This window comes from Idiotropiscis lumnitzeri, chromosome 9, assembly GCF_059441095.1.
Source record: "Idiotropiscis lumnitzeri isolate Australia: NSW breed Sydney's pygmy pipehorse chromosome 9, RoL_Ilum_1.0, whole genome shotgun sequence".
Lineage (NCBI taxonomy): Eukaryota > Metazoa > Chordata > Actinopteri > Syngnathiformes > Syngnathidae > Idiotropiscis > Idiotropiscis lumnitzeri.
The window spans coordinates 18,438,845-18,583,023 of NC_142399.1; the positions used below are offsets into that span (position 1 = coordinate 18,438,845).

Here is a 144,179-nt window from a genome sequence, read left to right on the forward strand (position 1 = left end):
TGAGTGCTTCGTCTCTGCCGTTTTGGTTGAATTTACAGGACTTTCTAAGTGAGCGTGACATCTTGTAACAATGCACCGTCAAGCGCCGTGTACTCATGGTTTGGCACATGTGAATTTGCATATTTCACTGATTTTTAAAAATATAATGGATGGATTTTGTACTATTTGGGGAGAGGAGCTGTTTCAGGGGGGTTTGCCCCCACCCTTTTTTTGTGATAGTCTTGGTGTGGTGTTGCACAACACGGTGCCCTTATATAGTGTATAGTCGTTGAAACAGGCCTTAGTGAAAACTGTCGAATTTAGAATGTTGTCACCGTGGGCCTCCTTTCAAACTAGCTCACCGGTGGTGGGACACTGCGATTTCCTGGGAATTCTATACAAGTGATGATTTAAAAATGTAAACCCTTACAGAGATAGAAATAAAGTGTGCATATCGATATTTGTCTGTTCCCTACCTTGCGGATTGGAGTAATGATCAATATTGACATGTCTCTTTTTTTCATAGTAACCATTAGTTGCAGTAAGAAGAAAACGAATCCGGCAGAAGCTCTTCAAATGCTCTCTTCAACACGCCTCAGCCTGAAAGGCTTGGCCAGCAAGGCGAAGGTACAATCCACTTTCATATAACCATAATTAGCTTACACCTTGAATTCTTTATTATTAATTTGTACATTCCTTAAGGACAATTAAGATGGTAATATTTTCCATTTTGATTACACTTTACAGATTGTGCCAATATCCCTGACATCTTTATAAATGAGAGAGCCGCTTAAATTCAAGTGAATACTGTGGTCTTAAATTGTTGTTGCTGTAAACGTTAAGTGATGCAAATGCAAAACTTGAACTTCACTGTGCCGAAGAAAACAAAATCAAAAACTTGTTTTGGTTTTTAATTTTGTTTTTATTTAAACTTTATCCCAAATGTTTTGCCTTCCTTCACTGGTAAAATTGATCCACACAATCAAAACATGGTGTGCTCCTAAACCAAAAAAATATGTATTCTTCAAGTTTGGGAGGAAGCAATTTTTTTCAACAACATAAATTCGGAGATTGTAATGAACTAGGTTATGTGTTGGCACGAAGGGCTTATGGCAAATATGTCATGTTTTGAGTGCTCTAGTAGACGCTACAATATGTTGGCGTACCAAACAGGACATCGCGATGCATCAAACACACACGGTAATCTGTGTGTGCTAATGTTAGCTTCCAGACACGACTGTTACTATACAGTGGCATCACTTCATCACAAAAAACTTCACGTTGCAATTAGTGTAGGGCTTCCCTGCTGAAGCGGCTGTCTCCGTGACCCGACCCCAGATACAGCATTAGTGTAGTGACGTGACGCTTAATATCACCAAACACAAATCCTGCAAACATTCTGATTACTTATCAGAATTTAACACTGGTAAGACTCGTTCTCTCATCTTACTTTTGGCTTTGTAAAGATGCCGCTTCCACGTAGTTCAGCAATTGGACTCCAGCCATCGCTAGACAATAGTAGATCTCAGGCTGCCTGGCTGCCCAAATATGGATGGAGGGAATTTGTTATATAAATTAACCAAATTGTGACGTCACAGCAAACTTCAGAAGACTTTAACAGTATTTTTCACACGTTCCCTTTAAGGTCAGAAACCACCGTAAAAGCCTGGTTGGTAATAAGCAATACCATTTGAATGTCTACAGTGTTAAGGAATTTGTTCCATGTTGGAGTTGCATACAAATGGAAACAGACGAGGTTTCCTGGCGCAGGAACGGGCCATGCATCGAGCTTCTATGCATGGGTCTGCATGGTTCACTTAGTGCAGTTGTTTACAACGTGTGACATGCGCTCTCCCTGGAGGGCGCCAGAGCACTTCAGGGGAGATGCCGTCTGATAAGTTCAAGTTCATTTGTGAGGGTTGAAATTAAAAAACATTTGTACAATGTTGAGAGGATAATTATGAAAAAGCTCCCTATGCATGGTGCAAAGTTTATTATTGTCGCGTCCCTGCCATGGTGATATGTTCAATGAGTTCCTTACTTGAAATTTCACAGGCCTTGCAATGACTTGAAAATTGAGACAATTCTAGTCGGCTTCAGTAAGTTAAGTTTTCCAAATACAATTCAAATTCTACAATTTGAAGTGTATATGTGGGGAAAATGGAGGGTCACTAGCAGAAAAAATAGATAATTAAGTACTCTATATAGTCATTCGAATTTTAAATCCTGTTTTAAGTCCCTTAGAGTTTAATTGTTTCACTGTAAATGCTCTAAAAGTCTTAATGGTAAACTAATTGTTCAAATGTCGTTTGTCTTCCAGCAAATGCACTCTGACGTGGCTTCAGGTGACATCCGTGCAGAGCTGCGAGATGATGTCGCTCTCCTAGAGCATCTTGTTACGGAGTTGCACGAGCTGTGTGGGGAACTTCGAGGCCAATTAGCGTGAACAGCAATACAAAGGCGTCACAGCCTTTCTTTTTTTTTTTTTAATTGTATTTTCTATTTTTTTTGTACATCTTTTACATTGCTTGCGTCGGGCAAAATCCTCATACCTCCTAAATCATCACTTTTCAGGAGAAAAAAAAATCTGCATGTTTGTTCAATGAAAAACATTGCTTTATCATTACAATGGTCAATATTTTTTTAAATTAACACCCACACATGTTGATAGATTTTTTTAATTTTGTGAAGAAGCATTATATTTACAAAATTCTGGGTTTATTCTTTCTGTGCTTTTGTTTAATTATGCACTTCTGGCCAAGACAAATGCCTTTTAATCAATGTCCTATTTAATGGGAGAATTTATGAGAAGGAATTGATCAGAAATTGTTCAATGAACCAACCTCTTCACACCTTTTGGATTTCACTTGCTGACACTGAGCAAATATGACAACTTTACCCATATAATAGGAAAGATTTTGATTCACAAATGTGCTTGTTGTTGTAAATTGTCCACTTTCAGTGTATCGGGTGATGTATTTGAATGTATACATTTTTTGTGATGACAACATAAATTCTGCCTTTGGCTGGCTGAAACATTCTACTTCCAAAATAGCCACTTTACAGGAGACCCCAAAGCGGCATGTTTGTTCAACCATTAACATTGCATTGCAAGCCATTTTCAACCATTTAGATTGGTCAGTAATTTGTGAAAAGAACACCCACACGTGTGGACTGTTAATGGTATAGATTTTGAAGAAAAAACGTGATATTTACAAAATTGCGACTTAAAGCTTTAAGCCGACGTCAGTGATGACAATACCACAATTTCAAAGTATGCTGCACGTCAAAGCTTTGACCATCAACTGTAGTATTTTGTTTTTGAGATTCTCATGATCTTGTTTGCCGTTTTATCTGTTGTTTTGATTGGAGGGCTGCATGACCAGGAGGTCCTAACCTAGTATGTACATTTGCCTTGTCCTAAGTGACTTTTAATAAAGACATTTTACCATCTACAGATATTGTTGTCATAGTTTTTTTGTTTTTTTTGTATGACAAAATGCATCTGATATATTGTGCGTAACACCCTAAGCAAATGTTGCTTTAATGTTGATATTATGTAGGTTTGATTTACTTACAGCTCTGTCCTCTCCATCAAGTTGGATGGTGGGAATGGTGCCAGTTTTAAAGTTTAATCCACTTTGGTACTGGCCAAAGTTCACCAAGCAGTCCTCTGAGAAATGACTATCGCAGACAAACAGCTGCTGGATGATCTGTTGCCAGGGAGGCCGTCAACTCTGCTGGGAATGCCGCTCAAAGTGCCTCTTTCCTGTCTTACAAACCTGCGTGTTCTTAGTGCCGTCCCTTGTGGATTGAGTTGCGTCAGCACCCTCATTATAACAGCAAGTAATTGATGGTTCTGTTGAAGAATTTGTCACATGGGCTGATAACCAGATAACAGCTGTTTAGTTGTACAGGTCCTATGGCACTTCTCACTTCAGGTAGTAAAGAATAGTTTTGTTTTTATTTTTTTGCAAATGAGATCAGAACTGATTCTATCAATCATGCATGTCATCAAATCTTGGGGGTCTTCATTTTAGTGAGAATAGTGAATTTAGGGTTTGTGCTGTGCACAACAAAGGACAACATTGATGGCAAAGAAAAATGCGATGATAACCATAGAATGAGAAATGGACCTTGTTCCAACTTTGGAAAGTGTCTGCTGAGTACAATATGAGCAATCGAAAAAGGCCTCGCTTTGCAACAGTATTCCATCCGACAATGGCGACATAACTCATTTGTGGTGGTAGTAAGGTCACCATTATAATACAATGTTCATCTGCTATTCATGGGGAATAAAAACCAAGTCCTGAGTAATCAGTCATTGTGTTCCAAAGATGTTTGTAAATGTCTTATTTTGAATAAAAACAAATGAGAATTGACTCCTTCCATAAACCACTACGGAAATCCAAATAATGACTGTTGTGAGGCTGAAATCAGGATTTGGACAATTTTAAATTAACTGCTCTAAAGATGACTCTATTATTAAAATAGTTGGTGATCAATTTGATAATTAGTTGTCAATGAACTGATTAATTATGACGCCTCTACAAATGTTCAAATAACAAACGCTAAGGAATCGTAGCTGAGCATGCTTTCTTATGCTGTGTGGTTCCATATTCCTGTCACTGAGCAAATGAGCTCTAGTTCAATGCGCTGAGTCTGTAACCTCCTGACAATTTTTGTGACCATTGTGAATTGTGACCACCCGATGAAACAAGTGAATCCTTTTTACATGACATAATATGATATACAACAAAAGAATTAAGCATCACAGCAATTTCCCTCTCGAGTAGTGCATGTGATAGAAGAGGTTTTCGACAAGCTGCACAGGGAATTCACTCTCTGAACAGCATTCAGTGACAGAATCGTTCATACACATTCCATTTCATAAGGAAGTAGACATCTTTTTTTTTTCCCAACTCATCTAAGTGGCCGCTGCTATGTGAGCATCAACCATCGCAGTTTCCATTGCAACTACTGCATCACACCAGTTAAATAGTAAGGAGTATTCATAAGTGGTGCGCCGGTGCGCATTAGCACTGGAAATTGAATATGACGCCCCAGATTCAAGTCTATCACCACACTTTTGTTCACTAAGAACAGGTTAAGCCAACCTTGATTTGAAGTTAAGTCGATTAACTTGCTAACGATTGCTTCTGAGGGTCAACTTTAAAATAAAGGCTTGGTAAGAAATTGCTATCCATATACGTGTTACGTGTTTTGCTTTGTTTTTGTTTTGAAGTTGACCCTTGCAGCTGACTTGACTAGGCTGGGTCCTCACTAATGTTACGTTTGCCGTGAGACGGTGGCCGAACATGTGCAAAAGAGCTGCCGGCAAGAAGGTACTCTCAATTTTGCTGTGCAGCAGTTTCAACAGTACGTCAAAATGTTCTTACACAAAAGCGGTGGGTAGTGCAAAAAGAGTGGAAAGCTGACGGCTGCCCTAGAGAGGTGTGCTCAGTAAGCGAACTGATCACAGGGTCCTATGCTCAAATTCAGAGGTGGGCAATTCATTCTTTTTTTAACGGGCCATGCAACTCAATTGTGTTAAACATGAAGTTAATGTCTTTTTATAAAACAGTAAATTGGGTTGTTTTAATAAGACGCCATTGTGTAGGCCTGGTATGAATATGTTGTTGGAATTAGGAAAGGAAAACTGGGCAAAAAAGTAAAACGTTGATTTAGTTATATTAAAATGTTTCTATCTACACATACAGTGTAAAGCTTGCCAGATGTGCAGCGAATTCTTAAGTTAATCCTTGAGGTTGGGAAAAAATGAGCACCACACAACAACCCCTGCTGCTCATTTGAGAATCATGCCAACATTTTTATGTGAACCCCTGTATATAGTGAACTAAAGGGGGATTCATTTCACCTTTTGTGTAACGCAACCTTTCATGTCTGACCTGCAAGGCTCTGTGACTTTGTAGAACTTCCCGGTATTTTGAGTTGAGGTCAGTGTGTCTGCTGGCAACATCTGCGTGTGCCTCTTGGAGCTGGCCAAAATCCTGTCTGCATCCCTCCAGGGAACTTGTCTGCTGCTGCAGCTTCAATTCAGCATCACTGAGCTTTTTGAAGTGAAAAGCAGCTTCCTCCTCTTGTTGTTTCTTCAGCCTTAAATTGGCATCCAAAGCATTCTGTAAAGCCACACTCAGCGTCTGCTTTTCGTCCATTAGTTGGAGCTGTTTGCTCAAAGCATTTTCAAGCTCTCGGCTGTGCTTCTCATAGATGCTCCTCTGCTTGTGAAGGGCGTCGGCAGCCCGGGCAGCTCGCTCCTCTAACTGCGAACATCTTTCTGTCTCCTCTTTGAGAGCCTTTTGGAGTTGAGTCTGACTCCTGCTACATTCCAGCTCACGTTCTCTGAGTTTGTCCACCATGTTTCGGAGCTTCGCAGCGATTGCTTGCTTCTCAAAGACAAGGTCGTCGTTCTTCGATGCAAGTTGTGCACCGTGTTCGGAGATGGAGTGGTACTGGGACCTCAATTTGTCGTATTCCGTCTCCAGAGCCTTGTATTTGGCCGCGGTGCACGCATTTTCCATCTGGAGTGAGTGCATGTGGTTGTGAAGGCCGTCGGAGGCTGCAACGGCTTCTTTCTGTTCATAACTCAGGAGAGTTATTGCCTTGACCTGTGTGTGATGTTGTAAAAGCATCTTCTTAACTTGCTCCTGTTCATTCCTTAGGGAGACTCTCAAACACTTCTCAGCAGCGAGACTCTTATCTAAAGCCAGCGTCTTCTCCGAGAGCTTTTTGCTTTGTGTTTGCAATTTTCTGTACAGTTTTTGCAAACGGGCCTTCTCCTTCTCACCGACACCTCGGTTGGTGCTGCAAGGCTCTTTACTCCCATCGAGTTGCTGAAGAGAAATCTGCCTCTGATTCAGAGCCGTCATGAGATCTCGGCGCAGCTCTTCTCTCTCAGAGGCCAGTTGGCTGACTTTCTCCTGCAGGGTGGAAACAGTCGCCCCCTTAGCCTCAATATCCTGTTGAAGAGTCTGACTCTTCAAGAGCAAGGATGTCATTTCATGGTCTTTTCCCACACGTTCTTCCTGCATCTTGGTGACCTGATCCTTCAGTTTCTGGACCTGATCACATGTTGCTTTCTCCAACTCTGTTATTTCTTTTTTATGTTGATGTAAAGTTGCCTCCAAATCCTTCTTAAGCGTCTCCATTGCCTTCTTGTCTTTTTCTTGTTGAGCTGTCATTTTACGCAGTTTCCTCGTAACTTTTGTGTAGCCACACTCTTGCCTTTGTAGCATCTTACAAAGATTGTCCATGTGTTTGGTCAGGAGTTCCATTTCAACGCGAAGACCATCTTTCTTTGCTTTCTCATCCTTCAGAGTTCTTACAAGAGTAGAATTTGATTTTCGCTCTTTTCTTAAAGCTTTTCTCAGCAGATATTGATTGTTTCGTTCCTTCTCGAGAGCCTCCCGAAAAGCCGATTTTGCTTTCCTCTCTGCCTCAAGTGCGTCCTTGTGCCAAGACTTGTCCGTTTCGTCATGTTTCTTGCTTGTGCAAGTGGGTGAGTGTTTTGAGCGGGAGGAAGCGAATGGCTTTTCAATATTCTCAATCTCCTCTGGGATCTCTTCTTCAAAGGAATCTCCAGCGCTATCTCTTTTTAACAGAGCCCCTTGTGAGGTCTTCTTTCTTGAATCACCTTCATTCATTTTTCTAATCCTCACGTTACCCAGCTATGTACATGTCAGTGTACTTGCGTTTTTATTTTGTAACATCTAATTAAGAGACCATCTCTCCATACTGGTCACCAAACACTGGCCCGCTAAGATCCTTCATGATATTTGATGGTGAGATAAAATGACAATTTCAAGTGACGCTGCAATTCACACTGAAGGATTAAAGACTGATACTATATAATGATGATGTCATATAGAGACTTTGTAACGAGGTATGTTAGGTAAAAGCTAATATGAAAACACATCTTTTGAGTAAGTGCTTCATTGACAAAGCTTTCTTTGTTGTCTGTTGTAAAAATGATCCACAATAAAACTACAGGGGGAAGGTGAAATGGGCGAGGAGCATTTTTTAAAAGCATCTACAAAATTTGCAGCCACCTCAGAGGTGGCATAGCGTTTTATCACAGTTCGCTCAAAGGCCTCTCGCTGGATAAAACCGGTAATATTAAAAAACACATAATGGTGGTCCGAGATGGCCAAGTCAACAACAATGGACACATCCATGGAGAGGCCATGAGCAGTAATTAAAGCGATAACACGTCGCCTGTTGTGAGTTGGCTTGAAGACATGTTGGGTAAAATCAATACTAAAATGTAAAAAGTCCTTAGGGACTGGACGTGAATATTGTCCACATTTAAATTAAAATGATCAGTCAAAATAATCATATCATGCTACAAATGGATAGCTGCTAAAAAGTCAGAAAACTGTAATAAAACTCATGTCCTGTTTAGGTGGTCTATACAGCGTTCTGCATAAAATTGGGGGGCTGTTAAGAACAACGGCATGGTGTTCAAAAGAGGAATAATGGTCAAATAAAATGGATATGTTGGCAAGTAGGTTTACCACGCTGCACAAAAGCATAGACGTTAAAATGAGGGGGAGAGGCGTCAGTGAGAACAGTTGATGCATTTGCACCCAACCGGCTTTCATTAAAAAACAGGCAATGCAGTTTTCGGTCTAAGATGAAGTCATTTACAATAAACCAGTTGTTTAAAAGCGAATGTATGTTTATAATTGCCATATTGAGGGTAGTGGGTCTTTATAAGAGAATTTATGGTGTTGCGTTAGTCAGGAGATTGTGCATGGTATTGTTTGTATATTTTTTGTTATGAAATCTATTTGGAACTCTAAAGGATATACAAGTATAAAGGGGAACGTGAATTTTAGAAATCGCTTGTGTAGCGCCTGTGTGTGACCCGAAAATTAGGTTTTAAATGCTGATTGGCTGTTGCCGAGGGACAGACTGAGCCCACGAGGGTAGCCTCAATTTGTGACAGGACTGCCGATGCTAATGTGAAGTAAGTGGAGGATTTTAATCAAAGACGTATGCGTGACCATAATATTCAGATCAAAATGTTTTATTTTCCGTTAGGCAACAAACATACAAAAACCAGAACAAAGCAAATATAATATCATTTCAAGCTGCAGTTTGAGTTGACAATACTTATGAGGCTCTACCGCATGCATTTAAGTTAGCTATACTCGAGCTTTTGAAGGACAACTCGTTGTGGTTCCAGGGATCCACCACACAAAGTTACACATGATGTGGCGTTCTTCAACTTTGCCTTGCAGAAGTGGTTTCGTGCAAAAGAAATTCACTTGCACTTTGCTGCCTGGTGAGGAGAAGTGGTTCAGATAATGGATGGAAGGATGGATGTGTCACTTTTAGTTCTTTATTCTTTTTAAAGAATCACTCGAGGGATCTGAATACTTGCTAAATATAGTAAAGTTGCTAAGTTAGTGGAACCACTGGACACTTGATATTGCTTTCGGACATTCGTATAGTACTGTATATTGTAACATGTCAACGTTTTCCTAATCGTTGTAAGCAACAGGCAGCAGGATTCTTCCACCATGGCAGAAAAATGAATGGCTACCACCAACCTCAATTGAAACAATGACAAAAAAAAATGTGTTTTGTTTGGGGTTGCACCACCAAGAATACCCAAAAGGTTTGGGTTTTATTTAGAGATTTTCTTCAATAACATGAAGGATGAGTATGTAGCCAGTGGGTTGTCCTGTTCCCTCGTTAACCTTTTTCATGCCGTTTGGTATTGTTCTCGCCAGCATGGTCCCTTGAACTAACCTATCGCCTCCCTGCGACTACTAGTGTCTTGTTCAGGTGTGCCTTGTTGTCTTCAGTTTACTTGTATTTGGTTCCCTGCAAACTTTCTGTCGCCGTTGGATTGTTGCTGTTGTTGGTGTTCCCATCAGTTCCCCTTTGTGAGTCTATTCCTGATCATTTTTAGGCATGGTGAGATGAAGCCCTGTGAAGTATCAATATTTTCAGTCAACTGTCCTGGCACATGTAGTGACACTTCATTAGGATTAATTTGCTCTATGGCTCCATCAAGCAATGAGTAAGTATTGACACCATTAAATAAGAGTGAATGCTGAACAGTGACTGGATGACCATATGTGGCACTATTGCAGTCTTAGCAGTATGCATGTATTGTCGTGCAAACATGGAATATGTAATAAACATAGCCAAACCCTAAAGACATTTTAATTTTAAACTTTCAGATCAAATGAGGATTGTGTTGAAAAGCACTCTCTGAAATATGCTTGGGCATGCAGATAATTGACGTTTTAGTATTTTCCTTTTTTTTTAATCTGGGAAGGTTATTCCACATTTCCCCTGTCCCCTGTAGGGAACATTATGAATGTTTATCAGCGTTCTCAGAAGAATGTTTTGTGTTTGCAATTTTTTTTTTTTGCTTTGCGGACCGCCTAATATCCTTTTTGTGTCTTTTTTTTTTTTTTTGTATAATAAAACGGTGACTCCAAATAGGATACAATTTACTTGGCAAAACAATGATGCATCTGATTGTGATTTATGTACGAAATGCTGTGGACGGAGCCTCATGATTCTAGTCCAAGTAGAAGTCAGACTGAATTGCCACATTCTTCACATGCGAATGTTTGTTGAGCACAAAGGTGTCAGGCTGGGTCAGTCCAGTGTGCAGGTGCGTGGGTGAGCGTATTTCCTAACAGGGGTCCCCCGACGACACTCTTGGGTCCGAGGAACTCCCAGCTCATGTAGTTGCGGTGTGCATGCACAGACTCCCCCTCATGACGTCACTTCTGGAGGCTGGCTGCTGCTGGGCTGGCAGCCTTCTGCTCCATCAAGAAACTTTCCTGGACTTGTGGAGTTTCTTGGACGTAGTGGCTACGACCAGCCGCTGCACAACTCCCTTACGCGGGGAAAAGCGGTCACTTTTACTTGTGCTTTTCGCCGCTAAATTTTTTTTAGTTGAAATTGTCATATTCAAACGAGCTGTAAATATATATTTTCTCTTTGATTTTTTTGAGGACTTTACAATACGGAGTTCGAGAACTGCAAGAATTATATTCAACCTCACTGGCGTATTTTCATAGAAAAGAATTATAGACGGAGCCGAGCCCCCCTTTAAAAACTTTTCAAAACTTTGGATTTATAACGACGCGGACATGGCTTGGAGTAGGGGCCTCTTACTTTCATTTGGTTTCCTTCTCTCACCGTTCTGTTTATCAGCTGGGGCACAGCCGCACAACCAGAGCAGCGTCAGGAAATTGTACGTGCTCCAACCCGGGCCGGGGCCGGGTCCAGGGCCCGGTCCCGGTCCAGGCTCGGCGGCAGCTAACCGAGGGGATGGGATGCGAGTCAGCTCCATTTCAACGCGTCACGGCGCGTCGGGGCTTCCGCACTCTTACGACGTCGAACTCACCGCTAAATTGGGCGGCCAGGTCCGGACCCGCCGGATGGGGAAGCCAACCTCGACAGCCCTGGAGTCCATTGTTCGGCACAGCGGTCCGGAGCAGAACCAGCACAGGCAGCTTCTCAAGCAGTCTGGGTAAGACGGAAAAATTAGGCTACCTTTGTATTCACTCACTTTTGGAAGTCTTTTTTTCTCATTGGTTTTGGTTACTTTAGCGTAAACTGACTCAGTGGTCCATATCGTGCTCTTGCTTCTCAAGATTTCTTAATTATGACAGCTGTTTGACTATCCTCCTTGTGTGTGTGTGTATATATATATATATATATATATATTATATATATATATATATATATATATATATGTATGTGCTGTCGAGTGATATATATTTTTAAACTAATTAATCACAAAACCCTCCATGATTATTGCGATTCATCACATTTTTCAACTACTATTTTTTTGGGACGCTTGTAACAGATATTTACTTGAATAATATTTTGGAATGAATGCAAAATCACCAAATTTGAAGCATATTTAATTCAACGACTGTTCTTTGATCCTTGAATATGATCTAAACTGAGACATCTTTACAGGCATTTTCCTTAGAAACATTTCTCATAACTGCCCACAAGCACCACTCTCCAGCAGTGTTGGTTTGTAATGCACAGTGGTAATTTGAGCAGGGTGTTTTGTTCTGAGATGATGTGCTAAAGATGTTCAGCTAATATGGTTCAATATTTGCAAAGTATGCAAATATTTTTTTAAAATAAATCAAACCAAGTTAACCGAGCTAAAATATTTAACTTAAACACTAAATATTTAATAACTAATTAATTAAATTTTTTAGATTAATCTCTAGAGTTAATGCTTTAATTTTGACAGCACTATATATAAGTATATAGATAGATAGATAGATAGATGGATAGACACACATAAATACAACGCTAAACTAAAAAATATTAAACTAATATAACAATTGGGGGCTTCTCACTTGTGAACGTTTGAGTCCACGATGTGGGTTTACCTCTGTGTTAGGACGTTAGGTTTAAATGCTGATCATATGGATGAAGATGTTGGACAAATTCTAATGCGCTGACTCTGAAACCAATTGGGTACAAAACAATAAATTTGGTTGGATTGCAAAAGAAACCTAAAGTTGGGTCAAACTGACTTCAGTAGTGGTCAGTCCCTTTTTGATCCAGAAATGGGTTATTTCTGATGAACTGTTTTAATGACTTTTGTGTGACACTGTAATAAAAAGAGCAACTCAAAGAAATGTCAAACATGTGATGAAACATATCTCAGAGGTTGTGTTTTGTTTTAATACATTTAAAATGAGCCGGACACATCTGTAGTAACATGTATTCGTTGTGGGATTGGAAGTCAACCAGAAATGGTTTGCATTTTGATATGTTCTGACCTTTGATTTGCCTCACTGTCGTATGTTGTAATAAGAAATGTGTCAGTCAAATTTTCATTCAAGCTCTTCATGATGAATCAAAATCTGCTACTACCACGCATATGCACGCGCCTACACAGAAAGCAGGCCTACAATGTATCATCAACATAATAGAGGGCTTCTCGTTGGGTGAGCTCAGCACCAGAAATTTGCAGTTTGCAATTCATGGAAGTGGTCAAGTCTATGGAGGCACACAACTGCAAAAAAAATGTCACAAGCTTGATAATACACGGAACATGCACAAGAGATGAGGAAAGGCACAGGCCACTTATAAGCAGTGCCATTTATAAGCATTTTCATTCTTTCTTTATCTAGAAAGATCACACAGGAAAAAGCACGGCAAATAAAAAAGAAGAATGTGAAGGAGAGTGTTTCTGAATCCAAGAGGGTTTTTTTGACAGAATTTCTGATATTTGTTTTCTGCGATAAGTTTTGCAGCAAAGTTTTTTTTTTCCGTTTTGATTAAATAAAATGCAATGTTCACTTGGTCATGAAGTGGTCTGATGAAAGCTTGTAGCTACTATTGCCCCGACTCAAACCTGTCAAGCAAGGTGCAGCAACATTTTAAAGTTACATCGTGGCCTCTGCTTGCTTTTGTATTTGTAGAGTGAACATCTGTGGAGGCCAATGCTGTCATGGATGGAGTAAAGCTCAAGGTTCCCAGCGGTGCACACAGCGTAAGTAATTTCAAAATTCCTCGCGCAAACAAGTCTAGATTATGGATGGGCATGGCTTCCAAAAATCTTGTTGCTCATGTAGAATTGGCTCAATCGCCCAAAAATATTTATACAACAAGATTATATTTGGTTGTCGCAACGTCTTCAGCAGTAGAGGCATAAATGGACTTCAGTCCTTGGCAGTAACCAGCAGAAGGCCCTTTTTTTTCTTTGTTTTTAATAAGATGACAGCCCGTAATACAACAGGGTGCTCTCATCATTACATCATCGTACATACAGAATGTTGGGTTGCTCTAAACAGAGTCGAACACAATAAGAAATGCAATAAAATAGACTGTTGCTGACCAAGGGCATGCAATGTTAGTGCAGGCAGTTTTAAGTATGAAATGACTGCATTTTGAGATTAAGTGATTTTGGGAACTCCAATCAGCTCAACACTTAAAGGGTGGAGAGGCTCTCCTTGTTTATAGAGGCGCAGGAAGCGCCTCGCAAACATCTGGACAATGACCAGACAATGTCTTACTGTACCTTAAACCATGGCCACACATTTCTATTGGAGAAACGCTAATGCAGTGAACGAATGTGAGCACACATGTACAGGATTCAGTATGTATGTGTGTCATCTTTGATATAAAATTAATCAGTGAGTGACCTGTCATTCACAATCAAGCTAGAAACATTAGAAAATATTCTGACTGGGCGACCAACGTGGTAAATACCGTGTGCCTTTTTTCCATATCCATAATAAATTTCCGGTAATTTGTATATTGTGTTATTATGTTGAGATGTCTTCATACATTTGATTGTTGTATGTAAGTGATTGATCATTCCGAATTGGCACAATCTTGTCATAACAGAGAGCTTTAAAACTCTGGATAACATGTTCCAAAAAAAGCGAGAGAAACAGTGAGAGGAAACCCAACTGGTATTGGAGCCCAAACTGTGTGAGGAGGCGAGTCTGACTATGTAATGTAGTGCAATGCTCATCCCTTTCTACAGTATTATGGCCTTTGTGGTTGCGGTTAACTTATGAGTCACCACTACAAAATAAGTCAGCTATGGGCAAATGTTCAAGAAACATTTGAATAGGCTCCCTAGTCAGTTAGCGAATGGCAGAGCAGACTAGTTCTTTGTTAAATGTGTTTAAGTGTGCTTGAAAAGCACGGTGTCTGGCCGGTGTAGACAAAACATAATTGTGACTTGGGGGAATTGCTTAGTTCACTATGACAAGGTCAAGTATGCAGGAAAATGGCAATGAATGTCTGCGCCGCTGCCATTTCTGTTTGACAAATCGGCTTTAAACATTTTCTTCACAGCTGTTGGACAACATTGGGAAAAACACACTCAAACAACTTCCCTGTTGTAAAGTTAAACAAATACTAAAGGACAAAGTATTGTAAAATAGTCAAATGTTCTGCCTCTAATTCATATCAGTAAGTGTTAGGAGTTAGGTTTTATATATATATATATATATATATATATATATATATATATATATATATACAATCGGTTATCTGAATTTCATTCTGCCAAATGCCAATGCGTCAAAACATGCATACGCGTTGAGCCCCCAAGACATAAGATTTTCATCAAATGCCAGATTACAACATCTTTTTGATTAAAAAAAACCATATAGAGTTTTGAGCCCCTAACCCAGGGGTAGGGAACTCCGGTTCCTGGAGTGTCATATCATGCCTACTCCAAACACACCTGATTCCAATAATCAGAATTGTTTCAGGCTTCTACAGGGCTTGTTGATTTGCTGATTGTTTCAGGTGTGTTGCGAGTAGGGAGAGATCTAAAACAGGCAGGATATGGCTCTCCAGGAACCGGAGTTCCCTACCCCTGCACTAACCCTCATAACATCATAGCAAAAGATGTGTATACAGAACCTTGAAATTGAACTAAGCAGTTAATGTCAAAGGGCACAAATATGCTTTCAAACTAAGACCATGTCCACAAGTAAATACCTTTGGTAAATCTGAACAGTTATTATTATTTTTTTTTTTGCGTGTTTCTATGTTTTGTCCATGTGCAACAACCTTTTAAGGAGCCTGAATATGATAATTTTTTTCTACTAAAACGTCAAATTGCTGCCCTCAGGTTTCTGTATGCACAGTGCCAGACATACATCAAGGAAATCAAAGACTGCTTTTACGCCTTCAGAATGTTGTGACGGACTGTGTCTGCCTTTTTAAGTCATAATGCCCAGCGGTCGCCATCGACCCGAGTTCAAAATACAACAAGTACAAATTTTACCTCATCATCAGACCGCACACGTCTCCTTCCTTACTTGCTTCGCATTCCCTTGCATTTTTGTGGCAGTGTTTACATGACATTGACATCTCTGTTTTTGTTGACGTCTTCTGGCAGAGTAGCAACCCCACTTGTGTGTGTAGACCTGCACATTTTTTTTAACAATTTCATGTTGACGGGCAACTTTTTAAAATGACAAAGAAAACGATCGTCAATGTTGCATTGTGGATGTGGCCTAAGACCAACATGCAGTGTTACATACCAAGTTCCATTCAAACATTGCTGACCTTTTATAGTGTGTGAATTCAGTCCGATTTTTACTCCCTGAGGGTTGACCATTAAAGCACCTGGCAGAAAGCTTACTGAGATACTTTTTCCACTTTTCCTTGCGGACCAAGCATGTTAGCGCTCATTATAGAATTACATGAGCAGCGTAGACACCGTCGAGCCGTGTGCAAGTATAAAAACAATGTCCTCAGACACCAATCCCTTCGATAGTGCATAACTTTTTCATGAACTATTTTAATACAAGGGGATGATTTATTGCAGAAAAAGGTTTTCATGACAGTTAATTACATTCCACAGTTTTATCCCCTTTTATTCAAGCTTGCATTCATCCAGACTAGGAAATTGAGCCCATGTTAAAAAAAAAATACACATTTGCCGAAATGGTTTCTTGACAGTATATTTTTTTTGTGTGTCTTGACAAAATATGAAAATAGTGTACACTTGATGCAATATTTTTTTAAAAACAAATTTTCCGGGTCTCTCCGCAAAATTGGCTGAGCTAACCTCCATCTTGTCATAAAAAAAGGATAAGCGAAGGAAATGATAATGAATTTCATTTGACACTTTTGACTTTTAGATGATATCTTGTCAAGGTTAGAAGACCTCATGTGTTGCACTTTCTCCCTTAGCTGATACTGTTCGTTGGTAGCATTGCATTAAGTCGGAGCTACACTAAATTCATCTTAAGAATTCATATTTGGCATAATGCCCTCTTTAGCCAATTGCTTGTGCTGTTATACAGTTATACTTTTGCAAAAAATTCTGGTTATATCACTCAGAGACACATTGCCAACTGGCCAGAGGCAGTTAGCACCCAATATTTGACTTGATTGTAGCCAATAATGCACAAAAAGGGCATGCTTCTGTGGAACAGGAATTATACAATGGAAATAAGTGGCCTAATTTTGACCAAAATAAATCTCATTACTAGCAAAAAACCTTCATGATGTCACTCAGAATGTCAGCGAACCTTACAAGAACTGGACAGGGGACAATGAAGATTAATTGTGGGTGGTCTTCTTCATGCTTTTTGATGATTTTTTTTTTTTTTTAATTACATATTACCAAATAAGCCTGAAGCGAATATAAGGATATATGAGATATGTCAAACAAAAGTTCTCACAGTTGATTTATTGTGCTGAATAAATCATAAAATTAATGATAAATAATGTAACAATATCCATCAATCCATTATCTAAGCTTCTGAGTCTCACAAGGGTCGCCTATCCCAGCTGTCTTCCGGCAGTACGCAGCCTTAACTTGGTTGTCAGCAAATCGCAGGACACACAAAGACAAACAAAAATCCACACTCATACCTTGGGTATGATTCAGAGTGTCCAATAAACCGGCCATGCATGTCTTTGAAATGTGGGAAAACCCACATGTGCACGGGCAGAACATGTAACCTCCACACAGGAAGGCCGGAATCCAGAATCAAACCCTGCACCTCGGAATCGCGAGGCCATCGTGCTAACCAGTCACCCACCGTGCAGCAAACGCTAAATAACATAATTTGGGCCTTCAGAAGGCTTCAAACAGGTACGCCTCTCAGCCTAACAGAGGCCAGTTAAGTATATTGTTTATATAGTGGTAATATCCTTCCACCATTACTTGGATTCTGTGAAGGTGTGATATGTCCTAGCCAAGTACAAGGTCAAAACAGGCTGTTGCAGCTGTTCATAATGTCTGGGCATTTTTCTGGCACCTACCGAGACATTTTATAGCATTACAACAAGGTGACACAAAGAAAATCATTATATCCCAATGTTTCTGCTTCTAAATGGGATTGCTTCCACAGAGCACAACCACACACTGAGTCACTCATTCAGACAACCATGTTATTTTTTTTTTCAGTCCCCCTAACAGACCTTAGTGAGGGTGGGTGTGGAGCGCACCATGTCAAACCATGCATAGTTTGATCAAAAGGGTGAGAACATCACCATGACGGATCTTTTTCCGCTTCCTGACTACCAGGGAGATTACAGTGCTTAGTCCATCAACCTGATTGTCACAGAACAAACCTCTTCTGTTGCTTACACCAATCTCACAAAGAGAGTGAAACGATTTGCGCAACACATGGCAGCGTCAGCTCCAGGCAAGAGGTGGGTGAGTGAAATGAAAACTATTTACGCTTGTCTGAAAAGAAAACAAAAAAAGTTACCCTAAGTGGAAAGTTTTCTCCATTTCAAACCTCTAATATAATTCAGCTCCCAGTGGGAAAAGACATTGGTGATGTCATCACTGTGCAGTCACGCTCTTTGAACATAAGTTGTGTGTCTCCACTGACTCAGTCTTTGAGAGGTTTGAATTTCATGAATTTCAAAACCTTACTGAATTCAACATGGTTGTTTGTGCTACCTTTTCTTTTTTAAGAAAAGCAATAGCTTTTAAAACATTCACTATTAATTAGAAATCAGAGGCAACAGACTAAGACATTTTGAGGTAGCTTTAACTAGGTTGAGATTTAGCGTAGGCAGGAGTGTTCTCTAAAAATAAATTTAAAAAAAGGCATACAAGGTCCATGGATAAATTTTAATTCCTAAATTTACATTAGTTCAAAAAAACAAGATTGAAAGTAACAAAAAGACTCAACATGACATGACTTGACTTGGTGACGTGACGACTAACAGCAAACACAAACAGGACAGAAAGAAAACAAGGAAGTAATACAAGCTAACAGAGAAGACAATGAGGAACAGCTGGACAAGACACAAGTGTCAGAGGGAGCTAATTGGAAGACACAAGGGGCCGGGGTGATGAGCGCAGGTGAAATCAATAGACCTAACAAACAGGACAGCACAAGAAAACAAAAACATGACATGAAACCAAACCAAATACAAATGTTGACAAAAATGCAGGTAATGACAGACTCTGTGTACTGTTTTAGAAAATGATACTCAACGTGGTTGGTTGTGAAACAAAAGATGGCATTTTCAGTGCCGCAATATTATACTATCTGTTGGCAAACCTCTGGTCATAATCCATGCCAGACATGAACCATTTTGATTTTGGCTGCATCATAACTGTGTTCTCTGCGACACCTGATAAACTTTTGTCATGACATCACAAAGATGCCCACCAGATATGTTGACTTGCCTTCATGACGACAATGGTTTGTTTTTTGACTTTTGGTCATGTGTCTTCTTCAACACCGCTTATCCTCTACAGCATGGGTGGGCAAATGTTTTGATTGACGGGCCACAATGGGTACTAAAATTTGACAGAGCGGCCGGAGCAGGAGCAGATGGAAGGAGTGTCTTGGTAACCTCACTTCATTGGAGAAAAAAAATACTTTTAATTTTAAATGAAAGTGAACAAAAGCATTCCAACGATATAGCTCTCTTTGAAAAACCATAGCATTTAGAAAATAAAACATTGACAAGGTTTATTCATTTAATTTTTTTCAAGTTTAAAAGGGCCGCATGTGGCCCCCCGGGCCGTAGTTTTCCCACGGCTGCTCTACAGGGTCAAATTGCAAATTGGACAACTTCAAGTGTGTTCCACTCTATGAATCCGTGAAGTTCATGTTGTAAAAGGAATCTATGAGAAGAGAACCATAACACCTTTTGAGTAAATTGGGACGATAGCAGACTTGACAATATAATGTAATGCATCCTCACCAAAATGTGTAGCACAAGGCCACATCCTGCCATTTTGGCTGTTCTAGGCAACATGCCGACTTTTATTTAAACAACACATGTTCTGCGAATGTTGATATTTCAAGTCCACGAGAATGCACGTCCAGACAAGAATCCGCACACAGTCAAAAGCATTTGCTTGCTTGTACAGAAGGAGAGTAGCAGCTCCAGTACAATGTGGCCATGGTACGTCAAAAGTAATATTTATCTGGCACCTTTCTTGCTAATTCCGATGTTATGGTATCCTGCAAGTCTAGTATGGGGATATATTATTTTGATATTGGCGAAACACGAGCTGGTGAAATACTGAAATAATGTTATTAGTAGGATACCCCCTAGAGCATCTAGTTTTCAGTGGGGTGCCAGAGCTGGGCACTCGACCCTTTTATGCCGGTCAGTCCCCCGCTCTCTGGCCGCTTTGTCAGACCCTCCGGCATTATTCCGTTTCGCTTGCCCGTTTAGCGAGTACTAGTTTCGTCACATGCATGAGAGCCGATTTGTGGGCCCGAGTAAAATCCACCTCCGACTTTTGTAAATTGAACCCTTTTTTTACAATTAGTCACCCCCGCCCCCGCCCCAAATATAGGGCTCCGGCCAGGCAGGAGGGTCATTCCGCCTCGGCACGGACTGCCCAGTTCTGCGAAAGATTTTAAGTCAGCACGTCATTTTTCACTCACAACTCAGCACTTAACAATGACACACAGACAGGAAGCTATGCTAAGCTACCAAAGTTAGCTGGAGAGGCTTTAACACGCACCGAGCGGTCATGGCAATTCAGTGGAAGACGCTTAGCCCTTGTAAAGTAGTAATGGGGCGTACTGTGATGACGGTTAATTTTGTTCGGTGTGAATTCACTTAAAAACACAGATGTAAAGCTATGTTGCTGTTGCCTCGGCTGCAACTCTTTTTCAGGAGTCTTACCACTTTCAGACTTGACAAATGACAACATCTCATCACTATCATTAACTTTTTGATTGCCAGTAATTATCTGCAGTGTTTTACCAATTCTTGTCGCCAACTGGCCTTGAAAAACGCCTGCCTAGTTTACAAGACAAAGCCAAAACCCAGATGCTTGCTTACAAGGGAAAATATGTTATTCGTGGCTCATCTCTTTTTCAGCTTTTTGAGACTTCCCACTGTTTATGACCCATGGCTGACATGGCCTAATACCGCAATTACAATTAAAAATGACAGTTGACGTGACGTCAGAACTATTAGAGCTAGGAGGTAGCCTGGAATTAAACAGAGGTGACCGCCTCCTCATTTAATGACAAACTGTAATTCAGTCTGCCTGTCATAAGCAAAACCAACCATGATATAAATGAAACTGTATATTGTAAACTGATGTAAATGATTAATATCCACAAACTTAGTATGTGATTTTGATGAAAAGGTTTTTGCTCCACTGATTATCATATATTTATTTAGCCTTGATTTATGCAGGTCAGGTATTTGACAACCAATTTTCATTTGCAAAGCAGACCTCGCTGCAGATAGCAGTGCTGGATTGCGCTTTCATATTAAAACGCATGAGAAACTTCCGAAGATGTCGTTTGAGAGAAATTGTGTCAATGCTTAATTTTCTAAAAACATTTTCAACCCAATTTTACTGAGACTAATGGTCAAGTCAGATCTGTACTAAAAATGACAAGTCCAAAATACTGAGCAAAGAATCTCTGACCTAAGATTAACTAATGTGATGTAAGTTCTCTCTGGTTTGCAATTTTAGAACATTGCCACCAGTTTTGTGAGTAAGAGTTGTCCAATAAGCAAAATAATGTGCACACGTCTGTGTCCTCTTATCAACATCTGCCTGTCCCTGCTTTTCCCTTCTCATCTGTCTGGATTTTGTATTCCAGCTAACTGCATCCCTCAGTGCCAAAACGGAGGAATGTGCCTCAGGCCTCAGCTCTGTGTCTGCAAGCCTGGCTCAAGCGGCAAGGCATGTGAGCAGAAGACTGTGCCCACACACACCCTTCCAGCACAGCCTGGGAAAGGACCGACCAAGGATCATAGCACCGGTCACATGAATGAACCCAACGCAAGGCCACCACGACCCATACCTCAGAAAGTGCCTCTGAATGCTTACGATCTGCCCCCACCTCAAGCAGACAACATTGCTCAGATGAAACTGACCGTCAAACCTTCCCCACAGCTTGTGAGGCCGCATTACATCCAACAACACATCCAGCAACAGTAAGTACTATTAGTTTATTTATTGAACTTTAATCAATCAATTCTCTGTAAATCACATTTTATCAGGATTGCAGCTGTGTGCCCTGCAATTGGCTGGCAACCAGTTCAGGGTGTCCCCCGCCTACTGCCCAAAGCGAGCTGGGATAGGCTCCAGCACCCCCCGCGACCCTAGTGAGGACAAGCAGTACAGATGATGGATGGATGGATGGATGCAGTGAGCATGAGATTTTAATGTGGGGCAAAAAGGGTGCCTTTCAGTTCCAATATCATTAGGACCTGTTTACTCTTATTTACTGCCATTCATTTGTTTTATTTTAGCATCGTTTGAACGGCAGATGGCAGCATTGTGTATTTCTGGGCGGGGCTTCTATAACACAGCCTGTTCTCTCCCTGCAGCAGTAATGTGTTTATTATTGAGGTTGTAGTTTGCTGTGTCGTCGTGTCACCTGCATCATAACAATGGCAGCAACCAATATTTTCTGAGTGCCAAAAAGATTCGAAACATCTCTGCATCATATGACCCGTTACAGTTCTTTTGCTCCCTTTAACCACCTTGAGAAACACATGATATGATATGATATGGTATAATCATGATATATATACCAAGAGAGATACAACATGGCCAGCTTTCAATAGCGGCCAAAAAGGAGCACCTTGTTTCGACGAATAAGCTACAAGCCATGCTAATTGCTAAGCTTGGGTGATACGAGTCCACTTTTCACAGACATCTGGCTGGAAGCATGTCAAATCGGAGCATGTCCAACTTTGGACAGCAAAATAGCCGGCAAATTAATAAATGGTTGTACTCTGGAGATAAAATTGACTCGATACACTGAACAAGAAACTGGAAAAGAATTACGCAATGCCCTACGTCAGCCAGAAGGTTTTAAGGAGAAAAGTATTGTATACTAATATAAGTAATAATCCATCCATCCATTATCTGTTCCGCTTCTCCTCACTAGGGTCGTGTGGGGTGCTGGAGCCTGTCCCAGCTAACTTCGGGCAGTAGGCGGGGGACACCCTGACCTGGTTGCCAGCCAATGGCAGGGCACACAAAGATGAACAACCATCCGTTCTCACACTCACACCTAGGGACAATTCAGAGCAGAGGTATTCAATTAAAAGTCACAGAGGTCCACCACGAAAATTTCTCCCAATTAAAAGGTCCGAACCAAAGTCCAACTTCCCTTAATGTCTAGCCTATGTTCACATTTTTATATAGTTTCAATATTTAGTCATTTTCAACAGAGCGCACTTATATACTAAATATTTTGCAATGTTCCCATTAAACACCTTTGCCAGTCAAACAAATATAAGGCGTTTATTTCACATTCAAGAAAATGTGGCTCCAGGAATTTAAGGGTGCCACTTCCAGAAAAAAACAGTAAAATATCTCCTGCAGAAATATATCAAGTGCTAAGCATTGAGTGAACATATTTTACCTTTTTTTCTTAAATCAAAGAGTTATCAACCTAATAAAAACGGAAAGCCTAATTATTCAAGCAAAACAGGTCAACATGTTCAGTACACAATCAATAAAAATGGCTGTCCTCATGAAAAACTAATTCAAAATGAGCTTTGACACCACCTTTTCTTTTGAATAGTTTTTAACTTCTCTTAATGAGAAAAATGAGTTTGTGACTGCCCTGCCAGTGACTTAAATCTGGGTTGCAACGGAGTCAGGGCCATTGGGATTTGGTAGATTATTTCACGCATCTGGGATTTGTGTTTTCCTTTAAATAATGTTTGTGCAACCACATTTAAGCACTCCTTCACAACTTCCCCATCACTTGAACGTTTTTTTATGTTTCCCCAAAATCCATGATACTTTTAGTGAACATTCGTTTGCATGCCGTTGGGATGTAAACGAAAATGTAAACATCTCTTATACTGCACTCGAAGTTCGATGTTTTTGCGTGCGCTCACCTCAAACGTCAGCGGATAACTGTGCACAAAAGGGCGGTGCTTTGTTTCGTAGTGGCGCTTCGCAATGTTGCGACGCTTTCGGAGCATATGATGCACACTGGTTTTGAATCGGTTACAGCCAGAACGAAACTAAATTTCTCCGTCCATTCATTTAAAACAACACGCATCGACCTCGCTAACTTTTTAGCAAGGCATACTGTCAGCAGCACTCTCTTCCGGTCTGCTGCGCAATTGGCAGTGGATCGTAAACAAAAGATTTGATTGGCTCAAATCAGTGACGCCTTTTCCGTATTAACTAGAATTGCAGCGCCAACGTTTGCGAATGCGCCCTGAAAAAAAATTCATCATAGATTGGCCATGGGTCCGGTCCGCCATTTGGTGATGCCTGATTTAGAGTGTCCTATCAGCCTGCAACCTGAATCGAACCTCTGCACTGTGAGGCCATCGTGCTAACCAGTCAGACCGCGTGCCGCCATAAGTTATAATATAGTTCCTAATATATTAAAATGAAATTAATATAGTATATGTTCATTTTTTAGTAATGTTATTTCTTCATTTTCACAATAGAGTCTTGAGTTTTAATTTTTACTTTTGAGGTCTGCACAATAAATGTTCTCAAAATGACATTACTCAGTTAACTCATTCACTGCCAGACATTTTCCGAGGAACCACCTCCATCTTGCCTGCCATTTTGAAGGATTTTCACTGGTCTTTCAAGACCCACAGAATATTGTGTTCTACCACAATTTGAACACAGAACCCACCAAAAGAAAAATTAGACTCTCTTCTTTCATGAGGAAAATAAGTTGTTTTTCTATCTTACTCTGTTCTTCAGTAATCGGCAGTCGAACATAGCCAAGTTTCACTTTTTTTTCCTTTTCTGACTAGAAAACAGAAAATTAGCTTTTTGTGTAAAGATTATTTTCAAGCTGAACTTTGACTTTGATGCGAATATTTTTGACTTTATGACATCTTAAACATCTAACATCGTTTTCCTTTTACAACATAACCAAAACTGACAGTGGTTTGGATAGCGAAAAACAATTTATTATGTATTAACAGTTTTCAAATTTGACGAAACTATGAACTTATGTCCAAGCGTGTCTGCGTGCATGTCCGTGTGTGTGGTCAGGCACATGTGTGTGAGTGGTGCGGGGCTGTGTGTATTAAGATAAAAAGATAACGGTAATTCATTTCAGTTTCCTGATCAAAAAACATACAAACTGAGCTTGTTAGTGAAAAATGGCCCATCTTGGCTGGCTAGTTCCTTGAAGTGAATTAGATTATATAACTCACTAAGAGTATGGTCATTTTTTTGGTGATTTTTCTGGCTAGTGGGTTTTAATCTTAGTGTAACATGACCGAGACAAATAGCATCTTGACATCATAGACGGATTTAACTGAGAGAATCCTTTCACTTTAATAAATAAAACATTTTTCAGCCTAAATAGCTAAACCGACACTACTGGAAATTTTTTCTTTTTCACCTGTGTGCCACGCCACAGCCTTGACCACTGAATTACACAACCAAATCAATGAAAATGGTTGTAACCTTCGGCTCAATGCAATATTTACATATCAGTAGTCACTTCACCTAAATGACTAATGAGAATGAGAAGAGTATTAAATGACTCACTCACTTACATCGACTCACTGATTTTTTTTTATTATTTAACATTAACTTCATAATATATCAAAATGAAATCACCTATGCATGTTAATTGTGTTTTGACACACAAATGATTAGCACATGACAGCTATCATGTACGAGGCTAGCTAGTGGCTTGTGAAAGAAGCCATTTTCACTCTCTGCCCTCCTTGCAGTCAAATGTCCCAAACGGATGGACTTAAATGCCAAACCACTGATAATACTACTCCAGCAAACAAATGTTTCTCCCTCTTTAGCCGTCGTCATGCACTCTTGTTGTGATACTCTTATCAGCTTGGGACTAAAACAAGGGGGAGGGTCGGTGCTTCGGAAGTTCATTGGGTCAAATGCGCACCGCAAAAAAGAAACAATAAAATAAGCCGGGTGGGGGAATCTTTTTTTAAGTTGTTCGCAACAAAAAAAAAGAATAAAAAATAATCATTATCATTTGTTTAAGGTCCAACTGTTTAGCAATATCCATCCATTATCTGTTCCGCTTCTCACGAGGGTAGCAGAGGTGCTGGAGCCTATCCCAGGTGCCAGCCAATCGCAGGGCACACATAGACGAGCAACCATCCGCACTCACACTCACCTAGGGACAATTTAGAGTGTTCAATCAAGCTACCATACACGTTTTTGGAATGTGGCCAGGAAACCGGAGTACCCCGGGGGAAACCCACGCAGGCACGGGGAGAACATATGCAATGTCTATCCATTCTTTTGCATTTTTTTTTCTGCTTTAAACCAAAGCATTTTTTTCTGTCTGTTTTTGTAGGCAGCACTCAAGATCTGAAATAAATATTTGTCGTTAGCTACACAATACTAAGGATGCATTTTCTGATTTAAATGCAATGAAAATAAATGCAGCCATTTATTTTTTTTATGCAAATTAACACAAATTTCCATAAAAATTTGCTCACTTACATGTGTCCCCAAGCAGCACATCCCAAGTTTGTCTCCCTTTGCTGCTTACTTGAGTGTGTCTGTGGGAATATCTGTCCATTCATCCAGAAGAACATTTGTGAGGTCATACGTAATTTATCCTGGACATGAGGCTCTGGCTCACAATCTCTGTTCTGTTTCATTCCAAAGTTGTTTGATGGGGTTGAGGTCAGGGCTCTCAAGTCTTTCAGTATATCAAACTAATCTCAACATGCCTTCTTGTGCCTTGCGTTGTGTACTAGTCACAATAGAAAACATAACTGACTCTGTTTTTGAGAAACTGCTCTGTACAATGATTTGTTTCCCCCTTTGGGAAATACCATAGGAATGGCACTCATTCTGCTGGGAGCCACATTTAATGATTTAATGCTGATATACTTCAGCTGCAGCATTTGACCCTTTCGGCAGCAGCATTTGACACTTTCCGTTGTCAGCCATTACAATAGAATTAACCTGTCGTCTGTGATTTATAGGGTGGACTGCACTGATGGTGAAGAACACCTTGTCACATTCCAGCCAGACTCACACACATATGTAGCCAAAGGGACTGCACTACAGTGCAATTTCTCTGTCAGCGCATGGCTCATCCTTTTGCTCTCACAAGAGCAGCACTTATGGAGAACATTTGTACTGACTTTATTTTCCTAATAATATTGGCGATCTTCTTTGACTCACAACATGAGAATGACTTCACCTTATTGATCTGAATTCAAAATTGTATATTTTTCCATTTATATGCAAAATAACCACAGCATGCCAGTCTATCCATTTTACACAAAGAAATGTTAAATCAAAAATATATGAGAGTAATTTATTATTCTAAAAATGGGACATAATGCTGTCAGCATAAATTACTTAATTAAAATGGCATCTTTTTTGTTGCAAATTTTAAAATTGCAACTAAAAATTCCATTGCCTAATTTGGGAAAAGACTGAAATCATTGAGAAAGTTGAGAATGATTAGGGGGAGCCAAATATGCACCAGCTCAATAAAATGCTGGTTAATAAAATGTGTCTTTGCCATTGTCTGTGTTTTTTCATCCCCCCCCCCCCCAAAAAAAAACCCAACAAGACAAAACAAAAACAAAATTCCAATTCCCATCTCTTGGATTGTCTCTGACAATTTTATGTTTAGAGTGTGATATAATTCCACAATCATTGCGATGTTCAGAGAAATGAAAGCTATCTCTATTAAAGGTGCAACAATACACAAATCACATACGTTCAAATCCAAATACAAAAAGACATTTCAAAACAGGCTTTTCCCAATTACTGACCGTGATTTACTCTTGAAACTATTATTGTCCTCCCTGGACGGAGTGTCATGTTCTTTGTTTTTCACTTTACTGGAAGTGAAAATAGGCACATTTGGAATAAATGAATACGAATAAATACCGTAAGTGTCATCCAGTGCTGTGCAGGGACCGTTTAGCACGTCTGCCTCACATTTCAGAAGTGCAGAGTTTGATTCCGGGCTCCACCCTTCCTGTCTGGAGTTTGACTGTTCTTCCTGAGTCTGCGTGGGTTTCCTCCGGGTCCTCCGATTTCCTTCCACAGGCCAAAACCTACATGGTAGGTTAAAATGGACATTATTAATTGAACATTCTAAATTGTCCCGTGGTGTGAGTGTGAGCACGGATGCCTGTTTGTCTTTGTGTCTCCTGCCATTGGCTGGCACCCACTTTAAGGTGTACCCCACCGACTGCCCTTTGAAAGCTTGTATAGGCTCCGCCATCCACATTCATGTGGAGACATATGTTTGTGGCCACATCATATCCTGAAAATATTAGCTTGAAAGTTATAATATTTTTTATTATTATAGCTGGGTGCCAGCTCCCAACATTACGTTCCTCACAGACAGTGGCTTACGATGTGACTAAAATAAAAAATATGATGACTTTCGTTCCAATTTTGTCAGGATATGATTTGGCCATGAAACATGGTTTCCATTGAAGCTGCATTGAAGGCTCATAGAGTGGCTGCATTGCCAGCCTTTGCCACTATAAAAAATATTTTTTCTCTGGATGGAAGAACATGAAACGGTTATATGTGCTATCTAATTTATGTGAATCCTTGCCGATGCCACAGGGCATTTTTATAGCACAATAAATCAGGAAAGTCCAAAATGAACACTCTCGTGTATGGCATTTAACTCGTCACAGGGATTATGTCAACTGTGAAAAATGTGGAATATGGCGACGTGCAGGTTATGTCATTATTTTGATGCTTAAGTGGCTTAAATTCTTTTTCAGGGAATCAGATACCATTGATATTTGTACTTTGTTTTATACACGCTGCCTGATAGAATGAAGGAAAATTTATTTTAAATCGTGTGTTCCGTTAAACAACCTTATCTTAATGGAGTTTATTGTGATTTTGCTCAAGGATTCCAATTTGTTTTTGTGATGAATAGATGTTCTGTCCATCAGTCCGATAATCTTCTTTATGGCCTACTGCTGCAGAGCTAAATCTTGGTCAGTCTTTTTGCTGATCCAGTTATTGCTCACCACCAATTTATTTGAAAACATTCCTGATGCATCGCAAGACGGGTATGAATGGCAGGCTTTTACAAAATGCTCCATTTTTAAACAATGAAAACAGCACAGAAGAAGCATCAAATTTGTGTCAGTATAACCCAGGTGTGACCCAACCTTTTAAATAAAAAGGCATTCAGATTTTGGTCTTCTGATTCCAAACAGACAGTAGCTAGAGTGGGTTTTACTACTCCAGCTTCCTCTCACACGCCAATAAATGTTGTGAATAGTTGTTTGTCTATACAGTATGGTGGCTGTGACTGATTGGTGACTGGTCGATGGTGAATTTGAACAACAAACGATGCTAATAGAGTCATGATAGACCGATTATCGGCCGGGCCGATTATCTGGGCTGATATTTGTCATTTTGCCGACTGTGGGCATCAACCTTTTTTTTAACTTTCAAGGCCGATAAATTAAAAGTCGGTTTATTTTGGTTCACTGCAGCACACTTCTCTCTCTCTCTCTGCTGTGCTAGTGACCCTGCCTGCTGAAGCAGATTGGCCTGCCCACAGCACCATCTGATTAGTTTCTTGTGCAGTGGGTAGCAGCCAATCAGCAATAAGCTGCCTGTTTGCTTTTTCACCTTGAATAACACGCACTACGGGAGAGGTCCCGCAAGCACAGGAATGTAAGGCAACAGACTTTGAGAAATTTTAATAAATGTCGCTCTTCTACAACTCACAACTAAAAGAAATATATTTTCCGTAGTAAACTTGAAAGAGATGTATGTGTTATGATTTCAATGAAGCAATTATTGTCTGTATTACAACACTCGTTATTCCATGGTGTGTGTGTTAATTGATATTACACCATATGGAAAGCGCTTTGTTACAGCTCCAGCGGTTGTGAAATGTGCTATGTAAATGAAGTTGGATTGTACAGTAACCCCTCGTTTATCGCGGGAGATACGTTCCAAAAATAACCCGCTATAGGTGAAATCCGCGAAGTAGTCAGCTTTATTTTTTTATTGTTATTTTACAATGCAATACTGTACTGCAGAATGAAACAAAAATTAGAACCTCTTTTCAGGCCCAAAATGTGTTTAAGAAATAGAAATATTCACATCAAATAACTAACTTTTTTCACTTCTAGACAACAGTAACAACGCCCTTGAGCCAATCAGGATTTACACAAAAAAAAAAACACTGAAAAAAATCCGTGAAGCAGCGAAGCTGATAGGTGAAGCGCGATTACTGCATTGTATTTTCACCGAAATATTCGTCATGCGGGCGGCACGGTGGCCGACTGGTTAAGCACGATGGCCTCACAGTGAGAGACAGCAGCGGGCGGGGGTTCAATCCCGGCTCCGGCCTTCCTGTGTGTAGTTTGCATGTTCTCCCAGGTACCTGCGTGGGTTTTCTCCGGGTACTCCGGTTTCCTCCCACATTCCAAAAACATGCATGGCAGGTTGATTGGACACTCTAGATTGCCCCTAGGTATGAGTGTGAGCGCGGATGGTTGTTCATGGATGTGTGCCCTGCGATTGGCTGGCAACCGGTTCAGGGTGTACCCCGCCTACTGCCCGAAGAAAGCTGGGATAGGCACCCCCCGCGACCCTATTGGGGAGAAGCGGTACAGATAATGAATGGATGGATATAAGACATGCAGCTGCGCCTGGGTTCTCTATGCACTTTTTGTTAGACTTTTAAAACTAGTTATAAAAAAGCTTTAACATGTTGTAAACCACTAAAGTTGAAGGCATTTAAACTAAGTCAAGTTTCGGAGTTTTTATTTTTAAAAGATTTGACACCATTTTACCCCCTTTTTAAACAAATATCGGCTTCTATAATTGCTAATCGGCCTCCATGACTACTAATAAATGGTATCGGCCCTGAAAAAAAGATATCGGTCTATCACTATAGTTAGTAATACTGTTTTGCTGTGTGCACAAAGGCAAAGTACTTTCAAGTAGGGCTGAATGGTTTTCAAAAATAATCAAATTGTGATTGTGATTTTTTTTCGCCGTCAATATTGCAATTGTGATTTAATATATTTTTTTAAAGGTTTTTTTCCCTTGTATTTTTTTAAACAAACACAAGCATTAATCTGTGTGTGCGTGTATGTATGTGTGTGTGGGAGAGGGGGGGTTCCGTGCGTTTGTGTGTGTGTGTATATATATATATATATATATATATATATATATATATATAAATTAATAAATTTTTGAAAATAATTATAATTTTAAATAATTTGAACAGCACAACCTTTTCAAATTTAGTCACGTAGATTAAAACTTCCACAAAACAGAGAAAGCTTTTTTTAAGGTTATTTGTCATGCATTGATGATTGGTGGGTAGAAAGGAGTGTTTTATTTTGAAGAGCTGAGCTGGAAGGCTTTCTGCTCCATGACAAAGCTCCGTTCCGAATTTCTTCTTCCTTGTTGCATGGTAGCTTTGAACAATAACAAGTACTGTCAGGTTACGTGATTCATTTTTATTTGAGTAAAACAGGCAAAAAACTCTGGTGGCCACCTATCCTTGAAAATGAAAGTAATCTCTAATGTACCATAAAATGTCCTAATTCTGCTGGTGACCCACTATAGCATTTGTTTTATAGCAAGTGGACACAATCGCAATGAAATCCAATGGATCTGAAACTAATTAATCAATGAGCAAAATAGAGACATAAATAGTTTCATGATAAGTTCATAAACTAAATTGTAACATTAACAAACAAAAGTAAAATACCTGCACAGATGGAAATTCAGCAACCATTCCATACTTTCTCTGTTCCTGTCAACAGAAATCAAACATTCAAGGCCAAGAATTGTGTTGTTTTTCTCTAGAATTTAGTGTCTACATTGTGAAATTGTTTGTGTCCATGCTAATGCAAAATAAAATTAGCATTCGTAATATAGAAGCAAGCATTAAACTATTTGCTTAATAACAACAACAATAATAAACATGTATTGATACTGATAAAAATGACTAACCATTCTACAATGTAGAAGAAACAGATGTAATCGTTTTTCAGTAAAGTCTGTCATTTATTATAGTCCCCATAAAGCAGCTGAACATTTTAGGACTTTGGCAGATTTTTGTTGTCAACACCAAGTGCTGCAAGTCTTGGTGAGCATACTCAGCACTAAAATTGACCACATTTATTGGCACTCATGTAATGACGTGATTCAAATAACGTGAAACTTTTCACTGAGATTTCGCTGCAAAACAGATTGATGGTGGGTGGGTGGTCCCACCTCTGTTGAGGCTTTGTCCATCATTTTTTTCAAAGTTTGTCGTCATTTGGCAGAAAAACGAGCTACCTTTAGTCAATACTGACGGAACGTCCACCTCTGTTATTCCCTTACCCTACAATTGAGTCGTGATGAAAGGGAATGATCACAACTGTACCATCACATGCAGGTTTTTACAATGTCTAAGCTACACCAAAAGAGTCAAATTAGTAAAAAGCCATGCCCAAGCCATATTACCATGTTCTAGACCCATCCATCCATCCATTTTCTAAGCTGCTTCTCCTCACAAGGGTCACGGGGATCCTAGCTATCCTAGCTATCTTCGGGCAGTAGGCGGGGTACAACCTGAACTGGTTGCCAGCCAATCGCAGGGCACACATAAACAAACAACCATCCGCGCTCACAATCATACCAATTTAGAATGTTCCATTATCCTACCAGGCATGTCTTCAGAACGTGGAAGAAAACCGGAGTACCTGGGGAAAACCCACGCAGGCACGGGGAGAACATGCAAACTCCACACAGGAAGGCCGTAGCCGGAATCGATCCAACAACCTCTGCACCGTGATGCCATTGTGCTAATCAGTCGACCACTGTGTCTCCCGTACTATATCCTGACCACTAATTTTATCTTTCCATATATTTGAAGGCAGTTATTGTCTTATCAATGTTTATCTCCTAATATATGAAATGGTGGGATATGTTGACAAAAAAGTCTCCTTTAAGGCTTCCCCTTAGCAGAATGGGGGGGCTTTGTTTAAAAACTTGGTAAGCTTAGAATAGCACAAACAAAATACACAATGAATGACAAATTAACCACATGCATGGAGATGAAAGAGAAATTCCTTTGTTCAACTTGAAGTTTACTTTAGACAGTTAGGATGAGTTGATAAAGGCTTCAACAGTTGCACTTGGGAAATAATAGATAAATTGAAATACAAAAATGCATGGTTTTCAAATAACGTGTAGATCAATTATTGGGACAAAACAGATGTTTGTATCCAGGATAAAGATACACTATTACTTAAGAATGTGATTAGCACATCATACCACATCACAGTGCCAATGTTGAGCCCAGTCAAGTGTCCCTTTAACCAACCGAAGGACAGAGAACTGCTGATGTCCCTGTAAGCCATCTTGCGGGCCTTGTTTGTCATGTCATTATCCACACCGCTTACCCTGTACAGTGTACAGGGTCGCGGGAGGGTGCCGGAGCCTATCTCACCTGACTACGGGCCAAAGAAGCACTACACCAACTGGTCGCCAGCCAGTCACAGGGCAAACATAGACACTGAATGGGAATCGAACCCACGCTGCCCGCACACACATCCGGCGAATGTACCACTACACCATCAGTGACTAGGGCTTGTTTGGTGAAACTGAAATTTGATTGGTTAACAAAAAAACAAAACCGTGCTAAAATGATTCTCGATAAAACTAAAATGCATACATACTCCTGGAGGCTGGGCAGCTAAAAGAATGGCAACAAAATGAGGATAATGTGGAAAATAAATTCATACAATTTGATTTAAGTAAATATACAATATTGGATGGCACGCTGGCCGATTGGTTAGCACGCTCGCCTAACTGTTCAGAGGTGCAGGGTGCCTCTCCCCGTGCCTGTGTGGGTTTTTTCCAGGTGGTCCGGTTTCCTCCCAAATTTCATAGACATGCGTGGTTGGTAAATGGGACACTTTAAATTGGCCCACGGTGTGATTGTGAGCATGAGTGTTTGTTCGCCTTTGTGTGCTCTGCGTGTGGCTGGCAACCAAATCAGGGTGTATCCTGCCTATTGCCTGAAGACATCTGGAATACGCTCCAGCATGCCTGTGACTCTTGTGCGGAACAGTGGCTTAGATAATGGATGGATGTAGGTCATTAGTGCTTCTGATAGTGTTTAGGGCTGCAACGAAGACCTGACAAGCGCTGACTGCACACCATTGTTACACATTACATTTTATTGTATTGACTTGATACACTTTTAAAATTAAGAAATTTCCTTTGTCCGTTGATATAAAATTCATTCCCATAGCTCTGACTTGTGACACACAGAAGCACTCAGTTCCTTTTTATTTTAACATGTGGTCAAAATACAAATGGTCCATTCGACATGTTTACTGTTGGAGGTATCTTATGTTGTATTTTCTTCTCTCTTTCCCTCCAGAATCCGGTCTATGCCCATGCACGCTGGCCAGCAATATGTCATAAAGCCAAAATATTACCATACACACACCACCCACACACAAGCGCACATCAAACCTCAACATGAACGGCCCATCCCACTATCAGTGGCACACAATCCTTTGCACGGTGAGTTCTTCTTCTGAATAGCTTTCTTTTTCCCAGTTGAATATGTACTCCTTTTTGTTTGTAAGACTCCGTCGATAACTACTGTACTTATACTGGGAATGGGAGATATTTTACCAGGGCTGGGGGGTGTTTACGGCAGGGTCAAAGACTTTTCATTCAGGGAACTTACAATGTGACAGTCATGATGAATGCATTATATTAGGCGAAGGCCATGCTGCAGTTGAGCAGCTCTGCCATGGGCGGTTGAATTCCAATAAATCTAGCTATGGTGATGCTCTACCTGACAAGTTCTAGACAGAGAACCCACAAAGACACTGGGACAAACTGCAAGCTCTCAATGTAGCCCGCAGTGTTATTTCTATATTTGCACTGCATGGTTCAACCGACAATTCCATTTTTTTTTGCCCTGGAATAATTTGGATATGCTTAATTGCAGCCTGAAGTACAAAAAAAAAACATGTGGAATTGGAACTATTCAGATTAGAAACAGGCCTAACCTGAACCCTAATCACGTGGATACGAATTTGACACATATCGTATTTTATCGTACAATTATGTGGTAATGTGATTGCAAAGAATATACTGTATGCAAACCTGCGTCTGCCCAAATAACACAAACAACCACACATTAAAAACCTGTAAATCTAAACTATAGAAAACATAGACCATTAAATATCAATCAATACTTTTTAACCAAATAGCACCACGAGTGCTTTACAGAAAGCGCATCGTTGAATAAAAAAAACAAATCCTTCCAACAAGTCTCTTATTCCCGCCCACCATTTCCTGCACCTTCTGTATGCCATCATCACATGAGCAAAACCAAAACTAAACTAAAGATTGAAAGACAACACATATCTGATGCGATATGGCACAAAACAGAGAAGTTTAGTGAGCAGGCACCATCATAGAGGGGCATCAGCACTTGGAGCTGCTGCAGCTCACAGCCGCAGAAACAGATCAAGGAGACTGGTCGACAGGCAAAAGGCTTCTCTTGCCCCACACAGACAGGTCCACACCCACAGCAATGTACTCCTCAGCCGCAGCCAATCACAACTCCCGGTGCTGAAAATCCCCCTCGTGAAGAAACTGTGTTTTAGAGTGCCAACAAATGAATGAATACATCCACATACAGGATATAAATATTAAAAATATCAATCAATAGATTAAGATCATACTGCTATAAGACCATTAATAGCAAAAATGACTAGATCAAATCAAACTACAATAGCCTAGCAAACTTAAATGCCAAACAAGTTAAACTAAAATAAATATTGGGCAGAAAACAAGCTAGTCAGAATTAAATAAGTGCTGAGGTTAAAAAAATAAATAAAGAAATAAAAAAAGGCACTTTCAGCAGTCCATGATTACCACCAGTAGACATTGCCTCGTTGTGGGTCCTTGTTCTGTTTCTGTGCATTGCTTTAAAGACTGTACCAGAGAACCCGAAGGTCCACGAGCTGGAAGATCATCTAAATAAAAGCTAATAGACAATCGCTTACAGGTTTCGATGACCTCCCTCAGGTCACAGGAGCGTAGCATGGACCCAGCGCAAGGATGGCGTACAATTTTGTGACGTGAATTCAAAGAGAACACTGCTTGGCATCAGATGGAGGACCTCAAAACTTGTGGTTACTTCAATTGGTCGTATGTGAAAAATTTCATGAGTGAGGTCTTGTGTTGGTGCGCTTATCGCTTTACGAAAAAAAAAAATGTGACCAAAACAGCCACTGTATTACTCATCACTACCCATCTCTGAGGCGCTGAGGAAGCACATCTGTCAACCAGCTGGGTCTTTGCCAAAAGTATCACACATCTTTTCAAGCGCAATTCTTCCCCTCAATCACCTGCGATAGGGAGCCCGAAAGAAGAAAGGATTCCACCTATGTGGGACTATTTATCAAATAAAAATCCATTTTAAAGTCGAAGTTTAAATTAGGGTTGAATGAGTTTAGGAAAAAATTGCATTGTGATTTTTCTGGCAGATTCTATTTGATTTGCGATTTTCTTCGCGATGTACAGTAACATTTACAAACAGGACGAAAACGCCATCATGCCATTAAAAACAATAAATGGTATTACTCGAATAATGCCAGGACGCTAAAGCGTTTTTGTGAGTGAGACAGTCCTTTTTCATATTTTCATAAATGGTTCAAGATAGGCCTGCACAATATGCCGTTTGAACATCGCGATTGCGATGTACGCATGTGCAATAGTCACATCGTCGGACGGGCGATGTTTCTTTTTTTAATTTTAGAACAAGGAAACGTTTGGCTTTTTGGAGACACGGTGGATGACTGGTTAGCACGATGGCCTCACAGTGAGAGACAGCATCGGGCGTGGGTTTGATCCCGGCTCTGGCCATCCTGTGTGGAGTTTGCATGTTCTCCCCATGCCTTCGTGGGTTTCCTCCCACATTCCAAAAACATGCATGGCAGGTTGATTGGACACTCTAAATTGGCCCTAGGTATGAGTGTGAGCGCTGATGGTTGTTCGTGTCCACGTAACATTTCATTTTTTTTTAATAATTTATTTTTTTAAACACAATTTGCTCTTCTTTAAAACTGCAAAATTAGCAAGTGTTTTATCTATGAATAGACATTTTCAAGTTTAATTAGAACAAACAGTCCTCTTCATCGTTCCATTTACATTTTGACATGTTTAAACCAAGACTTCAAATAATTGATAAAAACATCCTATTCAAAGGGAGGCTTTAAAGAGTATGTCGTTGTCGGAGGCAAGTGACCACTAAGCTTTTATTGTCACAGTTTCATCAGCAGCTTGCAACAGGGCCTCATAGAAGTAGTCTTTCTTTGAAATGCATTTGTTGACTCATGGATCAAAAACCTGATTTGAATTTGGAAGCTCAGCTCCTTGTTAGATTGTGCAATTTGTACAAATTGTGCAAGAAGTACTATTAGACTACTATTAAACATGTGCATTCAAAATACCAGAGAAAGTCACACAAAGTCCCCATACAAAGGTTACAGAGCTTTTTAGAGTCATCCTTGAACTTGAACTCGAATATCTTGAACCTTGTGAAAGAAGTGTTTCTTATCTTTTCTGCTATGAAGCACATCAATAGTACCGGTGAGCATCCATATGGGACAAGTCAATAGCAATAAATTCAATAAAAATGAACATTCCCAAAGGAATGAGCTTCCATTTGATCTTAGGCAAGCGTTTGTAGACACATTTTTATTATTTCGCTTGCGACTCAAAACATGAGACTGTCATTGTTCGGCTGTTCTTCTGGTATCTATTGTAAATCTCTTTATGTTTTAATTTGTGTTCTTATTACCTGCTAATTTATATTACACCATATGGAAAGCGCTTTGTTACAGCTCCAGCTGTTGTGAAATGCGCCATAAAAATGGTATTTTATTGTATTGTATTTAATACAATGGTGAATAACGCAGCTTGTATATGTCCGGCATCATCACTGAGCCATACCAAGACTGCTGCGCATCCTACTCGTGATGTTCTTTCAGACTGGAGGCCAGAGACTAGAAACAATTAGGCTCTGTCAATGTTGACAGGTGATGACTCAGCACAGATGACGTTGGCCTGAAGTAAGCTTGCTAAGTGGCTGAACTGGAAGTAGTCTTGTGCCTTTGCCCATCGGTTTGGACATCATTATCATTTGAACCATGCAGTGTGTGTGAATGTGTCAAGGAGTTATTCCAAGACTAATCGAGTCCAGAAAAGCAGCGGGAATAGTAAAAGCATAGAGCAGTTCAATCAAGTTCACCCAAGAATTGTTTTATTTTTCTGTTACAGCATCTGTTAATTATTCTTGTTAGATTTTTAATGGAGGCATTTTGAATATTCCATTCCTACGGCACATGCAAATGACACAAAATCAGTTTAACCTTAATGCTTGTATTTAAAGAGGTTTGTATTTCTGTGGATCAAGTAATAACAATTGCTGTTCCTCTTTTTGGTTTGCACTTTGACAGTGGGCAACCACACTGGGAGGATCAAGGTGGTTTTCACTCCTACTATCTGCAAATTTACCTGTGTGGGAGGTAGATGTCACAACAACTGCCAGCAGGGAAATACGACAACCATCATCAGTGAAAATGGCCGTGCCACTGATACTCTGACAGCACCCAACTTCAGGATAGGTACGTAATTGTAATTTTTGTTTGCTAATTCGTTGTCTTGGATGAAATGGACAGAAAATTGAATTACCCACCCCATCGCAAAACATGAACAAATTGCTGCTTGGGAACTCAAATGAGTTGACATTTTTTTTTTATTTACTGTAAAGTTACCATTATGAGGATTCCGCCCGACAGCGACAATATGTGCCTTGTCTTTGTAATTAACCAGCATGTATATATTTGCAGAGCTGGGCATTGCCAGTTTGTTACTAAGTTTGCGTCAGTATTTCAGGCCAGGTCCAGTTCGTCCCTCGTCCGCGACAGCAGATCAGTGTTGAGAACATAATTTCAACATCACACACAGGCGCTGCACACGCAGACTCGCAACCAAATGAGAATTTCAATAAAAAAACAATAACAGACACACAGGCGTACATTGCAGTGATCGGCGAAGTAAAAAGAATATGGGACTCGTCCTTGAGGTCTGTTCGACACGTGTTCATTGGATTTAGGTTAAGGCTCATAGAAGGCCACTTCAGAATATTACATACTCTTTACCTTGATTGTTTTAAGATTTCATTGTACTCTGCCTGTATTCAAGGCAACTTGTGCTATATGTAGTAAAGGAGTTCCAGAAAAAAACAGAACCTCATCCAGGTTCTTCCAAAACAGGGAACTAAATACAAACAGTTAATGAGACAATAAGGAACACCTGGACAAAACACAAAGGCTTGGAGGGAGATGATTGTTTAACACTGGGGCAACAATAAGCATGATGAGACACAAGACACAGGAACACAAGGCAAAACATGAAACTAACGTCAAAAACCTAAATCAACAATACGGATCATGACACACACCTTAGTTAGAATATATAGTATATATCTATATATAAGCCATGATCCCCCTGGCTCTGTAGCTCTACTACTGGAACACACACACACACACACACACACCAAAGCTCAGTGTCTCTGACTTCGGAAATGACAGTAAACACGCAATAGTGCAAAACTGCTTATTTGGCTTTGTAATCGAGTGTGTGACGTTTGTGTTACTTGTAACATAGGCTCATAAAACTCTGAAAACTGTCTGAGACCATACAAAGAGCATGTTGTGTCTTTGGCTGACAGATGGAGAAATATGAGAGAGGGGAACAGAATGAAATCCTGTCTGACTTAGCGGAACAAATTTGTTTCCCCAGCTCAAAGACAAGAAAAAACTCTGTGTTTCCTTATGTTCACCCATTTGTGTCTTAAAACTACTACCTTTTTTTTTGTCATTCACGACGGTTGCTCTGTCAGATTACCAGATAAATTCATTCTGTGTCTTGAGCCGGGCGAGTGGCCACATTACAAGTTTGACACGGACCTCTCGAACATTGCGTGCTGTTGCCTAGAGCAGTGGTTCTCAACCTTTTTTCAGTGATGCACCCCCTGTGAAATATTTTTTCAGCCAAGTACCTCTGAACCAGCGCAAAACACTTTTGGGTTAAAAAAAAAAGCAAACAAAAAAAGGACTTTCAACATGCCATGAGAGTCTGACTTATTAAACTGTAAACCTTTCAAACTTAATTTATTGGTACAGAAAAAAAAAATCAACAAAGTGTCCTCTTTTGGATCATAGATCTGTTATCAGGTGTTCAGCGATAGTGAATGGCTTTTTGGCTTTAGCTACCAGCAAAGACACCACATAAGAGGCTTCCGTATCTTATCTTGAGATGATCTGAATTTAGAGTTTCCTCTTGTTTCCAACGTGACATCCATGTTTCGTCTTAAAATGGCGCTGCAGATGTGCTGGCTTCATGCAACTGTTAGCAACTTTCTCCCCGCAGAAAAAAAACAACAGTGCGTCGGGTTTGTTGCCACTTTTGGGTGTAAATCCAAATAAAATACAATCTTCAACATACAAGCGTAATTTTGCTGACTCTGGTTTGGCCTCCTTTTACCCTTGTGCCTCCGTTTTCTTCTGAAAACTTATGCTTCAACCACGACTCCATTGTTTGCGCCTTCAAGTGATTAGTAACGAGAGGTGGCACGTGACAAGTTTGGTCGAACCATTCTCGTTTGGGGAAGAATATTGGTTTTTAAAATAATGTAATTGAATAACCTACTGAAAATAAAATTTCTTTTATGACCTTATATTTTCCTGAAACATTTAATTAATTCAATAAATGTTTTGAAAATATTTTTGCATGTTTGTTTCTTTACAAAACTATGTATTTAAATGAAAAAAAAGCTTCGTAATTTTCAGGGGTATTTTTTTCAGGGGTAACTCCATTCGCACAGCACCTGGATGGACGCATACTTGTGGCCCGCGAGATATCTTGGCAAGAAAAGTTAGCTAGAGTGCACTGGTCGGGGTGTTAGGGGCGCTTCGCTTCATCGCATTATTGGTCACTACCATGGAAGTAATCAAAGGACGACGTAGGAAATGTCACACTATGCAGCAAGACGAATGAAAATCCTGAAGTGCCAGAGTTTTGTTGTTGTAGTTGTGAAGCCACGAGCTGAGCCAGGATTTTTTCCTCGGGGAGGATATCTTAGGCGCTTACAAACCCCTCAAAATGTTCTGAAAACGTTGATAAACGGAATGGGAGAATTGTGGAAAAAGTTAAAAAAAAAAAATAAAATGAAAATACCCATTCAATTGTCTGGCCTGGAACTTCTCTGTTCACTGTCTGTAAGCGACCATTCTAATTTTTTTGTAACGCTACTTCAACAATGCCAGAATACACATTTCTGACAAGCTAAAAATTCAACCAGTTCAAAGTGAGGCAGCAGACTTTATCATGCAAATTGAGTTGCTCTCGAGCAGCAAACCAGTAGCCTCATCGTGATCGAAATCTTGTGTTCACTATAGCTACACGAACAAAATGAATACTTTGTATCCAGATATCTACAATATAGTCCTCACTCTCATATTTCAACCCCAAGTTGGCAGTGAAATGCAGTGAGATCATTGACAAAGTCCATTGTTGGTATGCTCCTCATAAACTTTTGCAAATGTTTTGTTTTGCATATTTGGCCGCCTGAAGGAACAGCGTAGACTCTACGCCGTAGAGTGAGAAGGCTTTGTGTCTCATGCACTTGTCCAGGCTTGCTTAATTCCTTCTGCCTTGTTCTCTTGCTTTCCTTTCTTCCATGTGTGTGTAAAAGTGTGCACATCTGAGCCACGGGTCTGGGAAGATGAAAGCTTATTTGGTCAAGGCGTATTACAAAGAGTCAAGAGACAATAAATAACTCCTTTCTTGTTTTTCCTACTTATATGGTGGGAGAGGTCAAAAGGGAAGCGTGATGATTTATGATACAATGGGATCCCTTTAGGCAATTAACATACTGTACATACCAATAAGATAACGTTGGTGATCGATGTTTCAGAAAAAAAAATTGGAAGCCAAAAAATAAGTTCAATTGTAAAGTATGAATATATTTAACTGATTGTCCTTTAATGTTTATGTCAGATTTTACTGGGGAAAATAAATAACTGGGGAGACTGAAACCACTTTACAAATCAAAATTTGGCGACAGCAGAAAATGATCCACTACTTGATGAACAATTTGTGAGTGTAATTTCCATTGATTATGATTCAGCCGATTGGTATGCGTATCCCATTTGGCCTGCTGTAGACCCTGGGAAACTGATTTAAGCACTGTTTTTCCAGTTTCTCTGGCATTTTCTTTCTCCTAGGTGTGTGTATCTGCTCACCAAACTGAAAGCAAAAAAGCCTGAATACGCTTACATTCCTTATTAAACACGTATGTTGCTGCCAATGCAGCCACGCAGTGGATGAGAGGGTACGACTTCTTCCTCATGGCTTGAATAGGTTTCACTTTTTTTGCTTTTCTGGAGTTTGCAGTTGTCCATGTGCTTGTGTGCGTCGTCCTACAATATGCACAGTTTTCTAAATTAGAGGCTAACCATGCTTGCTTCTAGTGGTTTATTTGACACTCTCGTCTTCAAATTTCTCTTTCACAGACTGCTTTACCACTCTCTGTTACTTTTGTCCTCAAAGTCATACCAACAGGCATTGTAAAACAGGGTACTTCTCTATTATACTGGAGAATGGGTGCTGATATCTTGACAGGCGAATGCTATTCACAAACGTGTCAACGCATATTGGAAATATGGTCTTGTGGTTTGCAGCATTGGCAGAAAAGATGACTGTGTACAAATGCTTACAACAGCTTTGCAAACACTGCCACTGTTGCACAGTAAATTTCATTGAGTACATTTTACTCGAAAAAGACCGAGAGTTTTACCAAAACTATGGTAAATATTTTTGGGAATGTTTGTAATCTTTTATGAATCCTGACAAAAACCAAAATTTCCACAACTAAAAACACATCTTTGGGGTTAAGTATAGAACATCCGATAAAACCATGCGCCACTACTATGAAACACAAATATATTACCATATATTCACGGCCAAAAGACGCTTTGTATTTAAGGGCCCAGCATCAGTTGAGGGTGCTATTTCTGTATTTCATTCTTACACTGGGCACACCGCACTATGCGGCGCATGCTAGCTCGCGCATGCTAGCTCTCATGTGTAGCAATACATCTTTGCCATATTTAACAACTCAGTCACGATGAAAGTTATTATGGCAAAATTGCTAGTGTGCAAGGTCAGGGGAGGGATGTCACTGGTCACCACACTCCTTAGAGTCACGGTTTCAAATCAAAACCCAAACTATCTCTGAACAGCATACAAGTAGACAATGAGACAAAGATATAAAATTAACACATGACATGCATCTCTACTGCCACTCATATCCCAAAAAGAAATAAAAATAACACAAAAAGATTATAACAATGGAGTCTGGGAGCCAATCAGAGATGTGAGTGGTGTGCTTTGGGCAGTGTGTTTTTTGTTATTTATTTATTTATTTTTTTGCAATCTGTCGTCTAAACCTGTGATGTTTCTTGCTTGCAATAACATGAATGATAGGACTGACTACGACATCGTGGACAGCTGCCCTTTTGTCCAGCTTTCTCCTGCACCCTCACCAATAAACGTATTCACATAATGGGTTGTCACAGTCAATTCCAAACATAATAACCTTGGCCTTTGACCAGTAGGTTGTGTAAACATGCATATTGAAATGTCCGAAGGCGAACTGGCCCGTTTGTTGAGAGTATTACTCGAGTAAAGATTGATGGGTCACAGTTTATTCACACGTTGCTTCATTTGCGTGGGGGGAAAGTTTGGTCTTCAAAGTGCGCCTTATGATTGTGTAAATATGTATGATTTATGTGTTTCCCGCTTCTTCTCATTCGTTGAAGTCGTCTCTGCAGTTGTTGTATTTGTTGTTTGTGACCGTACCCTTAAAGTTCACGTAAAGTTTTACGGAAATTTGGGACACATCTTGTTTGTTGTGTACTCGCATTTGAAGGGGCATGAGACAAGACAAGATTTAAGGAGCGCTATTGGGATTAAGCCTTTTAACACGCTGTTTTTTTATCTGAGAAGAGGAGAAACAAAGATTTCCAACCTCAATTTACGTGCAATAGACTTTACAGCTGCCGAAAAACATCTGTCTTTGCTATGACAAGAGGAGTGAATGTAACAAGACTTTGATGAAGCCATACAAAAGCCAAACACGTTTATGGCTGTGCTTATAACACTTGTTTCTCTCCGCAGTGGTGTGTCATCTGCCTTGTATTAATGGAGGCAAGTGCAGTGCCAGGGACAAATGTCAATGCCCACCAAACTTCACTGGAAAGTTCTGCCAGATTCCAGTTCAAAACGGATACCATCAGCCCCAGCAGACATCGAGCAGCTACAGTCAAACTCAGGTCCATTCCACACATACATTGCCTCTGACCTACACCAATGGGAAAAATACCGGTAAGTGCTGTTTTGTTGATGGTGAACCTTGCTTGTCTGCATTTTTATGTGATCAAGCAAATCCTACCTGTGTCATCAGCCCATCAGTAGCATCAAGCCATATACATACAATTGTATCGTATTAATTGTGCTCTGTCATTTTCTATGACCAGTATTCAGTCCCAACATTGTAAACATCCACATCAAACATCCTCCCGAGGCATCTGTTGAGGTCCATCAGGTATCTCAGCTAGACGACCAACACAGTAATGGACAAAGTCCAAGAGGTCCCCAGTCAGGATCCTCTTCATCCTCCAGCTACAGTTTTCATCACACTGAAAGCCGTCAGAAGGTCCAGCACCATGGCTACAATATTGTCTATCCGGCCCAGCATGGGGACCAAATGACTCAGTACCAACCTGTGTCCTCGAAGAACACCTTAGGCCGCTGCTTCCAAGAAACTGTTGGTAGTCAGGTAAGCTCTCATTAAATTAAATGTGCAATATATTCATATGAGACAATTTAGATTTTGTCCTAATCACCTAAAAGGCATTTGCACACACCTTATTTATGTATTTTTGTATTATGTGTATTTATTTCATGGTATGAACTGTCTACTTCGCATGTTTCAGTGTGGGAAAGCTCTCCCAGGTCTCACTAAACAAGAGCAGTGCTGCGGGACCATTGGGACGTCATGGGGTTTCCACAAATGCCAGAAATGTCCGAAGAAGCCATGTAAGTGCCGATATTAAAAAAATATATATATTTGGCATATCACCGAGTATACAATCATGATAGGATGAAATGTTATCTGTACAGATGAGTATATGCTGTATGTTATCTTAGCATAGAGTCTTGGAAAATTGTCAATAACAAGACATTAAAATAAAAAAATAATCCATCCACAGTCTATAATGTATTACATTTCCCAATCAGGTCCTTTAATCAAACCACTATGACCTCTAGATCTTTTTTTAAAAGCACAACTTTAATCACTGATCCATTTAGAAAATGAATAACCATTCATGATGTTCATAACTCCCAGGATAGTTATATTAGTTCCTAGTTAAATATTATCATATCATTCATAAAGATATATTATATTATTATTGTTGTATTAGTTAGATATTATTAATACTGTTAATAGGCCAGCCCACAGATACTTTAAGGGCTTACCAGTACATATCTAATATCTAAACTCAGTTGCTTAATAGTTATTGGAAATGATGCTCTGTAATGCACTTTATACATCGTATGTGTATTAATTTGAAAAAGAGAGCTTTTCAAGCAGAACTGTTGTGAAAAATGCTTTGACTCTTGTACAAACTGAATTGAAAATAATAACCCATGGGAGTGTGTGGTTTCCAGGGTGACCCTGATCGAAGAGATTCTCTGTTATTCTACAATCCAAAATCTCAAAACCATACTTCAATTAATTCATGTTGTTGTTCAAATATTTCAATATTTTAATTTTTTATGGGTTCCTTTGATGTGTGTTGTGTAATAGATTACTCTCAGAAATGGCAATTTCTCCAGGGAATGCATTATATGTGCGTGTGCGTGTGCGCGTGCACGCGCGCGCGCGCGTGTGTGTGTGTGTGTTGTTTAGCCATATGATAAATTTACCCTACAATGGTGAACGGAGCTGATGTATATATTTTTATCAAATTTACGAATAAAATGACTTTTCCTCTTTTTTTTATTCTTTACATTCACTCACCAGCTACTCCTCTGATAGACTGCCCTCAGGGATACAGGAAAATCAACAGCACTCATTGCCAAGGTAAGGGCTTCAAACATTGTTTATGAATTTATTAATTTACATGATATATTGATTGTCCTCTCTTAGTTATAATCAATCAATTATTTATATAAGTGATTCACTTGATTAAAACCAAATGGATTAAGTGTAAACAAAACAAAACAAAAAAGTATTTTTAACCAAACTCATGTCAGAGAAACCCAACAGAGGGCGCTACTAACTCATTTGGCTCATTGCCATTTTATCCATGGGTTCTGACAGTTAGATTATGCGGTTTAGGCTCGATCCATGCTCTGTTAGCCTTAGAACTTTGCATATATTTGAATGCTATCAAAGTACATTTAGAGCTGTAATCTATGAATGAATGTTAGTATAGGTTAAGTATGAATGTTATAAAATAAGGCAAAAACAAATACTAAATTAAATTAATTTTACGAGAAATATTGTCAAAATGTTAGTAGCATGACATATACAATACAACTTAATTCATATAGCGCATTCCACAAAGCTCTTTCCATATGGTGTAACAGAAATTAGCGGGAAATTAGAACACAAATCAAAACATATAAACACATATGGAATAGGTACCAGAAGAACTGCAGAACAGTGACAGTCTCATGTTGAGTTGAAAACTAAGAAAAAAAAACAAACAAGCATGTATGGACTGTGGGAAATATTTTCAAGAGTCACTTTAGTATAGGTTTTATAATCGGTTTAATATGTTGCACACATTTTGTGTCTGTTACTGAGAGAGAATTACAATTACTATAGACTTTGAAATTGAGTAATTTAGAATTTTTTTTCACAAAATATTTCAGGATACAAGCTCTGTCAGAAAAGGCCCAGGACTTGTGTGACAGTTTTGCAAAGTGCTGTGAAGTGATTAATTTTTTTAACTAATTCATCACAAAAAATGTCCATGGTTAATTGCGAATAATTGCATATTTGGACTACTATTTTTTGTGAAGCACATAACAGATATTTAATGGAATAATATTTTGGAATTAATGCAAAATTAATATGAATTATATTTAATTCAAAGACTGTTCTAATAGCTTTCTTTGATTCTTGAATATATATATATATATATATATATATATATATGTATATATATGTATATATGTATATATATGTATATACATATATGTACATTGGTGTGGAAGTTGGTGAGGGAGAGCGGTGCAGTCATAGCGAAAATGCTTTGGAAAAAATAATAATTTAAGCCTTCCAAATTATTTTTTAAAAAAAAGCACTGACAAACATTAAATGCATCTCCTTCTCAGACATTAATGTAATGAAAATGAAAAATGCATGGACATCGCCAGTCTTTCATGTGGCGAGGGTTTTGCTAAAACTATTGCTATCTTAGTTCAACAGCAAGCATAGACTTACTCCGCAGCTACACCAAGTCGCCTACACCTCCTCCTATTTGGCTCATATTGGAAGCTGATTGTGTTTTGCAAGTGCCACAGACAATGATGATTATTTTGTCCTTCATTGTTGGTCCACTTTTTACCTGCCGTGTACGTGATTTTGGAAGCACCTTCTCAAAGTCGTTAATCTCTGGTATCGCTGTACAGTTTCGGAAAATGTATTGACTTTTTCTGTTCATCGTGTTAATTGAGAAAAGCTCAACTCACGTATGACCGCAGTATATCTTGTGTCCTCGTTAAGCAAACATTTTGTGTGTCTGTCAACAACGTAACTATCTGTACAGTATCTGTGATTGGCTGAATGTGCGTGGTCGGAAGGTCATGTAAATTATGCTGAGTGACTAAGGCTATATAAATAAATAAATAAATAACACACATAGTGTAGCTAGTTCTTTTTTGACGTACAAAACACTATTTCGGACCATGGAGCAGTCAAAAAGAAAAGCAACACGAACGCTCTTACTTTGTGTTTGGATGGTCGAGGGCACGGAGCGCAAACTTCCACCTCCCAGCCCAAAGATTTTCCGCTCCACTACACGAGACAATATGAAAAATAAAAGGGCTCACATATACATTATGGCAGCAGAGAACAATGCGAACAAGGTTGTGTTCGCTGTATTGTCTTATTCCGTGCATTAGATCAATGACATCATTCCGACAGCCGATCACTGATTTTGCATAAAATGCAAAATTTCCATGGATTTCGATACACTCAAGCAGGTTGCTGTAAAGTGTAATTATAAGTTAGATACCGGTCTCACATATTGGGATCTAAATTGCTCTTCTTTAGTGGGGGCCTCATCATAATTAGCCCAAAATGTCTACCGGACCATTTATGAGCACACAAAAATAAATACTACTTGCATAAATGATTGCATGTGTTCTAGGATAGTCCAAATCTGCCCAAGCGGATCTGAAATTGAGACTGATCACGTGATTTTCATCTGATCAGCTCAAAAAGAATTTTTTTTTTAATTTTCTTCATTTCTTAAATCAAGAATAACATATTTGAGTTCTTTACTTGAGTTGAACCACTACTGATTCAAAGCCATATAAAAATGTATCATCTTGGGAAAACTTTATTCAAATAATAATAATGTAAAAAAACAAAGATAATTCTGACAATTTGGATGTGGTCTTCTTCAATGCATTGCAGAAGTATTGGATCGTGACTCTGTTTCGTCAGATACTCAAAACCAGTTGACTTGGACTCAGATTCGGGTGCAATAAAATGTGATCAGGACATTTCTAATTTATACTCACCTATGATTTCAATTGTAAAATGTTTCTATTTTTTTGGGCTCTATTGTCTCATTTATTCACAGATTTTGATGAGTGCCAGCTACAGGGAGTGTGTCCTAATGGGAATTGTTTGAACACTGTGGGCAGCTATAGATGCACGTGTAAACCTGGCTACATCCCTGACCCCATGTTCACCACATGCATATGTAAGTGTCTCAGCGCTCGCAATACAAACTACAGGTAGATGATATTATCATCAAAAAAACAAGAACAAAAAACAATATTATTTTATGAATGATCTTTATTATCAGTAACGGTACTCTTACATCAGCTCAATCCAGGATCCTATCAATAATATGGTGGTCTTAATAGACACTGTAATAACTAATGTAGTATATATTATTTTAATTAATTATATACAATAATATATATGTACCTTGTGTTACTTGCATGGTCCATTTGGGATATATTTAGTTTTAATATAAAAATAAATCTGCCTAACTGCGCCAGCTTTACGGTGCATTATTTAGAATTTAATTTTTTAGATGAATGACAGAGGGACATTATAGGCCAGATGTTCATGCCCAACGCAAAATAAGCGCAAAGCGCAGTCGAACTGTGTACATGGGTGCAGCTTTCTTTCTTTTTGTATTGTGGTTGATGAGCGCAAGTGAAAAGGGGCGTTTGCACCATTGTGGGAGTGAACCAACTTGTTTCCTGGCCAATATAGGGCCCAATCTGTTTGATGTAAGGTTATAACAGCAATGTCAGATTTGAAAAGAAAATGTGTTATTATTTATTTACAATAAACACACAGCTGCTGTGTGGTTGGAACTGATCCAAAAAACTAAACGTAAGACACTATCAGCACACAAACTTCACTTAAGCCTTATTACATTCCCATTGGTTTCTCTCTCTCTCTCTCTCTTTCTCTCTCTCTCTCTCTCTGTCTCTCTCTCTCTCTCTCTCTCTCTCTCTGTGTGTGTCTCTCTCTATCTCTGCGTTCAAGAACTCAGCAATAAACACATTTTAAAAAACACGAATGAAAACTAGCTGAATTAAAAAAAAACACATCAAAACTAATAAAATTTTAAGAAATCATAAATATTATAACACTGATTCATAGTGTATAATTTGTGGTTCCATTTTAAAATGCACTTAACAGTTACAGCTCAAAATGTTCGGGACAGATTGTCGCCTTAAATTTAATTTGCACCATCATTGATAAACATGTCAGGAATGGTAGTACCAGCTGTAAAGCTTAAAGTTGAATGTACTATTATCCAAAATGTCTTTATTTGGTGTTTGAATACCTTTAACACTTAAAAGCTGGAAACGAAGGATGGTGATTTTAAGAGCTATTGATTGCTGTTGCACTATGCTGTGATTTACAATACAATATAATACAACTTTATATATATAGTGCATTTCACAACAGCTGGAGCTGTAACAAAGCGCTCGCCATATGATGTAATATAAATTAGATGTGATCAGATCCGTTGATTAATCGCAAAAATAACCAGTGATTCGTCCGTCAAAACAATCTTTTGTGGCAAGATTAAACTCCAGCTGTAACAAAGTGCTGCACATAAAACACAGTACAATAATACGATAATAAAATAATTAACTAAATAAAATATTCTTTCCTAATTAAAGTGATATGAAATATGATATGAGAGACATTGACGTTGAGCATAGAGGAGCCATCTTGTTGCACAGTCTACATGTTGTGTGAAGTTGAGAGAGAGAGGAGCAATGACCAGTACGAGGGCACGTGGATCATGGCCGGGAGACTGAAATTGTAATCTTGTGATCACAATGTGCATGACACCACTCACATTTGTTTGCAAGCTGAATTTGAATGTGAACAAACATCTGCAATGTTCTAATCAATCAATACAGTAAAAACTCAAACTTTATTTTTAGAGCGCTTTTCACACATCACCATGCAACTTGAAGTGCTTCATATTGTAAAAAATGATACCAACCACACCCTGCGCTGACTTTAAGGGGAATGAAGGGCGCTTCCTCAATTGTCCGACAATCAAGTTGGCTGTGTTCATCCCCACAACGGCGCCATTTCTAACTGCGCCCGTTTATAAAATACCAGAAGAAAGAAAACTCCAGCCATGCGCACAGTCAGGCTGCCATTTGCGCTAGACTTCTGCTGGCTACTAAAATAGGCCTGTTGAGTTGTCATCTGATTTCCTGGCGGAATGACGGGAGAATACGGCAAACATTTCCACATGCTCTTAGCATGCTTGACCAAATGCATCTGAATCTAGTGCATGGATAATGGCATGGTAGAGACTGTATAATCTCATTCCCCGTCAAGCATGCACTGCAAGGTAGGTCCATGCCTTGGTGCAAGGTACATACATGCCTTAACCTTTTCCTTCGTGGCTCTTATGGAACGCCGGAGCAGTTTTCAGTGGTTTGTTGTACACAGTTGATAAATTTGGATTGCCAGTACATCTGCATTAATCATGGCCTATTGGTTTTGTTCTGCATGTTTCTTACATTTTGGAACCTTTGGGCAAGAAACATGCTCATCAAGACTTGACAAGTGAAGCCACACACAAATCAAAATTGTTGTTGACTGAAATATCATCGTAGCGCAATGTTTTGGAACAGACTTGCATCTGTTGCAAAAGCTCTTTCTGTTATTGAAACATCATTTGTTGTCTGGGTCTCTCAGTGACAACAATGTATTTGTTCAAAAGAGGAGCTGTTTGGTTTACGAAACATTGAAACACATTGTTGAGAGAAGAAATGGACTGAAGGCTCTAGATTAATAGTCTTCATGAATTGTTTGACTAGGGCTGTTTCGGGTGCAATACTCGACATCCATTTGCCTTTAGTCACGTTTTATATAATATACGATAACATCGGGACAATAATGATTAACATTTGTTAAATATAGCAAATGGTTGGGCAACACCAACAGTCAACTTGGCAAGAGAACTCTTAGTCATTTTTTTAATGATGCTATTGTAAGATAAGTATTCTCCCTACGTTACAAAAGAATTTGTAGTTTGACACGTTTGAAGTGGTCAATCAAATGTCCTTGATTGGGATCCCACTGTTTATTCTTGCCGCTATTTCAACCAAAAGGCACTGAAAATGGTTTATTATTTCCTGTGCTCAGCTCTTTTGCCATTTGCTATAGCTTTAAGTCGATCCCATTCACATTACTCTCATCATTATGGTTATATAAGGTTAAAAAATACATTTTGCTCTTTGCATTCTTTCTCATTTATCACCTTGCTCATTTTTCACTTTTTTTTATCAAATCTCAATTACTTGCTTTTGTGTTTAACCAGCCCAATTAAAAAAACAATCTTCCACTCTTTAGACCAGCGGTGGGCAAACTTTTTGATTGGTGGGCCTCAATGGGTTCTAAAATTTGACACAGGGGCTGTACCAGGATCAGATGGATGGAGTGTTTTGGTAACCTCACCTCATCGGAGAAAAAAAATACATTTAATTTTAAATGAAAATGAACAAAAGCATTACAACAATATAGCTGTCTTTGACACACCAGAGTATTAAAAAAATAAAACATTAATAAGATTTATTCATTTAATTTTTTTCAAGTTCGGCGGGCCGGATTAAAACGTTTAACAGGCCGCATGTGGCCCCCGGGCCATAGTTTGCCCACAACTGCTTTAGACTGTTGTTCAACAAGTAAAACTGATTGTCAGCTACAATGATGTGATTAGAAAATAACGGAAAGGAGAACAGTCGAAAGTGTAATAACATACATTGTATTTGTACAATACTGTGCGCAAGACCTTTTTTACAACAATCATTCTGTTTTGGCAAAATCATCAAACATACACGAAGGTCCTAGGAACAGCTCATTTTGCTGAGTACCTGGATAAAGATGAAATTCATTGATTTGTATTGTTAACAGTTCAGACTTGGCTTCTTACGCAAGTGTATACTTAATCGTGAGTGATTTTCCCAAGTGGATGAACAAAGCATCTATTTATCCATCATGTAACCATCTAATACTGGGCCTTAAAAGTCATTTTCTGTTCCCCTTTGAGAAAAATATTGTCTCTGTTCCCATTTGAACAATTCCAGCTGTCATTGGTATGTGTTTAATTGCACCGTTTGACTTGGAAAGCACAAACTAAACCCCTCTGCATGGCTTCATCTCAAGAAGTGCTTGGCTGTAACGCATGTTCATGTTTATTCATGTCTTTTCCTACCATGTTCAATCTGTGCTCTGTTGGGTTTGAATGTGTTTCGCTCTCAGTGTTGTCACCAGATGTCGGGGAATGACGAATTGCCACAAAATAATTGCTCCTCTTGGTGTTTTACGACAATGTTCATACCGTGTTTGTTACATGTATTGGTGTCATTTGAGGCGAGTGTGCTTCGGTGAAGGGGACTTCTTCATTTCTTCACTTTGTCCTTTCTTCCCCCTTGTGTGTCTCCCCCACTCTGGCGCACAACTACCATCGCATCTGCTCTGCTCCTCTTTGTCCTCGTCCTGCACACCTCCTCAGCCAACATGCCTGCCATCCAAGAGGAGAAGGGAGCTTGCTTCCGTTTGGTGAGCTCAGGGAGGCAGTGTTTGCACCCAGTGTCCGCTCAGCTCAGCAGACAGCTCTGCTGCTGCAGTGTGGGCAAAGCCTGGGGACCACATTGTGACAAATGTCCCCCTCCAGGAACAGGTAAGGTCTCCAGCTGGGTTGGAACTTTGTTAGGATTTGAAAGCTTCTTTTCTTACTTGTCAGAAAGTCATTCAGACCACCACCCAATATAAGGTGTATGCCAAAGCTGCACTAAATTAAAGGGACATTATATGGAGATTGTTTTTTTTTCTTCCCAATTTCTAGTATCCAAATTCTCTAGTTTGGTCTGCATACATAGGAAGTATAAAATGACGCAACAAGTGAATCTTTTGGGAGTTACAAAATGCGTTTGTAAGATGACACAGATCGTGATGTGAGCAGTCTTATCGCCACCCAATCGCTGTGCTTTTAATCATCAAAAATCTGTGCGTGGCATTGGCCCCACAGTAGAGGAAGTGGGGCGAACGATGTGTGAGATTGAACTTGCACCTCAAGATGGGCAAATCTCACTGTGCAGAAGGTGTAAAGTGAACCGTAATTCTTGATACTTAGGGTATTTTTAAAAAGTATCGGATGGTTATGTTTTTAAGAGTCCTTTAAATGGTAGTAAACTGTTTAAAATTGGCATCAATGTAAAAATAAACCCTGGGTTGATATAACATAAATGCAGATGTTCAAAGTAAAATTTTATCACAAAAAGCATTTGTAATGATAGCAGTCAAATCTATTGATAATGTATTTTAGTTCTGGTGCTTACGAAACACTGATAAGACAAAAATGTAGTTAAACAGTCCAAATCATTAGTTCAAAGTCACTTTTTGTAAAGTTATAAAAAGTTACTGTTTGAATCAAAGACAATGCAGATGTTAAAATAAAAACATATTTTGGTAATATAATGAATCACTCATTTTGTTAAATTGATTTATCAATTTTTTTATTAATTAACTTTCAAAAATCAAACTGCATTCGGCAACTGAAAATCTAACTGAATCGGAGCTTGAATGAATCAACACATCGCTAGTGAAAAGATGTTTATACATGTTCAAAAGTATATACAAGCTCTTATTATTATTATAATCGTATTCATAGTTTTTCAAATGGACTGTCTCATTATTGTTTTTGTTTTTATTTATTTTTTTTATTTTACTTATTGACTTTTTCTAACAGGGAAATTAATTTTAGTTGTTGACTGTTACGGAAATTTGCGAATAAAAATGTGAAGTTCCACACTTTTTACGATCAGAAAAAAATGTGAGTTGACTGAAACTGAAGTCTATATTAATGATGGACTAAATTTTAATCCTCCATACAAGGCTGAATTAACTGACTTTACGGGAGCCTTTGCTCTCTTTGGGGTTCATTATTTGCTATTACCGGACTTGAAACCTGAAACCGTGAGCTAAGTAATCATTTTACAACAAATAATTGTCCCAAACATCCCCCACACCATCTCCACATGTAAAGTTGAAACACTTGTTGGGAAGCTGCATGCTTTTTTTTCCCCGTTTCACAGCTTGGCTAAGTAGCTGCTTTTTTTTTTTGTGTGTGTAGCAAACACTTTCGCTGTACAGTAGTTGTATACTTTTTCCACTGACCCTTTTCTCATTTACCTCGCCACCCCACTCCCACCCCTGTTTTTTGACAAGTAACAGTCCGATCCAAACATATTGGATTTTATGTAATGAGTCAACTAAAGTGGTTTCTGCGTTGTTGTTGTTGTTGTTTTTTTTTGTACTGTGTTATTTTGTTAACATAGCAGATTTGATCCATTTTATATACATTTGGAGAAGTGTGCATAGATTATAATTTAATGGGGAAACACAGTGAGATGTTCAATTTGAATCTTTGTGTAAAAACGATGAGCAGCATCTAGCTGCTAAACGTTTGTGTTGTTCTTTTCCTGTATAGCGATGTTCAAAGAAATTTGCCCTGGTGGGATGGGCTACACTGTTCTCCCAAATCCACCCGTCAATAAGCCAGTTACAGTCCACCAGACACCTGTTGATGCACTTACACGCCACCCCTTGCCAACACCAGAAAAACCAGTGGAGGCTTTTGGGAAACCAGAAGAGATTATACCAGGTGAGTATGTGATTTGGTTATTTGGTTTATTTGCATATGCAAAGAAAATGGAGACATACTGAGTCATAATCATACTTAAATACTTTCCAATTTATATTGAAAAAAAATAAATACTCAATGCATTTGGAGTCTCGGGATGCCTTTAGTCTTGTGTTGGGTACGGTATGAACACAATTCATGAGAAAAGATTTTAAAAAAATTATCAGCAAAAGGTGATGCAGTATTACTTTTGCTGATTGCATTTCGGTGAAACATATTTGCTGCCAGCGACTGCTAACACATGGATAACAGTTACTGCTGTTTCCTCTCATAAGCCCCTTTGTCAGGCCTGCTAAAATTGCTGCTTGTTTATGGAATTTTCTGCCTTTTAATATGTTTTAAATGAATGAAAACTATGCACATTTGGATAACTGAATTGGTTTTGAACAGAATTTGAGATATATCTATGATTGATCTGTTTTTATGTGACCCAAAATATTGCGTTTAACAAGTTCAGAACACAATGGTACCGAAATGACAACATTGGCTAACACCGAATCACCAACGTTTTTCAATACTCCATCTTGGATTTTAAGGAACATATTAGACACATGAAAGGAACCCACCAAATTTACCCCAGATTGCTCAAATATGTCTTCTTTCAATTGTAACATTATAATATTTTAGGACAATAAAAAGATAATCTGGTCCTGACCAGTTCCCAAAATTTGATATATAACCTCAGATGAACAATGAGGCATGACATATTACACGGAATAATTTTGGCCGACTCACAACTCCTGAGTCCACATCATTTTAGGCTCCATTCACTCCGCATGCTGTGATGCCTGTGATGTGACACGCAGTCGAGTAAAGCACGACGTTGAGTGACGTGCACCCCAAAAAACGTCACGTGGCACAGTAAATTATGTCATACGTGTATGGGCTCATTTTGTCATCTCATATTGCCAGAGTAGCAATGCAGGAGCAGCTATATATATTTTTGGGATATGAGGCCACACTGCTCGATCTCATTATTTCATGAAGACAGTTACTAAAGAAGACGTCACGTTATAATAGATAAAAAGTAACAAAAGAACTATGTGCATGGATGAACTATTAGCATCATCACAAATGTCTGCTGTATGCTTCATGTTCAAGTGTTACTCGAACAACTTGGCGGATTCATGGACGATGTCAGCCGTCTCGCGATCACTTGCTCCCACCTGTGGGGAGAGCATATTGGGCTTTTGTTGATGTCTAAGTCGGATATGTGTACGGATGAACGCTCACACTGCAGATGCTTCTCATACGTATCAGATTTATATCCTCATATGAAAGAGGCACGGGTCGGATTTGAACAAATCAGATAGTCGCTGCATGAAAAAAAATATGAATCTGAATTGAGCTGTCAGTTTGTGCTCTGCACTTTAATGCAGAAACATATAAATTATTTTCCTTTTCATAAATTTTGGTTTCATCTTTTAGTTGTTGGAAAGATGGGTTAATTAGTGACAAGATTCCCAGGTCCTTTGACTGCAAAACAGGTCGAAATCATTCACAATCCTCGGTGCATGACAGTTGGTCAAGTCAAAAGTCAAGTCAAATTTGTTTATATAGCCCTTAATCACAAGAAAGTCTCAAAGGGCTTTACATGCCCGCAGTGGACATTCCGTGATCTTAACCCCCACGAGGGCAAGGAAAAACTCAAAAAAGCCCATCTGGGGAAGAGTGAGAAACCTTGAGAAGGGACCACGGATGGGGGCATCCCCTTCCATGACAATCAGGCTGCAATAGCTGTTGAGTAAGCAACATTCGACACATAATTATGATGCTGTACAATGTTAATTGACATAATGTGAATGTCAATCAAAGGAAGACGACTTTAGTGAAGCGGGTCCTCACCCAGTTGGTCAATGCCGTAATCTCCATAGCAGCGTCTCCGACGACGGGGTCACCATCACCTAATTCCCAAGCCAGGGAACTGGGGGCAGAAAAGTGAGCAGAAGTAGTAAACAGGCCAACAAATAATTCAACTAAATACTATAAAAGTATAGAAATGAGTCTTTAGTCGTATTTTAAACATCTCTACTGCGGTGGCGTCTCTAATATCCGCGGGTAGGTCATTCCAAAGCACTGGTGCAAAAATAGAAAATGCTCTAGAACCTACGAGATGCATGTGGAGGTGTATGTCTGTGTATGCCTCTGTGATATTTGACATTTCATGCCGGTACTCAATGTTTGCATTACTATACTGTATGATTAGTATATGAGCTTCTAATTTTATAATCAATCGACTCTCAAAGGCTGTGTTGTGTTTGTCTTCTGGTTGTCAGTCATTGTGTTAAATAATGATATTTAATTAGTTTTCTTTTTTTTTTTTTTTTTTTTGTATTTTGCGGTTGTTAGCAACCCCTGCTCCAGATCAGGTAGGTTGCGTTGAGCCATCTGGCATGCGAAAAAGTACCATCAGCTGCTGCATTGTTGCCAAATTACATTTGCATGAAGTCGGACACTGCGTTGCATAACTTGACGTATTGAATCGAGCTTTTTTATGTGGAGCACCATATGTAATAGTATACAATAAATAAAGTATTGGAACGCTTGTCTTTTTTCTGAGCAATCCATTGTGCAAGTAGAAGACACTTTGCCTTCTGGCTTCCCTGCTGAGCTGCTCATTCTTGCTCTATAACCGAGTAGCAGTCAGTTACCATACAAGCTGAGTGCTAATAATCTTATGAGCATGCATCTTGCATGGCAAAAGCTGGATGTGCCTCACGTGCAAACTGAAATGCTAATATTATGGTTAAAAAATCTGCCGACCTTATTTTTCTGTTATTGTTCTCTGTTTTTTGTCATTGAAGGAGCTGGTAGGACCTGTGGTTAGTAATAGGCCAGTCATTGATTCCATACTGCCCCAACTATCTCCAGGTGTATCCACTGTCAAGATGAATGCAGCTTACCCAGGTGTTTGTCTACCCTTTACATGTTGGGCAAGTGCACAATAAAAAGAAAATTAAAAAAAAACTAGAGGAATGTAAATCTATATGGAAACATCTGTGAGTTACTATTGAGCCGTTACTTAAAGTGTTTAGTGCTCAATACTTAACACGTAAATCACAGATCTCGTGCAATAAGAGTTTCCAACTTGATTACGTAGTATTTTTTTGTTGAGAAAGCAATAATGAAATGATCAATTATTGTCCCATTGAGGATTGATTACAAAACCATACTTGTAATTAAAGTAAAGAATGAGACGACAGGCTGCTCCAGCTTCTCAGAAAATCAACCAAATTGGAACCACAATCTCACGATTCAACCAGCTGTGGACAAAATGAAATGGCAACTTTAATGGCTTGCGAACATATTTGGCCCCAGTCTACTTTTGACCCTTTGGGACAGTTCAGGCTTTCAACCTAAAAACATAAAATTGGAATTTTCTTCAACATTGGGACACAATCTTGAAGTGGAACAATCTTCATATGATCTAAAAAAATCAAATAAAGAAAATCTGAAAAGTGGGACTCGTGCTTTCACCCCCTTTACCGTCGGTGCAGCCAACTTTCTCCAGAAGCTCCCTGGTGATTTTGGAATGATCTAAAGTTGACACAAATTACTCATGATGATAAGTCCAAATGTGTGTAATCTAGTCTCTGTGATGGTCTCAAAGGTCTGTTAAAAGAATATGCGGGAGCAGACTGCATCATGAAGGTGCAGGAACACACCAGCCAGGTCCGAAATAAAGTTTAAAGCAGAATTTGGATATGAAAAGATTTCACAGGCTTTAAAAATCTTGCTGAGATTATAGCATTCATATTGAAATGGAAAGAGCATGAGACCACTGCAAACTTACCAAGACCCTCCAAAGTTTCAAACAAAGTGATGCGGCCAAGATGCCCAAGATCATTCTGAATGAACTTTAAGAGACGGTTTGGGAAGCCTGTCCATAGGTCAAATATTAGTCGCACACTGCACAAATCTGGCCTTTATGTAGAGTGGCAAGAAGGAAGCCATTTCTCAAAAACAACCATAAAAAGTCTAGTTTGAAATTTACCGAGCCACCTGAGAGACACCACAAACAGAGAATTTAGGCACAAAAAGGTGGTCTGGTCAGATGAGACCAAAATTGAACTTTTTGGGCTAAAAGCATATGTGTGGCATAAAATTAATACGGTACATCACTCTGAAAACAACATCTCCACTGTCAAACATGGTGGTGGCAGCATCATGGGGCTGCTTTTCTTCAGCAGAGACAGAGAGGATAGATTTGATGGGACAAGGTAAAAAGGAGCAAATCATTTTGCACGCCCCACTTTTCAGTTTTTTTTTATTTCTAAATGATAAATAAATAAATAATTTAAATTTCATATGAATTGTGTTGCCCCTTCACACACAAATGATATCTTTATGTTTGAAGCCTCAATTGTGGCAGAAAGTCAAAACGCTCAGGGGGCCGAATACTTTGGCAAGCCACGGTAGAAAATAATAATGACATAGCACCGCGTCGGCCCACCAGGCATCTGCCCTGTAAGGCAGATGGCCAGTCCAGCCCTGCTGGAACTGAACTGCACTCTGGTTGTCACATGCTGCCTTTCGGCATGATCCTCACTGACAAGCAAACCAGTCATGCGAGAGGATGTTGCAGCATAAAGTTTTATGGAGCATATCCAGACACTCTCACATCTGTCAAAAGCTCTTAGTTAAAACCTGCTCTCATGGAGTATTCTCTATGAAGTGAATAGGTTGACAATGGCACATCTGCCCATTCCGGTTTTCTCTCGCAAATGCCAATCAAGCTGCTCTAAACTGTGAGAATATACCCGACTCGTCACACTCACGGGGCCCGTCTCAAACAGCTGAGGTTGAAACATGTCCACAGTACATGTAGCCTGCTAGAGGTCAGTTTACAAGGCAAAAGCTCCTCCAGTTCCTCCGTGTGCAAAGAAGCAGACAGGGGTCTTGTAGCGTTGTTATTCTCCGAAAGACTCACCTCTTCTGTTATACCAGTCTGTTTTCGGGTATCGCCTCCACACCATGACACTGCACTAGGAGCTACAACATTGTGGCCATGGCACATCTGGATGTGACTGCAATACACGAGAAAATGATTTGAATTGCATATACCACCTTCCTACCAGTGGTAAAGGCACTGCACAAATGCCTGCTACTAAGCCCCAAAGTATAATTGCTTCCACACCAGAGCAGTGCTGGAAATGTGACTTGGTGTTACACTATGATGAGTATACAATATGTTTTTTTAGCATTTGCATACTCTACCTGTTGAATATACTTTCCATTATATATCACAGGCGTCTGACTGAATCTTCTATGTGAAAATCTCATCAACTTCATATGGCAAATCAATTGGTCACTTCCCACCTGTATCTGTCACTTTAAGAAATTGTTGACCAATCTAAAGTGTGTTGATGGATTTCATTTAGATAATTTACATAAAAACAGGTAGACCGATATTTTTGCTGTGAAGTGTTTCTTTATAATGCCGTTTTCTTTGTAAAAAGGTGAATGCATGCTTGTAACATACATCAATGGATAAGTACCAAAAAAAGGTCATTCCCTTAAAGTGTACCATTGTATTGTGGTGTTGAAGTGCTGCCACAAAGTAATAGTTTTAATAATAACAATCATTTGTTCCAATTTCTTAAATCGACTCGCAGAAAGTCAGCTAAATCTGCCATCTGTCGTTTGCTTCAAAACTTTGAGACACCCAAATATTGCCAATAGAAAAGAATGTGGAATAAAAAAAGCTTATAACGTCTTTGTAACGTATATCTGTTTGATCTTGGCTCAAAAGGTTGTTTTATAGTATCCTGAAAATAATGAGATCGATAGGTAGGTAGATAGATAGGTAGATAGATAGATAACAGGAATAATCGTTGAGGGAACCCACGCCATGGCCATTCGATCAGATTCGAAACTTCCGGTAGCTACTCTACTTAGAAGTGGCCATCCTGTAAGGATAACCACAAGACCAAAGCACAGAATGTTATTGATGTGAAGAAAAATCCTTGTGAGACTTACAGAAATCTTTGAAACAACTTTGTTGAGAAAACCATGATATGTAAAATATTACTTAACTAAGAATGAATGTCCTTTATGGACACCACAGAAGAAGTCACTGGTGTCCAAAAAACATTGGTAGATCTGAAGTTTCCTGGATGTTTTACAGCGCTACTGGCAAGCTGTTGTGCTGACAGATGAAACCAGAGATGAATTGTTTGGAAGAAATATGCAACGATATGTGTGGAGAAAATAAGGCACGCCACACCACCATCAAAACCACATCCCAACTCTGAAGCATTTTCGATTAGTCATCATTGTCCAGGAATGATCTCCTACTTCTGGGCCTGGACACATTGTTGTCATCGAAGAAAATATGAATTACGGAGTTTATAGATTTTTACAGTCAGATTTAGATGTTGTGGCATGATCAGAATCAGAAATCTGAAATCAGAAAGCCCTTTATTGTCATTGTACTCAGTGGGCAACGAGATTAGAGAGCTCCCATTTCCAGTGCAATACAACAATAATTAAATTAAATATATAAATTAGATAAATACGAAATTGGATAAATAAAAACATGTTGTTGTTCAACAAGGTAAGGGTAGTTGCGTGTGAGAGTTCAGCATGGAGATAGCTCTCAGGAAGAAACTGTTTTTCAGTCTATTTGTCTTTGTTTTGATGCACCTGTAGCGCCTGCCTGAGGGCAACAGGTCGGACAGGTATGAGCTCGGGTGAGTATTGTCTGTAATGATATTGAGAGCTCTGCTGAGATGTCTGACAGTGAGGGGAGATGGCAGCCAATAATGTTGCTGTTTTGACTGTCCTCTGGAGCCTCACTCTGTCTGCGTCAGTGCAGCCGCCGTACCAGTACGTCAGTAGGCTCTCGATGGACGAGTGGTAGAAGGCTAGCAGCAGCTTCTTGTCCAGGTTGAATTGCCTGAGGACCCTCAGGAAGGGCAGGTGCTGGTGGACCTTCTTTATCACTGCTGTGGTGTTGTGTGTCCAAGAGAGGTCATCGCAGATCTGTACTCCCAGGAACTTGAATGTGTGGACCCTCTCCACACACACGCCTTTGATGTAGAGGCGTGGGTGGAACAGTCTTGTTCCTCCTGAAGTCGATGACGATCTCCTTCGTTTTTGCAGTGTTGAGCCGTAGTTTATTGTCCTCACACCAAGCCGTTAGTTTCTCGATCTCCTCCCTGTAAGGTGTCTCGTCACCTTTTGAGATCAGACCGACCACTGTCGTATCGTCAGCAAATTTGACGATGGTGTTGTTTCAGTGGGCCAGGCTGCAGTCATAGGTGTCGAGAGCGTACAGGAGAGGGCTCAGCACGCATCCTTGAGGGGAACCGGTGCTCAGCGTGCGGGTGGAGGATGTGTAGGGGCCGCGCATTACAGTCTGAGGTCTGTTGGTCAGAAAGTCTTTAATCCAGGTGCGTGTGAGGGCAGGGAGGCCAAGAATGTCCAGTTTGGTGATGAGGATGTCTGGGATGATTGTGTTGAATGCCGAGCTGTAGTCCACAAAGAGCATCCTGGCATAGCTGTGCTGTTGTTCCAGGTGGCCCTGCACAACAGAGCAGTGTCGATGGCGTCCTCAGTGGCTCTGTTAGCTCCGTATGCAAACTGGTAGGGGTCCAGTGTGGGAGGAAGGCAGTCTCTGATGTGCTGGAGAACCAGTCTCTCAAAGCACTTCATGATGACTGGTGTGAGAGCAACAGAACGGTAGTCATTCAGGTGGGTTGTGGGCGAATTTTTGGGGACGGGAATAATGATGGGAGTTTTCAAGCAGGAAGGGATGACTGCTTGAGCCAGGGTGTGGTTGAAGATCCTGCAAAAAACATGTGATAGCTGGTGGGCACATGCTCTGAGGACTTTGCCTGGTATTCCGTCGGGGCCAGTAGCTTTCCTGGGCTTAACTGCCAGGAGCACACCGCCAGAGAGGGCTTCACACCAATTGTCGCTAGAATATTGGCAAACTGAAAGAGTTTTTTGTAATGAAGAATAGTCCCAAATTGTTCTCGACCAGTGGTCAGATTTGATTTGCAACTACAGGGAATGCCTGGTTGAGTTTGTTGCCTAAGGTACATCAGTTATTTTTCACACATCTTTTTTTTGTTCTGCCAAAACTTGGAAAGAATTTTTTTTGTCGGGTATTAATATACGGAAAGTGATTAGTAGATTAGCTAACAGATTTCTTCACAACCCGAATGCGCCGCATGCACATAAAAGCACAATTCCTTACAAAACGCCTGGCAAATATTATGGAATCACCATTCTCAGAGGATGTTCATTCTCTTGTTTAAATTTGTAGGGGAATAAAAACAGATTAAAGACATGAAACAAAAGTAATTTAAAATGGCGACTTTCTGGGTTTCAAAATCACCCCAAAAAATTAAAGGAAAGCAAACGTGGCAGTCAGTAACAGTTCCATTTTTGGAGGAAAAATTCTCGTAAAAGCCTGCTAGTAAATTTACATTCCCAAAACTAACACCTCCATCAGATTAGATCTGTAAGTACGCCGTAAAACAGGAGTGATCGTACTTTGGGGAGCTGTTGCACCAAGTGGACTGACATGAATCATGGCTTCAACACCAAAGATGTCACTTGAAACAAAGGGGAGGATTATCAAACTTCTTAATCAAGGTAAATCATCACTTCATGTTGCAAAAGATGTCAGCTGTGTCTAAAGATTGGACGAACAGATAATATGGGGAGATTGTTCAAAGGCCAAAGCACCTGGACTGAAAACTTAAAGCAAGATGTGTTGAAGACAGAAAATGCCCAGCACTAAATGAGAGGTGAATGGGAGCTAACGTGAATCGCCAACTAAGAAAATGCCGAAAGGAAGTAGGATTCACACACAGATAAAGCTACGTAAATGGAAGTCATTATTTATGCCTAACAGAAAAAAAAGCAAAGTTTCAATGGGCTGGGCTAAGGCAAAGCACTTGTAGACTGTGGATGGCTGAATGAAAGTTGGGCGTCATGGATCAGTGATAGAGAGGTCATCTCATAGCCCAGAGATTGGGGTTTTGATGGTCCTTGTGACCATGCGGAAGTGTCCGTGAGCAAGATACCAAACCCCTAGTTGCTCTTGATACTGCGTCATCAGTAAGTGAATGAGGAGAAAGTCTTAAAGCACTTTGGATATATAAAGTAGAAAAGCACTATACAAGTGAAAGGCCATTTACCAAAATCATATTCAGTGATTAATCACAAATCTGCAATGGGCAAGAATCTTTGGTAGAAGTTGAAGAAAATAGTCGATGAAAAGACTCCATCCTGCATAGCTAATGTGGAAAAAGCAATCGCTGAAAGTTGGAAGCAGATTGATCACTCATTAAGTTCATGCCTCTGAGTCTGACAGCTGTTATAAATGGCACAGGTAGTGCAACAAAGTACGTTTAGGTATGTTGAAGTGTTTTGTGTTTTTCAATTCCATATTTTCCCTCAGAATTGAGTGCTTCCATATTTTCCTCACTGCTTGGTCTTAGCGTGTAACTGTTACTGACTACCACATTTTTTTCCTTGATTTCTTTTAGTGTTTCTTAAAGCCTGAAAGTTGCAATTTGAAGTGACTTTAGTTTTGTGTCTCCTTTTTTCCAACAAAATTAAACAACGAAATGAACATCCCCCGAGTCAGGTCATTCACATTTTTTTGCAAGGCGTTGTATTAATTACTAGTGTAATGCTTGGTGATGAGGGGGCCACCTCCAAGAGTGAAATTTTAATGAATGATTTTACTCTCTTTATGTGGGCTCCAGTGGCCTTTGCATTGCTTCTTCTTTTGGACTCAAGGCTACAAAAGCCATTAAGCAGTGTCTACCTCTGTCACTGATGAGCATGGGAATGCAACACCATATTCATGTTGGCCTTGTGGGGAGGCGGGGGTGGGTTTGCGTGGGGTCGGGGGAAGGTTTGAGCAGTGGCTGACTTGTACAGAACAAAATAGACTCAAAACTTGATTGCGTTCTACGGTTCGTTAAAAAGAGGGTGAAAAGTGTACTCAAACTTTTAACCAAACAAAATCACAAGCATGTTTTCAATAAATGTAACTATTCATTTATGTCTTCTAAATTTGATAGAAGTTGTTGAGCAGAATTCCCCACCTGTTCCAGTGGAGGTTTTCCCTTCGAATGCAGGCCAAGACATTGCACAAACTCAATCTGCAGGTATGATGCACTCATTTACTCCTTGGGCTCTACATGTCTAGACAGCACATGCACTGTATGTAAAAACAAGCGTACGTGAGCGATCTGGTTTGAAGGCGGTCTCCAGGTGCCCACTTCACAGCGGTGATCTGTGAAGGCTAAATTTCCATTATTTGCCCGTGGTGTTATGCTTTCAATTCCTTCTGTGAGTCAGTTTTCACATCCACCTTGTCGACTTTGTGCCTCTTGCGTAGTGTACCAGGTTGTTACCATTGTTTAATCTTCTAAATCTTCATTCTAGCGTATACGATACATGCCCGCAGTTGACGACTCTGTTAACAGCCATGATTTTGAGGCACACAGCAGTCGTAAAAAGTCTACATAAGAGTTACTTATAGCAAAAATTCAATGGAACTTTTGCATAATAAATCAGCAATCTGCACCTGCAAGCTGCTTTTCCAAACACCTATATGCCATTGACTCCGTGGCACATTTTAGTTTGGGAAAATATACTGTTCTACAATGCAATATAGCTGAAATAAATGTTACTTTTCTCTTAACTGTAGATACGGTGACGTATGATTATCACTAAGCTTATGACATGATGCATTGCTTGGCTGTAATCATTTTCCTTTTCTTCTGAAACAGAGGTGGATGAGTGCCAGATCAACCCTTATATTTGTGGTCAGGGGCTTTGTTACAACACAGCTGAAGGCTACACCTGCCATTGTGATGAGGGATACCGCTTGAATGATGCACTGACCTCCTGTGTAGGTGAGTGTAAAATGCTAAGGTCAAGAAGTTTAAAGTTCATTTTATATAATACCCTTTTATAAGGGCAGAATTATATTTCCCATCATTTTTTTGCTTCATTCTTTATAAATTGTATACATTACATTGATCTAATTCTAATTACCAAAGTGTATACATTTTATGCTACCAAAAAACACATTACCTTTTGATTTTTTTTAACTCCAAAGTAGGATTGAATGTTTACTAATGTATTCAGATGACATGACTAATTCAAACTTATATTAGTGAGACATTACTGATGTGATGAGCACGTCTGCCTCACAGTCAGGAGGTCTGGGTTAAGATCTCTGTGTGGAATTTGCATATTTCCATGTGTTTGCTCAGTATATTTTGGGTAAACGGGGTCATCTCGTTGGTGTGGATGTTAGCTTGTCTATTTGTGCCATGCAATTGCCTGGCGACTAATCCAGGGTGTGTCACTGCTCTCAACCAAAGTCAGCGAGGATAGATTGCGGTTACCCATGACACCTGTAGCGCCTGCCAGAGGCTGTCATGTCACACCAAAAATACAGCATCTTTATACAGTATGAAGTTGCTTTGAAGAACTTGATTATTAGGGCCTATTTTTGTGTGTGATTTGTTAACAAATGGGCAGAGGGAAAAATGTCTAGTTATCATTGCCTTCAGCCCTGGAGTAGTAGACAGAACTCGCATCCACTCCTGACAGCCTTGAGCTGAAACGTTTATCACACATATGGCACGCTAGAGTCTACAATCTGGACCATAGGAGGTATTTGAATGAATCAAAAGACAAATTAGACATTGTAGTGGCATGGGTGTTTTTGCCAGGTGGGTGAAATTACAGACATTTCATGATAACTAATCAAGAGACATTGAGAGACACAGTGAATGCGATTGCTGAGCTGAATCCAGCAACAACACAGGGGTTGTCGCGTCCTGTGCCTAATATTTAGCTCAGCAATAACACCTGAAGAAGTTTTAACAGCATTTTTTTTCCCGTGCAGTTTCAAGCAGCCTAAATATACAAAATTCAGCTTTTCAGATCTTTCTGTCAGGTTACCATACATTGTTTTGTTGCACTTTCTCACACTCCAGTCAATCTCCCCTGAGCAGCCGGGTACATCTGAACTAAATAGAACCTTGATTATTAATTATGACCATGTGTAATTTAACTTGCCTGGCACTCAGCTCCAAAGCCACTACCTTTGACCTTCTGTTACAGCGGCTGATAAAACCACTACGTCACCACAGTCATCACATGTATTCAACTTACTTCATTGCTTGCCCTTATTCGCCAATTGTTCATACAATGTCAAAAAATGGAACACTTGGATGTATTTTTATGTATGTTAAATACATAAAGTTTGTACAATTGGGGACAAGTTATCATTATCCTTGTTATGTTGCATTTTTTAATATTTTACATTTACATTCGTTCCCAGCGCCAGTCTGACACACAGCCTAGCATGAAAATGTTCGTTTTCTTACTTTTGTTGATGAGCGTGCAGTTCAAAACGGGCGTTTTGTGGTGTTAAGGGTGTAAAGACAGTCAATTTGCTCCACAGAAGCGGCTCCTCTCATGCCGAACCCTAACCCTAAATTTTGCTCATAGGTATATCACAAACCATATGTCACCCATGTGTGATGTGGTATAGAAGACTAGGACCCACTCGGTGGGCCAAAAATACTAACGAGAACTCACAAAAGGACAAAAACACTCACGAATGCCATTGCCCACCTCGGGGAAATACTGTGCTATACTCCCAGCCAGTCGCCTCAGCCCCCACCACCACACCCAACTGGCAGCCATGACACACGACATTTGAGGGCCCCCCCAGCCTTGCGCCGGTGTTCTGTGGGTCATTCTCCAGCGCTGGGGACCCCCTAGGCCACCCCGCCATGGAGCCCAGTGCAAAAAAAAAAAAGGGCTGGCAGTGATTGAGTTAATGCCATACGATCGACCGACAATTTAACTTGTAAAACATTTCTTTTTCTCCATTCTGTCTATTGAGTTAAAATGTAATTCATTGCAATTAATGAACTCACAGTAATGACTTTTTTTGTCTTTTTAGAATCAACACTCTTTTTTGGCTTATTTTTTCACATGATCCCATTGTATTTCTAAACAGATTCTGTGCTCTTTTGTTTGTTCAGATTTAGATGAATGTTTGGAGACTCCAACTTTGTGCTCTGGTGGTCAGTGCCAAAACACCGAGGGTAGTTTCCTGTGTGTGTGTCCGCAAGGATTTCTTGTTGATGAAGAGGGAACCTCCTGTGTGGGTTAGTATGCGCCGTACGAGACGTACGTCTGGCCATCAACGTGACCATTTCAATTTTAAGGGAAGGGGTGTTTTCCCAGAATGAATTCACCAAAGTTGTGCGGCTAGTGCAAACTCTTTCATTTTGCCAAAATCTGTGTTTGAGTATTCAGGCATTTGGAAAGGCTAAAAATTTCAAATAAGCCAAAATTAGGAAGGCCTCCTTGTCTGAAAGACGGTACACGCAGCCAGTTGATAAGTAAAAAAAAATAAAATAAAATAAGTGTTGTGTGACTCAGTAAAGCCTTCCATCCGATTAAGCACTGGGTCGCACAGAAGTTTCACAGACTCTCAAGTAAATATCAAGAGTAGTTAAAAGTAGTTGGAAATTTGGATGGACCCACGTTGACCACACTGTTACTAAAATCTGCACCTCCCTGCTGCCTGCTTCCTTGCTCTTCCTCTGATATAAATATGAGGTAGTCAGTTATTATGTGGTTTCTTGCCAATTCAACACAGAATTTCCCAACCACAAAGAGGAAACTGAATTAGAGCTGTAAGAGCAAACTAGCTGATGGTCATCACCCCAAAACTCAACAAAACCTCACCTCTTCCGTAGTGGTGAGAAAAAGGATACTATTATAACTCTTTGAGAGTATGTTTTAGTTGATACAGTTGATGGTCTAAACAGATGCAAGCCATCCATTGATTTATAAGACACTAAAACACTTGGGGGGTTGGGCGGGATCTGGGGAGAATAACGGATTTTTTTCATGCAGTTTAATATGAGCTTTGCTTTATTGGTTGTCAAGATGGTGCTTTACTCTTTTGGTTTTCTTTGACATGCCAGTCAGTCTACCACATTGTCTGTTATTTCCACCCAAATAATGAAAGCCTAACATTTTGGAAGTGTTGTTTTGTTTTTTGTTGTTTTTTCGCAAGAAGTTGTTGGTATTACACGTGGCACTAAACCGGTTGTTAAGAAAAGAGAGTTCAGGTTGATTTATGCTTGTTCCATATGCAAGGCGCTATGTGGGGACATTACGTAATTTCATCAACCATGCCCGTCCGCGCGGCATCCACATTGTAGAAATTTTCCGTACTGCGCACCTACGAAAAGCTAAGAAAAACTTAACGGTTGGACAAAAGCTGTTGTAAACAAGTGTTTGATTCTTATTTTTATTTATTTTGTTGAATATATGGACTATAGATTGGTTAACCCAAAGCTGTTGTCCATAAATTTTATTGCATTAAAAGTTCAAATAAAAACATTTCGAATCTATTGTGGTGAAGTGTTTGATCATGCCACGCATAGTAGAAATGCTGCAAAAATTGTTTCCCTGATTCCGCACGTCTCACAGACGGTCAAGCATAAACCAAGTTTTAATATTAGCTCCATAACCTCAAGGTAATCCTGTACATGATGTATAGCCGTCGTTCTCGTCGTTATATATTGCATTTGCTTTTTACAGATATCAATGAATGTGCAAACAGGACAGTGTGTCCATCTGGCATTTGCATTAACATTCCTGGGGGATACGACTGCGGCTCTTGCCCTCCTGGCTTCTTGGCACAGGGAGGTCAATGTGTAGGTAGGTCCAATACTGCTCTAATATTTGTGAGAGAGTGAGTGACTGCATGCATTTGTCTACTAGTTACAGTTCTCCTAAATTTGCTTACCCTAAGGGTATGTAAACGTACGAGTACAACTGTATGTTCAGTGCTTCATATGTATCTTCTTCCAAACACCTGAAAGACAATCCCATTCATTTTGAGTTTTTTCTTTTGTCGCCACTTGAGCTTCCGTGACAAAGAGTCTGATGTGAGGTTGTGGCTTCTCTATAGTGCAAGGAAAGCCAAACCACTGTGAGGAGGTGGTGACAGGGAAGAAATATACCATGCTACAGTGTCATTTATAGAACCGAACGATGCAGCTCACAGATGTTTGCATGTCCCTGCCAAATGAACGTAATTGTGTGTGCAGGAGTCATGCTAAAAGTAACAACACCAGTAAGGGTGATGATAACATTTTTAATTGCATTCCTGCGGAGCCTATTTGTCCTCACCAAAGATGAATCTATTTAATTATGTAGTTGATGCTGGCATGGCTGCTAACCTGAGATGAAACTTGTAATTTCTCAACAGCAAAAAAAAAAAATTCATCTGCAGCGTTTACAGTTATTCATTTCATTCATTGACTGCTCTTGGCCAATCGGCAGCACGGTGTGCTAGTGGTATGTATAGCTGAAGACAGCATCGGTTCGAATCTCGCGTGGGTTTTTTCCAACTTCCTCCCACATTTCAAAAACATGAACAAGTTTTAGAAGACTCCCACTTTTCACACATGGGTGTGAGTCTGACTCACAATGGTGTTTGTCCCTTCAACTGACTGGCAAACAGTCCAGGGTCTACCCCAACTTCCCCCTCCTGCTCGTGTGAGGGCAAGCGCTACAAGAAATAGATAGATGGGTGATGTTACTTTTCACAATGAGTTATTTCATGGCTATGTTATGGGAAATAAACCTGAAAAACTAAAATGTACGTGTTCTATATGAATGATTGATTTTCATCCTTTTGATATATCTGTGTCATTTTCAGATGTGGATGAGTGCCAGGATCAACGTGTCTGTACCAGAGGCCATTGCATGAACACTGACGGTTCCTTTATCTGTCAGTGTGGGCCTGGCTTCAGCGTGTCTCTCTCTGGCGACCAGTGTGATGGTACAGTACATATGTAGTACATTATATAGTCCAGCTCATGCAAATAATATCAAGATCAAAATATTGTTTGAAGAGGATCCTCAGTTTACTACGGAAACTTGTTTCAATTGTGCTTTCCAAGTAGCAACACTCTGTAATCTGTGACTAACCCACGCTAACAATACAGAGAGGTAAAGTCATAATTTCAGTCATTCTAAAATAATCTAACGAAAAACAGCATGTACTGGTAACGGTAACTGAGTACCACATATTTTTATGCCACTGGGTGAACAAGCTCATTTGCATGCCATTTGCAACCTTAAAACATCACAAACTGAAAATGGAGGTCTGCTTGTACCACCTGAATCTGCCCAATTTGTTTATAGTCTGCAAACTCAAAACGCTCATATGACAAATAATCTTTCCAAATTCCCGTTATCCGCTTTGTTTTATGTTAAGTTTGGCCATTAACTTTAATGGGGTATTGCCTCAAGCGTCATTTTTTGATGAATTGTTTCGTGCTGCTTGTTGTGAAATTAGAAGCGTTAAAGTCACTCCCACTATCAAGCGTATGCCTCTCTAATTTTGGCTCACAAGTCAAAGAATATAAAATACAATAAGTTTTTCATTTGTATATGATAGCCGATCTGTATATTCAATCAGGTTATTTGCATTTTCAGTGTGAAGATGAGTATGTATCACAGAAATATATTTTTAAACTGCTCAAAAAGTGAAACGCTGATTTGTGCTTGTTGCAGATGTGGATGAGTGTTTAGAAGAAGACGATCCTTGCAAGTCCATCGGGGAATGTGTTAACAACATGGGCTCCTACACATGTACCTGTCCCCGAGGGTACCGACAGATCGACGGCACCAGCTGCAGAGGTTAGCAATGTGAAGGAATCTCTCACTGTGTCTTTAGTCAAGGGTCACTGAAGCATGCCAGTGTGCTGTTAGCAGGTGTGGACACTTTGTGACGTCTATGAAGCACTAACACATGTACACACACACACCCTCTCAATAGGAGTCCTGTTTCTTTGCTTGCAGATGTTGATGAGTGTGTCGATGAACCAGAACTCTGCTCGCCCCATGGTGAATGTCTCAACACAGAGGGATCCTATCTGTGTGTGTGTGGGAGTGGATTCACTGCTAGTCTTGATACACCCTCCTGTGATGGTAAGATGTAAAAACACAGACAGAGTACAGATGGAACAACGGTTTCACCAAGCAGTAAAGCTGTTTATCACACTTATCAATTGGCTGATTATAATTGATGTTACTTTGGGACATTCCAGGATGGCCGAGTGGTCTAAGGCGCCGCGTTCAGGACCCAGTCTCCCCAGGAGGCCTGGGTTCGAATCTCGAATTTCCCCATTGTGGGACTAATAAAGGGAATGTTATTATTTTGCTCTTTCACATGAAGAAAATGTCTAACTTTTCTCGAGTCAGCATTTCAACAAGGCGCACTGAAATAATTCCACATCTTTTAAAGATTAGGAGATTTATTTAATTGAACTGTTCATTCCTATTCATAGTTGTTAAAAAGCCAGTCAAAACCACAGCATGGAAGCCAGAGTCTGTGCTCATCCGTTGCGCTTATTAATTTGCTTTCAGTTTGCTTAAAGAAATAGTGTGAGGTAAGTTCAGAAAATCACAAATCAAATCTTCTTGTGTGACAAGTAAAGTAATTATGCACAATAAAAAGAATAAAGCATGAAAAAAATGGATTTGGTATATTTCACAAAATAACAATTTTTCCGAAGTTAGATTCTGCCAAGCGACAAACACGGAAATGTAACGTCATCCGAAGGGATTTATGGCAGAGCTCACATACAAAGTGTATTAGGCCAGTCAGAAATTGACTCGGAAGGCGAAATATTAATTGTATCTGAGGGGATCCAGGTATTTGAAAAGTTGGAGGAAGAGGAGCTTGTTGGAATTATGTTCGTTGGACCATACATGTATGAGCAAGATGCTCAGGAGAACAAAATTATTGTGCCTGAACGACCGGACATGAAATGGAGATTAGACTGATCGAGAAAAATAGTATGCTACACAGCATTATTGCGTTCATCTTGTCTTCTTTTTCAATAGGTTTCAAGTTTTCTGTTTTTCAGTCAAAAAAACATTTTTCTGGTGGCGAGCAAAAAACTCTTACCTCGCTGGCAGTTCTGCTCTCGACCAGAAGTGTTTGTGGCAAAGAACACTCGTCGACACAGGCTTGAAATTCCCTCTATTTGCCAGAATGAAATTGATCCATTTACGAGCCCTATTTTTTGGCTTCGGCCACTCCAAAAGATGCTTCCCAGAATGCGAACAATCCATCCCCACACAGCGCCGATGCATTTTGCTGAAAAACACAATGTCAATTGAGCAGCTCTTCAGGCGATAAACAATGTATTCCAATGGCGACTGGCAGCTCGTGGTTCTGTGTCTTACGTAACTCTCGAAGAATACCAGCGATTGCCGAACAAAAGCATTTTCGTTGTTAGGGCGTTGCTATGGGTCTAACTATGATGTTTGCGTTAAAAAACCCCAAAAACTAACGTGAATATTTTGAAAATAGATTTATTACTCAAACTTGCACTTTAATGCCTGCAATGTCTCCTTTTATACTTTGAAGCCAAGGAAATCAATCACAAACTTTACTTTACTTGAGCCTCATGGCACTCCCGACAGTCTCTCTCTCTCTTCTCTCTCTCTCTCTTTTCTGTCTTTCTCGCGTTTTGTATATATATATATATATATATATATATATATATATATATGTATGTATGTGGATGTTTTTTTTGTTATTGCTGACCATGTATGTCGGGGGCCTCAATCGTGTTCCTCGATGACCGGTGTCCTGCCTGTTTTCCATCTCACCCTGCTGCAACAGGTGTGCTCAAATGATCAATTAATCAGTAAGGTCTGCAGAAGCTAGGTAACGATCCTGATCATTTGAATCAGGTGTGTTGCTGCAGGGTGAGATGGAAAACAGGCAGGACACCGGCCCTCGAGGAACACATTTGAAGACCCGTGATGTATGTGTTGGCAGTTTGTACAATGTAGTATTTCTACTAAAATGCAAAAATAAGTCAGTGTAGTAAGATAAGTTGTCTTTTGCTCAACAGATATTGATGAATGTGGACTCAATGAGACTTTGTGTAGTCCTCATGGTTTCTGTGAGAATAGATTGGGTTCATTCAGATGCCTCTGCGACCAAGGCTACCAGGAAAGTCAGGATGGCCAAAGCTGTACAGGTAAGTGTCCCATCTTTGATGATATGTAGAAAGTAGCCTACTTCAATTGTATCTTACATCATAACAAAATCTTTGAATGCCCCAAAGGTTGACCTTTCTAAATTATGCACACAAACATGATTAGTACGGTAATTTTGGTCTCACCATACAATACAATTCGACTCATAAGAAATCACAAAAATAGAGCTATGATGATTTTTCTTCTCGTTTGAAGTCCACAAGTAGCCAAAATCAGACGTGCGATAAAGCAGGGAATGATTTCATTCTTTTAGAAAATCTCCAGGTCACTGAGCCTGATTATCTGGTGAACATAAGTTTCTTCCGCTTACTGAAGCATCATTTGTGTTCAAATGGGTGCTGTGTCAGGCTTCCACATCAGTGCATTAGTAATGTCAAAGAGTAAGCCGATTGCGACGACAGACTTATTGCACCAAGCACACACAACACAATGTGTTGCTTCAAGCGACTCTTGCCTCCTCCTCAAGCCGAAAACATTTGATTGGTGACTACTCGATCAGTTAAAAAAAACAAATAAAAACCCTACCTGTAATAGAACTAAAAAAAAAAAGCCTACCTGTCGTAGAACTTAGTTGGATGTGGGTTGAGGTCACCATTCCTGAGACATCCGGAAACGTTTGTCTGTGAGTCCTTCTATTGATTTAGAGCACAGAACATCCAGTGCTTCTTATTCAGACTGCTTACAAATTGTACATTTGACTACGAGGTTATGGATGCTGCAGCTTTCCTCAAGCTAATTGGAAACATGCTGCTCTGATTTACTCCTCGGCACGACAAACCTTCCCGCTTACTGCTATCCCAGTGGCAATTTACTTCACCGTAATCACCACAATGCTCTACTTCCATGCAGTGTGTCTTTTAAACACACAAACTTCCCATCTGTCATCTGGCAGTCCGGCGAGGTTGCGCCTAAATTCGGTCCAGCCAGCTGCCTTATTCCCTGCCAAGCCTTCACTGCACTGCGGCTAGAACAGATGGACTCACTTACGAACAAGCACACAATCGTGCAGTGGTGGTGTACCGCTAACCATTTAGAATGCTTCTCGTCTCGCTGCCTTCCTTCCTTTCTGTCTATCTCTGTTGCCCTTGACACTTCTGGTTTTTATTATTCCCCCCCCCCAACCGTTGTCCACTGAATCTTACTTCAGGCTCTCATGGTCGTCTTGTGGTTTACTCCTTTGCGCCCTGTAAAATCTCCATCAAGATTTTCTTCTCAAATATCCTACATTCAATTTAAACATGCAATTTAATTAGAGGTCCCATGCTCTGCTCTGTCATGAGGATGAATCTGTCAAGGAAACATAGGGAGATTAACTGTGGCGCTCTAAATCACGGTCGGCTACCTTAGTGACACGCTCTGCATTTAAAGGTTTATTTACTGGAAAAGATGACAGGCCGCACACAGATGTCCATTTGTTATGTACACAGAAAACCAGAGATAACAAAAATAGTAAGCAGACTCAAAAGTGTTTTAAAGGGACAAAAGATGAATATCTCGTGGTCACGCCATGGCTATTGCATAGCAACCTAGATGTTGATGATGATTAATTACATGCTAATTGTCACCGGTTTCTTTTTACACACTGCCACTGTGGGATTAATCCAAATTCTTGAGGTGTTTGCATATGCATTAAAAATAGCCCAAATAACATGAGTGCATCCTGTTTCCACTTATCAACCTGGACATGTTTATACAACTGGATTGGAATGCGCCAGCTAAATTCATCGGATTGGACACAGTTTGTAAGGTGGCTTTAACGTACAAGTGTTGATTAAAGGGTGCAAATATTTATGGGCATAAAATATTTATGTCTAACAAACAGTTTTTCACTTTTTCATTGTGGGGTGTTGTGTAAATCATTTTGAGGGTGGAACTCTGAATCCAATTTGGATTTAAGTGAAAGTAAAGAAAATTTATGCAAGGCAGTGTATCTTATATACTAATATGGGAGGCTTGATTTATCAACTGTGTACTCATCAACACTATGCCAGTTTGGTCAGGCTATTTATCGCCAAGGTTATGTTTTGATGAACGTGTGACAACTTTGCTCTCTTATATCTCCCCTTGCGTGTACGTCTCCTTGTGGTTCTTTATGTGGTGTCATGCATGGAGTCCAAAATGGTAAAAAAAAGTCATTTGCCCTTGAAGATGAACAAATGTATTTGCTAATAGGTCGCATCTGTGTAACCCATCCACCTGTTGTAGTTTTCTTGAAGTCCACCCACTTTTGGAAAATTCTCTAAATCCCAAAACCAAAATATAATCTTCATTATTACTCTTGCGTGTTGCACACAGTACCCTACATTTATTTCTAGTTGCAGTTGAGTTCCAAAGATGAAGACAACAGACTATTTATTCACATTTTATTTATTTATTTATTTTACTTCTTCCCCCTCTGCAGATGTTAATGAGTGTGAGCTGCTGAATAGTGTCTGCGGAGAAGCTCAATGTGTGAACATTGATGGTTCCTTCCTCTGCATGTGTCCCAGTGACCAAGAATATAATGTCATGGTCGCCAGATGTGAGCCCGTTCCCACAGGTGACTGATTTTGTTCTTGTCAATAATGTACGTCCACAAGTACTGGACAGTTTGGAAATGTTTTCGTCCAATTGAACTTGGAACATGAAGGAGCATCTTTTCTAATCAAAGGCGACATCAGGTGGATGACTTAGGCAGGAGTCCGAGAAACACAACCATTTACATTCACACCTGCCGTATGAGCAATTTGAATTATTCAAGTATAAAGACACTGACTTTGCGGTACAAATCTACTCTTCTGCCATGTCTGTACCTTTCAGTGTCATCAATAGAGGGTAAAGAGTGTTACTTCAGTCTGAACGATGAGAACTTGTGTGAGAGTGTGCTTACCAGCCACGTCACCCTGCAAGAGTGCTGCTGCACGCTTGGAGCCGGCTGGGGTGACAACTGTGAGGTTTATCCCTGTCCTGTCAATGGCACAGGTGAGTATTCGGGATTGGAAATGATAATATATAATATACCAGGTGCGTAATAGCATGAAAATTATATGATAAACTAAATGAAATTTGTCAAATCTGCAAGGATTGTATCAGATGCACATTGAAGCATTATTATTAAGTTGTCTCATCATTATCAGTTTTAAAGGGCCCCTTGTTCGACTTTAGGATGATAGATGAACGTGACGATCTCTTAAATGATTAAATTATGTTGATTGTGTGGAATTGATTGTTGCTGAATTACATCTTGAAGCAGCTGACGTAAATTGGCACTACTTGGTGGTTGATTCTGACTCAACAAATTTGGGGCCTGGAGAAAAAAACATGAAGCCAACGATGGGCTACACCCACAAAGACTGCTATGTTGTTATAGCATTATTCTGCTCGATAGGACAGTGTTATGGAAATAAGAAATATATATATATATATTGGAGGTTACAAAATAATTCCTTCAATCAAAGTTAATTTGTCTTATTGTTGTTGATATTATTATACTAACCTTCTATCCCATTTTTGACAGCGGTTGCCTTCCATGATATGGGCGACATGGATGCTTGATAAGTTGATAAGTAGCAAGAGAATGCAGGATTGCTCAATTGCATTTTATTGTATCATATGCTGGTGCAAGAAGTCCATTCAAAGAGCAACAAGCTAGTGGTCAGCACTTGGGTTACAGTGGAAAAACAGTTGGTTTGCTGGTGTTTTGCGTACATTAGCATTAATATCGAGTGATGTTTTGAAAGCACACTTTAATATTCAGTTGTGTTTGTCTCTCTGTTATGATTTAAAAAAATGCCACAAATCATTCCAATTATTTATATATTATATTTAGCACCGGATTTTTATGAGTTGATCACGTTTTTTGCTACATTAATATCCAAATCTCTGCCTCATTTCAGACCAGTTCAACCAGATGTGCCCATCAGGAAAAGGATTTATACCAAGTGGTGATTTGCTTTTTGAAGTCCCGACAGCTGAGAGCTACAAAAGTAAGTTAAGAAAACAAATTTTGACGATGACATTTTATCAAAACACCACATGAAAAATGAATTTCAGTGTTATCGTGACAATTGTTTGACCTTGTACGGTGTACGTAGCTCTGTGCTGAATATTTTTCCAAACGCATATTGTCATAATGGACTTTCTTTTTCCAGATGCAGATGAGTGCACACTGTTTGGCCAGGAGGTATGTAAAGGAGGCTTCTGTCAGGACACTGTGGGCAGCTATGAGTGTTACTGCAAGACAGGGCAGGACTACGACGCTGCTAAACTGGAGTGTATAGGTGTGTGCGTGCGTGTGTGCGCCACTGTTTTGATACAATACACTGTATTTTCAGCAAAATAATTTAATATCTGTGTTGAAGTTCTGAGTTCAAATATCGGCTCTGACCTTTCTGTCTTAACTTTGTTCTCATATTTGCGTGGGCTTTTCCTCACGTTTCAAAAATAAGCACGTTTGGTTAACTGAAGAATCGAAAATGCCTGTGTGAGTGTCAATAATCTTTTGCCTCACCTCTCACTCAAAATCAGCTGAATGAACTTGAGCTCAATGGATAAGCCGTAGAAAACGGATGGATAGATTATTAACAGCAGAAATAAAACTGTGTTTCACACTTCATTCCGTTGTAGATATGTGCATCACAAAATAATCCATGTTTTGTTTTGTCTCTGATTCTTTTCTGGTAGACATAAATGAGTGCCTTGATGAGACGGTGTGTGTTGGAGCACAGTGTTTGAACACCGAAGGCTCATACATTTGTTTCTGTAATCATCCTATGGTGTTGGATCCCAACAGTAACAGCTGCATCTTTGTTCCTGACGTGGCTGGTAAGACATTTCTTTTTTCTAATAATCAATTATGAGTATGTGTGTTTGTGTAAAACGTGTTCCGGGGTGTGCGTGTGTGTGTGTGTGTGTCTGCCCCCAGACCAACATGAGGTGGGGCAGATCGACTTCCAGGGTATCTGCTGGCAGAAGGTGACGGAATCCATGACATGTACTCTACCGCTGGGTCACGACAGGAAGACAACATTCACAGAGTGCTGCTGTCTCTTTGGAGAGGCATGGGGAATGGACTGTGCCTTATGCCCACCCAAAAATACAGGTACAGTATAATAAACAAAGAAGAGCACTTTATCCTATTTTGCCAGTCCGTCCTCCGTCCGCGACCTGGGCACCCTTCTGTCATCGTCTCTCCATCCGTATTCATAAAAATAATCATCCTCCGTCCCCGTCTGTCCTCATTCTTTTACAGCGCTTCTGTCCTTGCATTTCTGAGTACAAAGAAAATAAAGCGCATTCTGATTCTGTGCCAATTGATCACTCTGATTGGCTATTAGCTAGCAAATCAATACAAGAGATTGAAGCAGACAAAAGCAAAGCCTGTGCAAATAAAGTTAAATGTTGCTTTTTACTTAGTTGCTCCTGCTTGATTGTGATCTGCATTTGTGTCAATTTTATTTCATGAAATCCCGACAATGGATGGCGTGATAAAGAATGACGGCTGCACGCATGGCCACTTCTCATTCACTTTCTGGCTGTGCCCCTGAAACATTATCCAACACTTTGACTGGTACATGCAACTTGATTGTTTATCAAGCTGGAACTTCAAAATTCCCTTGGTTATTTTGAGTTTTCACTGCTTTCCAATTCACCAAGTGGCCCTCTTATCCGTCATCACAGACAGAAAGGAAAGTAGTTGTTTAAATGTCGGGGCAGAGTTTTCACTTGAAATAAACTTGTGGCTTCTTTACTGTGGCATTGTCTGGCCTGACCCGCTATCACATTTTTTTTAGTAACACATACAGAGCAAAATAGTTTTATTTTGTTTATTTATTTTTTTCCCTAATTTTGATTGCCAACCACGGTCTGTCTCATACTTACCCATGAATGAGAGTAGCTGTCCAACAGGCCAGCTGTGTTTTTTCTTTTCCAGACTTAGCATGGAGAGAAGGGGTCAGCTGCAAGTTTTAATAACTTGGCTCTGGATGTTGCTCTGTTTTCAACTCATTTCACCTTGTTTTTATCTAGGTGTTTTTAAGTCCTCTGCTCAGTTTGGATGGCACCGGTGATAGTTAACACTCCGTATTGGTTGTCTTGGTAACAACTTTTCTTTTTCGGCTTTCTGTTTGCTGTCTTAGGTGAATATGCCTCCATGTGTAACCTTGCCGGGCGGCATCCTTATGGCCGCGATGCCCTTGTTGCCGGCCCAGTCCACGAATATGAAGTGAGCCCAGACTATTCACCATCACCTGAGGAGCATCCTGTCTTGCCATTTTATGACAGTGAGGAATGTAAGTACCAGCATTTTCATTTTGACTTGTACAAGAAGAGACACCCACTCAGCGTGGTGATTGGTGAAATAAAAACAATATGGGACAATGTCATTGCGGTCTGTTGGAAACATGTATTCAGGTGCAGTGATAAGAAATGTTGTTCGCAATGTAATACAAATACCATAAAAAGGTAACTTGATTGGTTTGATTTACTTTTAGATTACTCCAATCCAAGATAGGAAAAAAGGACAAAATTATTTGAATATCAATCTTGAGGCTGGTCTTTTCTGTGTTATGGGTTTAATATACATACTTTTGAAATACAAGAAGAAGCCGGAGCATCCGAAACCAAATCCAAAGCATACAGAATTGTGAGCCAGACGTGTTAACTACTTTTCTAGTTTCATAACAATATTTTTTCAAACCTTTCCACGGGACCAATTTGTTATAATGGGTGAAATGGTAGTAAAAGAGGACAGTTATGAAAACAACCTTTGCAGTTTCTTTGAATCCTCCAACCCCAGCTCACACACGCACGCACACGCCTACACAAATAATTACACACTTAAATACATGTACAATACCTCTACATTTGATTTTTTTTTCTGCAACTGTACTGGATTACAGTTACTTTTTTGTATCCTGATTTACGTAACTTCAGTTCTTGTATTCTGTTACTCCCCTATCCTGAATGAACCTTCCATTTGTGCTACAGAAGAGGGAGTAAGGCCTCCACCTTGTTGTTGAAAATACAATACAATACAACTTCATTCATATAGCGCATGACTAACGTGATAACACAAAGCATGACTTGTGTATCTCTTCTTCTTACACACAACGTGTGCCTGTATTATAAAGTAGTTTCATCTGAGTCTTTCCATTAAACAGTTGATGAATGTGTAAAAGGCACACACTGACCAGGCAGCTTTGCAACGGGCCACACACTGTCACCAAAAGTTGCTATTCAGCTCTTTGCTGCCATCTTGTGTGTGAGTAAAGTTTCAGTTCGCTGTTCCAAAAGGATCCTGACCTTTGTTAATGTTAGTTTCATATATGCTGGATTAGGTTTAATGAACACTCCGAATAGTTCATTGGTGTGAATTAATGTAGGAAGGGATAATTAATGAAATTCAAATCGTCATTGCAATGTAGCGAATGCAGTTTTAAATCATTTTACATGATCATTCAGCCCTGATGCAAATGGCTGTTTATTAGGGGTACAAGGCCTAATAATTCAACAGAGATCTTTTTTTTTTTTTGTTAACAAAACAAATTAGATGCAACAAAGTTAGTTTTGATTTAATATTTTTATGCAGTAACAATGGGTTTTCTGTATATAGACCTACGGTAATTAAAGGTCACTCCGTACAGAATATCTTTATTGCCCCTTCAAAATGAACAGCTGGGCACGTTCTCCATTACACACAGCGATTTCCTCTCATCAATATCAGACAGCATGGCCCTGCAGATATGCTGCCATCTACTGTGGAGATGGGAACAGCAGTGCAAGCAATCACGGAAATCTTCTAAATGCCGATGTAGGCCTTTCATTAGTCATGAAACTTTGTACGGTCATGGTTGGCAATGCATTCTGGGAGCGTGTCAGCCTCAGCCAATCAGATGGCTGCTTAGAGAGATGTGCTCTGCCTTGGGCAGCCTATATTGTTTTTTACATGACGGCATATGGAAAGCGCTTTGTTACAGTTTCAGCAGTTATGAAATGCGCTATATAAATACAGTTGTATTGTATTGTATTTTCTTTTCTCAGTTTTTTTTTGTGGGGGAGGGGTAGGCTCTGTTTTTTTAAAGTTTAATCTGACCTGTGATTTGTCCTGCTTGCAATAACATCAATGATAAACAGACTACTACATCATGGACAGCAGCCCTTTTAGCCATCTTCTCTTGCACCCCCATTCTGGTCTGTTGTGAACTGCCTGAAGTCTCAAACCATCACCAACAGTGGGTGCTCACACACTGTGTAATGCGCCCAGTCAAGTCAGTGGAGCGCTCATGAAAGTCACACAACATGTACAGATTTTTGGAACTTGATTGACAAATCAGGCCCCTCTCCATTTGGGAGAAAATTTGGGATTTTTAGGTGTGCCCTATGGTCGTGAAAATACGGGATTAGTGTTAGGTGGGCTTTGCTAGTGGTGATGCAAGAAGGTCGCTGATGGCTTCACTTGTCGCGACGGCGAGTCAGTGGCATGAGCATTATTAGAATTAGAATTAGAAATCCCTTTATTGTCATTGTACTCAAGAGTGAAATGAGATTAGAGGGCTCCCCTCTCCAGTGCAATACAACAATAATACAGACAAATATATAAATTAGATAAATAAATAAGAGAGTGCAATGGAATTTAGTACTGAAGGGTATATAAAAACACATCACGATGCTGTTCTGCAAGGTAAGGGTGGTCTCGTGTGTGTGAGAGTTCAGAATAGAGATGGCTCTCGGAAGAAACTGTTTCTCAGTCTATTTGTCCTCGATTTGATGCATCTGTAGCGCCTGCCAGAGGGCATCAGGTCGAACAGGTGTGAGTTTGGGTGGGTATTGTCTTTGACGATGTTGAGAGCCCTGCTGAGGCACCGGGCGGTGTAGATGTCCGACAGTGAGGGGAGAGGGCAGCCAATAATCCTTTGCGCTGTTTTGACTGTTCTCTGGAGCCTCACTCTGTCCGCCTCAGTGCAGCCGCTGTATCAGGTGGAGACACAGTACGTCAACAGGCTCTCGATGGACGAGTGGTAGAAGGCCAGCAGCAGCTTCCTGCCCAGGTTGAATTTCCTGAAGACTCTCAGGAAGTGCAGACGCTGGTGGACCTTCTTTACCACTGCTGTGGTGTTGTGTGTCCAAGAAAGGTCATCAGAGATCTGTACTCCCAGGAACTTGAACGTGTGGACCCTCTCCACACGCACGCCTTCGATGCAGAGGGGGGACGGTACCGTCTTGTTCCTCCTGAAGTCGACGACGATCTCCTTTGTTTTTGCAGTGTTGAGTTGCAGTCTGTTGTCCTCGCACCAAGCCGTCAGCCTCTTTACCTCCTCTCTGTAGGCTGTCTCGTCACCTTCCGAGATCAGACCGACCACTGTCGTGTCGTCGGCAAACTTGACGATGGTGTTGTTGCCGTGGGCTGGGCTGCAGTCGTAGGTGTAGAGGGCGTATAGGAGAGGGCTCAGCACGCATCCTTGAGGGGACCCGGTGCTCAGCGTGCGGGTGGAGGACGTGTAGGGGCCGAGCAACACAGTCTGGGGTCTGTTGGTCAGAAAGTCCTTAATCCAGATGCGTGTGAGGGCAGGGAGGCCGAGAATGTCCAGTTTGGCGACGAGGATGTCTGGGATGATCGTCTTGAATGCCGAGCTGTAGTCTACAAGAGCATCCTTGCATAGCTCTGCTGTTGTTCCAGGTGGCCCAGCGCAACATGCAGAGCAGTGTCGATGGCGTCCTCAGTGGATCTGTTAGTCCGGTATGCAAACTGGTAGGGGTCCAGAGTGGGAGGAAGGCAGTCCCTGATGTGCTGGAGAACCAGCCTCTCGAAGCACTTCATGATGACTGGCGTGAGAGCAACAGGACGGTAGTCATTCAGGTGGACGGCGGGTGACTTTTTGGGGACAGGAATAATGGTGGAAGTTTTCAAGCAGGAGGGGATGACTGCTTGAGCCAGGGAGCGGTTGAAGATCCTGCAGAAAACATGTGACAGTTGGTGGGCACATGCTCTGAGGACCTTGCCCGGTATTCCGTCGGGTCCAGTAGCTTTCCTGGGGTTAACAGCCAGGAGCGCGCGCCTCACATCGTGTTCCTCTATGGTGAGTGGGGGGGAGTTGGAGCATGAGGTGCAGGGGTGTGACGGTTGGGGCGAGTCAAAGCGAGCGAAGAAGCAGTTAAGCTCCTCTGCCAGCGATGCACTCGGGTCTACAGAGGTCGTGCTGCCACGGAAGTTGGTGATGCTCCGTAGACACTGCCACACCTCCCGTGGTCTGTTACTGGCAAGGTGGGCCTCCAGCCTCCCCTTGTAGATTGCCTTGGCTAGCTTGATGCCTTTGCTCAGGTCAGCACGAGCCACCCTGTACTGGGCTTTGTCGCCTGACCTGAAGGCAGCGTCACGGGCCTTGAGGAGAGAGCGGACCCTGCTGGACATCCAGGGCTTCGCATTTGGGAAGGTCCGTATAGTCTTATGTTGGGACACAGTTTCCATGCAGAACTTGATGTAGTCCAGTACACAGTGCGTGTAGACATCAAGGTCCTGATGATAAAAGAGGTCCCAGTTGGTGTCTTGAAAGCAGTCCTGTAATTCATTCATGGCGTCATCACGCCAGGTTTTCACAGTCTTTGTGGTGGGCCTGAATCTGCGCCTGAGAGGGGTGTACGCAGGTGCGAGCTGCAAGGACAGGTGGTCTGACTGGCCGAGGGGGGTGAGTGGGAGGGCCCTGTATGCGTGCTTGATGTTCGAGTACACATGGTCGAGAGTGTTGTCTCCCCTCGTTGGGCACTTGACATGCTGGTGAAACTCTGGGAGTACAGTCTTTAAATTGGCCTTATTAAACCCTGGTCGGCATGAGTGGACAAATTGTCGTGTTTCTGTTATAGTTCACTGAGCATTTACAAAGGCTCTCCCAAATGTCTTGTCAAAAGACCACCTTTCTTGCAAAGTCCAAAGTGTTGCCACACAAACAACTTCCTTGTTTCATTTTAAAAATCTCCTCTTTCTTGCCACCATGTTGCGAGCTCGACATAAACAGTGTAAATCCCCGCCACCGGCTGTGAATGACATGCACGAGCATAAAATTCTGACTTTATTAATATTATTCAAACTTGAATAAAAAAATAAAAGGATATTAGGTATTTTTTTTTAAATTTTGTATACAGAAAAAATCGGCCTCTCTCCATCTCATCCGTAACCCATATGAGGACAAGCGGCACGAATAATGAATCTATGGTTGGCCATTGTACTCTAGGTGGTAAATACACTGTAAAACCATATGAACACAAATATGGATTTGTTAGACATGCATGAGTTTTCAAATCTGAGTTATTTCAGACAGGAATATTTTCTGCTTTGGTCCAGACCAAGGACCAAATTAAAGGCCTTAATGTTGTTCGTTTGAAATAAGATGCAAACCTTGTTGTCGCTCCAGCTGTTGTGAAATGCGCTACATCAATAAAAATTGTATTGTATTAATGTGACAGATCCATTCAAGGCATTTGAGGGCCTGCGTGCAGAGGAGTGTGGCATATTGAGTGGCTGTGAAAACGGTCGATGTGTTCGAGTCCAAGAAGGTTACACCTGTGAATGCTTTGATGGTTACACGCTGGACCCGCCTCGCATGGCCTGCATTGGTAAGACAGAGGTCTATACGCAACACAGGAACAGTGAGCAATGCCATTCCGGTGAAGAGACTTCATATATGTTATTACTGATGTGCCTCTCTTTGTTCTTCCCCAGATGTAAATGAATGTTCGGAACTCAACAATCGCATGTCGCTGTGTAAAAATGCAAGATGCATAAACACAGTGGGCTCCTATCAGTGTGTATGCCTTCCAGGCTTCGCTCCCTCTGAAAAACCGAACTATTGTGTGGAGACAGTGGCACGCCAAACATCAGCACACAAGCAGTGAATGTGGATTGACTGGACTGGGCCACAAGAGACTCTGAAACACAAACACACAAACATTCTGAAAGAACATTTTTTTTGTGAACAGCAGCTAAGAAAAATGCAATTCTGCAATTCGATCAACAACATTAGTGAAATCTTCCTGGTTTGGTTTATAGCAAATTGCAAAACACTTGAAATGTATCTGAACGTTGCACACTTATGAGTGTCATTCTCTTTCAACATTCCCCGTCTGTTCAATGTGAGTGTTATGACTGACTTCTTCTATTTAATTGATTTGAAATATATATATATGACTTTTTTTAATACTAAATGTGGGTATTTTTAAATAAACTAAAATGTGTTATCTTATAGATGCGATATTATTATGACTATAAATATCCCAATGCCATTGCCTTGTTTGTGTAAAGAAAGTTTCTTGAAATTCCATGACAGAGTGTTACCTCTAAAAGATTAAGCCTACATTTTTTTAATGGTCACACTGCCACCATTATTAAAGTTCCGTTAACCATACAATGCACACCTGTGGACAATTTAGGCATGTTCTTTGAAATGTGGGAGGGAACTGGAGCATCCAGTGAAAAAACACAAGCGAAGAGAGAACATGCAAACTCAGCAAAGGAGTGGCCATGCAGGGCCAAGAATCGTAGAAACTTCAACCATGGCTTGATGAGGCAGACGGGTTCAATTTGTCAACCGCTCGTCAACCATACATATGGTAACATCAACTGATAGTTTTGACTAGCGTTTGACTTTCCAAACTTCAACAGCAAGCATTATCAATGGTTGGAAGGTTTTCCATTTTGAACGAAAAAGCCCTGAATCCAAATATTTATTTGACCCAAAAATATCAATTTAGCAATTTATGCTAATAAAAGTTTGAATGTTTGCCACAATGAGAATGGGACATGGGACTGTTTTCTCTCATAACAAAAAGTGGTAGTAGATAAGTGCCTACATGTTCAACATATGTTTTAATATTGTACATGCTATGAACTAAATGTATATTGGTACATTTCTTTTTAATCTTGTGTTTAAGGGGTTGTTTGACTGCAACTCTTATTTTTCAGTCTTGCACTTACACGTCAAGTCATCATTTGGCTTCAATTAAATGACCAATTTTGACATGGCTTTGCAGACGTATATTTATTTTGTCATTAATATGATGCAGTGGTAACTCTAAAATAGCTTTTTTTTTTTCCCAACTTGAGTGCTTAGCCTGTTTCTTATGTTCCTATGTTGTTGACGCCCTCAGAATGCCGTAAGTTTTGCTTTCATGTCAGAGAGGACATTGGACAAATACACATTCATGTACAGCCTTAGCCCATATATTCTGCTTTGTAGAAAACTCCCAAGATGAAAAAGCAAATTACTTGACATATACTGACGATATGGAGAATATTAACACGATTGTATAAAATGTTTGTCATTTAGTAAGGTCGAACTAAAATGACGTACGTGTGTGAGTGTGTGCGTTCAAAGGCCATATTCACCTTTGACAACCTGGGAAAATCTGCTTAGAAGAAATTTCTGCTTGCCTTCTTAATTAAAACTAGTCTCTTCACAACACCACCCGTGAGCAAAGCAGGCTGGTCTTTTTGGACAAACATCTCAATAGAAAGCCTGTGTATTTGGGTGGCTGAAATGGAAAACACTTGTGGGACTGACCTGAGATTTTTTTTTTCATCAAATAAGCAAATCAGCAATCTTGTAGTATGAACTTGTGGAGCGGCGATTAGCTAAGGGTGTGGACTGGTGGGCAGATGGGCTCAGTTACAAGTGTGAGTGCCATGGAAAACAATCTGCTACTGAAATGAGATGGCGTGAAGCAACAGTTGAAAAAGCAAGCGATAACGACATCCCGTTCACGTGTCTTCGCTTCAGCCAATTGCAGGGCACACATAGACGAACTACCATCCGCGCTCATGTTTTTGGAACGTGGGAGGAAACCGGAGTACGTGGAGGAAACTCATGCAGGCACGTGTAGAACAGGTGTTGATTCAAGATCCCCCCCCCCCCCCAAAAAAAAAGCTTACAAGGAAAGAGTTAATGTATCAAGTTGACTGAGTTCCTTAATTGTTAGAACCAGGAACACATGATGGAGAAGAAAACAATTTTGAGGAAGAAAAGTAAAGACTGAAGTGATTTCTTTTCTTTGTTAAATTAATATTATTGTCTAGTTTTATTATTTCATTGAAAAATATATTTTGTTTTTGTTATTTTGTAAGAATATATTTCTTAAAGCTGGATTTTCTACCCACGAGTTATTATTTAGAACATTGTCGTATTTAAGAAAGACTTCTCAAGAGAGCCACTATTATGTTTTAATTTTGTTTGTTTGTTTTTTCTGCCCATATAGAGGCGGCATCATTTAATTTAGGACCGCACAGTATAATAAATATATATCTAATTATAATAATGGCACATGTAGTGCAGAATGCAAAAGACGTGCAATAAATTTAACTGGATTTGTATGCTTTAATCAAACTTTGACCAAGATGCAACCTTAAATGCGCAAAACCATTCAATAGCAGAACAGTATATTGGGGCATTACGAGCACCAAACAACTTAATTAAATATACATTCAATATTTTACAGCAGAAAAAATGTCTTGTTTTCATTAGATGAAGATGCTATTTCTGTAGGTACATGTTAAATATCACAATAATATTGCTATTGCAACCCTTATGATATATTTTCCAATAACGTGCAGTCCTAGTTGAAAATTCTTTGACCTATAATGAATGGCATCTAACTGTCTTATTTTCGGAATTCCAGAAATTGACACACTCCCTTAATCATAGGTAAGGGAAACATGGCTAAAGTTTTTAAAATCCATTTAAAAGCAGTTCATCTTTATTTGTATGCTTTGAATCTTTATTCATTCATATTGTTCTCTTTGAAAATAAAGGAAGTAAATTGGGAGACCATATGATATACAAGCACAGATAAAATCAGCTTTTTACGGGTAATTAAGGTGACAAAAAAGCCCAAATTTTGAGGAATGCTCCTCAAACACCTGTTTGGAACATCCTACAAGTGAACAGGCTCACTGGGAGCTCGTAGGTACCATGGTCAAAAAAGGAGATTCCCTGAATTGCTCAGTCATCGTAAGCAAAGATGGAGCGAGGGACACCTCTTTGTGAACAATTGCTGAAGAAAATAGTTGAACAGTTTAAGAACAATGTTCTTCAACTTTGCTAGGAATTTACTTCATCTACAGTCCATAATGAAAGATTCAGAGAATCTGGAGAACTCACTACATGTAAGGAGCAAGATCGAAAACCAACACTGAATGCCTGTGACCTTTGATCCATCAGCCGGCTCTGTATGAAAAAGCAACATGACTATGTGAAGGATATCACCACGTGGTCTCAGGAACGCTTCAGAAAACTGATGTCAGCAATGTTGCACTTGACTGACCATTTGAACATGCAACCTAGATGAGAGCAACAACAAATATAGCTTACCTGACTGACTGTGGTCCACCTCGGGTGGTCAAGTTAAAATGCATTGGACTTTTCCTTATTGGAGTAGTAGTCGTTATTAAGTTGATACCGAATTTATTGATTTGCATATTGCACAAACTGCAACAGGAAGAAAACTGGAATTAAATGATCAGTTTTAATACATTGCTATTGATCAGTAGCATCATTTTCAAACGATGGGTGAAGCGCTAACATATCCAAGCTTCAAAGTAAACAGAGCTGCATCGATATCACAAATTAGCATTATGTAACAGCGTTATCAGTGAAAGCGTCTGATACTTTATCAGGCACATACTAAAATGTTTGCAAAGGTTTACAACGTTTGAGTATTTGGCATTGTGTCCAGTTTGTTTGCCGTTGTTTGAGAACAAGTAGGACACGTTCTAGCTGAGCCCCTGGTCGCCATGGTAACTGATGCCATATTTGGCATTGTACAAATAGTTGGGGTAAGCAATGGCTCATTTATATGAGACAGAACCAACATCCCCCTTCCCCTGAAAAACAAGAATTTCAACCAAATTATTCAAAGTGGATATTTGTGTTTGCGTGTCATTTTTCATCCTCAATGTTACCTTTAAATTTGTACTTCATTCTGATAAGATTTGAAAGGACATGAAAAATGTTCCCATTGTATCTGTGTATCAGCATGTGTCTCCGATCAAAAATAAAATGGCTCTCCATTCTGTTGTATTTTACTTTCTCTCTGTGGTTGTTAAATTTCACATAAGCTTTTAATAGTTAATGTCTAATATTTTCGATATTTCTGTGTGATAAAAACCATAATTAGTAATGAGGCACCACTGTGGGTTGTACCCATTCTCTGAGTCGCTAGCCTGCACAGCAGATTTGTCCAGCACCTAACCTTTGTTTCCAGTAAATGGACAATCTATTAATAGATGCAAAGTGTGACAGACCGCGAGAGAGTGCGCAAGGAACTTACTGGATGGAGTTCATCTCTTCATGTAATACTACTCTTTATTATTATTTTTTTTTACTCTTTGAGAACAGACAACAGGATTATAGCAGTTTGTGTGACTCTGTGAAACGTAAGTATAGATTCTGCATGCCAATCACAATAATGCTGTAGCTGTTTTAAATAAAAATCCTGCGAGGTCCGAGTCATGCTCAGTTGACTGCTCTCATCCTGTGGTCAGATTAGAAGCATCATACCCATGATAGAAATGATATGTGACCATTTGGAACATTGATTTTTCATTGTAAAAATCAAATGAAATGACTTTGGCCATTATTTTAGAACTGTGATGTATTGTAACTACACTGCTATGCTATTAATCGAAATTCAATTATGATTATGATTAGTACACTTAACGGTCACAAAATTGGTATAATCATAAGAAAAATGAAAATGATATATAGTATATATAAAAACATTGTTAAAATGTTGCTAATTTTACAATGCCCAGTACAGAGTGGGTATACTTGAGTACAAAATGTGTGCATGATATTGAAATTGTTTATTTTGATGTTAGTAGTTCTATGGCAATTTTATTTTTGTATTGCAAGTCAACTCCATGGAAGGCATACTCAAATTTATTTTTTAAATTATTATTTGAAGATAAAATTCATTTTATTTGTCTTAATATTGTTTCCAATTATGAATGTTTTTGTTTTGGGAAAAAAAAATGTTTGAATAGTAGTGATTTCAATTATCACTCCAATTATAGTGAGTCATATTTATTTAATAATTGAGCAACCCTTCCTCTACGGGCAACTCTTTTTAGTCAGTCAAATAGACTTTGGTGTGAAAACCGCAGGCAAGTGAATGGAGCAAATGTGGTCAAAAAGTGAAGGTTGTAAAAAAATTTATAAATAATTGGTTGCACTTTTAATAGTTTAAAAAGTGCTCCACATTTTATTCATGTATTAACTTTGTTCTTGTCCATTGCAGAGAATAGATTGTTTCAAGGAATTGTGCAGAGGTTTCGCCCACGGTATTTCTGAACGTCTACAATATTTGCACTATTCAAGCCATTCTTGATGCCGCTTGACCTCAGTTGGGTCTCGGTTGAGCTGGAGCCTATCGCAGCTACCTTTGGTTGAGAGGTGGGGTACACCCTGAGCTGGTCGCCAGCCAGTTGCAGGGCTCATATTGACAAATGAGCATTCACGATCGCTTGGAAAATTCAAAGTCCCTTATTAACCTTAAATGCCATTTTTGGAATCAAGAAGAAACTTACATCCAGCAGGCCCTGAGATGAGATTCAACAGAGTGAACTCGACAGAAGCTCACCAGAACAGCCGCCAGCCGGGATTGGGAGCAATTAACAAAATTTCACTCCATTTAACCAGTAATTGGTATCAATAGAATGCCTGTATTTACTCACAGACGCACCCTGAACGATAATCACCCTGAACCGCTTTGAAACAGTGAGACAATAAAAGTAGGGCTCGTTTTCTTTTTGTCCAGCCAGGCAGCAGGATGTGGTCAATGTTTTTGTTTAGGCAGGCATTTTTAGAAGCCCATAGAGACAAAACAATGCAAACAACGTCATTAGAGAGGAATATGGGATGGGCTGACCCTCTCACACAAATCCAGAACAATGGAGACACACGCACGCATGCACAAACGCATTCAATGACCACTCGGTTTGGGAAGTGAGCAGAATAACAAACTGATAGGAGAGTGAGTCACTCACTCATTTGGAATTATGTGTGGCTTGTTAAATTAACCGGACTTTTGCAACAGAGGACAACATGGCACAACACACTTGCATACTTTGATTCAAGTTTGTACGTTTCCTGCTTTGCTTTTCCACTCCACCTTGTGTTGTGCCTATATTTAGCCCGTGCGGGCAAGCCAACTCACAGGCAGGACAACTAAGTTGGGCAAACAATTGAAGGAAGTCTAATGGCCAGTTAGACAAACAAGTGACCAACAGGGATCAGTGTGCATTGAATGTGGAGAAGCGGTGTGGGGCTGACGTGACATCGATTCATAGACGAAGAATAATAGACTGAATTCAAAATCGGGGAATATTCCCATTCAGGGCTCATGACTGGAGGGCTCTGTCGGCTTTATTTCAAACTTTGTGGTGGATATGGTTTAAACGTTTCATCATCACAGATTCATAGACGAGGTACGTACGGTAAAATGTCACCTTTGTGTTTATTTGACCTCAGATTATCTCTTCACTGGATTTTAAAGGCTGTAGTCATTAGGAAAAGATAAGAATTTGTAGTAGCAGTTAGACTACAATAATAATACATTTGTTTGTTCACAATGGCTTCAATTTATTCTTTACCACCCTCCCACATAGAGGATGTTGTTAGGAGCTCCTTGTGGTTGTATGCATACACGAGTTAACAAATTGCGTATTATACGCGTAATATTTTTTTTTGCAACGGTCGTTATGTGTTAGGGATCAAGGTTTGTTTGTCAGGAGTAAGTCGGGACGAAGCCTGCACCGTTTCCATGTAGACATGGTAGGAGAACTCAAACAAACTAAATGCAATCAAACCGATGAGACATCGTAGAACACCTGGACACTGGACAAGACACGAGTGGGAGCTGATTGAAAAACACGAGGGTTGTCAAGCTTAAGCGGGAGAAAAAAAAAATGAGCAAGACTGGACATAGACCACAAGAAAAGAAGACATAAAACAAAACAAAATGTATCCAAAATAATACAAAAGTCTTAATACAGATCATGACAGCATTAAGCCTAATATTATGGAGAACCAAAACTGCCAAAATAAAAAAAAATAAAAGTAAAAACAATTATGAATATATATATATATAAAACTGAAAACATACATTAAAATATAAATAAATATTTACTTTTATTCATATTAATGTGTTTATTTTTATATTTGTTTCCACATTTATTTTGCTATTTATTTTTAATTTTAAAACATATTTTTTATTTCTTTTTCATTTGATATTGTATTATATATTTACATATATCATGTGTCATTATCCACACCGCTTATCCTGTCCAGAGTCACGGGAGGGTGCTGGAGCCTATCCCAGCTGGTTACAGGAGAAAGGCGCACTACACCCTGAACTGGTCGCCAGCCAGTCACAGGTCAGACTTAGACACCATCACTGAGTGGGAACTGAACCCACGCTGCCCGCACACAACTCGGGCGAGTGTACCACTACACCATCAGTGACTATTATATATTTTTGTTGTTATTTCCAATTTTTTTCACTTATAATTTTTTAAATTGCTTTTTATTTTCCCTTTTATTTAATAATTAATTTAGATTTTCACAGTTTTGGTGCAGAATGCAGAAGGAAATGTTTTTCAAATGAGGGAGCAGTGCGATGCATGTCTTGGGTTGAACTATTCGCATTTTGCTTGATCAATAGCAAATCAAATCAAATTTTATTTATACAGCACCTTTCATACAGAAAATGCAAGTCAAAGTGCTGTGCAATTAAAAAATACAACATAAATGAAAAGACCCACCTTCCCTCCTAACATAAGTAACAACATATTCCTACAAGCATGCATGCACACCCCCCCCCACACACACACACACACACGCACGTGTACGCAAAACCTGATAACTGTGTTAAAGAAGACATGGCAAGGCACAGACAACCCGTAAGTGGAATGGGTACCCAAGGGGATCTCATCAAAACCATCACAGGCCAATAGTTTAACCCAGGGTGAACTTAGGACGTCCCCTTGAATAACAATTCCTTCTGCATTGTAGGTTAAAAGTTGTCAAAATCCCAAATAAACAAAAAAGGGGGAAAATAACAATGAATATAAAAAATATAATTGATAAAAATGTAAATAAGAAGAGCAAAATAATGCAAAATAAATATAACTGTTTAAAAAACATTTAAAAAGTTAAAAATAGAGCAAAATAAAATAAATACATATATAAATACAATTAAATATCAATGTATCCATCCATCTATCCTTACCTTAGCCGCTTATCCTCGCAGGCGTGCTGGAGCCCCAGCTGTCTTCGGACAGTAGGCGATTTTGGCAGTTTTGGTGATCCATATAAAATAAGGTGAAAAGAAAAATGATGTTAAAACAAAATAAAACACTCTTTCCAAACTTGACCTCCCAAATTTCCAAAACATGTACACTAGGTTGATGAAAGCCTAAACTGTCACACACGTGTTAACATGTGTGCGCATGGTTGTTTGATTCTATGTGTTCTATTCTATCTCCTGCCGAATGTCAGCTGGGATGAATGCAGATAGTGAGAACCGGAATCAAAACAGCAAAATTAGTACTTAAGTTAGCTTACTGATATTTACCACCAAAGACTTTGAATATTAATATCTAGCATCATCTAATCGAAATAGTGTTTGCAAAAATTCTCAGATTTACTGGATGATGCAAAGTCCTTAAAATCCTTTTGCGGAACATGATTGAGGACCCCTACCCTAAACACTCACAAGGTTACTATTGTTATTGTTAATTATGTCACACGTCACTTCACATATTTTGTATTATAAAAGAGCAAACATTGAAGCCATAATTTGTCAGTAATTATGATTATTCTAGAATTGGCTTTCATTATTTCTGGACGATTCGAGTCAATTTGGGCAGATTTACAACATAAAACGTGTCATAAAATCGTTAATACTTAACCAATGTTTACTAACTTTGGCTCATTTTATCAATGTTGCAAACCTCTATTCAATCATTTCCACTAGAATGACATACATGAATTTTTTGGAAACAAACCTATACGGGGTAACTTCTGATCTCAGGTTTTATACAGTCTGATGTTGGTCACTGTGGTCTAAGGAAGGCTCAGGGACTTTTTGAATGAGCGCAATGAATGAGGGAACAAAGCGTTAATATAATTCCTTGAATAAAATCAACAGCAGCTGCAAGAACATGCTGTACTTTTGACCATCTTCAGTCTAATGAATTGCAGTGAGTAAATAAATCTGCTCTAAAGGAGATATAGGCCTCGTCATGAGAGAATTGTTTTGTTGTGCAACAGGAGACTTTGATATGCACTCTGTTTTGTTCTTTTAATTTTGGTGGACATTTAGTGGAAATGCAATCGAACAGAACGGAGAGAAATGAGAGAGCAGAACAAAAACAACAGATAACTACAACAGCATCACACTATATGACAACAATAACATTGCGTAAAGTGTTGGATTTTATCTTAGTGTGGACTGGGAGCCCAGTGCTACACTCTGACACAGCTAGTTACAAAAAGAACAGAACAGGACAGTACAGGACAGTGGTAGTGAGCCAGGCATGTGAGAGTGGCTTTGTCATTTCCAAATGCCTTTAAAACATTTAAAAACAGTCCCAGAATTTTCCATAATCAAAAGAGGTGAGAGCTGTCCCACACCGAGCAAATAAATCAGGTTAGCATCATATGGAATACTCTTCATTTTCAAAGATAAAATTATATTTTTGTTTTCATATTATTTTTATTGCACTGTATGTTATGCAGTGTATCCAAATAAGTATCTGAAGGTAAAGACGTCATTGCCGTCAGCATTTTAGCTACAAACAAAAGCACTCGCTGAACAGGCCTCAATTATGTTACGATACGTTACTGTCGCGTGTGTTTGAGGTCTGTTCAAGTTACCGTCTGTTTGAAAAGAGGAGTCATGGGGTAAGAAATTCCCCAATTGGAACAATACGACCTAAGTTCATGTGGATCCATGTTCTTTGAGAGCAATGTCTTTTTGTAAATTCACTCCAAGAAAAGAAGAGGGCATTGAGTAATTGTAGGATATTATATAAAGTGGATTTAGAAACAGCCTTTTCTTTTTCGCTTTTGATGCTGTGAGTTGTGAAGCGTAAATTACCTTGTCAGATGTGGTTAATTATGAATTGGCTACTGTCAACTTGAGAGTAAATTGACTGCATTTGGAGAAACAAACATTCTTATTGTGACAACATGACAACATGAAATAGTTGATTTATTTTAAGCTTCAAAAGCCCTGCACCCATGACTGCTTGAGAAAAAAAAATGACTGGTCAAATCAGCTGCAATGTCTATACAAATTTATGTTTAATTTAAGTTTTTTTTTTTTAGTCCCGGCATTAAAAAAAAAAAAAAAAAAAATTCATTCATTCATTAACTGGCGGGAATGGGCTTCCATACAAAAGAAAAAAGTTTTTACCTATTCCTATTCTTGTTTCTTTGGTTCATATTTGGATTTCCATAGTTGCCCAGGTCACATGTGAATATCTTCCGAAAACAAGAACAAACACAAAAAGTCAAGTTACCTCAATTCAACCTTTGCAGATTCCCGTCACGCGGATGACTTAAAGCCTACACAGACATAAAGAAAAAACACAATCTTTGTCAAGCACATTGCTATTTTTAATTGAGATTGTAATATGAAAACTATCTTTTTAATCCATTTTTACTCACGCCAGGTTTAGAACACACCACACACCACAGGATAATCAGTCCGTATACTCTCGATAATCGGGCCTTTCCAGACTTTGTGTCACCTGCGTGCGTGTTCGGAAGCTCAACTTGCCACAACCATAGCTTGACATCATGTTGCCGTTTCTGCAGGATAGATGAACAAGTGAATCTATTTGTGCCGCTTGGTGACAGCACTCAAGCACCAAAGGTGATGATTGAATTGCTTGAAGTATTCGAAGATTTAATGAACCACATCAACAAGGCGAACGCAAATGATTCAATTCCTGTGTACTGATTTTTTAATAACAACAATTCATTCGAAGCTGAAACTGATTTACCAGGCTGCTGAGGGGATATTTATTTTAGTTTCTCTTCTATTTTGCCAGCTGTGCGAACCCAAGGTCGATGGAATATCTGCCTGCAGCCGTAGACGCAACATGAATCTCATGCTTGACCTATTATGTCCCCAGCAAACCTCGCTACTGTTTTACAGTGGTCTGTTGAAAAAATACTTTCAAATCTCATTTGCTGACTTCTATAGCCGCTTTGAGGCCAACATTATTTGCCTTTTGTTTTTTAATTTTTGGGGGGGCACATCAATTGTTTTACGTTTTATTTGCATGAAAGGTTTGAAAATTGCAAATTTACACGTGTGGATTTGGGGGGGGGGGCAACCTAACATTCGTTATTTGTTGTGAAACAAAATTACAAATCTCAGTTTCGCTGTTTTCGTGCTAGGACCAACGTGTTTGCCGCCGTCTTGTAGCTTCTCTGTGTTTAATATTGATTTCTAACTTTGATAACTTCTGACAGTTGGTAAGGTTGATGTCGTATATCAAAACCTGAGGTGAGCTTTCCGCCTCACATTACTCGCTGGAGTTTGCAGACCAGAGAACGGGAGAGGCTTTGCTTGGCAGACAACTACCACATTTCAGCGCGTCGAGAAATAAAAGCACCACGGTGAATTCTCTCCTGGGATTGCGACAGCAACCGTGCCAGTTTTTTTTATTCTTTGAGCTACGAGTCCCTCAAGCCCCTCCACTTTTTGTGAAGAGAAAATAAAACTCATCTTGCGTTTGGTCGGAATGTAGCATTACAGCTTTGAATTTGAGTCCACTTAGTTCACATAACTTCAAATTTATATTACCCTGCTCTTCGTCTTCTGTTGTTTGTAGGTCGGGCCTTCTTTTGCAATACAGAGTGTTGTGGATGTCTGAAAACTAGAGTACATACTGTACAAGGGTTTGAGGTTAGGAGCAAAAAAAATACTTCATGTGACACTAGAAAGCATGGTCAATTGCCACTAACTGTTTGTCATTTGATCGTTTTAAATTAGTGGCCTAGAAGTGTTTTTCATGCAAATATTTACTGGAATTATGACTTGACTACTGCAATGGCACAGATTATGTATTTATGTAGTAATTTGTAAACTAATGTCTGTGAGTAGGTGCCAGAAAACACAAATGGAAATGGGACTCACATTACTAAGCTAGTATTAGCAGTGTACTCAAGTCAACGTTAGCCATGGCTGCTACACATTGTTAGCGTGACTATCGTGAAAGTTATAGCATGAGATGTTATTGGTACAAAGTTTTATTTTTCGGAACATACAATCAATTAAATCTCAATAAGAGGTGATAAAGCTACCTGTTGAGCAGCATGTTGCTAATTCTGCGTTGTTCTTGAATCCTCTCAGCTGCCTGAAGTTTCGTCTTCTTCAATTTGCTGGTCACATACTGAGTTGTCGGCAAAGGTGGATATTCCGTTATAGTTTTTGCAAAGCTCCTGAAGCTCAAAGTAACAGGCCAGCACGTGATGTGCGATGACTACAGTTCTTGCTTTGAGTGTTCCAGTGAGTTCACCGCAAATGATTGACATCAGTCACACCTTCTATCTCGGATTAGTTGTTTTACCTAGAGCAAATTGTGGTTTCTTGAAAATCAAATAATAGACACAAGATCAGGCCACTCTTAAACTACTGTCAGATCGTGCAGACAATTTGAACAAATATGACAAAAAGCGTTGTTTTTAGGGGGGGATTGAAACTCCCCCTTTACAATTGCAGTACTGTCTATGTGTGTTTGTGTGTGCGCGCGTGCGTGTGCGTGTGCGCGCGTGTGTATAGTCACATGGCCGACGTCCTCCTGCTCTAGGTTGGCTGTGTTTACTAACAAGAGGAGGGGGAAGAGAAGGCGGAGAAGGTCATATCGTAGTGTGCTCTTCTCTAATCAACTCTCTGCGCTAGCTTGTGGTATCTAACATCAGTTCTCTCTGTGGTCCGGATGGTTTTCTCGCACTCTGCTTTTCAGTGGGTAAGACCCATTATATACTGTAATTTGTTAGTAAAGGTTGTAGTTTGTGTCACACTTGTGAAAGTGCTACTTGTTTACGATACTCATTGAAGATCAAGTCAGTGTTGAAGATGTCACGTGAAAGTTAAACTTCTAGAGAGTTAAAATGGGCAATCCAGAGTTGCCATGGCAATGACTAAGCCACTCTTCTCATTTTCATTGCAAATCATTTGGATGATGTTTAAATTACTATTTGAAGTTGAAATGACTAAATATTGTTGCAAAATGGATCTCTATTTGTGTCAAGGCTCAGACTGCTGGGGGCCAAGTGTGAACTAAACTTGACCAATCGTATCTGAAAAAAATTAAAACTTGAAAAAGAAGACAAAATGAATCCAGTCTCGAGTAGTCTAGTCTACACTCCATGCCCAGTCGTTTAGGCACAATATTTTTGTTCTCCTGAGCATCTGGCTCATACATGTGTGGTCCAACGAACATAATTCCCCGCTTCCTCCAACTTTTCAAAAACGTGGATCCCCTCACATACGTTTGATATTCGGGTTTGTGAGTCAATTTCCTACTGGCCTAATAAGCTTTCTATGTGAGCTCTGCCATAAATCTTTTAGTTTGACGTCACACTTCCTGGTTGGTCGCTTGGCAGAATCTAATTTTGAAAAAACTATTATTTTGTCGAGCATACCAAATAAATAAGATCATGCTTCATTATTTGTTTTATGTGTAATTATTTTACTTTTGACACAAATAGATTTGCCATTTTCTGAACTTACTTCACACAAGGTCTTTAAGTGCAGTCAAAAGTGCCTGAATGTGCATCTTACAGTACTTCCATGCTAAGCAACGCATAAGCACACACAATGACGCATCTGCTAACCAGAGGCGGGGATACAGCGACCCATTGTAAATCAGCAAATAACAAGTCATGCTAAAGGGCACAGCTGACTGTAACGTGCACGGTCAAGCCATAAAAGCAGAAAAACCAGCAAGAATGATCATCTCAAGTTTAACAAAAAATGTTTTGCAAGGAAACTTCAATGTGGCCTTTTGATGTCAGCGTTCATTCATCTGAATTCATTCACTTTTAAACAGTCTAATGACATTTTTGTTATCAGTCCTTCCACTAAATTATGTTGACGGGATACATGTTATTTTTCCCCCCTGACTTGTGGACGCACAGACAAACACAAGGACTATTAAGTGGACTGGAGCAACTTGTCTACTTGCAATAAAAAGAACTTTGTTAAAGCAAAGCTAGCGCAACTGATACTTTTTTTTTTTTTTTCACTTTTTTTACTTGTTTAATGCTGCTTCTGCCAGACAAAAATCCTTTTCCATTCATCGATTATGAGCACCACTTATCCTCACTTGAGTCGCAGGTGAACTGGAGCATATTCCATGTACTGGTCACTAGCTAATCGCTGGGCACACACAGACAAATATTCTCTTACATTCTCAGTATGCACAATTCAGAGTCATGATTGTTGCCACTTTCAATGCAAGTATCTGTAACATTTACCATCATTTTCTTCACTGACAGAGATGCCATGTGGAAATGATACATGCTTCTCATTCACTTGCAGCGTTTTCAAATCAACACAACACTATATAAATGACGTTATAAAATCTTTCTGACTATGAGCACAAATACTGGTCACAAATCAAATTCTAAGATGACAATGTTTTTTCTTATGAGAGATGCATGCATTCTGTTTTGATAACCTCATGTTTCTCAACTGCTCTCAGGATACTTTGATTGTTGCAAAAGAGTGACCAATTCTCATCAACATGGGGTCATCAACACTTGGAAAGGCAGCTCCTCTTGAAGCTCTCTTAAACGAATGCGTACACGCATTTGGTGAGTGATGTTTTGTGATGTAATTATAATCAAAGCTGAAATAGCTTCAAAGACACATTTAAACTCTGGTTTAGGATCGGAATCAGAATCAGGACCAACAGATAAAAAAACAATATTCAGTCTATTGCTATTCATGTTTGTTTGATATTTTTTTGTATTTCAACGAGTGTCTATATTGGAATCTCATTTATTACTGTACATTATAAAACAAGTCAGCAAAAATAAATTTGGAGGAATAAATTCATTCATTCATCTTCAGTACCGCTTGTCCTCACTAGGATCGCGGGGGGTGCTGGAGCCTATCCCAGCTATCTTCGTGCAGTAGGCGGGAGACACCCTTGAACTGGTTGCCAGCCAATTGCAGGACACACGGATACGAACAACCATCCGCTCACGCTCATACCTAGGGACAATTTCGAATTTTCAATCGGCCTGCCATGCATGTTTTTGGAATGTGGGAGAAAACCGGAGTACCCGGAGGAATCCCACGCAGGCACGGGGAGAACATGCAAACTCCACACAGGATGGCCGGTGCCGGGATCGAACCCACGACCGATGCTGTCTCTCACTGTGAGGCCATCGTGCTAACCAGTCAGGGCCACCGTGCCGCCCACATGAATAAATTCAACACATAAAATAAAATGTAAAAAAAACACATTATTACATAATATAGTTGGCTCCACAGTGGCTGACTGATTAGAACATCCAACATCATCAACATTCAGAGGTTGTGGGTTCAATGCCCAACTTTGGCTTTCCTGCATGTTTGCATGTTCTCCCCGTGTCTGTGTGTGTTTTCAAAGTACTCCAGTTTCCGCTGCATTCAAAAAACACACTTGTAAGGTTGATTTAAGACATATTGTCCTTAGGTATGAATATGATTATTCAACTGGCCAGCCATAAACTTTGTCAACGGAACAGTCAATATGGGAGTAAGCATTCTTTTTAGCAAACAGAGGAAGAAAAACAACCACTTGCCCAATATCATATTAAGGCTAATGTTGAAATAGCACCGGTTAGACAAGCTAAAGTTTCAACTGTGAAGAGAAAACGTTGAGATATTCATGTCTCCTCATTGTGGTTGAAATATTAAAAGGCTTAGATACAAATAACACTTTAAATCATCTCTTCACTCATCATTTCTGTTTGTTACTTGTGTGAACAGATGACAACGGAGGGCTGCAGGGCAATCTACCTCGCATGCTTCTGCTGATGCACCGCTGGTATGTTTCATCTTCGGAACTGGCTGGAAAACTGCTGCTGATATATCCATAATATATGTCAAATGTAGAAACAGTGGTATCTTATACTTGCCGATGGAGCAAAATACTAGAAACATTCTGCAGTAATATGCAGAGATATTTTTGCATTAATGTCTGTACTCAGTTTTATTTATTAATTATCCATCTGTTGTATTGGGACGTCATTGGATTATACAAATGATGACAATGTTAGTGAACACACAGACAACATTTTTGATACAAAAGTAATAATAACTTTTGTGGCTGTGTGTTGTGGATCATGAGCCTGTTCGAGGACCCACATTTACTGACTGTGGGAAGTTCTTATAGTTCAGGTTGTTTTGTGCCGGATGTAGCAAAGCAGCCCCAGTACATTACAGACATAGAGGACTCCTATGATTTGCCAAAGAGTTCCAGTTTTGTCCCATCTGTCCCATAAGCTATGTGGTCCTGTTTCAAAATATATTTTGGATATTAGATGCCCACGTCATGTATTGGTCTGAATGAGAGTAACAGAAAAGAGCGTACTTCACAGTGTGTCATCATCAAACCGCTTGTCCCTGCACAGGGTCACGATGTTGGACAGAAAAGAGATCAATTCCTGAAATTGTGTTGTTCATCTTACTGTTGTCTAGATCAGATGACAAAAATATTGAATTTATTTATAAAAATGTTGACATTACAGTACCTGTTTGGTACTGTTTCTTGATTTATCAATCAAAATTGGTCCTTGACTCAATTCTACGTACCGTGACTGCAACAATGATGACTGCCAGAAAACAAGACTGAAGATTTGTTACTTAATGAGGTAAGGCCGTTACTTCCATGCGTTACACTTTGCTTCACATTTTCTCCTCAAACTGCCATCCAGTTCATTTCTGGTCCAACATTTCTTCATTCCTTTACTTTTCATGAATCATCACAGTTCACAGACGTGCAGAGCTATCATAAATCAAAAGTGGCCTGCATCTGGGCAAATGTAAGTGCTTCATTTTGTGTTCAGGTACTGGATAGGGACATTCCCTGCAGAGTTCAACCTGGACTTGGGTCTGATTCGGATAACAGAGGAGTTCAGAGAAGTTGCTGAAAGGCTCAGCTGCGAGGAGCATTTCAAACTTATTGATATCTCCACCATGTAAGGAAGAATGTCTTTTTTCAGTTGGCTTTGTTTTCCTGTAAAATTCCCTATTGACTGTTTTCCTTGGATTGAAGATGATCAAATGAACAAAGTCAATCAATCAATCAGTTCTTTTGGCGAATGACCATCCTTTCATGTGATGCTCAGCTTCTCACTGCTTGTTTGCGGGTCTTGCTGCCACCACCTCAGTCTTCACTAACTGAAAAACATGCTCTATTGTTTCAAGATCAGGTTTGGCTATTGAAGAATAATCTGTTGGTCTTCAATTATTCTTGAATTACTTTGGCAGTTATTTGCAGTAAGAACTGAACTGGCTGGCCACAGATCCTGTTTTATGGCGATGGAGAAACTATGTTCTCACTTGGTTTGTCTAACTAACTGAATGTGCTCGCTACTGTATGATGGTGTGGCTACGGACCGAAGTACTTCACAGTGCTGATGATTCTGACATACTGCCAAAGCAACGATGCTTTTTGAAGACAAATAACGCATAGCATAATAGTCAGTGGGCTGACACCAATGCCATAAATAATAATAATAATAGTGAAAGACATGCTCTTTCACTAACTGAGGACACAAGTTAATTCAGTAAAACAAACACAATCATAAAAACACAACAACAACAACAGAATAATCCATATTTAATTGCTGATGAATTCAATATCTTAACTGTATAATTATTAAATAAAAAAAGAAATATTCCACAAAGGTAATATTAATCAGAATGCCGTATTTTGACTAGTGAAGGCGCCTAGGACATTTTATTGCAAAGAATTTTGGGGGGTTGACGTCAATTGTGGTTGTTTTTTATGGTGTACTATACCAACAATAAGCAGCATGTTTGACATTAGAATTTTTGAGTTCTTGTTTACAATTGTCTCACACACGCACACACACACCACCTGTTTCTAAGATTGTGTTGTAAATGGTTCTTGCAGTCCTTCATATGACTGGATGCGTAAATTGACGCAACGTAAAAAGCAGGTGAAGAAAGGCAAAGCTTCGCTGTTGTTTGACCACCTTGAACCCATGGAGCTGGCGGAACATCTGACTTTTTTGGAATTTAAATCCATCAGGAGGATATCGGTATGGGCAATTTATTTTTCTCACGTTTGCTCTTCTTTTTCTCTCAATCGGTTTTATATTGTCATGAAAAGGAACAAAATTACTGTCGTTGATGGTCGACTTCAGCCTCAGAAACCTTATTTTGGCATGTTGCTACACTCAGCCACGATGCATCTGATAGTCATATTTGCCTAAAGATTTCTTTGGAGATGACAGGACACGGACATAGCAAGTCAAGAAACAATTTTTGAGTGTTGCAAAATGTGCTGAAAGCCATCAGAAAAAAAATATAAATAAATGCACTTCTGAAGTTTTCGAGGCTGGGTTGAGGTGGTGAGGGAGCGATTTTAATGCTGACATAATTTTTACTTACAGACCGAAGTGCCAATGGTCAGTCCAGTCAATAACGGTGGAGGAAAAAAAAAAAAAACAAGGCAATACAAGCTTGTGCGATTAACCGTTTTAAATAGATGCTTAATCAACCAAAGTGCCACAAGGTCTGCTGAAGTCCCGTATGACATCACGCAAGATGGTTGGTTGCAGTTTGATGTGACTATAAATTGTATGACTTTAGGGGCTTTTGATTTTGGAGGTTCCATTGCAACTTCCTTAAAAAAAAAGAACAAAAATACAAAGTACTACTATTCCTCTTTGAAAGGGAAACAATGTAAGAGAACTGTGATTTATTTTTATTGACCATTACTAATTACCTTTCATTAATTGTGAGGATAATCCCGTCCCTGTACTTCTGTCTCCAGTTCCCTGATTACAAGAGCTATGTGATCCATGGTTGCTTGGCGGATAATCCAACACTGGAACGCTCCATTGCTCTGTTTAATGGCATTTCACAGTGGGTCCAACTCATGGTGTTAAGCAAGCTGACACCTCCTACCAGAGCAAAGGTTATCACCAAATACATCCATGTGGCTCAGGTAAGCTACCACAACAAATGTTGCTTTTCTATTGGCCTCCACAGAATGGTGGCAGTCATTTACCAGTTTGACTTCAACCACATAACACACAAGTTGACACCATAGGTTGCTTATGAAGATATTTCTCCCGTTTTTGCCTCACTGAATCAGTGACATGAAGGGGCTCTACTTTGGTAGGCAGGTACCCGTGGGAAAATGCGGCGCAACTTCATTTTGAACCCGGGGCAAGCCTAGTGTTTACCGTGCTTAGGGTCATATTGTGCCTCTCTGGGCGTACCAGTGCACGGATATGTGTGCACCTTATAATTTTGTCACAGAAAATAGACTGTTATGGCCCTTTGGTGTTATTGCAGCAGAGAAAGGGTCCTTTGCATGTGAATATTTTTTTTAATCTCATAAGGATTTGTTCTAAACAGCCACAAATAGGAACAGAGGCAAAGCACAATGCATGACTCTACAGCAGGTGTGGGAAAACTACGGCCCGGGGGCCACTTGCGGCCCGTTAAATGTTTTAATCTGGCCCGCAGAACTTGAAAAATATGAAATGAATAAACCTTGTTAATGTTTTATTTTCTAAATACTCTGGTGTGTCAATGACATATATATTGTTGTAATGCTTTCGTTCACTTTTATTTCAAATTTTAGAACATTTTCTCCGATGAGGTGAGGTTACCAAAACACTCCATCTATCTGCTCATGGTCCAGCCCCTCTGTCAAATTTTAGAACCCATTGTGGCCCGCCAATCAAAAAGTTTGCCCACCCCTGCTCTACAGTATACCTTAGAATACAGTAAACACTCCTGAATCCCGACTGCCTGCTCATGCTACACACAAATGAGTTGATTAGACAAATGGCTGCCAGGATGGCCGAGTGGTCTAAGGCGCCGCGTTCAGGACCCAGTCTCCCCAGGAGGCCTGGGTTCGAATCTCGAATTACCCCATTGTGGGACTAATAAAGGAATATTATTATTATTATTATTATTATGAATTGAAGATAGCTATCAAACGCACACATGAACGCCAACACGATGCCATGCATATTTTTTGTATTTTTTTTTTTTAAATGTATACAGGGACTGTGCATATTAATTTAACAGTTTCCCTGTAAATATGACAGATTATAGCAAATGGCTATATGAAAGACAGCTGTACAAAAGGTATAGTGACCCACTACAGTGATGGGTCAAAATGTTCAGAGGCTTCAAAGCGTGAGTCAAGGATTCCAGGATGGAATTCATGAAGCTCCTATTGAAGCATGATTCATAATAGGGACATTTTGTCATTGATGACATTGTATGAACCCCTGCTTACATCTTGAAGAGTCGGTGTGATTAATTAAGAAGCTTCATCTGCCCATTACTACTTCTAAAGGCAACATAATCCCATTTAAACTGTGGGAGTAATCAATGCAGCTGGTGGCACATGGGAAATCTTTCCCTCGCACGCATTGGTCTAGGACGAGAGCCGTTGAAGAATGTCAGAACACTAGCAGCGCGCGCACACATATTAACACCCACAACACAAAACCACACAGGATGACAGCCATGAATTATAAAAACTTGTGCACAGTAATTTTCAATCCACAGTCAACTCTAGTTACGTATTTGTGAATTCGGTATACTGTAGGCGTTCCCTATTACACACACCCCCGGCGCATTTGAAAATTTGGTTACAAAAAGTAGACTAGATTTTAGACTCTATGATAACCTATCCAACTTGTGAAGCAGGTGGCGCAACACAATTTTTTGGTGTATTTGATCGAGGCACATGAAGACAGATCCGGGCTCTGTGGACATTTGTGGTGGATGTCATATATCATTAATAAATATGAGAGTGTGGGACAATTCCACCGAGTCATTGTAGAAATCAATTTCTTGAATGAATTACAAAAGATATTTTAATACTGTGCTTTGTGTTAGACTGGCACTGAGCAGGAACATAAGGCCAAGGATGTTTAAAATTCAAAATTATGCAAAGGATAGAAACTTTGGAGGATATTTGTGTTGGGTAATGCATGAATGACGATCCCGGAAATGCAGACCCACATAGGTGAAACACTGATTTACGTGCATGAAAAAGATTAACAAAAAGAGCTTGCTAAAAATGCAAGGAATAAAGTGACAAACAAAAAAACACGTTCAACACACAAGGAATGAACAAGACTGAAGCTAATTTAGAAAATTATAGAAATCTTAAAAAAAATATACGCAACACGGACAGGGAAACAAAAAGTACTACTCCTGATGGCATGGCAGACACAGTCAAGCAATAGGGGTGAACAAGTGAATCAAGGAGCAGCTCCAGCTGCTTATGAAGACAGTTTGACAATGGACAGCAGGTGTGCCGAATGAGGACCTGTCCACTAGCAATGACACTGGCACTGGGAAAAAACAAAAAAAACAAACCTGAGAGCAGAGACATGACAGAACCTCCTTCCCCTCACTAGTGATGAGTCCTCTGAAACAGAAGCTCCAGCGCATGTTTCCGACGCTCCTTTCAGTCTGGAGAAAAACACGTGACCTGTGACGTCCGAAGCAATAACTGTTTCATTCTCGAAATGAACTCTAGTAAACCCTAAAAAGAAACAGTCTAAATCTAAAGACTGTGGAAAAAAATAATGTAATGACATTCACAACATTTCTTCGACATTAAGCAAGGTATGAGCCATTTGCTTGTTTTTTTTTTTTTATTTACTCAAAAACTGCAACAAGACACAAAAACTTCTTTTTTAGTATAAAGAACTAGATATCCAATCATTGTTTCAGTGTGTTTTACTAATATTTTGCTGTCTAAAAGCCTGTATAGTATTTGACTGCAGTTCTAGTTTTTTTGCCAGCAGATGTCATTATCACTGAAGCTTTGAAGCTTCAAACTGTCAGGTTTGCTCGCCGGTGGGCGAGGAGGAGGTGGACCCAGAGGTGCGAGGAAGCAGGGAAAAGGGTAAACTAAAGGGAATTTATTAAATTAATCAATGAGGACAAATAACATGGCGTGGACAAACAAACGTGGCAGGGTGCAAAATGACTATGACGAACTAAACTTGACTAAACAGAACAAAAACCGAGGAACGAAGACAGTGACAAAAACTAGGGACAAGAGCGGGAGCAAGAGCGGGAGCGAAGCGAGAACATGAGCGTGAACGAGATCAGGGAGCGGTCGTGACAGTCCAAATGAAGCAGCAGGAGTAATTGCATAGGGCAGGCGTAGCAGGGGCAATGTTCCGACGATGAGTTGTTGGGATGAGGTGTTTATATAGTCCAGTCATTAGGAGTGCGGATGGGCATCAGGTGTGTGAGCTGACAGGGAACAGGTGCGTGGCTGGTGAGGGCGAGGTGCTGAGGGGAAACGCCCCTACTCAGCAGATCAAAACAATAACAAGTGCACATGGCCGGGAGGTGAAGAAAACAATAACAAAACCGCATGAACATGAAAACAATAACAAAACCCCGGTCATGTCCGACGCGGATCATGACAGTACCCCCCCCTCAAGGGACGGATTCCAGACGTCCCAAAAAAAACAAACACGGAGAAAAAAAAACACAAAATTGTCCAAGAACGAGGGTGGGCGGAAGGGGTCGGGAGGTGGGACCAAGGTCCGCGAACGAGACCGGTCTGGCGGATGTCCAGGGGGCCAGACCAGCGAGTCCCGACGGGGCCATTCGGGTGGACGTCCGGGCGCACTCGAGACAGGAACGTGGAGCGGCGGCTGGTCGTCGAGCCCCGCCGAGACAGGAACGTGGAGCGGCGGCGGGTCGTCGAATCCCGCCGAGGCAGGAACGTGGAGCGGCGGCTGGTCCTCGAGCCCCGCCGAGGCAGGAACGTGGAGCGGCGGCTGGTCCTCGAGCCCCGCCGAGACAGGAACGTGGAGCGGCGGCTGGTCCTCGAGCCCCGCCGAGACAGGAACGTGGAGCGGCGGCTGGTCCTCGAGCCCCGCCGAGACAGGAACGTGGAGCGGCGGCTGGTCCTCGAGCCCCGCCGAGACAGGAACGTGGAGCGGCGGTGGACCGTCGGACGCCGCCGAGGCCGTGACGAGAAGCGGCGGCGCATCGTCGAAGGCCGCCGAGGCAGAGTCGAGAGGCGGCGGCGTGTCGTCGTCCACCACCGAGGCAGGAGCCAGGAGCGACCGTGGGTCGTCGAGCGCTGCCGGGGTAGGCCCTTGCAACGGGCGCAGGACAGGCGCCGTCGGATCCTTGACCGGAAGCGGACGCGGTACAGGCTCCGCCGGAACGTGAGCTTGGGACGGACGCACAATGTGCTCCGCCGGAACGTGAGCTTGGGACGGACGCACAATGTGCTCCGCCGGAACGTGAGCTTGGGACGGACGCACAATGTGCTCCGCCGGAACGTGAGCTTGGGACGGACGCACAATGTGCTCCGCCGGAACGTGAGCTTGGGACGGACGCACAATGTGCTCCGCCTGAACGTGAACCTGAGACGGACGCACAATGTGCTCCGCCTGAACGTGAACCTGGGACGGACGCACAACGTTCTCCGCCTGAACGTGAACCTGGGACGGACGCACAACGTTCTCCGCCTGAACGTGAACCTGGGACGGACGCACAACGTGCTCCGCCTGAACGTGAACCTGGGACGGACGCACAACGTGCTCCGCCTGAACGTGAACCTGGGACGGACGCACAACGTGCTCCGCCTGAACGTGAACCTGGGACGGACGCACAACGTGCTCCGCCGGGACATGGACTGGGGACGGACGCACAACGTGCTCCGCCGGGACATGAGCTGGAGGCGGCCGCAGGCCGTGCTCCGCCGGGACGTGAACTTGGGACGGACGCAGGGAGTGCTCCGCCTGAACGTGGACTTGAGGCGGGCGCAGGGAGTGCTCCGCCGGGACATGAGCTGGAGGCGGCCGCAGGCCGTGCTCCGCCGGGACGTGAACTTGGGACGGACGCAGGGAGTGCTCCGCCTGAACGTGGACTTGAGGCGGGCGCAGGGAGTGCTCCGCCGGGACATAGACTTGTGGCGGACGCAGGTCGTGCACCGTCGGGACCTGGACTTGGGGCGAACGCACGACGGGCTCCGCTGAATCGTGAGCTTGGGACGGACGCACGACGTGCTCCGCCTGAACGTGGACTTGAGGCGGGCGCAGGGAGTGCTCCGCCGGGACATAGACTTGTGGCGGACGCAGGTCGTGCACCGTCGGGACCTGGACTTGGGGCGAACGCACGACGGGCTCCGCTGAATCGTGAGCTTGGGACGGACGCACGACGTGCTCCGCCTGAACGAGGACTTGGGGCGGACGCAGGGTCTGCTCCGCCTGAATGTGGACTTGGGGCGGACGCGGGACATGCGCCGCCGGAACAGGGACTTGAAGCACCGGAACGGGGCTCAGCAGCTGGCGAGGAGCCGGAACGGGGCTCAGCAGCTGGCGGGGAGCCGGGACGGGGCTCAGCAGCTGGCGGGGAGCCGGGACGGGGCTCAGCAGCTGGCGGGGAGCCGGGACGGGGCTCAGCAGCTGGCGGGGAGCCGGGACGGGGCTCAGCAGCTGGCGGGGAGCCGGGACGGGGCTCAGCAGCTGGCGGGGAGCCGGCGCGGGTTGCTGCAGCTGACGTGGAGGCGGCGTGGGTTGCTGCAGCTGACGTGGAGGCGGCGTGGGTTGCTGCAGCTGACGTGGAGGCGGCGTGGGTTGCGCAGCTGACGTGGAGGCTGCAGCGGGCCGGGCGCAGCAGCCGGGCCGGGCGCAGCCGAAACGGGGGAACTGATCCCTATTAGCCTGCCGCCATAGGGAGTCAGGGGAACGGAAAACATGAGGGACCGTGACTACTGGTGCTGGTGAACGTGAGCTATGAAACGCGAGGGGAACGTGACTAGGAGCGGAAACAGACTGTGGACGTGGTGAACGACGTGGCCGTGATCTACGTGATTTGGGACGAGGTGAACGACGCAAGGTAACGTGGGAGGTGGTCTCAAAACGGTCAAAAGAAAAAGGTGACGGAAATTGTTCGGGGGGAGGAAAGTGACGGATCCTAACGGAATCTGTGTCATGCTGGGCATACAACTGGTCATAAATGTATTCAAAGTCATCCTCGTGATCTGAGTCTACTATAATGTGAGGTGGTGTAATGGCATTGCGCTCAAAATCTTCTTGGTAATCTGAATCTATAATAAAATGGGGAGGTATGACAGGTGGGTAATCCTTAACATTATCATGAAACGCAGGGGAGAAAAGCGGTGGGGAACGAAAAATAGAACCTACGTGAAGGACGCGGGATTGGTCGGCAGGCTGAGGGGGGTAGTCCGAGCACCGACGACGGCGACGTCGCCGAGAGCTTCCCGCTGGGTCCGTGGTTGGTCGGAACATTATGTCAGGTTTGCTCGCCGGTGGGCGAGGAGGAGGTGGACCCAGAGGTGCGAGGAAGCAGGGAAAAGGGTAAACTAAAGGGAATTTATTAAATTAATCAATGAGGACAAATAACATGGCGTGGACAAACAAACGTGGCAGGGTGCAAAATGACTATGACGAACTAAACTTGACTAAACAGAACAAAAACCGAGGAACGAAGACAGTGACAAAAACTAGGGACAAGAGCGGGAGCAAGAGCGGGAGCAAGAGCGGGAGCGGGAGCGAAGCGAGAACATGAGCGTGAACGAGATCAGGGAGCGGTCGTGACAGTCCAAATGAAGCAGCAGGAGTAATTGCATAGTGCAGGCGTAGCAGGGGCAATGTTCCGACGATGAGTTGTTGGGATGAGGTGTTTATATAGTCCAGTCATTAGGAGTGCGGATGGGCATCAGGTGTGTGAGCTGACAGGGAACAGGTGCGTGGCTGGTGAGGGCGAGGTGCTGAGGGGAAACGCCCCTACTCAGCAGATCAAAACAATAACAAGTGCACATGGCCGGGAGGTGAAGAAAACAATAACAAAACCGCATGAACATGAAAACAATAACAAAACCCCGGTCATGTCCGACGCGGATCATGACACAAACTATTTTGAACCGATTGCTTCAAATGGTTCAGTGGTTCATAAAAGCGCATAAAAGCAAATATGCCCATCACTACCCCTCAACGGACACCCCCAGGCAGCCCACCTGGCTTCATCAGGTGGTGCCCGTTCAGTTCTTCCAATTCTAAGGTGTTGTCCCAAACAGCTTATAAAGACAGCTAATTGATAATGGACGGCAAAACTCATTTTTTGGACGGTTCCTCACAATAAGAAGTTGTAGTGAGCTAAAAGCAATGTGTAACTGCCGCTCACAAGACTTCCCATTCCTGTGGGTGTAACAAACCGACTATGACCAATTAATTACAACCCATGCTCAACAAGCAATGACAACATGCGCAAAATCAATATTTGCAACCACTTCATGTGGTGAAATGTTATCGAGCTGCGAGATACTATATGCGAGCTGTCAGCTTCAATTGGTACAAACTGACATGACTATAATTAATTTTATTATCTTTATTGTAGAAGTTGTGTCAAGTTGTGTTTGGAAGCTGTTTTCACCATCTTAGATTATGTGCAATGTCAATTGGATGAGCCATGCTCTTATCTGAATAGAGAGAAGACTGTTAGTGAAGTTGGGTTGTGGTTCTAAATTGATGCCTGAAAAAATAATGTGATTGGCTGGCAATCAGTACTCTACCTCGCAGCAGGATTAAGCGTCAGATCACCTTCAAGCCATTTAAGGACAACCGGCCAACAAAATGGATGGTTCGATAAAAAAAAAAAAGCAAAAACAATTTTCCTAATGTCATGGTCTATGTTGCTCGTGCAAAGCTTTGATAAAAAAAAAAAAAAAAATAGATAAAAAGTGTGGCATTCTGGCTTTCATATTTGCCAACCTCCAACTGGTTAATTCATGACAATCCACCGATATGGTAAATATTTAATTCCTAAGCATTGTGTGTTTGCAGCGTGGTAAATATTTTGAGGTATATCTTCACATCATTCACATCACACCATTTTTGTACCATCTTCTTGGTACCATCTTCAGTCATATTTAGAAAAACAAGAAAAAAGTTTGAAACTATAAACTATGTCCTTGCTATTAAGTGAGGCCAACACTTTTTGCACAGTTCATGTCGGTCTTTTTAAGGACAGTATGAGTATTGTTCCCAAGATGTCCTCAGTGACATGTCTGAAGGACATGACGTGCTTTGAGAAGTTGATCAGAGCACAGATCAAAAACTCCAACAATGGCACTGTGGACTCTTGCCAGTACGCCTAAGGAAGAACCACTCCACTGATAATGCCATCTCACCAGTAATCCACGCAGCCCTCCCTTACATGAAAAGCAGCTACTCTTACATCCGCCTGCTCATCCAAAATTTCTCCACCGCCTTCAACACCATGATCCCACAGAATCTGATGCAAAAGCAGAAAATTCTTGGGGTGAGACCATCACTGGGAAACTGGGTCCTGGGCTTCCTTAAGGTGGTGTCAAAGGTGGTGTCAAAGCTCATTTTGAATTAGTTTTTCATGAGGACAGACATTTTTATTGATTGTGTACTGAACATGTTGACCTGGTTTACTTGGATAATTAGGCTTTCCGTTTTTTTTAGGCTGAGAACCCTTTGATTTAAAAAAAAAAAAAAAAGTAAAAGATGTTAACTCGATGCTTAGCACTTGATATATTTCTGCAAGAGATATTTTACTGTTTTCTTCTGGAAGTGGCACCCTTAAGTTCCTGGAGCCACATTTTCTTGAATGTGAAATAAACGCCTTATATTTGTTTGACTGGCAAAGGTGTTTAATGGGAACATTGCTAAATATTTCGTATATAAGTGCGCTCTGTTGAAAATGACTAAATATTGAAACTATATAAAAATGTGAACATAGGCTAGACATTAAGAGAAGTTGGACTTTGGTTCGGACCTTTTAATTGGAAAAAAATTTAGTCGGGGACCTCTGTGACTTTTAATTGAATACCTCTGGTCTATATGTGTGCCCTGCGATTGGCTGACAACCAGTTCAGGGTGTACCCCGCCTACTGCCCATAAATAGCTGGGATAGGCCCCAGCACCCCCCGAGACCCTGGTGAGGAGAAGTAATACGGATAATGGATGGGTGGATAATGGAAGCAGTAAAGAGCACAGTAAGTCTCATACTGAGTTAAAAGCCAAAGAATAAAAATACGTTTAAAGATGAGTTTAAAGATGGGAAGCGAGGGGGCTTGCCTAACCTTCAGTGGGAGGCCATTCCAAAGAGAGGGACTGTCAACGGTGGAGCTGGCATAAGAGTGGAGGAGCTCAGAGAGGTAACGTGAGGCGACACCATTTAAAGATTTGAAAACAAACAATAGGATCTTAAAAAAACTCTAAAATGTAGAAGTAGCCAGTGAAGGGACGCCAGAGTCAGAGTTGTGGGCTTCCTCTTACGTGTACCAGTCAGGAGGCGAGCAGCAGCGTTTTGGACCAACTGGAGATGCTTGATGGAGGATTGGCTGACTCAAAAAAAAAGTCCATTACAGTAATACTGTTTCCAAGTGCTATTGAGAAAGGAGATACTTTACCTTAGCCAGCTAGCTAAGATGTAAAAAGCTGGATTTAACAACAACACCAATTTACCGGTGCAATTTAAAATCACTGTCCAGTTCAAGACCCAAGGTTGAGACTGTTTCCTTTTGATAAGTAGCCAGGGTTCCCAGGTCAGCAGGATGAGATGTACAAGGGCACTCGGACCAAATATCATAAGTTCAGTTTTCTTTTCATAGAAATTTAAAAAGAAATCAGCACCATCCATGTTTTGATTTCCTTCAGACAAGACAAAGAGTGACTTCAATGAGAAAGTGTCTTTTTTGCTTAGCGGGACAATGCTCTGACAGTCAGACGCATAGCAGTGAAAGGGGAAAAAAAATGAACGTTTCAATTCCCGTTGTAGCTTTATTAGCTAACCGCTGCTTTTGCCGCTGCGACGCGGAAGCGATCAGCCGGTATGTCTGGCAGACACGGAGGCAACGTCTTCTCACCACCATGCTCAAACAAACCAAAACTTCCAACATATTGTTGAACATCCAATAAAGACTGACAATCGTAAATCAGCAAAGACTCAGAAAGAACAGCACCAAGCATTGTGAATAGAAAATACAGCCGAAGTAGCAGGAGTATCGGCAAACACACTGGCGCACCGTCCACCATTTCAAAGCTTGAAAAAAGCTGACCAACAGACCACAGAGTGTCTCCTCCTCCATCACCCTCAACAGTGACTCCCTCCAAGGCTGTGTTGAGGCTGTTCACACGGCTGACCTATGAAAGATATATGAAATTCCAGAGCTGTTATATTGTGAAGTTTGCAAATGACACAGCAGTAGTGGAGCATATGACTAACAATGATGAATCCGTGTACAGAGACAAAGTTGGACATCAGGTAGACCGGTGCATCAGTGTGAAGAAGACCAAGAAGATGATGATAGAAAATGAGGAACAACTGACGCCCCCTGGCCCTCTGGTCATTGTAGTAGGAGCTGTGAAAGTGGTCTCCGGCTACCTTGGGGTCCACCTCTCCATGGATCCCACTTAGATTGAAACACTGCCTGTCTTCTGAAGAAGGTTCACCGACATCTCTACTTTCTCCAAAAGCAGTCACATGCCGGACTGGAGGGGCTGTCTCTTGAGAAGCTTCTACAGTTGTGTGGTGGAAAAGGAGACTGGAGCATCCAGAGCAGTACCACCAGGCAGAGGAAAAGCTTCTTTATGCAAGCTGTTAGACTGCTAAACTCAAATAGTGATCTGTGATCCACCGACATCAGCCCCCACTATGACTACGCTTTCCTGCACATTGAACTCTGTCTTCTTGTACACCATATTCTTTTTCGTCAAGTACAAAATGACTTTGTAAATCTTGCATTTTCATACTGCAGCATCCAGGCTTTTGCTGCATTGCACGTTTGCACACGTTCAAATCGTGAACAAACATCTCCGTTTGGGGACTTACTGGGTAACCTAGGACCTTGTGTATCATATCAGGTGGAAATGTGGGTTGGTATGCCAACAAAATTCCTTCAATTATTGGATTGTCAATGGCATATGCTCAATAAACTCTTGGTTTTAAGAGTGGAGATCCACATGCTAATTCAGACAAACCACTGTGTTCCTTCAGAAACTTCTCCAGCTGCAGAACTTCAACACTTTAATGGCAGTGGTGGGAGGGCTGAGCCACAGCTCCATTTCTCGTCTGAAGGAGACACACTCTTTTCTATCTGCGGAGGTAGTTAAGGTAAGTCAATACAAACCTGACAGTGGGTATTATATTCTTCTATTTTTTGTGGAAGTCACCTGGAAAATGGAAAAAATGTCTCTCTCTCAAAATTGTGATAGGATGTAACATGTTCTTTCTGCATACTGCCTTAACACAAACACAGATGTGGCGTGAGATGACCGAACTGGTCTCTTCCAGCAATAACTACTCGAACTACCGCAAGGCCTTCAGCGACTGCCAAGGCTTTAAAATCCCCATCCTGGGTGTGCATCTGAAGGACCTCATAGCCGTGCATGTGGTCTTTCCTGACTGGGTGGAAGACAGCAATAAGATGAACCTAGTGAAGATACAGCAGCTCTACGTGACTTTCAACGAGCTGGTGTCATTGCAGAGTGCGGTGGCCCAAGTTGAGCCCAACATGGACCTGATCTATTTGCTAACGGTGAGGCAATAACACTTGAAACACAACCTTATGAAGAAAAATCTACGATGGTGTTGGGTTATAACAAATGCTCATCAGACAAAACCTTTTCCAGCTTTCTTTAGATCTCTACTATACTGAGGATGAGATTTATGAATTGTCATTGCTACGGGAACCACGTAATCCTAAATCACTGGTAAGTTTCCTTCTGCTGAAGCATCATACGTCTAAAGCAGTCCTTCTTAAACAGGGGGGCAGGCCCCTCTGAGGGTAGCAAAAAATAATTGAGAAGCATGGGTCTAAAAGCTTCAGGGAGAGTACCTATTCAGCCAAGATGGCCCATTTTTCACCAACAAGCTCAGTTTATATATTTTTGGACCAGGAAACTGAAATGAGTCATCATTTTCTTTTGTATCCATTTATTTGGGAGAAATTAGGAAATAAGTGACGACTTCAAAAACTCATACTTTTAATGAGGAAAATGGCCACGCCCCCCTTCGCTCTTTCTTATGTTTTATTAAAGGGACAGATTACAAACTCGGCATTGTAAATCATTGTACTGTCATTGCTTACAACATCCTGAACGGTGATTAATTGGCCCTAAAATTCATGTGGTTATCCCTACCTATGACCACTTCCACATATTAAAAGTCAGCCGTGTCTGCCTCGTGAGACTTGATACAATTTAAGCGTAGCTAAATGTCCGAATTATAACCAGTCGGGGTTCGTGTATGCTTTCTTGCGCTTTTCCACTTCAGCCTGCGTAAATGGAGAATCAACCGGCACTGTATTTTTGATTGTGTGGAGGTGATCACATGAGCTTACGTTTGATGTCAATAAATCCAAACTATTGAGCAGAACGCTTTTATACTTTCACACGTTGAAGAGAACAAGAGAAGTAATGTGCATTTGTATTTTGATGGTGATCAGTCGCCATTTTAGACAACAGAACTGACAAAGCAAGTAATATTATATATATATCCATCCATCATCTGTACCGCTTCTCCTCACTAGGGTCGCGGGGGGTGCTGGAGCCTATCCCAGCTATCTTCAGGCAGTAGGCGGGGGACACCCTGAACTGGTTGCCAGCCAATTGCAGGGCACACAGAGACGAACAACTATCCGCACTTACACTCATACCTAGGGGCAATTTACAGTGTTCACTCGGCCTGCCATGCATGTTTTTGGAATGTGGGAGGAAACCGGAGTACCCGGAGGAAACCCACGCAAGCACGGGGAGAACATGCAAACTCCACACAGGATGACCGGAGCCGGGATCGAACCCACGCCCGATGCTGTCTCTCACTGTGAGGCCATCGTGCTAACCAGTCGGCCACCGTGCCGCCTATTATTTATATATTATTTATATATCTATATATATATATATATATATATATCTATATATATATATATATATATATATATATATATATATATATATATATATATATATATATTATATATATATATATATATATATATATATATATATATATATGTATATATATATATATATATATATATATATATATATATATATATATATATATATTATATATTATATATATATCGCTTACCTCCCTGCTGTGACATAGACGCTAAAACCGTAAAAAAAAAAAAAAAAAGAGCCAAGCTCCTAAAGAGGGCATGTCAATTTGTCGTAAATAATTTTAGTACTGATGTCATTTTTACAGACAAATCTATTATATAAGTGCCAATGTAATAGTCAATCAAGCGTCCCTTTAACTCTAGAAATCTCCATTCCCAATTTCTTTTTTTTTTTTTTTTTACCTGAGCAACTTCTTCAACCTCCTCAGCAACGTTTTGCGAAGGTCATGGATGTTGATTCGTCGTCAGGCTTCGTTCAGTGTCGTAAATGGTCACAAAAATGTTCGTGAGCATGTTCAAAATTTCCTTCCGACAAGAAAAACTGCTTGGGACCATTAAAACATTCGCTACCTTCGCAAACCTTCGTCACTCAGTGGGATACAGACTTAAATTGTTACACTTATTCTAATAATAGCCAAATATCCTTTGAATCAATTTTGTTGGTGTCATCTTGTAGCCTACCTCTCCTACGACTCCCAACAAGCCGCTCGTACCACTGGACTGGGCCTCAGGTGTCACGACCAAGCCAGACCCCAGTCTGGTCAATAAACACATCAGGAAAGTAGTAGATGTGAGTACACAATATCCTTATTCTTATTTTCACAAATGAAGGGAAGACCTTGTGGCCTTACTTTCTTTCTGCTTTGGCTTCCAACAGTCTGTTTTCAGAAACTATGACCCCGACCATGATGGTTATATTTCTCAAGAAGACTTTGAAAATATTGCTGCTAACTTTCCCTTCCTGGACTCCTTCTGCGTTTTGGACAAAGATCAGTGAGTGTGATACTAAAAGTGATCACTAAAAAGAATCAGTTTTGGGAGGGAATCTGCAAGTCCTTCCTAATTTCTCAATTTAATATTCAAATTCTTTAGTTTTTGAATTTTGGGAAAACCATTTCACAAAATAAAATCATGGACTATTTCACTCTATAAAATGTATTTTTAAATTCAAATTAACTTAAATAAATTAAGTTTACTGTACCTAATAGAATGGCCCAGTGAGTGTACTTTAAAATGTGAGTTGAATAAGATGTGCACGGAAAGCTGACGTCTATAAATGACCCTCTCCATTGCTCAGCTTTCTTTTTTTTTTCTTGTTGTCCTTTCCGCCCTGTCACAGAGATGGCCTGATCAGTAAAGACGAGATGATAGCATATTTCCTTCGAGCAAACCCGCTGCTCCAGTGTAAAATGGGTCCGGGATTCCTGCATAACTTCCAGGAAATGACGTATCTGAAGCCGACCTTCTGTGAACATTGCGCTGGATTTGTATGTATATCGAAAGAGTCATATCTGCAGTCTGCATGCATCTCCTCAATGTTATTGGTTGAGATTCTGTGGCTGAAAGCAGAATTATGAAGAACAAATTGTTGTTTTGAGCTTTTGTGTGTGTGTGTGTGTGTGTGTGTACACTGATTCGTCATGGCGTTACAAGGCTATTATTTTCCTCATGTTCTTCTTGCAGCTCTGGGGAATCATCAAACAGGGCTACAAGTGTAAAGGTACGGTTTTATTGTATAACCTTTGTGTTGTTCAGGTTCACAGTTAAGTTAGAGCCTATCCCAGCGGACTTTGACGGGAAGTTGGGATACACCTTGAACTGGTCGCCAACAAAAATAATCCTTGTCAAAAGAAAAGGTAGCTGCCACGCCATGGGTGGAAAAACTATGTGGAGCGGTACAACATCTGACATTACATGTTTGGCTTTCTTAAGACACCATTTCTGATACAGGCAGCTCACAACAAATTAAAATTTTACTTGATTGAGTAATTTAACAATGGATTGGTGAGCAGGTGTCTCCATTAAAGCAGTTTAAAGTAAAAACACTGTCAAAGTTCAAATACGTTTGTCAGGGTTTGTTCTCGTGATCAATTCAGTGGGTTCAGCAAAGTTAGTGATTCAATTTTGATAAGTTTCTACTAGTTTTATTTTCTTCGCATTTCCATTGGTTGGCGAGCCAGTATTGACTAACATTTAGTCAGTAAAGGACTTTAATGTATACGTGTTCATCTGTTTGACAAGACGGAACACTGAAGTTTCTTACAGTGGTATATGTGATTTTATTTTTAACATATTACATTAGTGGTTGACTTCACTCTGCACTTTGTTAACATTAATGAAAAGAAATAACGTGTGACGGAACAATGATTGTAATTTTACCAAACCCTAAAAAATTCTTGGTTGTCAATTCCATAAAAAGGACAACCCTTTTTCACGACACCTGATGACCTCTGATATCTGGTATTGTAATTGCATAACCTTGGTTTCTTAGACCTGTTGCATTATTTGCGAACAAATTTATTATTGATAATATAACATTATGTAGCCCTCCTTCAGAGTACAGGCTTCACAGCCCATAAGGCACTACTGCATCCCATTCTGCAGGTGTGCCATAAAAGACAAATTGAGGGAAGCCAAAGAAGGCATTGATAGATGGAGATGTGTGATCATCCCACTACGGCAGGTGTGGGCAAACTACGGCCCGGGGGCCACATGCGGCCCATTAAACGTTTAAATCCGACCCACCGAACTTGAAAAAAAATTAAATGAATAAACCTTGTTAATGTTTTATTTTCTAAATACTTTGGTGTGTCAAAAACTGACATTTTGTTGTTATGCTTCTGTTCACTTTCATTTAAAATTAAATGTTTTTTTTTTCTCCAATGAGGTGAGGTTACCAAAACACTCCATCCATCCCATCCTGGTCTGGCCCCTCTGTCAAATTTTAGATCCCATTGTGGCCCACCAATCAAAAAGTTTGCTCACACTTGTACTAAGGAGAATATTGTGATGAATGAAAGTTATAAAATGTTCCTGTCTTCATTGTGATCTATTAAATGATGAATCTGTATGTTTTCAACTACCTTTAACAAAGACCCACTTTTGAATCCCTCCTGTAACACATGGACTTCCATCAATGGGAATTTCAATTTTGACTTCACAGACTGCGGCGTCAACTGCCATAAACAATGTCGGGAGCTTTTGGTTTTAGCTTGCAGAAAGCTCCTGCGCTCCGGTTCCCTTGGGTGTGTGACCCCTGACAGACTGACGCACAGGTCGTTGCCCAGCAGCCCTGCACTCAACACCTGTACTGGTCAGTTATATTTTCTGTGTTGAGCCCAATGAAAAACCACATGTTAAATTTAATCCATCTATTATCCAAGCCGCTTATCCTCACGAGGGTGCGCGCACATGCTGGAGTTTATCACAAAATACAATTTCTTTCATTTCTTTTCCTTTCAGACAGGGATGAGGTGTTTGAGTTCCCCACTGTGACATCACCAAGTCCTATTCGGGACACAAAAAGCATCACACTGATGACTGGCTCAGCCCAGAGGATCTCTGTTCGCCTGCAAAGGGCCACCATGAGTCAGGCCACTCAGACTGAACCTCAGTGGTCAGAACATAGCTGGGGATTCACAGACAGCAGATCCCACACCTTCCCCAAAACCAAATGCCGCACTCAAAGAGAGACCTGTAAAAAGAAAGCTTTTGCCTCATGGGAAAACCAGGAGAACAGGCCACGGCAGACGGGTTTGGTACAGTGCAGCGGTCCCACTCTGGAGAAGGCGCGTGTCCTTGGAGAACTCGTGCAGATCACAGATCGCAAGATCGCACGCAGAGGGAAGGTAAGACAAAGGGTGGATGAAGCATTTTAGCTAACAGGAGTATCATTTAGGAACAATATAGCGCTACTATCGAAATGATATCAAAGTGAAGTTGAAAGATCGTCTCGTGCTTATCAACAAATACATATCCATCCATTATCTGTACCGCTTCTCCTCTCTAGGGTCGCGGGGGTGCTGGAGCCTATCCCAGCTATCTTTGGGCAGTAGGCGGGGGACACCCTGAACTGGTTGCCAGCCAATCGCAGGGCACACAGAGACGAACAACCATCCGCGCTCACACTCGTACTTAGGGGCAATTTAGAGTGTCCAATCGACCTGCCATGCATGTTTTTGGGATGTGGGAGGAAACCGAAGTACCCAGAGGAAACCCACGCAGGCACGGGGAGAACATGCAAACTCTACACAGGAAGGCCGGAGCCGGAATCGAACCCATGACCGATGCTGTCTCTCACTGTGAAGCCAATTGGCTCACTAGTCGGGCCACCGTGCCGCCCAACAAATAAATACTGACAACAATTTTAAAAATTAGTGTATTCGTCAACACATTTTCTTTATCGCTTGTCCTCATTCAGGCCGTGGGTAAGATGGAAACTAGTTCAGTGGATTTTGGGCGATAGGTGTTTGTCTTTTGCCCGAAGTCAGCTGGGATAGGCTCCAGTTCCCTGCCACCCGGAACATGTTAAGCAGTACAGAAAATAGAAGGATGAAGAATAATTAGAACACACATTCCTTCGCAATTTGATTTACTTTGACTGGAAGATAGTCGACCTCAACTCAGATATTGGACCTTATTTTATGACAGTTTAGTAACTGCATCATGAAGCATGCTTGTCACGATCCGTCTGCGGCGTCTCCAGCAAGTGGGCGTGGCCCGGCGGCTCCGCTCCGGGAAGCGGCCACGAGCGAGACGCGCTCCCGATCGCCACAGCTGAATGTCATTAAAACATTAATCATTGAACTACTTCAGCAGCCGACGCGGACATACCCGCGTCGGACTATTGTTCCACATTGCTCATGCTATTGCTCATGCTCTCGTTCACAGATTGTTCTGCTCGCGATTTGTTCTCGTTCTGTTGTTTGCGTTTTCATGCTTTTGAATTTCCCCAGCTACTTTTCGGCTCGCTTTCAGTTTATCGTTATCAATTGGATTTGTCTTCACCCTTTTGTGGTAAGCATTGTTTTTCGGTTTCTTGCGTTGCAAGCGTTTTCTGTTGATTCCTTATCTTTTCCTGGAGTGACTCGGTCTCCCAGCGTTTTGTGTTTCGCCTTTTCCGGCGGTTGTACTCATAGAACCCTTGCGGTTACTAAATTCATAGATATTGCTCATAGTGATTATTGTGTTTTTCTTGACGGCTTCCCAATAAACCTCCTATCACCCAATTCCTCCTGAGTCTGCGATTAAGGATCCACCTTCCACCGCTTTCCAGCCTCGGCTGGGAAGCGGTCCTGACAGAATAGTCCGACCATGGATCCCGCTGACTCAGCGAAGGTATTTTCAGCTATAGCCAGTCAAGGACGCATGATAGGGCAGCAGGCGTCCGAACTCGCGACGCTCCGCGATGCGGTCGGCCAGCTGAACCACCAGCTCACGAGCCTCGGTGCCCATCTGGGCACCTTGGCAGCCCCTGTCGCCCCGACCCCCGTGGCGGCCCCGACCGGGCAACCGGTCGCGGGCATGCCATTCCGAGAGCCCAGTTTGCCCCATCCCAACCGCTACGGCGGAGAACCCGGCCGATGCGGCCCCTTTATCCATCATTGCCGGCTGATCTTTGACCAGCAGCCCCTTACTTACGCTCACGATAATGCGAAGGTAGCGTTCATGATGAGCCTCCTGACTGGCCAAGCTAGCGCCTGGGCAATGGCTGTGAGCAACGCGCGCCCGGAAGTCCGCTCTTCTTTCCCCGCGTTCATTGCGGAGTTCGAGAGGGTGTTTTACCACCCGATTCGGGGAAAGGAAGCAGGAGCCGAACTTTTGGACTGCACGCAAGGCTCCCGTTCGGTAGCGGATTACTCAATCGCCTTCCGGGTTCGCGCCGCCGAGAGTGGCTTCGACGACTGCGCCCTGCGGACGGTGTTCCGGAGAGGGCTGAGTTCCGCCCTCAAGGACGAGCTGGCGGCGCGAGACGACGCCGAGACCTTGGAGGAGCTCATCACCCTGGCCATCCGGCTCGACAATCGTCTGCGAGAGCGCCGCCGCGAGCGAGGGTTGGAGCTGCGACGCCACGAGCCGCCACGCTACCTGGTGCCCGAGCCACTGCCAGCCGACGAGCCGATGCAGCTGGGAGCCAGCCGCCTCGACGACCGGGAGCGAGAGAGACGCCGTGGTTCCGGGGCGTGCTTCTACTGCGGTCTCCAGGGTCACCGAGCGGTCGCCTGCCCCCGTCGGGCCAACCGTCGAGGGTCGCCCGCTCGCCGCGAGGAGTGCTGTGAGTCCGCGGACGCTTCCACCGCGTGCTCCAACCCCCGAGAGGAGCAGCCTGAGGTCCCAGAGAACGGGCCGGTCCAGACCGGCAACACTCGGAGGTTGGAGGTGGAGGCGGAACTCATAGGTCGAAACACCACCATTAAAGTCCGGGCGTTAATCGATTCGGGCGCGGATGACTGTTTCATAGATGCAGGGTTAGTCGGCCAACTCGGGTGCACCGTCACGGACCTCGACCGGTCCGAGAAGCTGTGCGACCTCGACGGTCGCTTGTTAGCCGACATTCGGCGGTTAACCGAGCCCCTAACGCTAAAACTTTCCGGTAACCACCTAGAGAGCCGCTCGTTTTTTGTTATGCCGGCTAGAGCCGCCCCGGTCGTCCTAGGGATCCCGTGGCTGAAGGCGCATAACCCGGACATCGACTGGGGTCGGCTAGCGATCCAAAGCTGGAGCCCTTTCTGTTACGCTCACTGCCTACGGTCGGCCGAAGAGGGCCGCCAAATTAATGTAGTTCCGAACAAAGCGGTCAATCTCGAAAACGTGCCGGCAATTTACCATGACCTCCGCGCCGTGTTCAGCAAGGAGCGCGCCAAATCCTTGCCTCCACATCGCCCGTACGACTGCGCGATCGATCTCCTTCCGAATCCGGTACTTCCCTCAGTTCGCCTTTACAAGATCTCCCAGCCCGAGCAAGGCGCCATGAAAGACTACATCACCGAATCGCTGGCCGCGGGTCTGATTCGTCCCTCCACGTCCCCGGTCGGGGCGGGTATGTTTTTTGTGGAAAAAAAAGATAAAAGCTTGCGACCATGCGTCGATTACAAGGAGTTAAATGCGATCACGATCAAGAATAGATACCCGCTGCCGTTACTGGACTCCGCGTTCGCCCCCTTACAGTCCGCTACCATCTTTTCTAAATTAGACCTGCGAAGCGCCTATCACTTGGTCCGGATCAGGGAGGGCGACGAGTGGAAGACCGCGTTCAAAACCCCCCTAGGGCACTTTGAATATTTAGTTATGCCTTTCGGCTTGTCCAACGCCCCAGCCGTATTCCAAGCGCTCATAAACGACGTCCTGAGGGACATGCTAAACACATGTTGCTTCGTTTACCTGGACGACATCCTGATTTTTTCCCGCACCGTTGGCGAGCACCAACGGCACGTTCGCGCCATTTTGCAGCGGCTGCTCGAAAATAAGCTCTTTGTAAAAGCCGAAAAATGCGAATTCCACCAAGCCTCCGTCCCCTTCCTGGGGTTCATAGTAGAAAATGGACAGCTCAAGGCCGACCCGGCCAAGACTCGTGCGGTGGTGGACTGGCCGGTGCCAGCCACCCGTAAACAACTCCAACGCTTCCTGGGCTTCGCGAACTTTTACAGACGATTTATTAAGGATTATAGCCGCCGGGCCCTGCCGCTCACCCGCCTCACGTCCACAAAGACTCGCTTCACATGGGACGGTATCGCTGAAGCAGCGTTTACGAGCCTGAAAGAGGCTTTCACTAACCCGCCTGTGCTTCACCACCCTGACTCTGATCTTCCATTTATTGTAGAAGTGGACGCCTCTGATTCAGGAGTGGGGGCTGTCCTCTCCCAACGGTCTCCGGTCGACCAGCGACTCCACCCCTGCGCCTTCTTCTCTCGCCGACTCACGCCTGCGGAGGCGAACTACGACGTGGGCAACCGGGAGCTTCTGGCCGTGGTTCTGGCTCTCCAGGAGTGGCGGCACTGGCTGGAGGGCACCAAGGAACCGTTTACCATCTTCACCGATCACAAGAACTTATCCTACATCCACTTCATGAAGAGACTCAACCCCCGACTAGCGCGCTGGGCGCTTCTCCTCAGTCGCTTCAACTACACCATGACCTACCGCCCCGGCGTCCGGAACACCAAACCCGACGCGTTGTCCCGCATCCACGACCCCTGGGAGGAAGAGGAAGGTCCTCCAAGCGTGGTGCCGGCCCACCGGTTGGTGGGGGGCGTGCAGTGGGCAATGGAGCAGAGGATCCAGGAGGCGCAGGAGGACGGCGGCGCCCCAGCGGGATGCCCCTCTGGAAGACTGTACGTGCCCACGCAACACCGGTCGGAGGTGATCGAGTGGGGACACGCGTCCAAGCTGGCCTGCCATCCGGGAGTTCGCCGCACTCTAGGACTGATCGGGCAGCGGTTCTGGTGGCCGTCCCTCAAGACCGATGTCACCCAGTACATCCAGGCCTGCCCCGCATGTGCCGCCAGCAAAGCGTCCCACCAGCCACCGGCGGGCCTGCTCCGGCCGCTCCCCGTCCCGGCGCGTCCATGGGCAAACATCGCGCTGGACTTCGTAACGGGACTGCCCGCCTCCAAGGGCCACACGGTCGTTCTCACCGTGGTGGACCGATTCTCCAAGGCTGCCCACTTCATCGCCCTGCCCAAGCTGCCGTCCGCCTTGGAGACCGCCCACCTTCTGGTTCAGCACGTGGTCCGCCTACACGGGATTCCGGACGACCTGGTATCCGACCGCGGGCCACAGTTCATTTCCCGCGTCTGGAAGCTCTTTTGCCGGTCCCTGGGGGCCACCCCAAGCCTGTCTTCCGGCTATCACCCCCAGACCAACGGGCAGTCAGAGCGGGCCAACCAGGACCTGGAGTCAGCCCTCCGGTGCGTGTGCTGCGACCAGCCGGCGTCCTGGGTCGACCACCTCCCGTGGATCGAGTACGCCCACAACACCTTGGTGTCGTCCGCAACCGGTAGGTCACCGTTTATGACCGCGTACGGCTATCAACCCCCCCTGTTCCCGACGCAGGCCAGCGCCGAGGAAGTCCCCTCGGTTCAGCATCACCTCAAGCGGGCCCACCGGGTCTGGAGGGAGGCGCGGGCGGCGCTGACCCGAACAGCCGAGCGCAACCAGAAGATCGCTGATCGCCGCCGGCGCGCGGCCCCGGCTTACAAGGTCGGTGACCAAGTGTGGCTGTCCGCCCGGGACTTAAAGTTGGCAGGAGCATCCCGCAAGCTGGGGCCGCGATTCGTGGGTCCCTTCCCGATCGACAAGTTGATCAACCCGGTCTCCGTCCGGTTAAAGCTGCCCCCCACCATGAGGATTCACCCGGTGTTCCACGTCTCGCTCCTCAAGCCTGCACCTACCTGCCCGCTCGTGCCGCCCTCCGCCCCGCCGCCACCTCCTAGGATCGTCGACGGCGACCCGGTCTACACCGTCCGAGAGATATTGGACTCCAGGCGCAGGGGGAGAGGGTTCCAGTACCTGGTTGACTGGGAAGGCTACGGTCCAGAGGAGCGGCAATGGATTCCCCGCTCCTGGATCATGTGTCAAGACCTGCTCCGCGACTACCACAACGCCATCCCGTCAAAGCCAGGTGGTCCGCCAAGGGGCGTCCTTTGAGGGGGGGGTACTGTCACGATCCGTCTGCGGCGTCTCCAGCAAGTGGGCGTGGCCCGGCGGCTCCGCTCCGGGAAGCGGCCACGAGCGAGACGCGCTCCCGATCGCCACAGCTGAATGTCATTAAAACATTAATCATTGGACTACTTCAGCAGCCGACGCGGACATACCCGCGTCGGACTATTGTTCCACATTGCTCATGCTATTGCTCATGCTCTCGTTCACAGATTGTTCTGCTCGCGATTTGTTCTCGTTCTGTTGTTTGCGTTTTCATGCTTTTGAATTTCCCCAGCTACTTTTCGGCTCGCTTTCAGTTTATCGTTATCAATTGGATTTGTCTTCACCCTTTTGTGGTAAGCATTGTTTTTCGGTTTCTTGCGTTGCAAGCGTTTTCTGTTGATTCCTTATCTTTTCCTGGAGTGACTCGGTCTCCCAGCGTTTTGTGTTTCGCCTTTTCCGGCGGTTGTACTCATAGAACCCTTGCGGTTACTAAATTCATAGATATTGCTCATAGTGATTATTGTGTTTTTCTTGACGGCTTCCCAATAAACCTCCTATCACCCAATTCCTCCTGAGTCTGCGATTAAGGATCCACCTTCCACCGCTTTCCAGCCTCGGCTGGGAAGCGGTCCTGACAATGCTTCTGTAAAGAGATTTCAAGTCAAAGGCTGATTTAAAAGGGGATCATCATTTGGAGCCCATACCTCCAAAGCTTTGCCACAAATGAAAAATACTATTTAGTTTGTTTTTGTTTTCAACCACTTCTACAAATAAGAGGGGAAAGTTCTTACTTGAAGTTGTTTATTTGGCACTCCGAGCTGTTGTTGTTGTTGTTGTTGTTGTTGGGCTAGCGCCTGGGCGGGACCTCAGAGCAAGGATTGCCCAGCTAGCGCAATCACCTTCTGCGTCTCAGTGGAGAGGACGTTGTAAGGAGGAGGTGCATCGCCGAAAATCTTCTGCCGGAGGGGGATGAGTCGGGGGCACCGCAGGAGCCAGTGCTGGACTGTCTGCGGCTCCCCTCCACATAGTGGACATGTGGGGTCGGCTGTAGGGCAAAGGAGGTGCTCGTAAGCCCGGAGCTTGGGGTGGTGGCCCGCACGGAGCCGAGCAATGAGGACGGCGTCCTGCCTTGATTGAGCAGCGGAGCTGTCTGCGCGCCAAGAGAACCCTTCATAGGCGGCTGCGGTCCGCTCGTGCTTAGGGGGGTCGTCACGGATGCTGCGTTTGATAGTTGTCGCGGCTGCGCAAAACGATACAGGACGGAAGGCTTCGGAGTGGTTGGAGGCGGCCTCTTTGGCTCGGGTGTCGGCGAGTTCGTTGCCGGGCAGACCGCAGTGGCCCGGGATCCAAAGAAGAGAGGTCTTGCCAGGGCGCGCATTCAGCAGTTGCCGGATGTGGGCGGTGTCTGCGGCGCGGCTCGAGATGGCCTGCAGAAGGGATTGACTGTCGGAGCAGATTGTCACCTTCGTGTGGGCGTTTGAGTGAACGAGCCACTCGAGGGCCATCGTCATAGCTTCCCTCTCTTCTTCGTAGGACGACGTGAACTCGGCGCCCCTTCGCATACGCACCGTCGTTGGTTGGACGTCAGCTGGGTCCCCAGAGGCGACAATCATTGCTGCCCCTCCATTCGAGACGCCTTCCGTAGCAGAGCCATCCGTGTAAATGGTCAGCTCCGGCTCGGTGGCACGAATGGCCGCAGTGGCCAAGTTGCGCAGGACAGATGGAGCGTCTTGTTTTGTGGTCATCCCGATGGAGGTTGACACCGTCCAGAGTCCGGAGTCGTTCAACCATGGGCATCCCACTGGGACTTGGAGGGAGGCTCTTGCCGACAGCCGAGCTGTTGTTCCATGCAGAACTGACATGTAAAACAATTGACTGAACACTCAATCGTTAAACAGACACACACACACGCCTGCTCACGCAGACAAATACACATTGTGGTTTAAAAGAGCAAGAATATATTTTAGATTTTCGAACGGTCCCCTGTGTTGACTTTCGGGTGTGTTGATTCCGCATAGCACTGCCCCCTCACGAGTGAGTATCCAATCACAAGATGCGTTAATCACCTTCAACGTGTGGCCAACGAAAAGGCTCACTGTAAACAATTCACGATCTGATTGGCTATTGCAACTGTCTATCAACTCTGAAAGCCCCTCACTCACACAGAAGAGACGGCAGCACGACTGCATCTTGGAGGCCTCGGACGAATAGTGCGTGCTACTGGTATTATGAAATCTACCTGACAACAGGAACTAGCTGAATTCTGATTGGATATAAATTATCACCAATAAATACAACACAAGGATATATAATGACGTAATGTGAAGAATATGATCATGATTTCTTGATTACGTATGGCCAGCAGAGAAGGCCTTGATCGCCCACCACTGATATATGTTGTCAGTAACAGCCACTGCTCAAAAGCCATATATGGAATATGTACGTGTGTGTGCGTGGGTGTGTGTGCGGAACACCCCTAATATCTTAGATTTATCTGTAGATTAATAAATAGGCTTGCAGTGAAATTGTCAACGCTATCGATCCAAATATTTTTGTACTTTCCTTTCAGGAGAGCTGACTTGGTAACAGATGTGTAAAACGCCAGTCTCAGGGGTCCAGAAAGCCCCTTGTGGCTGGTACCAGGAAGTTCTTCTGTCTGGGAAGGTGCATGGCTCTTTGATGTCCTCATTTCACCGAATGGGTGTCATCATGTCCTCTCTGGGCTCCAGCAAGGACAGCGACACATCCTAATGCCTGCTTTGTTCAACAATAGGGCAACATGTCATCTGTAACAAACCTTGAAGGAGAAGCGCAGTGGATAGGAGAGTGGTCCCTCTCTGTGTTACATCAGAAACTGCACTTCAAGCCTAAGGACCAGAGGATGATGGAGTTTATTTGGAGCGTTCTCTAGACGACAGTGTCAGCAGTATTGCAAACCATTTTTATGAGACATTGTGCAGTTAATGGTGACAGTTTCCTTCATCACACCAATGTTAATTGGTGTGTGACTTTTGGATGGAAATTTGTAAAGAGACAATAGTACTTGCACGTAGATTATGAAGTATAATAAAAGGGAAAGTCAAGACAAAAGGGGCTCAATGACATTTTAGCAGGAAAGAGTCTGCAGTGGAATGAAATACTATAAATAAATTACTTTCATCATTTGTGCTTTTGGCAATACCAGTGTTTAAACTCGTGTATTTATCAATGTTAAAATGTGTTAAGTGGAAATGTGAATGCAACATCAACTCTGAAAAAAAAACAACTAATAAAACCAATTTTTTTGTAGTAGTAGTCATTTTAGGATCTCTTGGGTCATTACTTTGCCAAAAGGAAGGTAGTGTACAGCGGACATTTTTGGTGATGTCACCACACAATTAACCAAAGTTCCATGAGACGTGGCAATACGTAAAATAATTGTTTTAACCCAATGCAAAGGTGTGAATTTTGAAATGACTGCTAAAATTCAGTGACTCCACTTGGAATCACAGTGTAACCTTTTGAAGCTTTACAAGTTTTTAAAGCATTGTGGAGCACATTAATTGTGTCATAATAAGATTCATATTGTTCTGAGTCAAACATACAGTGTGAACCTTGTCAGATGAATCTGGCATGGAGACGAACAGCAGATGTTTCAGACAGACGGGGATAAAGATGGCTGTGATTATGTATCCAATGGCATCGTACATTTTTAATATAAGACATAAAAAGACAAGTCTCAAGTATCACAAAAAGAATATATATATTATATATATGGGACTTTCAGCAAGGTTCAACTCCTCTACTAATCTATATAGTTTCACAGCATTTATCTTTATCATGTAGTTCAAGGATGCAAAATAATGACATAGTTCTTTATGAAAAACACACAACTTGGGTTTAGATTTGATGTATCTATTTTTATGTATAAAATATTTTCCAACAATTATAAGTGTGTTAATTGTGAGGTCATGGAATGATTCTTTAACAGAAATACCATACAAAACATTTTCTTTTGAAAGATTGGGCAATTTTGGGAACAGCCAGTCATACAAATTTTCCCAGAAGACATTAACAAATTTGCAGTCATAAAAAGTGTTCTGTTGTTTCAATGTCTTTGTCACAGAATAAACAGTTGTTGAGGTCCAAATTAAAGTGATTTCTTAAGAATTCAGAAGCGGCGTCTATTATATTGAGAATGTTTTATTGAATTTCCTTTGCTTTCTGGGGGATTGGAAATTTAAATAATTTGGATCCTAAACTTCGAAATTTGTCTTTTAAGAATTGTCGTATTGAAATTATGTTTGATGAGAAAGGATACAGTTCTTTAACAATGTTTTTCCGTATAATGACGTTAGGTATATTTGGCTGGGTTCACATTACTTTGAAACAAATTAATGGCATAACGATAACATTTTGAGGAATTGCTTTGATAAGATTATTATATTGCCTTTCGTCATTCAGGTTATATTTAGAAGAGATAATTTCAAAGGGTACAATGTTTCCCGTTTTGTCCAAGAGATGAATTACTGACCAAATTCTTCTTTCTAACCAATTCTAATAATGCAATCATTTATTTCTAGACAAAATTCATCTACAATGCCATAATGGGGTTTTGTGGGGATTAAAATTATGTTTGAAAATCAATTGAAATTTTCCAGTAATCTATATTGTGTTGTGTAAAATGAAATACGCGCATCCAATATTTATTTCTGTCTTTACGCTCAAGTCTTTTCTTCACTTTTAATATGCTGGACGACACTACAAAACAACTCGGTCGCATTATGATGACTGTTTGCGGTCTGCAATCAGATACGTTTGGGATTGGTTTGACTCGCGTCGAAGGCTCAGATGTAGTTAATTTTCCTCTGGCACCACCAAGTGGACATAAAGTATATCGGCAAGCAAGGAAGATATTTTTTTGTGCAGTTTTGATTGGGAACATACTCATTATGACGTGAAAATGGTGGAAGAAAATGCAATAATTGTTTTTTTTTTAAATTCTTTTGGATGAAAAAAAAAATTTTTTTCATTCATTTAAAAAAAATAAACTTTTTTGTAGCTCAATCTTTTTTTCCCTTCATATCTACCCATACGTACCTGTCTGGTAAGGAGAACATAGCGAGGGTTCAAAGCTGCAAAAGGTTTTCCTGAACCCCTTTGTGTCCTCCACAATAAAGAAAGGCTGGGAATCCTGGATGACCATGTTAACCAAAGAAACAACCGCACCACTCCTGTTTCTTGACAATACAATCCTACACAAATTAGGCAATGAGACTTGAATCCACGACTATGTGGACGCCAGTAAAAGGCCTATACCACTTATTACCACTGTTGCAATTTAATTAGGTGGAATGAAAAAAAATGCCCCCTCCCCCCGAAATAGTGCATAAAAATAACTGATTTACCGATTAACCATCGCCATAAAGTCAGGCAGAAATCCCAATCTGCCAAAAGAGGGCAGCATAGGGCATAATTTAGGAAAGGGGTCTTGTGCGTTGACATCACGACTAATATGGAATCATTTTGTCATATTGCAGTAGTTATTGTGCATTGCATTGCCTTTTAATCTAATGACCTACTGTGCTTTCCATTTTAAGAATTGACAGAAACTAATATACTCATGGAGATTTTTCGATCTTACTAGTATTGAATTTATTCAAATCTCACAGTACTGTGCAAATGATCTACTGGACATAATTAATATATTGCTTATCTGCTGCTGTGATAAATACAGGAATCGTTGTTTGCCTTCCTTTTTTTTTGTGGGGACAGAGAATTTTGTTGAGAACCATCACGACTGAAGCATTGCTACAAACCTTTGCGCGCGAGCTGATGACGCAAAATATCTTAGACAACCTGAACAGCCCAGTTGCAGTTGACCTGGATGGATGAAAGTATAGTCAGACACAACCCATTTGCAAGACAACATTACTAGCTAAAGCTATGCTGCTGAAGTCACAGGAGAAGGAATGGGCACATTTATGACCATTGCTAGGATGGAAAATATATATTTTAAATGCTTTATCATGATGCAAAATGTTTTTGTTTAACATGCTGCATGCTATTTCATACAATTTCACCAGATTGTTCAGAGAAGGCACGATGGCCTCACAGCGCAGAGGTCGTGGGTTCGATTCCGCCGTTCCTGCATGGAATTTGCATGTTCTCCCGTGCCTGCGTGGGATTTCCCCTGGTACTCCGGTTTCCTCCCACATTCCAAAAACATCAATCGGCAGGTTGATTGGAAACTCTGAATTGCCACTTGGTATGAGTGTGCGCGCAGATGGTTGTTCATCTGTGTGCCCTGCAATTAGCTGGCAACCAGTTCAATGTACCCTGCCTATTGCCCGGATCACGGGGTTGCAAGAGCCTATCCCAGCTAGGTTCGGGACCCTCGTGAGGAGAAGCGGTTCAGATAAGGGATGGATGGTTGGATGTTCAAAAAGAGGTCAGTCACAAACCAGAAACTGTTTTAAGATAACTTTATAAAAATCCAAATGTAACAAAGCTTTGCAGTTCATTTGGAAACAACAGCAAAAATGAGTTATTACATTACAAAATAAGAAAAAAAGGTTCCATTCATGTCATTTATATTTGTGTCATTCAAAAGCTAGAATTAAACAGAATAACAAAATTCAAAGGAAACAGTAGAGACACTGTAAAAGAACAATTCATTGGCGCAATCAACTTTTGATTTATCCAGTGCATCTGCAAGTTTCTAGGGTCACCATAACTACTGCAACAATACCCGTTCAAAAACTCAATATTCAAGATATGGCTCTTTAAACACACCAAACAAAAAAAACAAAAAAAAAACAACAAAAAAAAGCCTTTGTACCAAACCTGGCTGTCTGAAGGGAATTGAAACTCGGTGCAGCGATTCCAAACGGGGCATTACTACAAGACACATCCAAGCAAGCCTCCTTTGGCTTTCGAGCAGTGGCTGTTACTGACAACAGGAATGTGCAGTTAACAGTTGCGAATGTTTCAAATAATTGGTCCATGCTTTCATGAAACTCATACTCAGCACAATCCATTCATTCTCTCCTGAATTCTCCATCCATTCGGCTCTCGGTTCTATTTACAACATCTCATCATCTTCTCCTCCCCCAAACATGTCAGAGAGCTTTTTGAAGCGAGGCCCCCATTCACCGAGGTGGTCATAGTCCTGGTCTCCACTGCTGGATGAGTTCAGAGTGGACAGGCTTCCTGCTTCAGAGCCACCGCCTTCAAAGTCAAACACCAGCAGGGAGTCATAGGGGGGTGCTGTTGGGTCATTGTCAGCAGCCTTTAGATTCTGCAAGCAAGCACATGGTGGGGTAAAGAAAGCTTTTGAATACGAGTGGAAAATAACACTTGCTTCCTAACAATCACATTGCACAGTTTTTTTTTTAATTTATTTATTTTTTTACACATAGATACATACATACATCCCTTATTGGAATGCATCAAAATGGGCAATTGCACTTGACTCACGTCATCAATGAAGTTGCCAATTTCCTCCGGGTTGGCAGGACGTGGTCGGTACTGCGGCGCTGTCAGGAAGATCGGCTTCACGTCGTTCCTGAACACCTCAGGACGGTTATCCAAACCTTGGTGGAGAACACCAAGATCATAGTCCTGGAAGACAGATTAGACATTAAAGACATGATGAAAAACACCATGTAATAGTCCTGGATACAATAGTTACAAATACAGTAGGTCCTCGAGTTACGCGGTACTAGACTTATGCCGTTTCGACTTTACGACACCCGAGTCCCGTCCGGCATTTCCATACAAATCCGATTTTTATGCAAAGTAACTGCAGTCTGAACAGCTAAGTTGCCTATAGCCATCACTGACGTCATCCGAAGGCCAAAATGCATTCCATGTGGGCGCAGGGAGATTACTGGGAGTTGGGAGATTGAATCTGAGAAGTTGTTTTGCGCAACAGTGTTGACTTTATATTGGAGCAACATTTAATCCCACATAAAACATGAAGCATAAAGTGAACATTTGTGGTGATAGTAACATTTCAGACACGTAAATCGATTCATTTTTTTTTATGGACGGCAATGACGCGACAGAAATTATATTGAAAAATCTTGCCTCATCATGACCCCTGAATACAGTAATTCTACCACCTACCAAATCGCTTCAATGTAGAAAAGCCTTGACACGCTGGACTACATTTACTTCCATATTATCTTGTGTTTTTACTTGTAACTCATTTAAAAATATGACGTATAATGCATGTTTTTGGATATTTATTGAGAGATTTAGGGGGTGCATTCAAGGATATGCAGGTTGCGTAGCCAGCATAAAAACCTATAACTCATTCTTAACTTGAACTTGTCCCAAAGTACTCACAAATGTATTTACGCAGTATGAAATGTGAGCCTGTTTAGTTTAACACTAATTTTATATACTTGCAGGAAGGTATGACTTATTCTGTTGTATGATAGCCAACAAATGGAAATACAAGTTTAATGTCAGAGCTTTTACAGTAATTTTTGATCTGTAAGTTATTTATTTTTTTCGTAGTTTGGCTGGTCCTGTGACTTAAGATCACTTACGATTTGCATACATATACATGTACCTGATCATCCTCTCCACCTCCCTCTTCGTCATAGTAATAGATGTTGTCGCGGACATCTTCGTCCTGTAGTAAAGGAGTCTTTTGTTCTCCCCTTCGACGTCTTGCAAACAGCAGCAAAAGTAGCAGTAGCACTGCAGCACACAGCAGAACGACAATAGTTATAATCAACCACATGGTCGATTGAGATGCACATTTTAGGATTATACCAAATCAAGTCAGTAGCACTGTGATGAAAGCAAAACCCAATGTCAGACTCACAAAGAAGCAAAAGGATTCCTCCCAGAATCCCCAGGATAACGGGCAGGTCGGTGCCACCCGCCACTCGTCCTTTGCACACCACTTCGGCCCCAGTGCAGTCGCACACTTTGGCCTGAACTGTGCTGTCCTGCTCCAAACCCAGGTTGTCCGCTACTCGAAGAACCACAGTGTACTCTCCACTTGGCAGCTCTGTGGCCAGGTTCAAGAGAATACCCGTTTCTGTAATAACAGATGAACTGACGTTACGACCATTCCTTTCCAGGCTTCGAAATTCGGCGTGAATGTTTGAAACTGAGCTAACTACTTCTCAAACATTATGCATTAGAGTTCTCAGTTTTATGGACATGAAGGAAAGTAAAAGTTATTGAATCACATGGCAACTTGGTTGTGATTGAACATACTGGAGTCATTCATTCTTGCAGTCCAGTTGGTCTTTGACAAGCCCTCTAAAGCGACTGTGTAAGGAGCAGTAAAGCCAGGTCCATCCTTATCGGTTACTGACAGCAACTGAGGAACAGGTTTTTTGTTGCACACCTATGGAACACAACATTGGATTCAGAGTTGCAATTATATTCAACGGTTGAGTCAGCAAAATTGACCTTGCCCAGACACATCAATCATGTTAACCAGAGATTGTGGTGCTGTGTAGAAGAGTCACCAGATTCAATACAAGTAAAATATTTTTAAAATATGACTCAGAAATGAAACAGAATCAATGCAAATGTTTACTTAACCAAAGGCAAATAAATGCAGTGCTTCTCAGTAGCAAGACAGTACAACTCAGTAGCAAGCTGCGAGTATGGTAAGAAGAACCCACACATAATTGATGTTCAGCTTTTGAAAATTTACAGATTTATGGAGGCAACACAGCATCCTTTCTTTGCTGAAAAACTCTACTATTCTATTTTTGATTCATACTTCGACCAACGTGGAGCAGTATGGTTTTTGGCAGGCGTTTTAGATTTAGTCTTAATGTTTTGGACAAAAATGCTTATTAGTTTCCATCACATTTAGTCATTCCTAATTGTGATAGTTTTAGCCAACAAAGACTCAAAAATGTTTTAGTCTACGGAAATTCGAACAAAGGTTTCACTCTAGTTTTTGGAAATTTAGTGGAAAACTAAAAAAAAGTTTAATCCGTTTTCGTTAAAAATAGGCATACAAGGTTTCCACCCAATTGCAAAGACTTTCAGATCAACTACTAAGGATTATGCATTATAAACACAAAAGTGGTAACAGTGGAAACAATGCACTTGGCTCCAAAAGAGACAAGAACCAAAGCATTTTATTTGGAACTCTTGCAGATTTATTTCAATTAACGCAACATAAATAAACATAAAAACGTTTTAACTGCATTGACTTTTACTGGACTTGTCTTAAAAACAGTACCACAAGTACAAACTATCAAAGATATGTCTTGTTTACTTGTCACAACTTTCATCAGAACCAAGTAGCATCCAGAGTGGCATTGTCGCCATGGACCGTCAAAGAAAAGCATGTCAGTGTGTGTGAGCCAAGACTAATGACCGCAAACGCGTTGTGCCGGTGTGTGCGACAGTGTACGGCGCATGCGCCTGCGTGTTGTGCCGGGGTTGGGTGTGCCCAAACGAGGATCAGTTGCACTAGCATTGCAATTTTTTGAAAGACAGATTACATGTACAATAGGAAGGGATGTCATACAATTTGAACATGTGACGGAACCACACGGTAACAATTTCGCCCGTCTCGTCAACGAAAATTAAAATTACGTCACGTCATGTTTTCGTTATCAAAGAGCCACGTTTAGCTGGTCATCGTCTCGTTATCGTCATGAAAAAAAGCGGCGTTAACGAAATATTTTCGTTATCGTCATCGTTGACGAAAATAACACTGACTTAGAGAGGTTACAATTCTTGGATCTGGCCCTTTATGCATAATGCTTGACAAACCCTGGTTTCAACTGCACCAAAAAGTTACTCATCCCAAAACAGAATTGCTGTACTATAAAAGGGCAGATATAGATAAGGACTTTTACCGTAAATCCACGCTCCTCAATTGTGGGTGCGTTGTCGTTAACATCTTCAAGGAGGATCATCAGTGTACCTGTTCCTGTGGCTGGAACCTCATCTAATGAACAGACAGGGCAAAGTTCAATGAATCCATGTAAGTAACAAGAAATATTAACTTCAGTTTTACTCTTATAAATGTCTGAATATGACTACTGAACACATTTGTTGCTGTAACTGGGACCATCAAGATCACCACAGCGTTCAAGTCGTTTAAGTTTGGTCGGCTACATTCCTCTAAAACCAGCTGGTACTATGCAAGGTTGTGACATACACTTACCATTGTCATATGCACCAATGAGTGCTGTGTATTTGTTGTCCTTGACAAAGACGGACTCTCTGTCCATGGCATTCTTCACTGTGATCAGGCCGGTATCTTTGGCCACATTCAACCAGCCTGCTGGGTCATTAACTATTTTATACCTGGAAATTTGCCAAAAAAACAAAACAAGTATAGTCGTGAACCTACATCAGCTTCAATCATGCCCTGTTAAAATCGACTGAGGACAGTTGTCTTACATGACTTTTTGTTTGCGTGCAATGTCTGGGTCTGAAGCAATGTATTGCACCACATCAGCGTCGATAGGAAGGTCTTCCCGTTTTGACACAAGTTTCTCCATTGGATCAAAGACTGGGGGTTCGTTAACATCAACCACATTTACAATAACTGTGGCGGTGGAGGTGGTCATTGGAATAGCGAAAGGAACTTCATTCTCCACTGCAACCAACAATGTATGCTTGCTATTCTTCTCAAAGTCCAGACCCTGTAATATAAAAAAAATTAAAAATAAAATTAACATATACAAATAGCATACTACTCCACAAGTGTTGATTTACAGTTAGTCAAAAATTTTCAAAAACAAAATACCATTTTTAGATGATTTTGGATTAGATCTAGTAAGTAGCAATAATGCCAATGCTGCATGTAGGACCATCAACTTAAAAAGGTTGACATTTTATAGCGTATTTATTCACAAGTTCGTTTTTAGTAGTTCACTGTTATTTTATGTTGCTCTACATTTGTTGTACTGTTGAATAAAAATATTTGAAATGAGAGCAAAAATTATATGTATACATTGGCAGCACACCACTCCCCCACCAAAATCCACCCCATCCCACCGGTGAATAGTTGTCGGCCCGCCAAAAGAATGTACCTTATTTTCACAAACGCGCATTTAAGTCTTAAATTCTCTCCAAAATGGATGGGGCGCCTTATGTGTGTACCGAGTTTCAAATTCATCTGTAAATGTGTTACTTCACGGACTGGGAGCATTTTCTGCCGGCATGCTGATGTTAAAAGGAGGAGGGTGCGCAGTAAAGGCACGCCTTGAGTAGGTACACAGTAAGGATCTACAAGTTTCATAAACAACGCTCGTGCTGGCAGGGCACAATGTAAATATGGTAAGATCATCATGAAGTGTATTCTCCTGAAAGTTTTGGCCTGGAAAAAAAAGTTGGGGACCACCGTGTCAGTATTTTGGCAATGGTATACACAGTAAAAGGTGAGGGGGGTAAATTGTATTGGCTTTAGTGTGGGTCCTTCCTCGCAAAAGATATAATTGCCAAACTTTTTTTCTTTTTTCTTATTTTTAAAGCAAGGTTGGTTGAGGGGTAGGGGACTTAATTTGCTACCTTGACAGCAGTGATGATTCCTTCATTCTTGTTGCTTCCGGTTTCCACAGAGAATAATTTTAAGGGATCACCATTAACAATCTTGAACTTCGCATTCCAGGCTGGGGAATGCGGCTCATCACCATCGGTTACTGTCATCTTCATGATGACAACGTCCACTCTATTTTCTTCCACAGAACCCTCATACTGTGAAAATTAAAAGATGCAAAGCAAGGGTATGAACAATGTTCTGTGGCACATACTGTATAGTATTGAATAAATAAAACTTACTAAGAGATATTACAAGAAAAAAAAAGTCTGATGCCATTACAAATGCTAAGATAATCGGAAATAGCAAAATGGAATTCTCCACTAAACTAAACTAAATGAAACAGTTACTCACCAATTTTTGGGTAAATACTGGAGCATTGTCATTGCTATCAGTCACGGTGAGGATAACTTGTGAGGCTCCAATCAACCCACGACCCATCATGTCAGCTGCCTCCACTTTTAAAGTGTACCTGGGATATTTCTGTTGGAAAAAATAAAATAAAATAAACACGAGTACAACTTAACAGAAAACTGATTGGACAGTTAGGCAAAGGGTTGTTGTTTTGTTGAAGAAACTGAATCTGAATGTTATCAGATTATGATGAAATTCAGGTAAATTGTCTTGTATTGTTTCTCCAGTGCCTTGGCTGCATGGCGCATATATTACAGACATGACCCACAACTAGGGCTGGGCGATAAACCGAAAATTTACTGTTACAGAAATTTAATACAAAAACCGACATAATTTTGCCCATGACGGTAAATTCTGTGTTTAAAAAAAAAAAAAAAAAAAGAAGTGTTGTCTGTCTGCGGCTATGTTGATGCCCCTTTAAGACGGCCACAGCGGCTGTAGTCATGTGACTCCACCCAGCTAAACAAAAAAAGAAAACAGACGACGCAGTCGTAGCTGGCGATTCAAATCAAGAAGCGGCTGACACGGCTGAAGACGAAGTAACGTTAGTTGAAGTTGTTCCTGTTGCGCTTGTCCCGAAAAGAAATTCGACATATGTCGCTTGGAAATGTTTTGGGTTTCATAAAGACGATGTTTGAGCAAAAGACCACAAACTGCAAAGTGCCTCGTAAGCACCCAAAACAGCGCGTCCAACCTTTTCTTTTTCACCACCCACAAGACAACCATGCTGTTGACTTGGAGCTTGTGCTGAAAGTTCAAAGGGAGAAGCAAGGTTCGACCAGTGACAACAGCCCATAACGGAGGCGACACCATACGAGAGAAAGTCTAAGAGGTGGACGCGATAGCCTAGCACATAGCTTAAGATAGAGCTCCTCTAGTTACAGTGGAGCACGCAGGATTTAAACGCCTCATGAAAGTAATATTTGTCGCAAACCGTACTTCCCAATATGGACAACATCGGGACGGGAGTTTAGCCATGTCAAGCATTTTGCATCCACATCCGACTTGTGGTCGAGTCGCAACATCGATCCCTGTTTGAGCCTGAATGTGCAGTACATAGACGACAAGTGGCGACTGCGCACCAGAGTACTCGAGACGGCACAGTTTCCCGATGATGCACACGCGTTTATTTGCATTGACTTTTTTTCCATTTTATTTAGCATTTTATTTGCCGACCACACTAGCTCCTTTGCACATGGCATTATTTATATTGTTTACAAGAGATCTTCACACAAATCTAGGCCTTTGCACATGGCATTACAGCACCTTGGCGCAATCTATTGGCAGGAAAGATTTTGTGAGAGGTACTCCTTTTCTCCTGTTCTTTGTGACATTGTTCAAGTCATGCAAAGCAAGCTATTTCGAATGTTTATACAAATTATTTTTGTACTTTTATTTTTCATTGAAAGTAATGTGTACCATTTGGTCAATAAAAAAAAAACACTGTAAATATGCATTTCCTGCATTTATTTTGATTTTGGTCCACGGGCGGAAATTTATCATGCATTTATCGTCATCGAGGTAAAATTGCTTAATTTATCGCGATATTGATTTTAGGTCATATCGCCCAGCCCTACCCACAGCCACATCAGACTTAAGTGCCAATAAAAAATGTTTTGACGCATTTTTCCAAATAATTATGATGCAGTGTTCGAGATTACGAGCAGAAAATTTAAAAACTATGATGAATGCCTCACCTCTCTGTCCAAGCCACCAGCATTGATTCTGATGACTCCAGTCAATGGATTGATGACAAAAAGATTTGGCGCAGGAAACTCTGGATCTTGGCTCATGATACGGTAACGGAGGTCAGAGTTGTCATGGTTTTCCTGATCCGCATCTGTGGCATTCACCTTTATGATCTCAAAACCTGACAAGTAAGAAAAGACCTAAGTCATACTGTGTCCAGTATGATGACAAAGGGACCAACAGGTGGTTTGAATCCGATATTAATCTCAGTATCAGTGCATGCCTCGCAGTGGCCATCTTTTATCTACAGTCAGCTCCTCAAGTTGCCCTCAGAGATTCTCTTAACCCCAAATAAACTGCATCTAACCCCACTCCCCAGGTGTATGGTAGCTAGGGCTAGGTAATTAATCAGTTTATTTGCATTTTTTTCCCATTGATTTTGCTCCTTGGCGACTTCCGTAGCCTGCCAATATGCAACGTTAACATTGAACACATGGCAGCAAACAGAGTGGAGCTGGTTACTAAAGTGGCACTGATTTGGCTTTCGTTTGGATTTGGTCTTTGCAGGGTCACACTGAGAAACAAACTCCGACTGCAAAATATGTTAAAAAGACTGTTGAAACCAAAGCAAGCAAGACAGAAGGAAAAACCTGTACTACGGTTGTATAATATAGGCAAGAAATAAATAACTTCATCTATTTCCCCCTTCAGTGGAGGTTTTCAGTGTAGGGGTGTCACTGTTAACATGAACCAGGTAATGCATACAGCCTTGTGTTAGAGACAGGTTTATTTTCTTTGCCAAAAAATTATTCATTAAAACAAGGCAACTCACCAACCATGTACCTGGAGTTCTATATACAGATGTCCTCCTGATAACACTTTTTTGCATCCAAGTCTGAGTCATTTCTTTTCAAGTATCTGCTATGATCAAAAAGCGCATCCAAATTGTCTTAATCATATTTTTTCATTGAAATTAAAGTATCCCAACCTGTCAACTATTTTATTCTTGACTTTAAAAATGAAGAGAATGTATATAAAAAAAAAACATCTTTATCAAGGCGGCGACCAACTGAAATATTATGTGATTGGCCCCGA

General features: G+C 41.4%; 4 protein-coding genes across 12 annotated transcripts in view; 3 read left to right on the top strand and 1 right to left on the bottom strand.

The window, feature by feature from the left end:
- Nucleotides 1-3,440, top strand: part of ttc27 (tetratricopeptide repeat domain 27) — a 53,371-nt gene extending 49,931 nt beyond the window's left edge. Inside the window, exons 19-20 of the mRNA XM_088305668.1 lie at nt 506-606; nt 2,300-3,440. Of these exons, the coding sequence (XP_088161794.1) occupies nt 506-606; nt 2,300-2,425 (227 nt within the window). The 3' untranslated portion in view covers nt 2,426-3,440. The remainder of the gene's footprint in view (nt 1-505; nt 607-2,299) is intronic.
- Nucleotides 3,441-10,752: 7,312 nt separating this feature from the next.
- ltbp1 (latent transforming growth factor beta binding protein 1) lies at nt 10,753-86,831 on the top strand. Of its 3 annotated transcripts, XM_088304099.1 has the most exons (31): nt 10,753-11,503; nt 13,431-13,501; nt 21,543-21,879; nt 34,290-34,435; nt 38,395-38,562; nt 44,183-44,389; nt 44,542-44,843; nt 45,001-45,103; nt 46,092-46,151; nt 48,889-49,011; nt 53,323-53,490; nt 55,300-55,473; nt 57,862-57,881; nt 58,317-58,419; nt 65,559-65,645; nt 66,273-66,398; nt 68,553-68,678; nt 70,129-70,248; nt 71,255-71,377; nt 72,115-72,240; nt 72,403-72,531; nt 74,472-74,600; nt 77,021-77,158; nt 77,419-77,580; nt 78,495-78,584; nt 78,750-78,878; nt 79,282-79,422; nt 79,523-79,699; nt 80,736-80,888; nt 86,056-86,205; nt 86,312-86,831. In XM_088304099.1, exons 1-31 carry the CDS (start codon nt 11,121-11,123, stop codon nt 86,482-86,484), a joined length of 4,644 nt encoding a protein of 1,547 aa, XP_088160225.1. In that variant the 5' UTR covers nt 10,753-11,120; the 3' UTR covers nt 86,485-86,831. The 3 variants fall into 3 exon arrangements, with proteins under 3 accessions (XP_088160225.1, XP_088160227.1, XP_088160226.1); XM_088304101.1 differs by lacking the exon at nt 53,323-53,490; XM_088304100.1 differs by lacking the exons at nt 57,862-57,881; nt 58,317-58,419.
- A 4,036-nt stretch (nt 86,832-90,867) lies between these two features.
- On the top strand, nt 90,868-132,266 carry rasgrp3 (RAS guanyl releasing protein 3 (calcium and DAG-regulated)). Of its 7 annotated transcripts, none has more exons than XM_088304103.1 (17): nt 90,868-91,015; nt 101,366-101,477; nt 102,643-102,742; nt 103,464-103,526; nt 103,722-103,853; nt 104,795-104,942; nt 105,680-105,853; nt 116,911-117,027; nt 117,173-117,451; nt 117,546-117,626; nt 119,496-119,609; nt 119,697-119,812; nt 120,159-120,306; nt 120,503-120,539; nt 121,983-122,132; nt 122,282-122,667; nt 129,992-130,995. In XM_088304103.1, exons 2-17 carry the CDS (start codon nt 101,408-101,410, stop codon nt 130,118-130,120), a joined length of 2,244 nt encoding a protein of 747 aa, XP_088160229.1. In that variant the 5' UTR covers nt 90,868-91,015; nt 101,366-101,407; the 3' UTR covers nt 130,121-130,995. The 7 variants fall into 7 exon arrangements, 6 of the variants coding, with proteins under 6 accessions (XP_088160229.1, XP_088160230.1, XP_088160233.1 ...); XR_015845002.1 differs by lacking the exons at nt 90,868-91,015; nt 101,366-101,477; nt 129,992-130,995 and adding exons at nt 92,639-93,067; nt 131,028-131,122; nt 131,232-132,266; XM_088304104.1 differs by lacking the exon at nt 90,868-91,015 and adding an exon at nt 92,639-93,067.
- A 2,639-nt stretch (nt 132,267-134,905) lies between these two features.
- The window catches only part of cdh1 (cadherin 1, type 1, E-cadherin (epithelial)), a 16,727-nt gene continuing 7,453 nt past the window's right edge, over nt 134,906-144,179 (bottom strand). The window contains exons 8-18 of the mRNA XM_088305008.1: nt 143,093-143,265; nt 141,336-141,464; nt 140,954-141,139; nt 139,841-140,085; nt 139,602-139,744; nt 139,291-139,382; nt 137,678-137,810; nt 137,277-137,495; nt 137,019-137,149; nt 135,917-136,060; nt 134,906-135,737 (exon numbers count right to left, since the gene is read on the bottom strand). Coding sequence (XP_088161134.1) covers nt 135,522-135,737; nt 135,917-136,060; nt 137,019-137,149; nt 137,277-137,495; nt 137,678-137,810; nt 139,291-139,382; nt 139,602-139,744; nt 139,841-140,085; nt 140,954-141,139; nt 141,336-141,464; nt 143,093-143,265 — 1,811 coding nt within the window. The 3' untranslated portion in view covers nt 134,906-135,521. The remainder of the gene's footprint in view (nt 135,738-135,916; nt 136,061-137,018; nt 137,150-137,276; nt 137,496-137,677; nt 137,811-139,290; nt 139,383-139,601; nt 139,745-139,840; nt 140,086-140,953; nt 141,140-141,335; nt 141,465-143,092; nt 143,266-144,179) is intronic.

Bases quoted from the DNA above. Each gene is read 5' to 3' on its own strand.
- ltbp1 (XM_088304099.1), top strand. From the start codon at position 11,121: ATGGCTTGGAGTAGGGGCCTCTTACTTTCATTTGGTTTCCTTCTCTCA. The intron at 71,378-72,114 runs GTACAGTACATA...TGCTTGTTGCAG, and splicing joins CTCTGGCGACCAGTGTGATG to ATGTGGATGAGTGTTTAGAA. The intron at 74,601-77,020 runs GTAAGTGTCCCA...CCCCCTCTGCAG, and splicing joins GGATGGCCAAAGCTGTACAG to ATGTTAATGAGTGTGAGCTG.
- rasgrp3 (XM_088304103.1), top strand. From the start codon at position 101,408: ATGGGGTCATCAACACTTGGAAAGGCAGCTCCTCTTGAAGCTCTCTTA. The intron at 119,610-119,696 runs GTGAGTACACAA...GGCTTCCAACAG, and splicing joins ACATCAGGAAAGTAGTAGAT to TCTGTTTTCAGAAACTATGA. The intron at 122,668-129,991 runs GTAAGACAAAGG...TCTTCTTCGTAG, and splicing joins AGATCGCACGCAGAGGGAAG to GACGACGTGAACTCGGCGCC.